This window comes from Enoplosus armatus, chromosome 18 (genome assembly GCF_043641665.1).
Source record: "Enoplosus armatus isolate fEnoArm2 chromosome 18, fEnoArm2.hap1, whole genome shotgun sequence".
In the NCBI taxonomy this organism is placed as follows: Eukaryota; Metazoa; Chordata; class Actinopteri; order Centrarchiformes; family Enoplosidae; genus Enoplosus; species Enoplosus armatus.
The window spans coordinates 4,938,647-5,082,825 of NC_092197.1; the positions used below are offsets into that span (position 1 = coordinate 4,938,647).

The 144,179-nt window shown below is 41.1% G+C and overlaps 3 protein-coding genes across 3 annotated transcripts in view; 2 read left to right on the plus strand and 1 right to left on the minus strand.

Moving 5' to 3' along the window:
• Positions 1 to 4,660, plus strand: part of dipk1b (divergent protein kinase domain 1B) — a 4,995-nt gene extending 335 nt beyond the window's left edge. The window contains exons 2-5 of the mRNA XM_070925005.1: positions 518 to 652; positions 2,837 to 2,944; positions 3,515 to 3,691; positions 3,848 to 4,660. Of these exons, the coding sequence (XP_070781106.1) occupies positions 518 to 652; positions 2,837 to 2,944; positions 3,515 to 3,691; positions 3,848 to 4,660 (1,233 nt within the window). The remainder of the gene's footprint in view (positions 1 to 517; positions 653 to 2,836; positions 2,945 to 3,514; positions 3,692 to 3,847) is intronic.
• Positions 4,661 to 8,905: 4,245 nt separating this feature from the next.
• ttll11 (tubulin tyrosine ligase-like family, member 11) lies at positions 8,906 to 28,349 on the plus strand. Its single transcript, XM_070925022.1, has 10 exons — positions 8,906 to 9,454; positions 14,269 to 14,368; positions 14,763 to 14,896; positions 16,809 to 17,099; positions 17,211 to 17,495; positions 18,478 to 18,573; positions 18,662 to 18,774; positions 25,010 to 25,252; positions 26,815 to 26,921; positions 28,036 to 28,349. The coding sequence occupies exons 1-10, from the start codon at positions 8,906 to 8,908 to the stop codon at positions 28,347 to 28,349; spliced, it is 2,232 nt and encodes a 743-aa protein (XP_070781123.1).
• A 5,717-nt stretch (positions 28,350 to 34,066) lies between these two features.
• On the minus strand, positions 34,067 to 118,346 carry dab2ipb (DAB2 interacting protein b). Its single transcript, XM_070924372.1, has 16 exons — positions 118,031 to 118,346; positions 103,772 to 103,884; positions 96,626 to 96,744; positions 66,730 to 66,883; positions 65,317 to 65,415; positions 62,645 to 63,199; positions 51,188 to 51,332; positions 49,730 to 49,874; positions 48,330 to 48,566; positions 48,012 to 48,213; positions 47,058 to 47,245; positions 44,205 to 45,093; positions 42,159 to 42,296; positions 36,821 to 37,017; positions 36,643 to 36,730; positions 34,067 to 35,218 (listed from the first exon to the last, which is right to left on the minus strand). Exons 1-16 carry the CDS (start codon positions 118,152 to 118,154, stop codon positions 35,051 to 35,053), a joined length of 3,561 nt encoding a protein of 1,186 aa, XP_070780473.1. The 5' UTR covers positions 118,155 to 118,346; the 3' UTR covers positions 34,067 to 35,050.
• Positions 118,347 to 144,179: the final 25,833 nt, after the last annotated feature.

Sequence of the window (144,179 nt, forward strand, 5' to 3'; positions counted from 1 at the left end):
TTATTCACATACTGTACATTTTCCAGGTACTTTATGTGAGTATTTCCAGTTTGTGCTACCTTTTACGTCCACTCTACTGAGGGAAGTGCTGTGGTTAGCTTACTTCTTACTTTTACTTTCAATATTTTTCATTAAAACAAAAACAAATGTTAAGCTTGTAAAATATACATTGTTGAAGTTTGAATTAGTGGATCCCAACCTTTTTGTTGCTTGTGACACCTGGTATCAGATCAGTTGGTGCGTTGTTAGCAGTTAGCAGACATTTCTCCTCCAAACTTTATGGATGTTTTTTTTTTTTTAGCCTAGATGATCGTTCAAAGCCCAAAAAGGTACATTTACTAAATTTGTGTAGCAGAACTTTTTTTTCCTCTTTCCTACCCTATTGACAATCTCACACTACTAATGAAACACTGCTTACATATTGATGCATAAGTATTAACAATCTAATAATATTATGTGTAATAAAATATAGTATAAATAATTCTCTTCTCCTTCCCATTCATCTTCATCTCCAAAGAGTCGCATCCCAGCCATTAAGGTGAAGTACCTTCTCCTGGCATGGCTGGGCATCCTCATCGCCAGCTGGGTCATCTACATGCAGTACGCCTCTTACTCTGAGCTCTGCCGTGGGCATGTCTGCCATATGGTCATCGTAAGTATTGTCTCTTTATACTTTGACAGCCAATTTCATAAATTCATCAGTGTGATGGTGATTAGGAAGCTACAGAGCGGCAATGAGTCAGAAATTTGGGTTACTGCATCATTATGTCTTCACTTTCCGCTGTGCAGCCTTCTCTGAAAGTGGCCATGCTTCCTCATTGATTAAATATTTTGTTACAAATGGTTAATGTATGGGAACTAAATTCACATTATGATCAGATTTCGGTTTAGGTGGGATCTCTAACACTGATGTGGTTACATATTAGGCCCACATAAAAAGTGCATTACAGGCCAGTATAGGCAAAAAAATAGCACACATGCAAATCAATACAGAATGGATTTGTTTTGAACCATGAAAAAGAACATGTAATGCCATTTGTTTCATGAGTCACTGGGCAAAAAGTAAGCTGTTTTTTTATATGTCTACATCCTGCACATTTTACAACATTTTTGACGACGGTTGTGGTAGATTTGAAACCAGCCAATTTGCTGTTGCTCTAACTGTGTCACAGAACTGCATGTAGTCTTGAGGCAGAAACAGTAGAATACAAGCTACATAGAATAAATCACTAATATTCCAGCTGCTGCAGTGACATGCTTAGCACCCAAATCATTTGAAAACAAAGGGAAACATGGCAGCACAACTGAACAGGAGGGCTGTCTTTTGAGGAAGATGAGGGACAATTGGGGGCTGCTTGGGTTGTCTCTCCCTTTATACTTGGCCTTTGACGCTGGATAGAGACTCGGCTGTTGAGAACAGAACAGGCACTGACATTTAATGAGTCATGGAGGAACACGATGGCGATTAAGGGGATAACTACGCAGAGTAATTGATGCACAATTAAGATCAGTGATGTAACATCATCATAACAAATAATCAGATCTGCACAACAGTGTGTGTGCCTGCATGAAAGTGGATGCACAGTTTGTGAAAGTGTGTGTGTGCCTCAGTTTTAGACAAAGGAATAAATAAAGGCCAGTATGCTTACAGGCAAACGTTTAATGCCACTCAAATTAATGATGATGAGGTGGGGTTTTTGTTGGGCACACAGAGGTTTTTGCCTGTTGCTGCTTTGCATTTTGGTGTCTTGTTATGGACAGGAATGCCCTGAGGTGCAGTGTGAGGGCGTGTCAGTAGAAACCAGGCAGTAAACTGCTGTTTTAGTAGTGTTAGTGTTTAGGACATGAAACTCAAACACACTGTCTACATCTACTTTTGATGGATCATTATACTAATATTATAGGCTACTAGTTCATTTGTAGACAATTGTAGTAGTTTGGACATGTAGTCTAAAAGCACAAAACAAATGCCTTGTTCTTTAAAGTTCTAGGAGCTATTTAGATACTGTGAGAGCATCAAAATGCTCAGTCCTCAGAGAAATGCACACAGCCCGTATTCAGAGACTGTGCCTTTAAACGAGCCGTCAGGACTTCTGTACCCAGACTGTATAGTCACCTGCTCAGTTGGACCGCTCTGCTCAGGACTACTCTTCCTCAAGTTTTCTTTTCAGTATGTCTAAAATGGCTTGTTTCAGACAGAGGGCTGCACAAGGGGCCAGTATAGAATAAATAAGGACTTTTTTGAACTGTGAATCATACTCTAGTGGAATCCCAGAATAATAATATAGAGCTGAAATGAACATAATATGGGACCTTTAATCGGTTACTCTGGGTTTGAACTCTGGAAAATGGAAGAACTCACTTGTTTTAGGTACATCGGCCCTGTTGCACTGGACATACACCTCAGATGTTCACTCTATATTGTGTGAAATGACAGCTAGTGATCATTTTATATTTCCTGAAATAATTTGTGGACATATGACAGAGATTCTGTGAGATTTGGGAAGCCGCTGGGCATGCAGGTGATAGTGTCAGATGGTGATCATTGGAAGGAAACTGGAAAGCGACAGCTAGTGGACAGGCGCAGAGTGGCAGATCTGGAATGAGATGTGACGCTAGAAATGCACTAGAAAAAAAGGATGTCTCCTTCTTATTGCTTTTTTTGTGCAAATGATCTCTGCAAATGTTTGGTGAATGTTTACATTGGTAAACAAACAAAAACCTTGAAATGCTTGATGTGTAAATATTGCATTCAGCTTTGCAAGACGGGGGAGACACTTGGAGGATCACCTGTTTCCTGCGGCTAATGCAGTGCATGTCCTGTTTCCTTTTGCAGTGTGATCACTATAGACGGGGCATAATATCAGGCTCGTCCTGCAAGGCATTGTGTGATCAGAGAACACTAACCCTGCAGCGCTGCATGTCCACCTCCTCTGCACACCAGGTAAAATAAACACGCACATTGTACACACACTCTCAGAATAACTTCTGGCTAAAGAAAACACTTCCAAACAAGCCTCAAGTTGCATGTATGTTAATCCTTTTTATTTTCTTTCTCAGTGAAAGATTCTAATGTACTCACCAAGCATTTTTTTTTACATACAAAATATTGAATGAAGTTGCACAGGTTTTAGTTATGCTTTTAAAATATAAGCATATAACCTTAAGGCCTTTGAATATTCAATGTGGCATCATCCCCACACACATATTCTCATTTAATTAGGGACAATTTGTGCAAAAAAACAAAAAAAACAAAAACAATTGTGGCTTATCAATTTACAATTTAGTCTGTATGTAGGAACGCAGGGAAAATGTTTGGACGACATTTAGCATCAGACATGACTTATGCCAGGTTCACTGCTCTTCCATTTGATAAGGTTTAGTGCTCATTTCTATCATAGCTCACAGTAAATCAGCCTGAAAAACAAACCTGTATACAGCTCTTTTTCAGCTTGTATTAAAAGGATGCCTGCATCTGAAATTTTTTACTATTCTTACATTTTTGTACTTGCAGGTGTACAGTGGACTATGGAAGGAGAGACCTGTTGTGATCAAGTGTGGTATTGAGGATCCAGTGAAGATTGACGGGGCTCCAGACTCTGTACTGCGACAGGAGATGAGCCTTTTTGACAAACCCACTCGTGGAACCTCTATGGATGAATTTAAAGACATGCTGCACAGTTTCCTCAAGGTTGTCTTTCTCAGCAATTACACCATATATCATATGGAACAACTACCACAATAGAAAGCAGAACCTGTCTAGCTGAATATTCCTTGTGCAACCTTTTTATTATTTATACCACATTTAGCACATAATAACCAAATTGTGTCAACCTCCTTCCTGCAGGCTAACCTTGGTGAGCAGCCATCTTTGAGCGCCTTGGTGGACAGGGTGATTACCCTGGCTGATGTCAACCAGGATGGTAAAGTGTCTCTAGCAGAAGCCAAGTCTATCTGGGCTCTTCTCCAGATCAATGAGTTTCTCCTGATGGTGGCGCTGCAGGAGAAGGAGCACACCCCCAAGCTGCTAGGCTTCTGTGGGGACTTGTATGTGACAGAACGTGTGGGCCACAACTCCCTCTACAGTCTAGAGGTGCCTCATTACCTGCAGGCTCTGGTCCCAGAGGCCTTAAGCTCCAGCCTGAACCACTGGCTTGCACCAGCCTGGCCCCGCAGAGCTCGCATCACCATCGGCCTGCTGGAGTTTGTGGAAGAGGTCTTCCATGGGTCCTACGGGAGTTTCCTCATATGTGATGCCAGTCCTCGCCATGTGGGCTACAATGCAAAGTATGACTGCAAGATGGCCAACCTGCGCAGTGTGGCATCTGAGGCAGTTGTGCGTGGATTTTTGAGGGGTCGGCGATGTGAGACCAACGCAGACTGTACTTATGGGCGGGACTGCACGGCCACCTGTGATCGGCTAGTGAAGCAGTGTAATACAGAGGTTGTACAGCCCAATCTTGCAAAGGTGTGTGTGCTGTTGCAGGACTTCCTGCTTTTCGGAGCACCTTCAGACCTCCGCGGGGATCTGGAAAAACAGCTACGCACCTGTGTGACGCTCAGCGGTCTGGCAAGCCAGATGGAGGTGCATCACTCACTAGTCCTTAACAACCTGAAGACATTACTGTGGAAGAAAATTTCTAACACTCAGTACTCTTGAAAACAGGTTGAGATTATCAAACCTGTACCTCTACATAATGAGTGAATTATTACATGAACATGAGTAGTGTTTGCTTACGAAGCTTTGCCAAATGTTTTAGAGGGTGGTGGTTATTAATGTGTTTCCACTCTACATTAACTGTGAATAACAGGAAACTGTGAAATAATGAATATCCAATATGAAACAGCAGGTGATGCAGACTCTCATAAAATCTCATAGAAGCCTCATCATGCTTTTGTTTTCCAATATATTATTTTGAGAAGCACATTCATCTGTTTAGACATAAAATTCTCAGGGCACTGCCTATAACATTATTTGTAAAATAATCTGTATGTAAATTATTTGTTTTTGTTTTTTTTAATAGTTTGATAGAATACTCTTTTGTCTTTCCCTAGTGGAGACAGAAAGTCAAATTGTGACATGGTGTGATTTTTGTACAACTGTAAATATTAGTGGAACATAGTTGTTTTTCCTGTGTATAAATGAATTTCCTTCTGAAGTAGAGATAAGATACAAATAATGGAAGGACATACAGTATTGTGTATATACAGAAGTACTGAAATGTCCCTCCTGGCATTGATAATGTATTCAAATCGACCTGAACAGACTAGTTGTAAAGGACAATCAGACATTGAACTTGAATGAACTTCTAATCCATGAATAAACTTACGTTGGTTCAGACAACTGATTTTCAACACATTGTGATTATTTTCATCTAAACTGGGTAGCAGGTACCAGAACAGAAGTAGTCAAAAGTTTGGACAAGTCAGTCAGATGTTCTCAAATAAACTCTGGTAACTCATCCAGCTTTACTGACCTTTTCTGACAGTATTTTATGTTATTACAAACTGGTACCTTTCAGTTTTTTCCTGTGTTTGAATTCCAAAATGTAAAAACGGACAGATGGGTGGATGGACACACCAACTTTTTCTTGGTCATTTATTTTGAAACAATGATTCTTGATGTCAGACACAAGAAAAGCAGAAGTCTCCTTTTTAGTCGGTTTTGTGGCTTGGGATATTTTTATCAGCTGTAGCTTGCGAGTTGGTTTGAAAACTCCGTCTGCATAACATATAAACAGGGCATAAATTAATTTAGCTCTACACATTCTGTCAGTCTTCATTTCTGCTAAACTGACAGACCAGTACGTGAAAACTAAACCAAGAAGGTCACAATGCAAAGCATCAAAGAAAATAGATGGTAATACACTACAGTCACCATGAATAGAAGAGGACCATCACAGACAGAGGAGAGGCCGGAGGTTAGGGTAGATACTGTTCGCCCACTGATGGAGTTCTTTTTTAAAAGGAAGAATAGTGGAGATTGTTGAAATTAGAAACCTTGCTTTTGGACATAATGACATCTGTGTCAAAAGCCTTGTTGACTTCTCTTAAGAGCAGAAATGTAGTCATCCCTGAGGAACATGTTCTGTCCAGTCTGGGCAACCCACTCCCTCTGAGTGTTGCTGAGGTTCTGGACATTAAGGAAGAAGTCAGCTGTGTCAACTCGGAGCACTTGACGAATTTCATTGCTGAAGAGGTGGCAGAAAGTGTCAACTCTGCCCTCTCCACTTGTGTGCGCACTGCAGAGCCTGTAATAAATCAGCGCATCAGCTTTGTGATAGCAGCAACTAGAGCTATTAGGAAGGAGGTGAGTGAAATCATCGAACCTCTTTTGGATGATGTGCCAGACTCTAAGTATGAGCTACTGCAATCTGAAACCGAAAATATTTCCAATGGCAAAATGCTGATATTCACACAAGAACTCCACAGTCACATCACAAAAGGGATTACCAAGATTACCCCAGAACAAGTTAGAAGGGCAACTTGCAGGAAAGTGTCTGTTCTTCCGTCACAAGCCACCACGCATGCTGACATACAGAGCAAATGGGGTGGCTGAACACGCTGAACACTCAGGCAGGCAGCCACAGTCAAAGGGTGACACTCGCTTTGATGGATACTGAGTCACTGGCACCGACACAGTTACCAGAGGTCATCACTGTCGTGGAGAGTGGACCATTGGCAACTGCTGCAGGGTCTGTCTCAGTATTTGAGGAGACATGTGCAGGATGAAACAGCAAAGAAAGAATACAACAAAACGTTTGTCAGGATTCTCGTCAAGAAGCTGGTTTTGTCTGGGGTTCTCTTTTTTCCTTCAAAATGAATGCAATAAAGAGCTCAAGTCCTGCCTCACGTCCAGGTTACATTCTCCTCCACTTGCCCCCGTCCTTCATCAAAGAGGGACAGAGACCAGTGGAGCAGGAGGTTACTGAGTGTGGGGCAGGACTTGAGCTCTCGGGGCCACCACAGCAGTGTGACCTCATAGCTAGAAGGCGATGGTTTGAGTCCCCGTCCTGAGCCTTTCTGAGTTTGTGTGTTGCCTACTGTGGCGGTGTGGGTTTACTCGGGGTGCTACGGTTTCCTCCCACTTTCCTCAAAGCCATGCGGCATTCTAAATTGACCCCAAAAGCCAATTGGTTTCATGAATCTGTATGAATATATAAATCTATAAATATGTAATAAGTGATAAATCAATCAATAAAAAAATTCTGCTTATGTCTCTGTCAGAGTTGCAAATATTCAACTAAAAAAAACAAAGTTCTGGTTTCGGTTTGTGGAGCACAATTCCTCTCTGGTGTCATAGAGGGAAGTTTCTGTTCTGTTCTCATTCCCCACACACATACCTGCTCGTATTATTGTGCACATGTACAGCAAGTTTCTTGTCTTTGGAATATCATTACGATGCTGTGATTTCTCAAAGCATTTTAAAATACATTTGTTTTCTTTGGCTTTTTCTTAATCTTACAACTTTATATTTTGGGTTTGTGTCAATTAAATGTAAATGTCAGTTTCTTCTTTTTTTCCTCTGTCTTCTCTCTCTTCAGTAAAACACTTTGTAGCTACGGATTTCTTACTTAGCTGTTGTTTAGTTTGCTAAAGTGCCAGTATCCATACTGACGTAGGGCTGTTGAAGGCACTGGTACTTCATATTGTTGATGAACATTTAGAGAAATTTAATAAATGTTCAAAAATACATTAAATATAGGTTTATCCAATTAATGTAAATTACGTTTTCATCACGTACAACAGAACAGCACTAAAAATATCTCTCAGTAAGGTGAATAATGTATTTGGTTGAGGATATTGAATTGTACATTATAATAGGGGGACACGTCCACTGAAACATGGCATCCCTATTGCCTTCAGGTACAGTGGGAAATACATACTACTTCTAAGCGGATACCAACCGAAAAGGTAAATAGTACACAGGTTCACAAGATTTCAGTGCTAACAATCCACTTTTAACGTCAACAGATAGATACATATCGCCTTGATGTGGTATTGGTGTTGTTATTTTAGTTTGGTTTAATTTTTAGTTTCTGTGCTGTAGCTTTTGTTTTCTGCAATAAAAACATGCGGTTGAAAAACACACTGACGTACGCAAATCAAACACTCACTTACATTTAAACTCCACCAGAGCCCCGTTTCTATAAGTCATAAGCGAACAAACATAAGCGATAAGTAATAGAGGCAATATGCCTCCTGAAAGCCGGAGGTTACGAGGAGCTCAAAAGGCAGCATCAGCTGGGTTCAAACCAGATGGAGGCTGGGCGACGGGGCTGGTCTGCCTTCTGCTGCTGCTTGACAACACAGGGACGATAACACAGAGACAAGAGGGCTGTGGACATCATTACAACGCTGCTCACTGCTAGAGAAGTAGATAACGGTACCCGTGAGGTAAAGTCTCTCATGAGTTAAAGGGTAGTTTCGCCAACGGCACAGAACCATATGTTAGCTAAATGAAGTTTGACAGGCTAACATCAGGTTTAGCGATCTTAAAGTGGCTAGCTCCAGTGTTGGCTACAAGTGCAGCCACTAGCAGCTAGGTTAAGTCAAAGCCAGCTTGTGAGAGCCGCTATCCTTTTGAAGTTGCTTATTGAATTATTGTGGCCAGCTGGCAAACGGCGTTAGCTAGCGGTAACGTTACTTCTTTAGCCTGAGCTGCCAACGGGTACCTAGCTAGATAACGTTGAAGGCTGTGAGCATATCTCCACGGTCTGCTCCTTCACTCTGTTTGTGAAATGACTTGACAGAAACAAATGGCTTTTACTATTTAAGTAGCCATTTAAGCTAGCAATGCGTACCACATTATTTCAGAATAACGTTAGCTTGCCGGCGTCGGATTATTGCTCTCTGTGGTACGACTGTGCCCTGCCCAGCAGCGTCACTCATAATATTTCGCATAATGAGTGATCATTATGTAAAAGTCAAGGTTCAACTCGAGCAAATGAAATCATTTGGCGAGGATGCAGAAAAGGAGGATGTGGACATTGAGGAGCAGGTGCTTGTGTCTTCTCCCCCTGCTTCCGTCTCACCAGACCCTTCCAGCATCACCATTTCTGGCAGAGACGCATCCAACACCTCCATCACTTTTAAACATAGGGGTAAAAGTCGTAGTAAGCTGGGAAAAGATGACAAGAACTCTAGTGGCAAACACATCTCGGATCTGTCATTGCAGGGATCTGTAGTTTCTGCTCCTGTCGGGAAAAACTTGAATAGACTAGGGCATGAGCGGACACTTCACATCAAAGGAACTGGAAAGATCCTGCAGGGCAAGTCTGAGACTAATGGGAACTATGTAACCATCCATCCATCCAAAAACATTCAAGAAACACGCCGTGAGGATGGATTCAAACTTGCAAAGAAGAGGAGACCAGTGACGGTGGATACTGCCAAAGCCAAAACCTCGTTGGAGGCACTGAAGTTAAGCATCAAGCAGCTGAAGTGGAAAGAGGTGTGCTTAATGAGTTTCTTTCTTGTTCTTTTGCTGTTTGTCTTGTTCTTTTGCTATTCGCCCACGTGCTGTGCAGGCTTTATTCCTACAAAACACAACGGAGGGCTGGTTTATCTAAGCAGCAGTGCACAGCTTGATCCAGAGAGGATCCCTGACATGAGCTGCTCAGTGCATCAGTGATTCATTCAGATGGCAAACAGCTTATGTGTTGGTCACCAATGTGCATGGATGAAAATCTCTGCCTTACTCCAACTGTGTGCCATCAAGAGCCATGTGTTTGCAGTTTTCTTCTTCTAGCCAAACAAAACAAGCCGACCCCTTCAGTGATGTAGTTCGTTCTCTTTGGTTCAAGGTGTTTCAAATGGTGACTTTAGCCTTTGGGGGGTCTAATTGGAATGAAAACCTGCATACACATGGCTCTTGATGGCACAATCCTCTGTTTTAATACCTGCTGGGACTAAGAATCATGATAATATGCCACACATGCCATGACCATAAGCTTCATGTATGTAGGCTATAGGCTACTGTAGTGAAGACAATTATTGCCCTTCAGGTAAGTGTCTTCTTCTGACTACATGTTCTGACTTTTTCTTACCATGTATCCTCCTTGATGTTGAGACAGGCCAAAGGGTGTGACGAGCTGGATTTGGTTTGGAAAGGTCACATAAGCAAAGGCTGCCTGGAGTGACTTTGTGCCGAGGAAGAACTAGAAGAAAAAGCAAACAATGCACTTTTCCTTTTCCTTCAGTTTTCAAGCATATCAATCTGCACAGCACTACTATAACCTGAGATAACTTTTACTGAGCATTTAAGAGTCAATAAAAACAATTGCATCTTAACTGTTGCATCCCATAAACATTACTGTAATGGACAAATGGCTTTGAAATCAATCTAGTAATAAATACATTAGAGAGCCTCCCCCTGGAAAACCCATTCTATCTGAATGGGGCTTTAGACTAGGTTATGTAATAGTTTGCCTCTGTGTTTCTTTTCTTCGTTATCCAAGATCTGAAATTCTATGGCAGTATCTCTGACAAAATGTGAATCACAAAGCTATATTTTCAGAAGTTGGAACTGAAATCTGAGTCTGTGTAGGAGTGTTATGTGGTTGTAAGAACGTTTTGCACACTTGAATTTAAATTATGTGTTTAAATGAATATCTGTATTAATCTAAGGAAATATAAAAAGCTTCTTATATGTAAAGCTGCAGCACCTTACGCACAGCGCTTTCCAGCAGTTTGACAACCATTTAAATGAATGTATGTATAGTACAGTACTGAATGTGGCCAAACTGATCAGGGGATTTGATAGTGATTAGATAATGTAGTGGATTCCCAAAGACACACAGGGTTGTTTCTTCTTGTCTAAACATAATATGTTGATGAATCTGTCCAACCATTAGAATAGTGTGGACAACTGTATAATTGAGGGCTGTAAAAGTGGATCAGTGTGGTCACTTTCCTGCCAGTACTAATACATAATTTAAGCAGACAAATGTCCTTTAATTTTGACAAGGCTGAGTCTGGTCATATCTGCCTTTGTGAAGTCAATATTACTTTCTAATCAAGCTAATCATTAGCACACTGAGGCTTCAGCGTTATAAAAGTGTTAATATGGGCATAACTTGCATACATTTATTATAGTATTAGTGCTAAGAATCTTCTGAATTGGTATTATAAAGTAAGTTGTAAATGGAGTCTGTTAACCTTCTAACCTCAAGTACTGTTGAGCACTTAGTGTTTTCCATGACTACATATTTAGAGTAGAGCTGCAGCCATTAGTTGATTAATCAACGGACAAATAATTAATTGGCAACTATTTTTTATGATGAAGTTGAAGTCTTCAAGCAAGAAAAAAATGTTGAACATTTGATGCTTACAGCTTCTCATATTCTCATTATCTTACATTATAGTAAAATGTATATTTTTGTCCTGTTGCTCGGACAAAACAAAATATTTGATGATGTCACATTTTCACTGACATTCACAGGAATTTTTCACTGTTTTCAGATGTTTTACAGAGCTACCGAATTGATGAATCGATAATGAGAATTATGATTAGTTGCAGCTCTAATTTAGAGCATGATGACTTGTTATCCTTTCCAAGATCCCTATCCCTATAAGTTTGAAGGAGTCATTGATTGAAAACCTGGCACATTATTAAGTACATGACAAGATCACCTTTAACCTGACCATGTCAGTTTGCTTGCCTCTAATGTATAAAATTACAGAGGATGGATGTGGGATGAAAGTTGTTCTAAAAGCAGCAACTTTGAAACATTTATGAGAGGGCTAATTGATCCAGTCCTTCTTACTCCCACGCCACAAACACCATCTGGCCAGTTTTGAATGTGATGCAATTAATACCTGCTATCAGCCATTATTAACATGGTCTCCATTATGCATGAGAAGTAAAGACGGGCAATGCGATGAGACCGGTGAAGTAAAGACTCTACTTATCACCGGTGACCACGCAGTGACACTTAAACCCTCCCAGGTCTGGTATCGGAAACGGTAGACAGAAGGCCTATACATTACCATGCTTTGGCCTCATAGTCCACCCCCAACAAAGTCAAGGGTGCTATAGATCCTGTGCCACTTTGAAAGTGCCTGTCAACATTTTTGAAGGAGCTGAAACTCCAGTAGCCTTTCTCTATTTGTCAAGTATGAAATGAAACGAGTAGAAACACACTTAGCGGTTAAGTAGGTTTACAATATGGATACTGATACAATTTTGGGAAGTTTATGAGGACATTTTAGTGACTGATGAGTTGTACATTTGGCTTTAAGGTCCATTTACTTCCAAATGATACGTCTCTACATCTGCAGTATTTTCTGGCCTGAGAGACAGCTGTCAACTGACTTTCAGCATATGGCATTCTCTTCAACAGTGGGAAATGATTAGCCTTAAGCTCCTCTAATCCAATAGGCTTTTAGTCCTCTTTGAGGCAGAGAGAGAATGGCAAGCCTGAGGGTCTGAGTGACAACTTCAGAAAATGAGACTAATAACCATGCATTTAATCACAGGCTTGGTATTTTGATTAGGATCCTACAGACTAAGCTGACATTTTGATTTAAAGGCCTGCCACCTAGAGGCAACCTTTTGAGCATGTTTAGAAAATCAGAACCTGTATAACTGAAATTATAAATGCTATTTACTGCAGACATAACAGAGAGGCTGCAACTTGAAATAACCTACCAACAGTAGCTAAAATGGAATACATTGTACTTTGACTGGGCTGAAAAGTATTTTCATTCACAAAGTGGCCTGGAAAAGGAACTTGATCCGCACATGATTAAGTCCATAACAATGGGTTTAACTTGGTCCTATGTCTATCTCTCCATACATACACACGATGGCTATTTTTGGGCCCGCTCCCTAGAAACTGCTCAAATGAATTTGACCTCCTTCTCTGATGCGTTGAGACAGTTAGATGCTGCCATCTCTGTGGCAGTATTTATAGCAGGTCTTGGCTGTCGAGCAGGGTTTCCCTGTTTCACACGCTCACACGCTAACTCATTAATGAGATACAACTCTGCCAGAGATCTATCTTGTAGCTGGGCAGTGTCGTATGAGAGCCGAATTTAGGAGTGGTGATGATATCCTGCCGACCTTCCAATACAACTTGATATAGAGTCCTGATGTGATAAAGTTAAAGATGGACTCTTTTGAAACTCAGATGTGAGCTGCATCAAGTTGTGATATATTAACCATGAGCTGGGTGGAAATCAGGGAGTGCATCTTTAAAATAAATTATTCAGATCTGTTTCAGCAGGTTATAAGGATGAAGAGTTCCCCCACAGACACAAAGAAAGACAGTAAAAAGCATTCAGTGAGCAGTAAATTTTTATACCATGTTACTGTATAGGTGACTTCAGGGATAAACATAATCAGGATATTTTGTTTTGGTGGTGGATTTTCAAATTCACATATAATCAGAGGAGAGAAAGCTTCTGTAATTCTGTAACAGAAATAATCTTCCCATTTGTAGGAGCTGTGTTGTATTTAGATAAAACCCAAACGATGACCTTGATTAATGGAATGCAGTTGTGTGTAAATACAGAATCAATCCCGTTTGTTAAAAAGCTGAAACTTGTTGAATGGAGATTTGACAGAGCACAGGTAGAAAACATCCAGTACCAGACCTCAACAGCTGATGACATTTAATGAAACGCAGATTGTGCGTTGATGCAGAGAAGTGAGATGCAGCAGCGTGTGAGAGAAATGTAATAGTGGAAGCTGTCTCAATAGGTGTTCATGTACTAGTCAGAGGTCTAAACACTTCTTTTAACTCTATTGTTTTTGTTTAAAAAAAACTTGCTTAAGATGGGATACTTCTATTTGCTTTGATATGAGATGGGAAATTAAATGGATATTGTACTTCATTTTTTTCATGGACTTTGGTCTGTACATCACACTATGACTGTAATATCCTATCCTTTTGACTTCATTGTAACACCTCTTTTGGTGCATAATGTGTGGTTTGGAGCGTGTGAGTGTGGGCAGGAGTAGAGGTGTAGAGGACAAAAGCTGTGCCTTGTGCCAGCAGGATTTCCTAGCTCTCTAAATCCTTTTATAGTATCACTTCCTCTCTTCTTTCCCAGCTCATCACAACAGAACACGCACTACCTACCATCTTTAGGCAAGATTATCCCTGCACTCTGGGATCACCAGAAGGACAAACACCCTACCAATGCCCTGAGTTATGCTAACAGATTAAGTCGTCTTTCTCATTTACAGATGCAAAAAAAAGATTTTTTTTAAATGAATGTTATCATTCTTTTTGTTTTTTACTTCTCACTCCCTTTCTTCAGTTTCCTCTGGGAAGACGAGCTGCCTGTGATATCTACTGGCATGGCGTTTCCTTCCATGACAATGAAAATATCGTCTCAGGGCAGGTGAACAAGTTCCCAGGTATTCCACCGCTCCTGCCTCTCCATCTTCTACTATAACCCTCTGTTGAAGTAAAGCATGCTACACTAATGCTCGTTGAGGCTTTATTTCAGCTCGCAGTACTTCATATGTACTCAGTATTCTGTAATCAGGAGGGATTTAGTTAAAGCCTTACTGATCCTCATTGTACCAATGCTAACCTTTTCATGCCATGGCAATAATCATTACTTGTGTTAGTAAGAAATGTTCATTCAGTCTTTTTGACTTTTCAACATGGAAACTCATTCTTGATATTGGGAAGTCCTTCTATAGATTGTATTTGTTTTCCCAGAGCAATATCATTTCATGTGAAGACATTTTTATTGCATATCAGTCTCTTGCATTTGTATTCCATCTCTGAAACTGTGCATTGCAGGAATGATTGAAATGCTGAGGAAGATCAACCTGAGTCGGGCAGTGCGGACTATGCAGGAGTTGTTCCCAGAAGAGTATGACTTCTATCCCCGTTCCTGGATCCTTCCTGAGGAATACCAGCAGTTTTCCACACAGGTATAGTTGTGTAACTTCACAACATAGAATTTACAAGTGTGTTGATTTCAGCCAGATGTATCAAATTCCTTGATTTAAATTGACCTTTTTCACAGTAGACATTTTGGCTTGACACAGCAGCAGAAGCACAGGTGTTACTAATAACATTAATGATCGCTGCATTCCATTTAAGTGCCCCAGTAGGCCCCATTAATGTGATTAATTACTCCTGTGCTTTCCCTGCTATCACAAGTCAAAACAGTTATTTTCGTTTCTAAGTGGCAGAGCTGAAAACAAGGCCTTCTTTCACATCTTGTTTCTTATATTTGGGGCAGACAGCAGATTATGTCTTGTGATCTGAGACAAAGATTGCTTTGATGAAGTCCCAGAATGGCTTTATAAATAGAAATATACCAGGGACTCAGTCACTGTATGGACAGAGGTGGCCAGAGAGCTCTGAAAAGTAAAGTCACAGTGTTTCTTTTTGCCACCTTGCTTCCTCTCAATTTTCAAGATGTGTCATATTTTAGCAATAAACAATACAGATGCTCAAGTTGTGGAGTTTGGTGTTTTTACACAACTAGTGCTCTTTTCTCCTGTTATAACTGCTAACCATGCTACATTGCAACTTAATAATATGACTTTAAATTCTTTGGTCATGTGCTCTCGAACTGACACTGAAAGCATTTATCCAGATTTGTGTGTCATCTTCAGCAATTTAGTGCAAGTTGATGAGACAAGGAAAGAACTTATATGTTTTGTTGTTAAGTTTTTTTTCTCCATGCCATTTTGACAGATAAAGATTTCTATTGGTCAGTGGCATACTTTCATTCAGATGTGTTATCATATATAATCACAGACATTCAGTGTGCTTTTATTTAGAAAAATGTTTCAATATTTGATGATTTGGTTTCATGTTACATTTCACTTCCTGTTATCACTAGTAATATCAGTGAGGGGGGTTTCTTAATTGGAGATGTAATTGCATGGGCAGATGGTCAATAGTTCTGATTGAAGGAAGTCATATATAGCAACAATATCATATTCCCAGCAGGGGGCACCAGAACATCACTATTGTCATTCAGACAAAACTGCTTTCCTCTAAAAAGATTTTTCTAATCTTAAGCTTTTATTCAAATGTTCTGTATGTTACAAAGTCAGTGAGTAGGCATGAGACAGAAATATAAGGTTTGGCTTTGAGTGTATTATACATGGTGTTGGTTTGTTCTACCATTCCTGAAGAACTCTGGAGACAAAAATATAACGACTCAAAATAACAATTGAAAGATGTAGGTAGAGATAAATCCCAAGTTAATTGATGCAGTTTATTATGACGCTTGTTCAAAATGCAGAATAGGTGCAGTTAGAAGTCAAATAAGGGTATTTATTTAACAGTATTGCAGTGTAAGGGACTCATCGAGGATTCAACTCTGTAATTAGGGTGTCCACAATTTCTTGGGTTAATTTTGCCTTCAGAACGTTTTTCATGTTTTTCTTCTCTCCGCCCAATCAGTTTCTGCTGTAAACAGACAACAACTTCATAAACAACACCAACAGCAATTTTTGCTATATGTAAAAACTAACCAAAAAGTCCTTTATGTAGCGTCCCAATTGGACAATTCTTATTTAACTTTCATTCTCCGTCCTCACAGGAGTTCAAGTATAGTATTATAATATTATAATATAGTCATGTAACTAGCATCATTAACTCATTCACTTGCAAGTTACCATTAACTGCATCATGAGGTTGTTAAATTTTTAAATTAGACTATCTCCGGTTTAGTTTAATGACGAAACACTTTTCAAAACATCATCAAACTTTCATCAGTCAGAGATCTTGGTTTTAAGGTTTGCCACAGTGCATGAATCAAGTGTAACCGGTCTCTGAGATTTTTATGAACCTTATCCTTTCTCACTCCCACCTCTGCTGTAGATTCGCATGGTAAAGGAGAATGATGCCACCTTGAATCCCACCTTCATTGTCAAGCCCGATGGAGGCTCTCAGGGGGACGGCATCTACCTCATCCGGGACCCGAGTGACCTAAAGCTCATGGCGGGTTCACAGGCCAAACAGTCTGTAGTCCAGGAGTACATCCATAAGCCGTTACTCATTGACAAGCTCAAGTTTGACATCCGCCTCTATGTGCTGATAAAGTCTCTGGAGCCATTGGAGATCTACATTGCCAAGGAAGGCCTGACACGTTTTTGCACCGAGCCCTACCAGGTAGCCATGACGGTGCTAATGATGCTACTTTGAAGCTGTTCATTTGCTTTGATGCCATGAAAGTAAGTAAGTTAGCGTACAGTTAAGGTCACTCTTATTCTGATTGTGTAGGAACCAAGCCAGAAGAATCTGAGCCATGTCTTCATGCACCTGACAAACTACTCCCTCAACGTCCACAGCGGCAACTTTGTCCACTCAGACAGCCAGAGCACAGGCAGCAAGCGTACTCTCTCCAGTGTGTTGTACAGGCTGGCAGCTAAAGGCGTCGACATCAAGAAGGTGTGGTCGGACATCATCGCTCTTGTCATCAAGACCGTCATCGCCGTGGTGCCTGAACTTAGGGTCTACTATCAGGCTGATATACCACCTGGCAAACCGGGACCCACTTGCTTCCAGGTGGGTAGCAGTATTGTCTTGAGAGTAGAATGTATACAGTAGGGATGTAAACAAATACGGATACATTATTCGGATGTGCACAGGTAATACTCTCTGAACAGGTACAAAAACACCTGAATGTTTGCAGCAATACTCCCCCACCCACTGCTCTCTCCTGCAGTTCAATCTAAATGTAAAGACATCATACACTGCTACAGTCATTAAAATTCCTTCTTTACAGTGGCGTCAGGATCTCCGTCCGTTGAAGATAAACGTCCATAAATCTGTTTAAGGAGAAGCTTCTCTCCCAATCATCAGACATTTTCTACCGTAAAAGTAATCCAGGTGATTGTGGTTGTGGCACCATGCAGTGCAAACAGGAGCTGCTTGTAGCCAAAGCAGCAAAACCTTTCATGATGCAAATGTGCCAGAATATAAACAAAACATGATAGTGTGCTTAGGTTTAAGTTCAATATTCAGACATTCAGTGAGGTCCATCCTAAACAACTTTTCATTCATTTTCACCATTTGTTGTTCAGTGCAGGATCGAGACTTCCACACACTGTATAACCTCCAGCTTTTAAAGAAAGTCATGTAATATGGCCCAATGCATTTCTGACTTATATTTCCCCCTAACCTTTCCTTCTATTTTCACTATTGATTTTATACTATTAACGGTTACACGGCTTTCGTTTGGACTCATTTTAGACTTTCCTTTTTTGAAGGTCAAATACAAATCCTGTTGTATTGTTCGATTCGTTCAGTTACATGGTTTAAATATTATGTTATTTTGTTGGCAGCTAAACCTATGGCAGTAGAAAACAATTTAATGCAGAAAAGAAAGCAGACTAAACAATTTCAAACAACTTTCTGTAGAAGTCATTCCAGTATAAATCTGATACGAATACATATAATTTTGTGTGGAAACAGATACAGATTTCTAGTAGTTTTTTTGTTTTCTTTATTCTAAAATATGAATACAGAGTATATCTTTGTGTCTCAGATATTAGGTTTTGACATCCTGCTGATGAAGAACCTGAAGCCAGTATTACTAGAGGTCAACTCCAACCCCAGTATGAGAATAGAACATGAACAGGAGGTAAGAGTGAATGTCAGCATCAGTATTATCAGAGTGTTATTATCATTATTATTCACTTTGCTGTAATACATATTGGTGTTTGTTTCAGGTGGCACCTGGAGTTTTTGAATATGTTCCTAGTCCAGTCGACGAAGAGGTCAAAGTGGGTGTGATCAGGGACACTCTGCGCCTTATGGACCCTGGCAACAAGAAACCTTCAATGTAAGTACACACACTTGCCCACACACATATGCGTATAAAAAAGACGCAGTTTGAAGATGGAGCTCTTACATCCTCCTTTCTTTGTCTGCTGGTCTTACGAGTTCACTTTTAAGGACATGATATCTTACTCTGCCCATCCCTCCTCAGTGCCCAGTTCTGCACCACTCAACAGCTCTCCATAAGCCTGTTAAATGGAAAAATTAAATTCAGCTGATCCGCGGTGGAAATTCACACATTACTGTACAAGTCTGGTAGCTCAGTCTCTCTGGCTGACTGGCCCTGTGCGGAGCCTGGCAATAAATCTCCTCTACCATTAGGGTTTGTGTTTGTTTTTTTTTCTCTCTCTCTCTCATCTGTTTTTCTTCTATGACAAGAAGATTTACTGTTTCCATTCTACCACCATCTCCATTTCTTGCCTCTCTCACTTCCTTCCTGCCTCCTCCCCAGATTATCTTCTATATCAGATATTTGATCTGCTTTGCTCTGCAAGTGAGAGGGATATCTTCTCTGGGATAATACCCACTTAACTATTATATTCATGACCAGTAACATAGTGATATAACGCTCCTATAATAATATGTTTAATCCTCGTTCCTCCTGCATTGTTATGTTTTCATCCAGCTAGAAGCAGCAGAACCACATCTTGTACTTGTCAGTGGATGAATTACACTGCAGTATAATGTAGAATACACATTTAGAATTCTGTTCCTAATTCCTATCTACGTATTTTTATAGACCCCTAATCCTTTAATCTAATGTCTCTCATACTTTTTTATGTTGGCTTAGACCTCAGGCCCAGAATTAGTGGGGGTAATTCAAAACTTTTATGTTTATATCTTTACATAACACAATTTTATAAAATCAGTCAACCATTTAAGTGATTTTTCTGGTTCCAACTTCTCAATTGTTAGAATTTGCTGTTCTTTTTCGTCTTATGTGATAATAAATGTATTATCTTTGGGTTTTGGACTGTTGGTCGGACAAATAAGCAGTTTTGAAGATGTCACCCTGAGCTTTAGGAACTTTCAACTTTAACAAAACAAAATCAAGGGACCTTTATCGAAATGTTTGTTTCTGTTATGTGTTTATGTAAAACATTCTGTATCTGTCGAGTTATAATGAAAGTAGCCATTAATTGCAGCCCTACACAAATACATTTTATTTATGAATGACCCTTTTCCATTTGACTTTCGAGCAGTGTATTATTAATTTAAGGAAGTGATATTTGTTGTATTATCACAATGTAACTTTTAGTTTGTTAGCCATTTGTCCCAACATCACATATACGAAGTTTCACTTGTATACAATGATCTTTCAGTGATGTGTTGTAAATCATCTGACTCATTTCTCTCTGTGAACTTACCTCCATTTATTTCACTAATCTATTCTAGACACACACTTGATCTCCAAATTTTAAGCCCCCTAAAGCCAATTAAGTGGTGAAAGAATATCTTTATAAAATATCTCGGTGTGAGAGAGTATTTACAGTCTGCTGTCATGTGGTGAAAAGAGGCTTAAGTCCAGGCTGGAGCAAGGAAACAAGTTCAGTGATCTTTAATATTGATATAATTGTACTGTAGCACTGCTTATAGTGAGCTGTAGAAGAAACGGTGACACCGACAAGGACAGGCTTTATGATGTTTAGATAGTGACTAGCAGTAAGTTTCATGTATCTTTACGTTTGCAGGAATATACCATGATACTCAACACGGTGGACGTGTTTGGAATATGTTCTCAACTTTATGGCGAGAATCAGGGAGCAATGATAACCGCGAATACAATAATGACATAAAACAGCAAGTAACAGTAGTCTATCAAGTAAGCGGGTGCAGGTGTATGGGGCGTGTGATTAGACATCTGGGATGCTGATGATTAGACAGTCAGTACTCTGCCATTAAGTAATAAAAATCATTGAATGTTACTGCTAATCAGCGGCTGCTAAATCAGTGGCTGTCATCTGAACCTCCTAGAGGTTATATCTTATCACAAATTAGGAGTGTAATATTGAAAATCCTAAGGCCAAAACATGTCATCTATATCCATGATAAAATCAATAATTCTAATAATTTGCATCTCAAACACAAAGATTTGATATTCATGTCCGGTTGTGATTGCAGGGAAGTGTTCTGTGTAGTAACAGAGTTTTGTGGTCTGAGGGGTGGGAGGGGGGGGTATGCTAATTATGTCCCAACCAGCTTGTGCTAATATTTATTAAATAAGCCATTAGATTGGATAAGCGCTGAAAAATGTAATAATCACTGCAGCCAACGACGCGGATGCAAAATAAGAAGTCATTAATCATTCAATTCCACAGTGTGTTCTTTGTGTGTTTACATGGGCACTCATTGTAGGCAGATGCATTGTACTGTACATACAAGTCTATCTGATGGAAAACACACATTGCTGCTGCATTGAATTTTAGTCAGCAGTATACTCAGACCCTTTACTTAAATTAAATATATATGATATTTAGAACCATTAGATGTAGCACAAGAGCACCAGCATCTCAGACCAAAACAAATGGCCACATCTCCCCCCCTAACCAAAATCAGCCGTTATATCGCTCTCCTCAAAGAAAAAAAACTGTACTTACTTGAGTAAATGTACTAATGTAGTTTCTTTCCACCACTAGCTAAGTCGAAGGTAAAAACTCCAGCATCCCAGATCCACCTAACTGCAGAAAGTAAAAAGTGAATAAAGCTAACACAATTGATGCAGGCTTTTCTGAAAATGTGATTTCTGATAAAGGCCACTCCACTAGCTGATTGCGGGAAGACAAGAATTGGGTAACCATTTAGTGCCAATCAAAAGGCTGTCTGGTTCTAACAGTTTTGATGCCACACTATCACAGGATAAAACAAATTGTGGCTTTTAATAAGAAGACTTGATTTAAGCTGCCATAGATTTAGACTCAGACTAATTGTATTTTAATGGGGAAGGATTGATTTTGATTACTTTTTCTTCTGCAAACCTTCAGAATCATTAACAAGCAGTCTTTTGCAGCACGAACAAAATGTTCCTGACATCGTTACGGGAGGTTAAGTAATTTGTTTACTGCACAGATGGTCTACCAGCAAGTAAAATATATTTGTGTTGTGGTCGCTGACAGCTGTTCTGCACTGGGATGAATGAGATTCAGTCATTCAGAGCGCAGAGTTTAGACTGAAGTCACCGTCATATGAATTTGACTTATCAAGATGAAGTGGAAGAGAGGTGAGAACTGACCAGGCACACAATACAAAGGTACAGCTGTGTAAAAAAATGGTTGCTATTTAAAGGAGATGGAGTGAGAGCTTATATAAGAGGGATAAGTAAATATAACATGGTGGAACTAAGGGGGGAAAGTGGCATTTTTGGGGGAAAGGGGGAAGACATAAATGGGGAATTATGAGGAGGAGGTTGTGATGGTATCAGTGACTCCCAGACATGTACTTCTCACACCCAGCTCATTAATCCTGTGTATGATGTCTCTGAGGGTGATTTATGAGCCATTATAAGAGGTGTGTGAGAGTGTGGGTGAGAACAAAAAGACGAAATTCATGGGAACGCATACCTTAAAATAGGGTGCAAGGGAAGCATCATCTGAATAAAACGAAGTAGAAATAGCGGCGAAAGTGCCAAAACCAAAACAGTAAAGTTGCAGTAATGAGCTGAAACTAGCTATAAAGCTCTGTAAAGCTGGGGAGGAGCTGCAGATTCGGGTGATGATGCTCTGTAGGTTCATCGATAAGAGTGACCCCTTTCACATTTCCACATTGTCATTTGATGATTATTATTATAAAGATTTATAAGAGCTTTAAGTTTTCTGATCCTTGTGGTTGTGAGGATAGAAACAAGTGAAAAAAGGGTGGGAGGGTTAACTCATTTACACACACAAAAGGCTCATTGTTACCTGTGGGAGACTTTATTTCTTCTGGCGTGTATGAGCTTTGGTATGACTCATCTCCATTTCAGGAATCTGAATTTATTACCTGAGCTTTTCTCAGAGCATACGTGTGAGGACACTTGATTTCTTTTCATTGACACATCTGGCACCTTTTTTTTTTTTTGAAGACAGTGTTCAAAAGCTTTGAAGATTTATTCACCAGGAGGGCAGAAACAGTGTTTATGCTGGGTAATGACAGCTGAATTAGGCCTAGTGCGCCTCATGTACACTCAACTAACATTTGGCACTAGGCCTCTGTATGTCTTTTTAATAACCTGCCATTCTTCACCTTTTACCCTCTCGCTTCGCTTCCATCATTTTCTTCTCCCCGTCTGCTGGGAATGTTCCCTTCACTGTCTGTCTGGCTGTCAGCTTCTGTTGAAGATGTGTCCGTTTTTAGCCGAGCCAGTCCTGTCTAAATAGATGTGGGTGGTGTCCCTCTGGCTGCTGAAGGATGATTGATTCTATTAAACATTCAGTAGTGCTCTCTCAGTGCCATTCACACTGCTTACTAATTCATGGAGAAAGAAACTGCCTCATAAAAGTCAGAAGTACTGTATACCCTTGATGGGAACGTAGCTCTGTGTGTTTCTCTTTGTTGCTTGTGGTTACATGGACACATTTGTTGACCTTAGGAGTTGTCCTTAAAGGTCTTGCACACCCACACAGGTGTCCGGTGTCTGGCCTCTGCTCAGGTTGCTATGATGGGATTTATTTGAGGTCACTGGGCTCCATGAACTAATAAGACTGATAAAGGTGTGATTGGTGCTGCCCTACAGTAACAGGTGCTAACAGGAGAGAGGGAGGGAGATGTCGATCAAGCACACTTTACACGCCCACACATTTCTGAGGGTAAAAACGCAGCGGGCATCACATGACATGAAATTCTGACTGTAGCTGCTACACCAAAGTCGCCCCACACGTGAGAATGATGGGCTGAATCTGTGGTCGATGGACTTCTTTTGGCCAATTTAAGCAACTGACACTAAGTGCTTTTATATTTCTGCTTCATCAGCTTTCAAAGCATAACATGTGATGTCAATAATTGACCTCTAAAAGCATGATTTGTACACCATCAGTAGTTGCAATGGAATTTCCAATATAGGTCTTTGTCCAAGCGCAGGCTTCATTGATTAATGTCCTATACAGAATAAAACGTGGCTTTTCAACATTCATCACAGAGGTAACAGTGTTTTATGAGTCACAATGGTGTGTCGTCAATTTCTTCTTCATTCCCCAGATGTAGGCGATGATTCGATGATGGAAGGAGACTCCGCTGATACTGACTTTTCACATAATATTCTTTATTTGCATCAAAGATCAGGATCAACAGGCATGCGCATCTTAACCTGGACAGCACCCGTAGCCGAATCAGTACTGCTGCCTCGAACACTGTTCAACCTCGTCCTTTATACATTTAGACATACATAGGGTCCTACTATAACTCATGAATCCATAAACTTATATTTCCCTAGGGTCCCTCAGTACCCCAAAACCTATGATATACAAGTTATTTGGACAACAGTCTAGGGGTCAAGGAAAAGAGACCTCTATAGCATAACTCCCACATTCCAAGGGAGACACCCAAACCATAATGAATCTTATCAGTATGGGGCCCCAACATCTGCTAGTTATTTACCTGGAACACTGCATACGTGACAACTTTGTACTGTGTCATTTTATGAAAAGATTGCTTTTATGATTCGTATCAAATAATACACATCAGGTGCTCCCATCAAATGTTCCTGTGCTTTCTGGGCTTTGATTTACTTAATTAAGTATCCAAATGTGGTGAGGACTACCTCTTCAAAGGAATTCAGGACTGATTTTGGAAATCTGAATGCAAAACCTGCAGCAATTAGGTTTATCTTGGTACTGATGCAGTCAAATGTTGTAGACGTAAGCACAGACAGTTAAAAGGCTGTAAGGAGGCTGTGAGATGTGGGAGTGAAAGGCCTGTTATTTATCCCTCATACAACATTATTCTTCCTGTTTCCCCTGCCAAGCCAGACTGTAAGTGCAGACTCAAGTGAAAAGCTTGGTGCATGTATCTACCTCAGGCGGCTGGCTATCTGTAACTCAGCTGACAAAAGCTCTCTGGGTTGGCCTTATGGTCTTGTGCTTCAGTCTTGCAGGGCTTGAAGGTCATATTGCTGGACAGCACAAAAAGCAGTAAATGTATGAACTTTTGGTCTTTTAATCTCCAAAGCTTCAACTTGCTAATGAATTAAAAAATGTCTGAAATACAAAGCAGTAAAAATCATAATAATGTGTTGTTTTCATTTCTGTCCTGTCATTTCATGGCCAAAGTTCCCAACCGAGGGCTGGGGGTTTTGAACATGGGGAAGAGATTCCCATGGAGGCGGAGACACAAGAGAGGAGCCCGGATGAAGGCACTCTGCCTTCGCTGTGTCTGAAGCAGGTCTACCCCAAGTACACCAAACAGTTCAACTACCTGCGGCTGGTGGAGCGAATCGCAGCTCTCTTCATACGCTTCCTTGGGGTCAAGGGTAACATGCGTCTAGGCCCCACTGCTTTCCGAACCTTCATCAGGTACAGGATTTCATTTATTTATATTATGGGATCCCCATTAGCTTATGCAGTAGCAGTTTAGCACTTTTTGATTCTCTAATACTGTTTGCAACTTGTTCCATTCTCCAGAAGCCCTGCACATAACTGTATAATTTAAAGGGTTAGCCTTGGGTTCAGGGATAACTAATTGTCGTGTATGCGAGTGTGATATGAATGTGTTTGACCAGGAGACTTGAGGTTAATAGACCTCAAAAAGATTCAGGTATACCTAAAAAGAAATACAGCTTTTCCTTTGAAAATAAGCAGACTGGAATGTAATCTGGCTACAGCTGAGAGCCATGACAGTCTGTTGTGCATATCAATAATACTAGTACGGTATGAAACACGAAGAACAAGTCTAGCAGCTTTATTTTGGGCTAATTGAAGTTTATCAAGACTTTTTTGTAAGCGGTGGACCATATGACTGAATAATACTCAAGATGAGACAACACTAATGCATTAATTACACTTTTCATGACTACTGGATTGAAAGTAAAGTTAACTAAAGGTACTTAAGTAAAGTTTTCTTAACAATATTGTCAATATGCATTGGTCAGGAAAGCTGTTGGTCAAGTTTAACCGCTAATAATTTGATCAGATTAACTGGATCCAGCTTGAAGCCTTATATAGAAATGTGCAGCTGGGGTAGTCTTTTTGTTTCCACTTATTATTGACCCAGTATTTGAAATAAAGATGAACATCAAACTGAATTTAAATTGAATTCGTTACAACATACATATCAACATACATGTCTGTAAAACTGTGTTCTCCTGTGTGGGGAAAAAAAACAATCTCAAACCAAAAGGGAGAAATGTATATATTATATTTTTTGGTGGTTCCACTATCTTTGCATTTATTATTTACAGAATGCTGTTTGTTCTTCTCTGTAGATGGAGAACTTGTTTCCATACAGCCAGTTAAATCTTTGCATAAGGGAGTAACATCACGCTCTATCATCAGCAGACAGCAGCCTGCTACACAACACAAAAGCCTCAGACTTTGAACAACACTTGTTAGCTTTCCTAAAAAAGTCTCCTTCTTATCTGACTCACAAACATGAACACATGTCTTGTCCTGCACCTTTAGCTTATTGAACAAGCGACCAAACAAACATTCACCGGGGAAAAGTACATTGCTGATGTCAGTTTGCAGGCTAGGTGGCTAATTAGCTGGTCAGCTACAGCACATTAAACAGCATGTAAACGTACCTGCAAATATCACCTCGGTCCATTTAGATGCTGGTGTGGTCCTTAGTCTACAGTACCACTAACACCACGCTGTGTGTCCGGGACTTCTAAACTACAGAGTTTACAAGTTTATTTTGCCAGACGTTCCCTGATCGGGACTGTCAATCAAACGCATACACGTTCCTCTGATATTTCCCCAAAGACCCTTTCCTTCCTTATAGTAATAAAAAAATGATGAGCAATACATTTTAAAAACATGTTGCCGTTATTTTTGCCTGCAAAAAGGGATGATTAAACGTGATTTCAGTTGGACTTTAAACATGTGGACTGACATTAAGCATCCTGATTGTTTTTTAGGACATGTAAACTGAGCAACAGTAACTTCACCATGGCTTCAGTGGACATCCTCTACATAGACATCACACGTCGTTGGTCAGGAGCGATGCCCGATTCTAAAGAAGCAGGTAACACACACACACACACACACACACACACACACACACACACACACACACACACACACACACTTATATGCATGCGAAAACAAAACAACAACAAAACAACATGTAGAGGACAGAGAGCCGGGTATCCTTGAGACTCGGAGCAAATGATGTGCTTGGAGATAATTGCGTGTCATTCTTTGTCAGATTCCCTCTGACACTGTGCTACCGTAATTGAAATGAGCTGAGATCACAGTGTGACAGCGAAGTGAGTATCCGACATGAATTATTCAAACATTGCACCTTGCGAGGAATGTTTGCGAGGCGAAGCGGATGGATGGAGATCACATGGACCAGGATGGAAGGGCCTGTACAGAGGAGATTGTGGGCTGAATTTAGAATGAGCTCATACGTATTCAGGCAAACTGAAGTCAGAGGATGTTATTTCTGTGTATGTGCATCAGAGGATTTGCGGGGAACCAAGGAGAGGCATAAAACTTGTATTTACAAATTAGGATGGTTTTTTTTGGGGATATGTGGCAAAGTTTTAAAAGGACATGAAGGGATTTATGTAAATGCTGTCTTGCACCAAACTCCTGTTGTGATCTGTAACAATTTTAATAAATCCATAGCATATGACCTACCACCTCTCATCACAATTAGTCCAGTGTGAATTGGCATCTCATACATATTTTTTCACTCCATGGATTCCTCGATTTTCTGCACATTTGTCTTCTTCTTCTAGGTGGAGTAATTAGTAATTAGTAATTAATGAAGATACTGATGTATGTAAAATTCTGCAGATTTGATGCAGAGACTGCAGATACAGTGCACACATTTCTGCTGCTGATGGCTACAGGTATTTAACTGAAAAATAACTGTCATAGGCAGTAATAGGCCTTTCAAAGATAAAGTGGAAAAACTCACCTGAAATGTTGTTCTTTTCTTTTCTATAAGCATATTTCCCAAAATGTTGAACTATTCCTTTAATCAGGGATGACCACTGTTTGGATTGGTATAGTCAACCAGCAGCAGCATGAAAGTCCAGGAAGTGGATCGTCATTGACTGTGACACAAGTTTAGGAAAGATCACACATTTTTTGTTTAATTCTAATTAATACTACACTTTGTTTTTCAGGTATGGGACTACAAGCGTTTGTGGAGGCCTTTTTCTACCTGGCAGGTCGCAGGTTCAAATCCCTGCCGATGAGGGAGCAGGTAGCGTCACTGCTGGAGCTGTGCGAGGCTCAGCTCGAGTCCCAGTCGGGCGGCGAAGACAGACGCTCCGTGAGCTGCAGCAGGGCGCTGCCACGAGCCATCAAGACTCAGACGCTCGGCCTCACCAACCCTCTGCTCAACTCTCCAGCTCCCCTGCGAAGGGCGGCCAGCCAGGACTACCGGCTGCATCAAAGACTCAAGCCTCGCGCACTCAGGGCCAACGTGGAGAACTGACGAGAGAGTGCTTGAACTAGTCATCCAACTCCCAAACACTGCCTTTAGTCTTCTCCACAGGAGCAGGGAAATTAGGTACCCATCTCCCCTCTGCAGCTCCCGCAAGGCAGGGATGATGGGAGCTGAGAGAAGGACTAGCTTGACCCCTGCTGGCTGACTTGCAGGAGGACTGTTCTCAGCCTGATTGCTTTTTTTTTCCAGAGGAGGAAGATGTCTGCGGGGGGGGGCGTTTGGAGTGGAAATAGAACGAGCAATATAAGGAGGTTGGTGCATTTCTTCCTCCCCTCCCGGTGTGATCATACATGAACAGTGTGGTCCAATCACGAGGAGGACATGGCTGCTTTTAATATACTTACTGATTCTACAGGGCAGCTATTTGCTTCCCTTCACCTTTCTGTCTGGCAACTCCGAAACAAACTTTCTTTTCAGGGATAACATTAGACGCTCCAGCTTAACGTTCAATGCATTTACACACATCGCACATACATAAATGGGTGTAAGGGAGTGTCCTTAGTGTGTGTATTATATTCTTGAATTTGCACAACAACTCTTTGAACTATTACATTTGCACAGACGTGGATGAGAGGGTGACTGAGCATTTGTGTGGGTATATTGTGTATGTTTGAGTGTGTGTGTGTGTGTGTGTGTGTGAGAACTGTACTGTATTTATTTGTGTTTAGCTCACTGGTGAAAACCTATTTACAGCCAGTGGCTCAGCTGTGCGTCCTAGCTCTGTGAGCCCATTAGTGATGAGTTAAGTGAATAAGTATTCAAAGGGAAAAGGCCACGCCGCCACTTATCCTCTTTCAGTTCAGCAGCTATTCCAGTCAGGCAGCCTCAGACCTCCAGCGACCATGTTCTTAGGGTGATTACATTGGAGCCACACAACTGCCATTGGGAATGAATTATTTCAGAAGTAATTGCATGGCTCAAAATTTCACAATTTAGATACATGCTTTGTTTCTTAAATGCGATTCAGATGGCTTTTGTAACAAAACCTTATCCAATGTGTGTGATGTGGCTGTCAGTCCCCCACAAAATGAGGTCGGAGACTGTCGCTGTCATTTCACGTTATTTACACTACAGTTACTCAGTGGACATTCATGTTTGAATTGTATGTTTTTTTGTTTTTTCTTTTACACTTAAGGTTATTAAATTAATTTGTCACATGCAGACCAAGAATTAAGTGTGATGTGTTGCACAAAAGTACACTCAAACGTCAACACCTGCAACGTGGGCAGCTGTTAAATCCATACAGTGAACTCAACATGTTAAAGGTTTCTAACATATTTACTGCAGTATGTATAAGATAACACGAAGTAGATTTGTGGGGTTATTAACAGTGATCAATCATATGAATGACATTTATTGAGAGCACTGCAAAGAATAAAGTCTTTGAACTGAAGATGTGTGTGTTGATGTGGCCACTGCTGCTGTGATATTGACCAGATATTTAAAAAAAAAACAAAAAAAAAAAAACTTTTAACCTGGGTATCTAAAACTGTAATTCACTCTCTTTCCTTTTTCTTGCTTTCTTTTTTACAAATTATACCATCTTTAGTGTTCTCATCCACCAAATATATTTGAGCATTTCATGCAAAGGCTGGATGTGCACGTTACTGCAAACATACTGCACAGCTCGTATGTACGCCATTATGGTCCTACCTTGGAGTGATTTCCCTCATGGGCTCATTAAAGGGCACCATTTGTCACACCATTAGAGGGATGATATGACATATAATGGCAGCACTGTTGGCAGTTTGTGCTATTTACATCTGTGTCTTGAACAAGGCTGATAGATGAGCCTGAAATAGCTCATTTTTTTGGTATGTGGTAAGACCTTTTAGATGTGTCTCACAGCACAACCATCTGCCAATGTTTCCTCGACCTTCTGCTGCGGAGGCTGGCAACGACAGTTGATGCTGTCGCTTTTAGTCCTCATAGTTTGTTGTTGTGGTTGCCCAGTGGTTCAACAGCTGAGGTGCCCGTCACCAGTCAGAGAGATATATTTTACCTTTTAGCTTGTACATGTCATATACACACAACTTACCTTATCTGTCCTTGACTTTGGGAAGTGGTGCTAATGAAAGCATAGGCTGTAAATACAAGCTATAGGACCAACTTATTTCAGCTGTCACCCTGACGGCACACTGATTAGTATACAGCAGCATCACAAGCAAAAGTCCTGCAGTTAATATGTTACTTTATATACTGGATTATTATTACAGATGCATTCATTGGTAAGAAGCATTTTAATGTAATGGTCGAGATGGAGCTATTTGAACTACTTTAAATACTGTGGGGTAATAACGTGTTCATGTCCGTGAACTCGCTTTTTACAAGTGCTTTTGCAACTTTTATGCAATTCCTTTCCAGCCATAGACTTCCTCGAGACAGGCAGTCTGGGACAGCTTTTGAAAGATGGGTTTGTTTCTATAAAATCTTTAGTTATGCATAAAATAGATATCCAAAGCTCACCAAACTTATTTCTTTGGCCTTTCCATTTGGAGACGTTTTGGAGTGGATTTCAAGTATGTACTCCTTTGGCTGTTGCTCTGCACTTGGCAGGAAGTCATCTCGCCATCAACAAGTGGCTTAATATGCAGCTATGTTCTCTAGCCTTTGATGCTTTTGAATCCATGGGTGGGAGCATTAGTGTGGTGAGACTAGTAGCTTGTTTTATTAGCCCGATGTCCTAAATGCATGCCTTTGCCCCGGGGAGCCTGTTCCACTTGGCCAAAGAAACAAGTGTGCCTCACAGGGAGCAATTAACAACACAGGAGGTTTCTTTTAAAATACACATGATGAGAATCTGCTGTTAATGAGGTCCACTTTCCCCATTCGATCACATACTGTATACTAATAAATACTTTCATGCTGCTTCTCTCCTGCCTTTTGAGCTACACTAGATGTGTGAGGAGTTTTTATATAACAATTTACAGCTATTTGAGAGAGACATTTTGCCACAAAATCGCCTCCATTTTTGTTGTTAAGACCATTTCAGGCTTTCTGCTACCCGCTGTGGGGAATAACAATCAGGCAGTATGTAGGTCAGGCTCGCTGAGAAGTAGGCACTGCTTGAACCAGTCTGTCACATCCCTCCATCATACCCTCCACTCTGCCTTTGGACCTGGAGTCTGAGCATATGTTCTCTCTCTAGCTGCTTGTCATCTATCTAGGCCTGCTTGGGTATTTAATGAACATGTGATTCATCTCGCATGCACTCAAATTAAGCTTCATTTACATTTCATAATGACAAAGTGTCACAGGGAACAATGCGAGCGAGGCCACGAGAGACAGATACAAGAGGGTAAGATTTTAAAATAGCTAAATAAAACTTTAATAGGTCTAGTTGCAAATGTACATAAATTGCACAGCCACATTTTGTCAACACAAATTCCTCTGTACATTATTGTTTTGTCACTGTCGTCAAAGGAAGCAGAATCCAGCAAATACTTTATACTTTCAACATACTTACAAAACTTTCTACAAGATAATAGAAAACATACAACATATTTTACTTTATTTATAGCTTTATATTTTGATTGATCTTTTGTCGGAACTGGCTGAACTGTGTGAAAAGTGAAGAGCTCGTCGTTTTCTGAAATTACAAGGGAGGTGGGAACATGGATGGGTGGCTGAGAAGTTAAATTAGAAATCAAACTGTGAGTGTGTTTTCTACTTTAATTTTGCAGTTGTACTGATGTGATATACACGACAGCCTCACATCAGTTAACTTTTATTACTGTGCACTACAGTTTAAAGCGAGACTATGTAACTTTTGCTGAACAACCGCCACTGCTAAATGCCAATAGTTCTAATAGCTAAACTATTGTAAGTGGAGGAGAGTCATAAAGTCATTGAACTGAATCAGTAATGAGCCTTACACTGTAAAATGTATCAAAGATCTGCAAACATTAGCTAACCCTAGCCACCAAAAGCTACTTGTCATAACACACAAAGTAAGGCTGTAATGTTAGCATCAAACTTTCCGACTGTTGAACTAGTGTAAATGCTACTACTACTGTTTTTTGTATTATTTCTTTTATCAAAAGTAACTTAGTCTCGCTTTAATATCTGCAGTTGTTGTTTTAGGACTGAATGCGTGGTGCGATGAGGAGGAAAGTCCTACACTATATCAGAGATTCTTTTCCCCGAAGGATTCTTCAGTCTGAGGCTATTCCTTTCTAGTCAGACAGGGAAAAGATAATTAGTTCCGTTTATCTAATACAACGGTTTGTGAATGAGCTATACCAAAAATCCCTTTGCCACGTTTTTAAACACCTGAAAAAGGTGCTGTGCTAAAAAAAAAAAGAAAAAAAAAGAAGCTAATTATAAACACCAGCCACTGAACATAAAAGTGCATAGAGCTAGACTGATGAGAAATACAGGATTGTGCTTGTGAATCTCATTGAAACTGGACTCAGCTTGGCCTGAAACCAACGAGGCATCCTCCACAACTTCCCAAGAGTCTAACTCCTACTCAATCAGTTTTTTGGCTAGTGATGTTACACTCTACATACAAAAACAATAGCTTTAACAGGGAGAACACTGACAGGTTAATTTAATTGTATAGTTCTACCCAATGAGGGCAGATGACCGACTGAGCTATTTTGTATTTACAATATCCATAATGATACAGCAGAGTTTGAGCACAAGATACATTTACAAAAAGCTCTGTTAACATTAGGTAAAAATAGTGTGAGCATTTTATTTACACTTTCCCAGGCTGTCCAGCCTCTTAATACACTCAGTTATCATATATTCACTGTATATGTTTGCAGCAAGCCATTCATCATCATCATCATCATCATCATCACCACCTTCTAATTGGCAACAAAGGAAAACAAATGGTGATACTGACAGCTACCGTCGGCTCTAGAGCAAGGATGAAGCATGCAGAGCCTCACACTTGATGTATACAGTCTGTTACAGGTAAGAAAAATGAATACAAAAATATACAAAATACAGATGCCGAGGTGGTATGGAGCAATGCGAGCGATGCCAGGAGAGATTAGGACCAAACCCCATGTTAAGACCGACTGTGAGTTAGCATCTGCACATTCAGAAGAACAAGGGATGAAAGAGGGCGGAGGGATGAAAAAGAAAAGAGGGGAGAGATGATGCCACTAGGATTAATAGAGTCACAGTTTGGATGCAGCATACTTCATCACCACTGACAAACAAAGCAGTTAGAGAGAAAATGTTGTAACTAAGGAGGCCATTATCACAATGGCTCACCAGTCCAGTGTATAGTATGAGTGAGTGTGTCTAAACACATGTCTCTCAATAGCTCTTGTGCTACTAGAGTGAGAAGACCGCACATGTGACTCAAGATCAAACCAAGATCGAAATCTGGGTTTAATTGATCTGCGTCTTTAAGAGCAATGATAAGCACCAGAAGAAGAACCGATCACTTGACTGTGCAAGTTGTGCAAGCTACGCCGGAGCTGTTCGGACTACTGTACAGACATTTCTCTCGTATGTGGTGCGTATGTAAAGGGTTAAGCATCATGGAGATTTGAGGGATGACTGAGGCCATGGTGCTGATCACTGCTCGGTGTGGGTCTCCTTCTCCAGGGCTCTAAAGCAAGCTACACACTACAGTCTTTCATCGCAAGAGAAGAAAAATAAAACTAGATCTCACTCCTAAATAAAGGGCTGCTTTTATATTTGAGATTATCAAATATAGATATAGATATGTGTGTATACTCTATAGAAGAAAAAAAAGAAATGCATACATCTATATTAAATTTCATTAATATAGTATCACATAGAATTCATTTACTTTAGTGTTCATAATACATTTAAGTGTGTACAATTTATTCTGTATCCTTTACAAATCCACAGTATAAGTTGTGCCTTTTTTTTGCAGAAATAGGGGAGCTGTGGGATAAAGTCGAGGTGTGTTCCTTACTTAAGGCGTTTCATGTACCAATAGCTTTTCACAAAGTGCACTACATAGGGATGGAGGGGGGCGGCGGGGTCCGCGGGACGCTCAGGAACACACCCAAGGAGTGACAAGGGACGTAAAGAAGATTGTTTTGGACTACAAATATCAATTTGTTTTAGCTCCTATTTGGTTCTTTAAAAACAATGACTTTAAAATAAAGCACTAGAAAGTAATCCTCTCAGGACAACTAAAGTGATAATCCTCAATGTGTGTTATTGTTTTTAAGTGGGTCCACTTGGTCGTCAAGAGGGGGAAGAGTAAAGAGAGAGAGGAGGAGAGGAGGGTTGCTAGGGTGACCGTGTCTGGCGGTCGTCACTGTGTGTGGTTAGATAGTGGTTTGTCCCAGGCTTAGGCAGGGTCTTGAATTGTCCCAGCGACTGCATACATCCACTGGCAAAGTTGTTTGACTGACGGACAGCTTTGAGTGTCATATGTACAAGCTCTGCCCCGCCTCCTCTGGCCGTCACCCTCGTAATGAAGGCCGTCTGGTGATCTCTTGGTGATCTGTCCGTCACGCTGAAGTCCCGCCTCTTCTTGCTGGCCCTTCAGAGTGATGTCCTCACTCCTACACTGGTGTCCAAAAAGTGGAAAGGTCTTCCAAAAAGTACTATGTCCGCCTTTAAAAACACGCACACCATCGCTGTCTATCAAACAGGCATGCATCCATGCATGCATGTAGACGACCTCTCATTGAATAGCTGTACACACGCAGGCACTCAACACTCACTCGGGGCAGACACCAGTCTGTCTAGCAATTGCTGCTGTTCCTAAACTCTCCATTTTCAGTAATCTGCAGTTTGGTGGGGTTGGTGGGGGAGATGCCGTTGCGGGTCTGCATGCTGTAGCGCTCCTTCAGCTGGGTCAGAGCGCTCATCAGACGAGCGTTGGCTGCATCCAACGATGCTATGCGCTTCTCCTGCACACACACATAAATACAGTTAGAGTCTCTACAAAAAAACAACCTGCATCTATAATTACAGGCAAACCACAATGACATGTAAGAGTCAGATTCATCAAACCCTCTTGACCTTAAATTGCTTATTTCGAGTCCTGCGGTCAGGAAGTCAGCAGACTAAAACGCAACGAATTTAACAGCGTCCGTTTTGAATTAGGGGACCCGAAAAATGAGAGAATATTACAGATGTCAACACTGTGTCATAGGAGTGCCATGACAGAAATAACGAGGGAATGATTTCACAAGAAGTTAAACGCCAAAAAAACGGCATGTTTAAAGCAAAGCAGTCCATGACTTACAGATGGACGAGAGAATATTATAGTGCAGCAGGTGAAGTTACACTGTCATGTGTTATAATGGAGGATGTTCCCCTGGACAGTGACCCTGAGGCTGCTGTGCAAATGTTTATTTCAGTTATTTATTTGTATTTAAGTTGATTTCTGTAAGACATTTTTACGACAGGTCTCCACAATTCGTTCATGAAGTACGAGAAATTGGTGAATGCGACAAATTCTTAGCCACTAGCTCACTGTGTTAATTCTATAATGTAGGCTGAGCACAGGAGCAAACTTTCCTCTCAGTCTTTATAATGAGCATTTTATTTTCCTCCTCTCTGCCCGTTTGTTTGCAGATGCTAAGTCTCATTACTTCAGGCGTGAAGGGGATTAATCACCTCTGTATGTCCGTGTCTGGGTTTGTGTGAATGTCATGTTGCAGCATAGTTGTTTTTTTTCTTCCCCCATTTTGTTATAAAATCACTTTGACATTCTCCAAAGATGCACATTTGCACTTAATTGTGTGCGTCTGTGTGTGTTTGCAAGCGTATAATTTACACTTTTTTTTTACAGCGTATAGAAGAAACGACTGTAACAAACACTCCAGCAGTGTTTAATCCTTTATGCAACAGTTATGCCCACACGATCATTCTCTGCTTAATTTATAATTATATTCGCAACAATCAATATCAAGAATTCCTTGCAGCAAAGCGCTTTAAAGCAACACTTTTTTTGTTTTCAAAGACGGATTTTAAACACAGTTTTATATGAACAAGAACCACATGGATTATAGAAGAGCCGCATGTTGACAGAAAACTAGATAAGAAATTTGTAAATGTATGTTTTATAAGACAGAGAGTGGGAGGGAGCTGAGAAATTGTGCTCAGCCATTCAAGCTTGTCACTGCCAGAGCTGAGACAGCTATGAATTAAACATCTCTTTGTGTTTCAGTGACCCTTTGTTTCCTCAAGCAGAGGACAAAAGTGACAGCACATACAAATTTGAAACACATAGATGGAAAGTATCCACAAAACTGTATATGCAACCTGCACAGTGGGCGCTAGATATTTTCTGCCAGTCATGTATGTATGTATGTAAGAGCAAACTGACCTGTGCATCGATGATCTTCTGTTTAGAGTCTACCACTGCCTGCATGTCTGAGTGATCCTTCTTTAGCTCCTCTTCCACTGACATTAACCTGGAAAATTAAATAAAACAATGAATTAGTTAAGAGAACAAACGCACAAAGCTGCATTTCGACACAACAGCTTCTTCTTCTTCTCCCTACCTGCTGATGATGCCCTTCATCTGGAGGTCCTTGTCGTCCTGCTGTCTGCGCAGGCGCTCCTCTGACTCCTCCAGCCTGGCCTGGTACTCCATCAGCACCTTCTGGGCCTGTTCGTCCTGACCCTTCAGACGGGCCTCGTACTCTTCCAGCTTCTGCACCGACGCCCGCAGCTTCTCCTGCAGCACTGCGATCTCCTGCTGGTACTGAACAAAGAAGCAGAGAGAGATGAGGAGATTCACATCGCCATTGTCATTATCATCATGATAATCATCATCATCATCATCATCATCAACCCTCTCGGCAGGGTCCCCTTCTTCATTACCATAACTGACAAGAACAAAAAAGAAATCTCTCAGTCAGGCCTGAGATTACGTTCTGTTGTTCCTGAGTATCATTTCTGTCTAGACGGCCTCTCTGAGGGAATCACACGCTTCATTTACGAGCCATTTTCATTTGCACTTTCATGCTAGACCTGTATAGCTGCCCCACAAAATTTACCTCACTAATCTTTTGGCCTTTTAGTCAAATTATGATTTTTCTTTCCAATCAAACACACCTGCTAACACAGAGAAGCCTTTATCAATACTGACAGAGCTTTCGTTTCTCCAGTTTGGCTCTTAAACCAATGACCTGTTGACAGGTTGAACTGGCAAAAAACAGAGAGAAAAAGAAAAGAAAGGAAGTTTAGGATGAAAAAAGACAGAGAGGAGGTGAGAGGGGAGGGATGCAACCAGTGAAGCAGGAGTCTAGTCTGAAGTAAGCCCCGAAAATCTCTCCCTGACCTCTCGCTGGACCTTCAGAGAGGCTTTTGAAGGAGTTCTCTGCGGACGAGGGGGGAAACGAATCGAGGAATCAAATCTCTTCTGGATAGAAAAACACATTTATAACAGTGACGGATACTTTGGGCAGTCAGCGTGTCACTGGGAGACCAGTGAGAGTGAAACTACAGACAAGGAAACAGGAATAAGAGTCTACAGTCACGCTCTGCGAGGCTGTACTTTGGCACAGCGGTGCTTTCAGCTGAATGCTAACATCAGCATGCTAACAAGCTGATGTTTAGCAGGTATAATGTTTAGCATGTTTATTGTTTTAGTTTAGAGTGTTAGCATGCTTATATTTGCTAATTAGCAAATACAAAGTGCGGCTAGGGTTGATGGGAATGTCATTAGTGGAGAAGTCGGTGGATCACAGAAGTCAGGGGGACTGATCCTCCATGAACAAAATGTCATGACAATCCATCCAATAGTTGTCGAGATATTTCAGTCTGGACTATATTGGTGGACCGGCTGACTGACATTGCCTTCCTCAGAGCCCTGCTGCTAGAATGGCTAAAAGGTGTTATCAGATCATTCTACTTTGGTAGAATTAGTTTGCTTTACTTGATTAAATCCTGACATCCTTACACAGCCTACATCTCGTCAAGCTTCATCCTAACTGCTGTTGTTTCTTGCTCTTTCTGGCCGATAATGTCAATCTAACCCTGTCAAAGGTGTCCTTTATTATAGCTGAATGTAAAACTAAAATAAATCAAAAGTATCAATCATTCAATCGATAGTATTCATGTAACATTTTCAGCCAAAACAAACAAAAACCAAAATGACCGGAATGTCTGTGTATTATATCCGAACATGATCCAGCTCATTATTCAGCGATAACTGATGGAGAACATTGTGAAAGACAAACTCAATCATAGCAGCCTGAGTGATCAGATTCAGTGACACGCCGTGAGGATGCTGCTGGGATCATTTATCTTTCCTTGTCACCTTCTACTTAGTTTTCCCGACATCACTCTCCTGCCTACCGCTGGGACATTTTTCCCCATCACCCACCTCTTCCCAGGAGGAATAGTGACCTCAAATAGATTTATCTTATCGGCTCCTCTGCCCTTTCTCCACTCCTCTCTCTTTCTCTAATATCCGACTGCTCTTGTCACTAGATCCCCTGAGAACGAATGACATCTACTGTATCTGTAACTGCCTTTGTCCTGCCCCTCAGCCGCACAATACAGCTACTCTATACGTCACCTCTGTATCCCTGATGTCTTTCCCTACGCCAGTGGTAGCGGCTTGTGGCCCTCCAACAGAAATATTTGGATCCTTGACAAAAGTTTTCCCTTTTATAGTTTACATTAAAACTTTAATAGAAGTTACTGTAGATAACAAAGTAACAAGGGTAATTTAAAACCCCAATAAATGTGACCTCATAACATCTAATACTGCGCCCATGTGAAGAGAGGCATGCAAACCACAGAAACTGTGTCTCGTTCTGCGGCAGCCTTTTTGAACAGTGCCCTCAAAGGAAGCCCTCACATTTGATCCTAATAGAAACTGGTTTAAATTTACAGCTCAGTTTTATTCTAACACGAAATAAAAGAAATGAACAAAAGAAAGATATTGAAAAAATACAGGCGTGTGTTTCCACACCATGGTTTAACCTACGCTCTCTTCTCTTACCTGCTTCCTCTCTATCTGTCAATCCTTCCCTCATCCATTGTTGAACAACAAACAAACAAAAAACCCAGAATTAATCTCCTCCTCTTCTTCTTCTCCTTCTTTATTTAACCGCAGCAGTTGAAATCTGAGCATAACCCTTAGCCTAACATTAGCCAGCCAAATGGCTATTTTGACCGCATTTGAATATTAAGTGTAATAAAAGCTTTGCTGAAATATAACCCTGTGCCTTTGCATCACTGACCTTTTATAAATATTTGTGTATTTTGGTTGCTGACACAAAGGAGATGTGAGTATCTTGTATGTCCTATTGACTGTATACAGAACAGACAGAGTATCATCTCAGTGTTTGTCTTTGTCACTGTTCTTTGATTGTGTGCATTTGAAATTCAATTAACTACAGAATATTATTAATACATCTGAATATTGATAACAGAGAACAGGACAAAAGACAGTTGGAAAACAAAGGTGGTTTGAACAGATGCATCTCTGCACCTGCTACATCTGATGATGTAGACTGTATTTCCATCCATGCCAACACTGAACTCAGGTCTGTCACAGGACACAATTAAGTCCAAATGGACTGTTAAAAGAGAAAGACTGGGAAAATGTATGAAAAGCCATTCCATAAAACAAAAAACTCCTAATATTGGAGGGAGTTTTCATGGTAATTATATTCTTTATCACAAAAATAAGAAGCTCTTTTCCTGCCCAATAACAAAAGCCTACAGGAATTATAAAGTGTTATAGTTATACATTTGATCATGCAAATATTTCATATTAAACAAGCAGGTCAACCAAAATTACTCTTACATCTGACATAACAGCACCTAAACTAATTGTAGAAATGGACCAACATCCATAATGGCTTCTTTGTTAATGGATTATGGAGATGGAGGGAGAGGAAGAAGAAGAAGAAGCTAAAGAATAAAAAAAAAATCAAGAATCCAAATATTGCAGATGAAATAGTTTAGTTATGAGGCCCATAATTAAATATTAAAGAAGGGCTTGTCTGTCATTAATAGAGCAAATTACATAATATGAACAAGTTGGTCATTGCATTAATGTTTTCTGCAATACAGCTGGAATTATTTTTTGTCTGCTCTTTGGTAATGGCATTGGCACTTTAAGCTCCATTTTTAATTTCTTTTCTAACTATATTATAATTATGTATACAGCAGTTTTCCCATATTTCTTTATGTAATTATGCAATGCTAGCAATTTAATATTATCCTGCAATGAAGTATGAAAAAGAAAGAACTCCCATCTTTCTGAATGACGGTAACCTTCAGTCTGCACTTCATGCATAATTAGACATCAAGAATGCGCCACACAAAATGTTCAACCCTCCTGTGTTTCACATATGCTTTGCAATGAAACACTTACTATGTGACTTGAAAATTAATTTTAAAATAGCATTTGTTTTTAAATAAGAAAAGTGGTATAATTGCACTTATTTGTGTTCATCTAAATAGTGGACATTCTTTTTTAATGTCCCGATATCTACTCCTCCTAACAAGACAAAAGCATGGCCTAATTCGTTACAGATCACTGAATACATATGCAGTGTATGTAAATAGATGTGAAAGCTTAAAATTGCTATTGTAGGGCCTGCACTGTTAAGACTGTATGGGCCATTAGCTGCAGCCTGTGTCTAAGCTGCTGTAGAAGATGTACTGTTTTCCAATCCTTCTCTTGTTGCTGCTCTGCTATTTTAAGGTGGCTGCGGCTTCTTTGTTAAGACTGAAGTTATTGCCTTCTTTGGTTGCTCTCCCTGCCTGGGCTGCTGGCTTCCATAAAGTATGAGCTATGTTAGGATGACAGGTTTGTATTCATTATGGATGGAAAAAAAAAAAAAAGAAATGGGGGAGAATGTGGCAGCCAATCAAAGCATGGAAGCGAAAGCTGAGGGTGAATGGTTGTAAAGGTTGCCGAGAAGAAAAGCAGGAACGTAGGCAGAGGAAGCAGCAACAAGCATCTTTCTGTCTCTATCTCACAGAGAGGCAAGCGCACACAAGCTCCAACACGTCTGTGTGGATGTACTGCATGTGCACAGACACACATACACACACCTGCTTTGGGCTAGTTCATTCCAAAGATGGGGGGGGGGGGTTAGCTAAGTCCTCCAAATGTATGATTAGTCGATTAATTGATAGACAGAAAATTAAGCAGCAATTATTTTCATTGTAATTTTTCAGACAAAAACGGGAGAATTTGATGCTTTTCATGTATGATAGTAAACTGAATATCTTTGGGTTTTGGATTGTTGGTTGAATAAAACATCTGAATACGTGAGAAATAATTCACTCTTTTCTGACATTTTATAGACCAAACGATTAATCGAGAAGATAATCAGCAGATTGAACGATATAGAAAATAATCCTTATTGTCCTGATATTCAGTACCGGCACCTGCTGACAACCATGCTAATATTCTTACCTGCTATATTCAGCCTCACGATTATCTTGACTGTAATAACTGTAATGCTTTCTGCCATTATTGCTGTTACTATGACTTTCCTGCAGTTGATAGCCATGACCGTTGGCTGCAGGAAAAAGCGAGATTGAGGTATTATGGGGTCAGACTGATGCACAATATATCCTATTTACCTCAATTTCTGTTATAAATGTGCATATTATGACTTCAAGTGGCAATTTGGGTATGTCTAAAAGACCTCAGGCTTCGAGGAAAGACAAGGGCACAACTGGGATAAATACATCGGATAATTAAATGCAGACGGGTGTTTTAAGAAGGGAGGTGAATGCAGGAACTAATGAGAGGTAAAGAAAGGAAGGATAGTTAAGTGGGAGTATCAGGGCTGAAAGTTGAGGTGGTTTGTGAAAGGAGGGGTTGGTAAAGGTCAAAGGTTGGATGAGGAGGTAGGTTACCTTCTCCACCTGAGTCAGATCCTCTCTGTTTCTCAGTGACTCTGGCTCCATCCCCTCATGGTCTAAATACTGCACATTCATATTCAATAGCCAGGCTGCTGTGCGGTCCAGCGCACTGGGGTTCACTGGGGAGGGGGCCTAGTGAATACAACACAACACACACACACACACACACATGAGCTGGGTGCAAGTGATAGGGAGGGGAAGGGGGGGCAGGTTGCAATAACAGCACAGAAACAACAGAAATAAGCTTGAAATGCACCAACTCGTCTGGATTGAAAGCAGCAGGTGGAATGGATACACACTCCTGTCTTCAAGCTCACGCATACACCGGAGCACACACTTCGAAGCACTGATTTAAACATGTGTGAGTGTGTACACCAACGGTGTCGCACTAGCAGCAAGGAAGGTAAATAAATTAAATGTGAAACTGAAATCAGCCTGGAGGCAGATACTAGCAGTTAAGGGGTTTCTATCCACCAGTTATCTGATGGACAGATGAGGAGAGAGGGTGGCCGTGGGCTGTTACAGTACATGAGAGGAAACGTAGGATGTTTTTATAGTCAAACACACTCATTAGAATTGAGGGCTTTTGAAAAACATCTGAATCTGAATATCTGCAAATGGACAAAATCGAATAAAAGAGGAAAAGAATGCTGTGTCAGATAAAATGTATACTAACTTTACTTCGTTGTTGGGAACCTGTTAGAAAATGTTAATTAATCAAATTCATTTATAATCAAGATCCAGCTGACATTAAACTACTCTGAGAAGAAAACTGAACTTAAAGCCACTATGCAGAATTTAAAAATGTCCAACTTTGACACCCCCCAGTGGTAGTATGAAGAAAGACATCCTTCCCTCCACGGATCTGACCCAGGGCCGCTGAGGTAAATGAGCTGAAAGCAACACATAGGCTGCACCATTTCTTTCATTCTTCTACCAACAAGACTCAGAGTCTATAGCCAGGCTAGCGGCTCCATCTAGCAGTTGTTGAAAAATCTCACTCAAACCCACAAATGTTAACCTCATGTTGGCGCCAGAAGAAAAGTCAGGGGATCACCAAAGTCAGTAGGATTCATCATCTGGGAGCTATGGATATCTGCACAATGTTACACTGGATCACAAAAGTTCATCCTCTGGAGACCATTCATGTGTAAAATTTCATGGCAATCCATCCAATAGTCATTGAGATATTTCAGTTTGGACCAAGTGGTGGAGCGACCGACATTACCACCTGTACAGCCACGCCTCTCGCATGACTAAAAACTAACAATTTTAAAAAGGTACTATAATCACATAGAATATCTCCACATAGTGGCTTTAAGGTCCTGGACTTCGCTGCTTCACCCACCGAGAATAAATATGTATGCTGATTTCCCCTAACATACAATTAAATTAGGGTTTGGTGCCATCAGTAAGTCAGTCAATCTAAATGCAATCCTGTAGACTATTTCCATTGAGAGGAGAGCAAGGCATTATGGTTAATATGCAAATACCCCTTCAGCCAGTCACCAAGGGCAACCATTGACCAGTTTTTTTAATTAAAGCCTATAGTCCTGACCTGCCAATAATGAACATAGACTTACCAGCGAACCTTTCACTGTGACCACACACACTGACACACATGTTGTATCAATACAGTAACCCAGCAATATACTGTATCTGTCTAGTTAATAAGATGCTAATTGTGCCTGCACCACCCTCATTCTCAGCCCATTAAACTTGACCAGTAAAACAGTGGTGAAGTGATGAGCTGCCTGTATGCAAATAACTGTTATTATACGCACAATGACTATAATTCATTAGGGCACAATGTGCAGAGTGTCTGTGCCGAGTCCACCCACACAGCCTTTTTCAACATGCTATGAGACAAATGGGCGTTTTGTAATAGGAACCTCTTCTATATCTATAGTTTCATGTGATTACATAGACTGAGACAGCTATAGTTGGCTGTCTTGAATAATGCCCTAATGAATATCATGCTCAGTTATTGTAAGTTAAAGATGTCTACGCTGCAGTCGAGGCGCCGTATGAGTCCCGTACCTGTTTGTGTTGAGCCCTCTGCTTGGTCTCTGGACTGTCACCTTTGGAGGAAGAGGACTGCTGCCGTAACCGGGCGCCGCTTCCAGGCCAGTCGGGTGAAGATGTCATCATGTTACCAGAGGAGGGGCGAGGGTAGGGTCCACTGTTGAGCAGATTTGGGGGTGTGCGGCCCCGAGTAATGCTCTGAGGCGGAGGTTGGTCTATCCTCCGCTGTGGGCCAGCACTGTTCTGTCTGGGGACGGTGGGCTGGTGCTGTGTTTCTGTGAGGGACAGCTGTCGGCGGTTGAACTCCCCTGAACGCCTGGTGTACTCGTCCCCACTGCTCCCCCCACCTCCGCCTCCTCCTCCTCCACCGTGGTTCAAGAAGGCGTGCTTCCCTCCCGCTGGTCCGTCCTCATTGTTGCTATGGGAACTGACAGAACTGTGGCACTCTGAGCCCGAATCGGTCATACCACGAGGGGACACGGGCAGGCAGGCCGCCATCTGGTAGACTGGGTTCTGGAAGGACAGGGGGGCTAGTAGCTGGGCAGGACGGCCTGGGGTGCTTTCTGTGCCCAGGCTGGTGGGGGTCTGGCCTGGCCTCCTCAGGGTGGGACCTCCAGGAATGTTTCCCTGCGGGACTCTGGCTGACCAGCCTCCCCCAGAGCCTGGGCCTTCACCAAGGGCATCCGAGGAGCTGGTACCTGGGCCACCTTCCAGACTGCGGGGGTCTTGGAGGTCCACCATGGACAGACTCTTGCTGCCATTGGACATGCCCAGGTCAGGTTCATTGGTCTCAGAGTAGCTTGAGCTGCGTGCCGGGGAAGGCTGGATCCCTGAGCTCCTTGTCACAAAGAATAGGTCCTTATTTTCTGGGGTAGGGGAGGGTAACCTGGTGAAGTCAACTAATCTGAAAGAGACAGACCAAAAAAATAACGTCAATGTCGAATGCATTTTAAAACCTCAGCCTATTCAGTCACAGATTAACTGATAACCTTTGGCGGTATATAATAATAATAATATACCAGACATAGTAGGCTATAGTAGCAAAACCTTTGACTGTTTAGCTAAAAGCTAAAAGTAGTTTACCATTTAGCTAAAATGGTAAGCTATTGTAACAATAGCACAAGTGAAGAATAGTCATTAAGTCAATAAACTGAATCAGTAATATACAGTGAAATGTACCAAAAATTAGCCACCATAAACTACCGGTCATACAAGACCAAGTAAGGCTATAGCAGCAACCCCTGCGTTTCATTGCTTTTGAATTGAATTTTATTGTCTTCTGTCAAAAGGTACATCTAAGGTCTCGAAACCACAAAACCAATTTTAGGTTTGGTAATCTCAATCTACCAAATACTCTAATAAATACATTTTTGAGGATGTGTGGCCTCTGCACTCTTCTGCTTTGTCCCTCGTCCCCTCACCTTCCCTCTCTTCCTTCCTTTCAGTGGGCAGATGGAGGCTTTATTGCCAGAAGACGATTACCTTGACAGCCGTGATTTATCTTCCAATAATCTCTATCATTCACATCACGCTCATCTCCTCCCTCTTTCTGTGTCCTTCTCCCTCTGTTCCATTACCCTTCCCTCCTAACTTCTTTCTCCTCTTCATTCTGCTCAATTTCTTCCCTTCCTCAATCTCGGCACTGTCTCCCTTTCTTTCCCCTACTTTTCATGTCACTGGTTGGTGGATGAGAGGCAATTAGGTGAGAATTGTGAGCTCATTCGAATGCAGTCGCACAGCTTGCTGATGAGGATGCACCACACAAGCACACATAAGTCAATATAGGAGCAAACAGTTATTGTGATAAAGTAAAGAGGGTAGGCTCTGACATCAGGTCATATAGGGACATCCCTTAATTAGTTCTATTGATCCTGGGCCCGATTAGCATAATGATACCAGCTGTCTCACGCTCTTCCTGTTTCTGCTGTTGTCTCATCTTCCTTCGTTCTCCATTATGATCTCATCTGCCTGCCTGTGTTCTGGTGTTGTGTTTACTCGTGTTTATGAGGCACAGTTTTGACTGGCTATTAATCATATATCTCTCCTCCTTTTGGTCCCTGTGCTTTCATGTTAATCTTTTTAAGTGTCACCTTGCCATTGTTCTGCCAGGGAGTAAGAGGACAGCAGATAAGCGAGATAAGGTGCTGTCCGAGTGTGTATTCATCCACAGGAGAATAAACGAGGTTTCATCAGGTTGATGTAAACAAGCAGGGGTGACACTCTCACAGAGGCTGACAAACATTACCACTCAGCAGAAGCGGTAGTTTGAGAACACACTCTAGCTGACTTTGAAGAGCAATGGGTGTTGGCTTTACAATTGGGGCGATCCCGTGCTGCTTTTTTGTTGAAATCTGGCCTTGGAATGACAAAAATACTCTAAATAAACAGGTAAGTGTGAGATTGTGGAGGCAAAAGCGCCCACCATGTTGTCAATACGCACTGGGATTTAATGCTAACCGACTTTCTACAAACTGGAAACTTGGAAAATAGCCGCCCATTTATAAGGTTATTTTGTACATGAAGTCATTTATATTCATTGCATTGCACAAGACTTAAATAAGGCTTTTTAAATATGCAGAGAAGGAGCCGAGGTTAGATGTATTAATTATCCTATATATCTGTGGCTACAGCCACAACATACATTAGCTGCCCATTCAGAGTCAGCTGCCTTTTCTGTGCTGCTCACTTTAACAGTTTCACGTGGAAATAACCTTTCCAATACAGATAAATGGAAAATAATACACTGCATCTAATCATCTTCAAATTCTATATTCATGATAATAGCAGACAAAACAATGTCATCTGCATAGATGAATTGACATGGTGTGTGTGTGTGTGTGTGTAGATGACATCTTAAATATTTCTTACCCTGAAAGGTCATTGTCTATGACCATCTTTTGCAGGCCAGTGGAGATGCTGCAGCCAGCCTCAGCAGGAGGCGAGCCCATATGTTCTGAGGACTGTCCGGGTGTCATATGGACACTAGACGGGTTAGACAGAGCTGTGTTGACCTCCCGCAGGATCCTGGGCAGAGGACCCAGCTTGGAGGCTGCGCTCTGTTATGAAAGAGACACAATTATTTTTTAAGCCAAATTAAATATTACTCTGGACCACTTCAGCTAGGGACAGTAATTGGATTTAATTTACGTGCTGTTTTGTTGAATTTGATATTTGCATACTTTTTTAGACCAAGTTGTTTTCCCTATGCCATGCAATCAACTCTCTTATTCAGACAACATACTGAATAATGAAATAGGCTGGCCAGTCTGATGGATATCTACTAGACTCTGTGATTTCTGAATTATTGAAAGAAAAGGTTTCAGAGAGTTGGATGAAAGCTGGAAAGAAAACCTGAATCTGCCCCTTTATCTAATTATTACCAGCTTCCCATCTGCTACCAGAGCTAATGTAAATGTCCTTGTAAATGCATTAATATGCCTCACCCTGCCTCTGAGGCTTCACAGTGTTTCTCCTTGCGCACTGTTTATGTAATGCAATAATAAATTATTGATTGATGTACGATAAACATCCTAATGTAGTCTAAGCATGAGTCAAATCCTGAAGCTTATGATGATGCACTGAAGACCCCTGGACCCTGAATCCTATCCTTAAGTCTACGAAATATCTACGAACCTAAATCTTTGATATGCCCTTTTTTCATCATATCCATATTGTTGCCTACAGAAAGTTTGTAGACATTAGGTGCAAAAATATTTCATACTCAATTTTGGCTTCATGTCCATAAATGCATGTGGATCTGAGAGTACTGGAAACTAGAAAAAAGTCCTGATGACAGCTAATGCAGTATGCCATCTTCAGTACCTGGTCCATCTGGGACACCACCTCAGAAAGGAGGGAGTGCAGGGTGGAGAGTTCCCTGCCGAGGTCGATGTACCCCTCAAAGCCTGCCGTGTTGGAAATTGTCTCTGGGTTTGAGATTTCGAGCAGGAAGCGCTGCATATTGGTCCACTCGTGCTCCAGGAACTGGTTCATGAAGGACATGTACTCTTCCTTGTTACCAAATCTGACGGCAAACGGGGACAAGGAGTAATGCAGGAATGAACGTTTAGAAAATTGCACAATTCTCTGTTATTATGTCAGGTAAGGGTTCGTGGTCCCTTGATCCAAAAGCACACTCACTTGGTGAAGTTTGCCAGGTTTTGGGTGACTTTAGCGATGAGCGTGAGCGTGCGCGCTGTGCGGTCATCGGGATACTCCTGCATCAAATTGAAGAGTGAGGGGGACATGATGGCAGGACAGAGAAACCGCAGGAACAGGGACGCGCTGATCAAGCGCTCACTGATGTCCGGTCGACCCCGGTTGCTGCATTCCTGTCGCCATGACGCAAAGACCTCTTTCAGTTCTCGTGGAAAGACACTGTTGAGAATGAGAGACAGGAACAAAAATGATCTTTACCTCCACATGAATGGAATTGATAGTGTGTGAAATAGCGGGACAAGACTCTGGACTTGAGGTAAAGATTCTTCACTTTTACTCCCACCTCAAAATTTATGAATAAACGTTATTCATCAACTTTCATACAAATTAAAAATGTTTTTAAATTCTCTTAAGATGGGTAAGAGTAGATCCTAGCAGACTGCAGTGCAGAAACAGAGGTGAGCAAATACTTTCTGAGACACGTTTGAGAGTGAAAAGTGACCATGATGAATAATAGCACGTTAGCTGAAGCGATATGTATAATTCAGAGCAGCATAGTTTTAGCATATTATTTTCATTTGATACAAAGTTATGCCACTTTTTGTTTTGCTTTCTGCATTTGTCAGGGGTGCAAACAACAATACTGATTCGATTGTAATCACTTTCCATACATTTTTATTGTCTGCACTTCGATGTGGTACTAAATTCTCATTATTCAGAATTCCTTTGCAATTCCAGTTTGGTTTCTTTTCTTTCTATTTCAGCATAATTTTATCCGTATTTATTTAAACCTATTTATATATTATGAATACAATAGATTCCTGTTCATTTCACATGTTAATTGCAACTAAAGATATTAAACATTTTACACAAATAAAATTAACCTTTTGAAATTAAATCCTTGTCTCTGATTGGTCATTTCTGCTATGTGTATGTATGATTAATCATGTGATCCCTGGAGCGCCGCTCTTAAAGGTTAATCCCACACTTCACTGTGAGTGGGAGCGAGTTGATAAATGTGTCTCATTCTTGATTTTTAGTGAAGTTTTACTCTTTAGAGCATTCTTGATTTCTCAAGATGCTTTAAAAGCTCACATATCCAAGTTCTGAACAACAGATGTCTTTTATAAATGACAACTGCTGCTAACTGCCGAGCAACTTAATTAAAACGTTGTTTTAAAGAGATTTTGATGCTAAAGATTCTTCCCTCTCGTTAGTATTTCATCACATGTAATAAAGCAGAATGGACATTAATTATGACGATGTCTGGATATTGTTATGAGGTACAGTATGTGTCATTAGACACCCCTACCCTTGAAGGGTGCAGCAAATGTTTGATATTGAAAATTTGAAAAAGCTCAAAGTTGTGTTCCAGTACTCACCAGTATGAGTTGATGATTTTACAGAAGGCCAGCTCGCAGCACATCTTCAGGTTACTCTGGTGTTCTGGCAGGTCACCTGACGAACACTTGGACGGATCCACCTCGCAGTTCTCATCTGACTCATACAGAGCCTTGATGAACTCACCTGCAAAAAAAACAAAGAGTAAGAGAAAAGACAATAAGTAAATTGAAGAACATATGGGTTTTTGTAGTTCTTGATGGTGCAGGGGAAAGACAGCAGTTCTAAGAGTTCCCTTTTCTGTGACACTACTTTTTTTGTTTGTGATTTGTAGTGGTTGTAAAGTCCTGCTGAGCTGAGCGAGGACAGAGGAAGAATATGATGCCAAAGCTACAGGGAACAGAGTTTGATATTGCCCTTGAGATTCTAGCAGGCGGAACCATGAACTCAAGAGAATTACTTTTCAAGACAGATCTAGTTTGACCTGTGACAACAAACACACTGACAAATCTGAAAGATTCTTGTGAGCCAAACAAGGTTACTCTCACAAAAATGGTGACAAAAATAACACTGTCCTTTTTTTTATCATTACCTCTATTCGGATAAAAGACCATTCCTGTTACAATCTCAACGAGTCAACAGCCCACAAAGGGAGCCCATAGCTGTCCTTGTGTTGCACCCATCGCAGTTTCAGTGATTTCAACAGTTTAGCCAGATGTTAAACAATGAATAGTCCACCAAAAACAGTGATGCATAATTTACCAGCCCTCAATATTCCTCTGAATGCACTCTGAGAGAGACATGCGAGGAAACATCTATTTGCAAAGACAGCCAAAAAGAGACACACACAGAGCGACATAAACACACACGTCGAGCATCAATATTAGCAGCATACAGAGAAAGATGTGACGAGTGCCAGGAAGGATGTGTGCTGTTTGTAGATTAAACTACCGCTGTGTACATTTCTGAACCAGGGAGGGAGAAAAGCACACGTTGCATAAAGAGTGCTTATTGTTAGGACTGCAGATGGACAAACACACTTGATCTAACCTTGTAGAAGTGGGGGTATGGGGGTCAAACAATCACCTCATAATTATCTTCTACAAAGCTGATCCTGTAAGTGGTTTAAAAATTCCCGTCAAAGCCAGACAAAAACACATTTCCTGTCACAGTCTGAATTGTGTTGTCCACGGTGAGTTGTGAGTTGTCTCGCTGACAAAATGATTCTTGGGGCGAGAGGACTAAAGCATTTCATCTCTGATGCCATAGGTGTTTGCTTAATTGCACTGTAGCCACTATGTTTAATTTACTGACGCTGCAATTAATGAAACATTTTCCACGAGTGAGTGAATAAGTTTAGAGGTGAATGTGAAGACGAGAGAGAGCATGAAGATAAACAGAATTTAGGAGAGCTCTACATGCAGCAGAAGAAATAAATGGACAAACACAGATAGAAACAGAACTCCATGAAGAGAGTAACGTCAAGCAGCTCCACTCACCGAGGGCGTCCTGCAGGTACTTCTGTCCCACCAGTTTGAGGTACTCCTCTATGGCCTTTGTCGCTAGCGTGTTCTCTCTGAAGATGAGGTGCTCGTTCTCCCCACAGCGATCCACCTCTGACATCATCAAGTCGGTGAGGAAGTCCTGCAAAAAAACAAAACAAGAAAAGCACAGGGTTAATAACTGCAGGACCTACAATCCTACGTGATTATTCACACTTTGTTGATAAAGATAAGAGACACAAGAGGAATTCAACTGAATGACCATTGGAATAATGTATCCTCAGGAGAGAGTTGGTGTTGGCAGATAAAACAAGTAAAAACAAATGAGTGGGTTACAATGGAAAACCAGATTGGACTTCATCTGATTCATCTTCATCCACTTCACCTGTTGAACTAATATCTTCTGTCATTCCAGACACTGTTATTCCACCTGTCCACCAGTGGTCCTCTGTGTTGCCTGACTAGTCTCCTGCTGCCACATCACTGATCTACCACAGTATACATACCCTCCCCGGCCTCTGTTCACCTATTCTATTCTGTTTGCCAGATGTCTTTGGTTATCAACTCTGCAGGCCTCTCTGCTGTCTTGCCTGCCTGCTTTAGTCCTTTAGTTCAGTTTGCTGGCTGGGTCTGCCACTCCATGCATAACTATTAGCCAGTTTGTAAAGACTGTTAACTTGCCTGAGGCTGATTCTTTAGCTCTGTCTCATGGTGGGGTGGTGTAAAAGGATAGCAATTGAATACCTGCAAATCAGAGCTTAATAACAGTGTGGATCAAAGGAATGCACAGGTGCACAACTTAGCCACACCCAACAAAAACATACAGGAGATTCTTTACAAACGAAACACATGATGAACAGCCTGAATACAAATGAGCCCCAATGTAAATGAAAAACTTTGAACCTGCATTAACAGGTTGCAGCGGCAACAAGCTGTAAACACAACATTGACTTATTATCCATTACCTTTTAAGTTGATATCAGGCCATCTGATGAATGTTAGTCCAATATTCTCTCTTTCTAACTCGGCTTTACTCTCCACCAACCCCTGAGGGAAATGTCTGTAGAAGCACCTTCATGAACTCACACTGTGACACAAGTGGTCACAAGTCTAAGTATCACTAATCACTTGTGTCAGTCGCACCTGTGCGAAATGGAATAACACTATCTCTCAGTTTACTTCACCGCCATGGCGCGGCAGGTTTTCAAATCACACATTTATGACCAGTGACTGTGAACAAAGCATAATTCTGTCATTATAATACATGGAGGGAAACAACAGAGCTCTATTCATATCATCCTTTTGAATTTGACATATCCCAGAGCTGAAACTCAGCATGCGGAGAGAAACATGTTTACCACTGAACAGACAAGAAGAATCGTGACAGGACTCATATTTTCATATAATGGCAGCAAATATTTTCTTCGCTTTCATTCAAATGCTCAAAGAGTGACTTTGACGCCTGTTTTTCTGTGCAATGAGCGAATGAAGACGGTAAAATGCTACTCTCTGTTTCCCACTCATACAAATGGAGAGCAGCAAATAATAAAGGCAGCTGACAAAATGTGGATGTGCATTATAGCCAGCCAAGTTTCTACCAGAGTTATGATCACTTTAAAACAACACGTCATATTTGAAATGGGTTTTATATTCATTTTTTATTGGCAGAGTGAATCATTTTGATTGAATGTGTATTTATTTATCTTAGAAAAAATAACTTGTCTTGTTTAAAAGTGATCTCCATAAGGACTACATAGTAAAGAAAAATAACAGGTGGAGACAGGCATTAAAGCTCCCAAAAATTCAGAGTCTGAAAGGGAGAGATGGAAATGGAGCCATCTGGGGATGAATCATCCCTTGTTTAGATCCCTTCAACAAATTTCTGGGTGTACTCTCATGTAAGTCCCCTGGCAGCTTGTTAAACTAGGGGAACCAGCGTAGCAGCGAGGGAGAAGAGAGGCAAGTGACAGATGTACAGAGAGAAATAGAGAAGGAGAGGAAGAAGAGACAGAGCGGTGGTCTTTAAAGAACAGAGGAGGAGGCGGAAAGAAAGCAGCAGAGCCTCTCAGACGGTTTCTATAGCTGCTGCAGAAGCCTGTTATCCGGCTAATCAAAGATAAACCACAGGGAGCCAATCACCCACTGATGTGCAGCGAAAGGAGTCTTTTTGGTTAATGCATTTACACACATGCACCAGCCCCATACACATACATACACACACAAACCTACAGAGAAGAAAATCTAAACTTTAAGTTTAACAAATGCGCATATCAATAACATTGAAATTAAACCCACACTGTAGCATTAGAGGTGTGCATGTCTACTTGGGTGTGAGTTCGTAGCTTTATTTGCTGTTTAGACAGACAGGTAATGAAACAAACAATACAGTGTTTATAAAAAGTAGCACGTTTTCATGTTTTTTTGTTATGCAATGTTGAATCAAAGTCTTTTTTTTGACACTGTTCAACAGAAAAATACTTTCAAAGGGCTCTAAATGAATTACAAATGTGTACATACTGTACATGTTTGCCTAAGAATTCACCAGGACACACCTAAAGCATAGTCAAATGGAGATCCCATGTGTGAAGTCAAGGGGTTTCAGTTGTTTGTCGTATAAATACAGGTCCAGGTTTTGGTGAGACCTATGACACCTCTAAAGGAGTTTCGAGATTGGAGAGATTGTGCATACAACAACACTTGGCCGGGTGCTTCACCAATCACAGCTTTATGGGGGAGTGAGAAAGAGAAAGCTGATGTTACACTGTTCATCATCATAAACAATGCATCCCTACCGTGAAGCATACCGGTGGCAGAGCATCATGCTGTGGGGCTGCTTCTCTGCAGCAGGCCCCAGAAGACTTCAGAGGGTAGAGGGTGAAATGAATACAGTATTATACAGAGGAATCCTGGTGAAAAACCTGATGTAGTCTGTAGGAAACCTGCAACTCTGAGAAGATTTGTATTCTAGAAAGCCAATGACCCCAAGCATACAGCCAAAGCTACACCAGCTTAAAAGCAATGTTTGTCTTGGAGTGGCTCAAGGCTACAATTGCTGAAGGTGCATCTACTTAATACTGATTTGAAGCGGGTGAATACTTTCATCATAATAATAATTATATTTACTATCTTATATTTCTAATTTAATCTCATTTTGATCACTTTGTTTTCACTTTGATTCAATGTTGTAAGACAAAACATGAACCTAATTTATGCCAACAGCATTACAATTTAGGTAACATTTTGTTGTTTAATGATACAAAGCTATTAAATTAATTGTAAAGGATTGTTCCTAACAATCTATTTCTAATCTTGAAGTCATACTTTGTCAAGAGCTCCCTGGATGGCTCATGGTTATTATAAATAAGGCATGCAGCAGAGAACAGCACACACAACGCATGAAGAAAGCTGACCTTTTGTGGTGTATGGACACCCATCCCATCATTAGACCAGGGGTCTTGTGTTTTTTTTTTTGGAAGAAAATGTCATCCCAATTATGATCTTTCCTCTAACCTCTACCCCTATGTGGCTCTCTCCCTCCCTCCCTCCTCTCCTCCTTCCTCTCTGCTCTGCTCTCCTTATGTGGCCACCGAGGCGAGGCAAAGCCAGGGCTGATTAGAGAGTACGGACAGATGAAATGGAGGAGGAGACAGAGAGGGAGAGGGAAACTCAGGGAGAGAGAGACATCAAAAGGGAGACAGAATAATAACAGAATAATTTCCGCTGGAAACTTAAAACAAAAAATTACATCCAACCACCTCTGACAATCTCTTACAGTGACAACCTACATGAGTCTGTTGAGCCTACCTACTAAAACTCAACTTTTATACAGTCCATGTGTGTGTACGCACGGGTGAATTTCAGTTTGAGTATTTATGCAAGTTAGCTTCATTACAACACATATAAGGAAATTAGAGGGACCATAACGGTGGATTTGCACACTGTATTTCATCTCAGCCCGAAGTACAAACTGCATACATTATGTCGACCATCTTTCAGTGCATACCATATGTTCTTAAGATTGATTTCTTACCTTCCAGGTGGCAATTGGTTCCCTGATTCTCATTTCAGTATGCTACTAAAATATACTTGTGGCAAACTGACCATTTCCTTTCCTTTTTTCCCAAAGTTGTGTGATAACAGCATGGTAATGCAGTTACAAGCATGTGACCATTTTGACAAGTCTTGTGATCACAAACACGTCAACAGCCCTAATGTGAGTGTCGGCTACATTGACAAGCTTTGGTGTAGAACAGTCAAACCAGGAAGATGTGAATTTGTTTCTGGTGTTAGCAGAGGTAGAGGAAAGACCAGGGGATCACCAGAATCATAAAGATTCATCCTTTGGGGACCATGTAAGACAAAATTGACAGTGTCATCCCTACAAGCCAAAGCTTTCACCACTTTGAAATAACTTTCAAGTCTCTTCAAATGGTATTTATACCATTGTGAAATCTGTGGAAACCAATGACAGCCTGGAAGGTAGAAAATCAATGTAAAAACCTTCAGTATGCTTTGGAAAATGATCGGCAGTAATGCTGAGTATATATGTGATTTGTGCAATAGGTTCAATCATGGAGAACCATGCAATCATGTCTTAAAAAGAGACTGGAGCTCCTTCTTTTTCCCTCCCGTCATCCTTCAGCTTTTTTCTCTGACGCCCTCAATCCTGCAGCCTGCCCCCCACCCCCCCGCTTCAGTGCTAATAAGGCGAAGTAGAACGCTCTCTGTATCGCTGCCACATCTCATCAGCCAAACCATGCCTCAAAAAACCCCGACACCCCCTACACACAGTGCACAGAAAGAGAAAGGAGGGTGATATGAAGATAGGCTCTGAGTGGAGGGTAGATGGTGCAGCACGGCTGATCAGATCTAATAAATAGTAGGGAACAGAGTCCTGTTGAAAAAGATGAGAAGCTCCCTGTAGATGGGGTTACTTGCCAGTAAAAACTCATAAAGTCGTGTCCATTGCACTGCTATACACACAACAATCTAATCACCACTTGGCACAGCCCTGCATGTGTGCAGTGCTTACAATCTCTATGCGGCAATATTCCACTGCACAGTGTGCACCCACAAGTTCTGAAGCTGAAATATAAATACACAGGCCCAGACTGAAAAGACAACATAATCTGCAAGATCAGGATCAGGACTCTCACTGTAAGTTTCTCACACACTGACAGACTAACCTGATCACAGAACAGGACAGTGATGTTTTTAACAACATGCTTGCCTGCTGTGCCTTGCAGAGGTAGGACATCGAGTCCGGCAGAGAAAAGAGAGAAAAAGCAGAGGAAAAAAAAGAGTCACATTTAAGCTTTGTACCCACTCAGATGTTTTTTTTGTGTTTCCATGGTAATATAAAGCAGAAAAATACAAGCGTGAGAGCAATGAAATGCCTTAAAAGGATAATACTGCAAGAGAGAAGGGGGTAAAGTAACAGAACATTTTCTTCCAAATTCAGCCTCTTTAAAACTGCCTGTACCTGGAGAGTATGTGTCAAGGGGGCTCAAATATCACTGATAGATCACTTTACCCAGCTGTGTTCTGCAGTATATAATGTGCATGGAAATCAATAATCAATAAATACGGTGAATATAAAAAAATGATGAAGCTGACATCACGGCTAAATGACGATGATCATATCGAACAAAATACTGAAATGTATTCATACCAACGCTTACTGTTCTTTCAGGGGGGTCCTGCAGTTGAACTAGTATTTTAATGTAAGAAAATGTTTTTGTATTACATTCCAGCGTCCAACAGAGAATGAATTAAGTTTTTCATTTTGACATAAATGCTTATTCTTTGTTCATAGATTCTCTCTTGTAAATGGCTAAAAAAAACACCATTATTGGAAAAATCATGGACTGTGGAACAAATGGGATTCATTAGAAAACAAATAAAATGGAAATGACCTGTTGATGCTTCGAGTATTGATATTCAGGTGAGTGTGTATATGTACCGCAAAGCAAATACATTTTTAGATCATTTAAAATGACAAAGTTTGGGCTTTGAGTATTGTAGCGGGTAAGAAAAAAATATGTGAATGTCAGGGTAAAATAGAAACCCTGTAACATTAACAATTTGACTGATCGATGAGCCTGGTTTTTCAGCCTGGGGCAAGGGCTGAGGAGAGACTCAGGGGGAGAAAACAGGAACCACTCCCGCCACTCCATCCCTCACTCTCCTCATCTTTCCATCTCTTTCTGCCTCCCCTGGTCTCCCTCCCTGGAGACTGGTGGCTAGTATTACAGTGTTATAGCCTGCAGCTCTTCCTGTGAGGGTCACATTGGGTTGACGGAGAGGACTGGAGGCCGAATGGAAATGGAAGCGGTTCCTCCCGTAGGCGCAGAGGCTTATCATTCAACACAAACACAGGAAAGGCTGCAGCTCTCCTGATTTAGCTGCTAATACACACGATCATTATGAAGAGAGGTTTGACTGGAGGGGGTCTTACAGCAAGTGTCATCAGCACCCAAACATCATGTTTGCTGACTTACTGTGCATATTCCCTGTGTGTGTGTGTGTGTGTCTTTCTTGTATTTCAATTAAGAGTTAAGTTAAGTGCAAAAAGCCCTGTAATGAATATTTGATTATCTTTTTGCCCACTTTAACATTTAGTCTCATATTGACTTAAAATCTTTTTTGAAAAACCCTGCCAGTAGGTTAAGATATTTCCACTTGTTTCTGCTGTGTTAACAAGGCAGAAACCAGTTAAAAAGGGACATAATCTCACCTAAATTGATTTCATTGAAGTTTCAAAGATATATTTATTCATGCTGATGTTTAGTAAGTATAATGTTTACCATGTTCACCAGCTTAGTTCAGCTTATTAGCTTGCTAACATTTGCTAATTATCACAAAACACAAAGTACAGCTGAGGCTGATGGGAAAGTCATTAGTTTTGCAGGTATTTTGACCTGATGATGATGCTACATGTGTCGAGAGATTTTACTAAAAAATGATTTTACCAAAAATGTGTTTTGTATTGAGTAAGTAATGATCACCAGCTCTTATTGATTTATTACTCTATTTATTTATGTATGTTGGGCACATAAAACTAAAGAAGTTCATGAAAGTGAAGTGATAAAGAGACTGATAGTGAGAGGAGAGACAGAATCTATGTAATCTTAGTGCCAACAGAGACGTCAAGAGGCTTCCACATCAATGTGTTGGGCATCACTGTAGAGCTGAATGTTTCTCTTTGCAGCCTGCTGCTGCTGCTGCTTGGCCCCACACCCAGACACCATGTTGCTGCAAGCCGAAACTGGATTTCTCTAAATGCTCTTTCCCTTCTTGTCTCTCCTCCTCGTCGGTGCCTTCACCTTTCTCTTCACCTTTCTCTGTTTGGATGTTTTCACCTCTCCTCCATCACTCCACGCTGTCAGGGGATGGTCAATAAAAATCATGCTGGAATTATTAAACAGTCTGTGTATGATGCATTGCCTTTGTAGTGCAAATTCTACAGGAGAGACTACGAGGAGAGCAAGTGCATTGATGCGCTTTGTACTTACTTCCTGTTCTGTTCCTAAACAGCAGATCTATGGCTTCCTGACTAGCTAACATCTACTGTTCTCAATGTGCCCTCTTTCCCTCCCTCATACACACTTCACACACTCTGTCTCCTCCAACATCCATCTCAGTTAAAGTTAAAGTAAATGATAAGATTACAGCTACTGGAGAGTCTTGTGACCCAAACATAGGAGTACCATATAGGGAAGAAAAAGAGAAATGGCAGCATTTATTGGAGAAGCAACTACATAAAAACTTTGGTTACTGTCAAAATCAAAAATAATACTGACAACTTCCCTCTTAATGGGGAAGGTATTGACAAGCGGCTAGCATGTTATGAACGCGCACTGGCCTTCTCAGGGGACAACTGACTAATTCAAAGCTGTGTTTAAAAAAAAAGCCCAGAGGAATACAGAACTACCAGAGCCCTTCATGTCATGTTAGTAAATCATTTGTCACACCATATTATGTACGTACGACAAACTGTGCCTGTGTGCCACAGCTGTGGTGATGAGCATCACTGCCCACTGATGACAGCGCTGAATGCATTAATAAGATGCTTGCGCTTAACATAACTGGAGTTGTGCTCCAGGCCGGCGACAATTTACCACAGAGGATGTAGAGAGGAGAGACTAACATATTTCGCCCTCTTAAGTAGGGCTGTTAGTTTACCTTGAGGAGCAGTAACATAAAAACGCAATGGCATAATAACCAGAACACCACCCTCCTCTAGCCAGTTATCATAAGGATAAATCCTCCTTATCGTTGATTCCAACAGTCGGTGCGGCTGAGAGGAGCAGCAACAAAATTAGAACATAATCTTCCCGAGGGCCGAGGCGTCGAGAAGACAAGATCAATAACGCAGAGGATTCATGCCAGGAGTGGATATTTTCAGATGAAAGAAAGGTGAACTTCTCCAGGCAATTCCAACACAGCAGCGGGCTTGTTATTGTTACGATGGAGTTTCTAATAGTGATGTTTGGGTGTATGAACATAACAGCATGTCACACAGGGGCGGAGACGGACTGGTGCCGTGACCTTACAGAGCACAGGAAATCAGCCAAAATGTTATGACTGGATTTCTCATTTTGATTTTGGCAGGATTTACGGCTTCAAATTCAAAGTTTTTAAGTTGACATAAAAAGTATGACCATTCATTCATACTTCAACCCACAGCCATAGTGTACACCTCTGACCTAATCCTGTGCCATCTGAAGCCACATGCTGTATATCTCAATACAACTGCAGGCCTACTTGCTCATGCTTAAAATGTAATAAATTACCTTCAAACACTTGAATATCTTGTGATTACGTAGGTGTTTTGGTATAAAGTTAGCATCTGTGCAGCGACACAGGGCGTGGCTGTTGTGCTCACCAATGCATCCAGACATCAATACAGCATCAGTAATGACATGTCTCCAGAGAGCTTTGGCCTCAAGACGCAATGAAGCATGAAAGAGAGATGAAGGAAGACAAAGACGGAAAGTCGGGAGAGAAACAAGAGAGAAGGAGCGAGTGTGCAATGGAGCAGAATATTCGGGGTGTAATTATTCCTTGATGGGTGATAAAATGACACAAGAAGAAACAGAAGTCTGGAGGTGTTGCATACTAATGGCCGTTACGACCTGCAATCTGCATCTCTTAACAATAGCCAGCTGCAATTAGAAGCTGTTTCCCACCTGTACACAGCTGATTAAACACGACGCACATCAGCAGAACTTCAGAGCTACATCGAATTACTGCTGCATCTCCAAAAAGAAACGTTCACCTCCAGTTCACCCCTGCTGGGTGTAAGAGAGGGTGCATCATGCTCTTTTGTGACTGTCTAATGCAAGAGCAATGCAAAGTCTCTCTGTCTGAACTATAGAAATCTACCGTGGTGTGGACAGAATCAGATACTGACTCATGGATTTTGACTTAGATAGTTGAAAGACTACACAGCAATAACCAAGGGGGGTAAATAACCAAAGACTCAATTAAACATTTGCAGGAAAACAATAAAACCTGGCTTACAGGATTTTCCAGAGTTTATCTTTGCTCAAGTAAGTGCTTGATTCCAAAACATAACTCACCAATGTTAGCAAAGACTGCGCCCAAGTTGGCAGTGCATGAAAAAAGAACTTCACCATTGGATTGTAAATGAACAAAACATGCAACACAGGCCAAGATGTGTGTATATGAAGCATCTATGCAGCAGTAGAGGATATCCTAATAAGGCCTCAGAAATATTTTAGGGTAAGTGGTTTGTCGGTGTCGCTGTGTGCTGTGTTTGGCATGACATGACTGCTCTATCCACCAAGGCTAAAGGAAAAACATGTACTCAAGAGTGTGCGTGCTTCTAAATATGTCAGACCACACCACAGTCTCTTGAATGATGAAAGCCTTTTCAGAAAGGAAGCTGCAGTAACAGCACTGACACTCGACATTTCTACAGCAGCTTTCATTAATTCTTCAATTTTACGTCAGTAAGTTTCTGTTTGCCTATTCTTCTAAAGGCAGCAGCAGCTTGTCTCTGTATTTAACATCCCCACAAAGATAAAATTAAAGGGAATAATTCATGTTGGGTTTTTTTCTTGAACACAGATGCAGTGAGGATATTTGTGGGTCTCTCTCATGATGGACAACCCTGAAAGTACCATCTCTGGTGCGGTTTTACAAGCAGCGCATCCACAGCCAGCAGAGAACCAGCTGGGAAGGAAAACCGGGAGGTGAGGAAGAAGTAAAAGTTTTAGTGCTTTGCTCGGAAGGTGGGGATTAATTGAAAGTAATTAAGGATGTGACTGTCTCTCCAGGGACCAGTAGAGTCCTTCTCCCCCATCAATCAGCAGCTATCAGTCCCGAGCTTAAACCGGCAGACTGGCGGTACAGTGTGGATAGACATCACTTCTTAAGCACTGATCATTCATCATTGCACTGAGCCGTGATAAAGTTAAAAAAAAAAAGTTTCAAAGCCCCGCTGATGAGATACTGTCACGAAAACTAAATTGAGGCACAAGTTGTCGCTGGCAACTGACGAGGCAGAGAAGAAGGAGAAGTTGATGCTGCAGTGAAGAAAAGCAGCCTGAAGCAATACTCCACTAAAAGCAGACAAGGACAACAAGATTTCCTGACATAAAAATCTTTTGTTCATTAGAAGTGCTTTGGAATTAAATCTGATTATTTTCATTATTGATAAATCTGCAGGTAGCTTTCTCAATTAATCAGCTCATCGTTTGGTTTATAAAAGAGAAATAGAAAATAGTGAAAAATGCCCAGAACACAATTTGACATCTTTGAATGTCTTGTTTTGTCCGGCTAACAGACCAAAGGCCAAATATATTCAATTTACAGTCCTATAAAACAGACAAAGGCAGCAAATCTTTACATTTGAGTGGCTGGAACCTGTACAGCCAATATCTCCTACGATATGCAGGGTCAAATTGCCAATGTTTGTTTCACTGCACTGAAGAGACAAACGCTGTGCTGTCAGTAAAATACAGCTGTTTTGGATGGATGGGAGATTATCTGGGACCAACGGCCTGCTGTCATGGGAGACTTAGCTCCAACTGTGGTAGACTAATCTCCCCGTGCTTGCAGTGCTACAGACAGCGGTGGATATATTGTGTTTCTGTCCTGCATCGGTATGCGGCGAAGCACTGCAGGGGATACATGTAAGGGATTAGCTTGAGTTAAAAATGTAATACAGGCTGGTCCAGCAAGAGGAAATCACCTGTCTGTATGGTCTTTGTCTGCTCTGTATTACAGCTGGGGGGGGGGGGGGGGTCAATAGTTCATAGGATGAGCGGGCAGCGGAGGAATAGTCAACCTCTGTGTGCTTCATAATGTCTTATCAGTACCTCATGGCAAGATGATGGTGTGATATTTTTGTTTTGTTATCCATTATTTATCCATGGGGAGTACAACTTGGGAAAAATGCAAATAAATCATATTGCTGGTACTAACCTTGGCCTTGCCAGTGCTCTGTAGAATGTGAACCAGCGCACACGCCATCTCCTCCTTGTTCTTGACGCTAATCCCGGGCTCGAGCACCGAGCATAGCAGCATGTAGTTATTGGTGGTGTACTCTGCAAACTCCTTGTACATCTCCATGGGAAGGATGTTCATACTCTGATAGCGTGCCTTGATCCTAATCATAGGCCCAGATGTCTTGCCCTTAGGGGGGTTGGGCGTGCTGACTGGATACCACTTCTCCATAAACTGTCGTCCGGTAACAGCTGCGACGGGGATATTGACAAGTCCGATGTAATTATTTTTATCTTTCTTCTTCTTCTTGTCTGTGTCTTTGTAGAGGTGGGCTGTGATGCTCTTGACAGCAGGCAGGTTGTTGAACTCAAAGTGCTCTCCCCAAAAGACATTGTCAGTCTTGAGTTTACAGGTGGTGCGGGCGTAGAGTGAGTCATCGAGGCAAAGCTCGCAGAAGTATTTCTTTTTGGCCGGCAGATCCTTGGCCTCGATGATCCACAACTTCAGCATGTTCTCCACCCGACGACTGTTGTCCTGGAGACAGAGGAGATGAGAGGAGGCGGTTTCGTAAGGTCAATTTTTGAGAACATCATAACCGCTGGAAACTTTAAGAAAAAATATATCGTTCAAAATGATCATTTCAGTAGGATGACATGTACTGGATGAAAGTAAACTATCTAAGAACAAAATGACGGCAGAAATAAACTGGTAAGAGACCTCAAACCTTGATTTTGAAGTTTCTCCATTCTAAATGACAAAAACACTTCCGACAGTACTTCAATCACTGCATAGTGGCAATATAAAATCCTTTCTCTCCTGCGTTTGCAGTCTTTAAAGAGCAAAGAAATCTCACTCCTACATTATTTCACAGTGCTTACCCATTCTTATGTCATCAATTGATTTTGCCAAAAGCGGGGCACATTTTTGGCCCATTATTCTACCTCTGAAGATGAAGAAAGGAGCTGAGGAGCTAATAATTACATTATCAGAATTAAATACAAGAGCCTCTCGTGATCACAAGGATGCCACTGGATGTTTGAAATACTGGTGGCTGTTGCTTAAGAAGGCAAAATGGTATCCGGACGCTTTTCATACGTTAGACAAAAAGATTCATCTGTGCAACAAAATTTTATTAATTATTTGTTCATATGTTTCTCTTTTAAAACGTCTGTGGTTCATTCAAAGTGTATCTGCATTAGGTGGGAGCTAAAAGAAGGTATAGAGGCTAGTCTGTCAAACATTAGGAGACGTGTAGGTCAAGAGGATCATGTCTCATGTCATACTGCCTTGTCAGCAATGTTAACAATTGTTACTCCCTGCTGTAAATGAAGGTGCCCTGTACCATCAATTAGAAATTAAACTTGTGTTATGTGTATATTTTTTATATTTTATACACGAAGATGATACCTCAGTACATTGCCTATCATTATCCTCTTACAGAGGGGCTGAATTGTGCAACCTTAGCATGTAGACTTCCTTCTTTCATCTACATTTACTTTATCTCTGGCACATACTGTATGTATTGAGAATGACTGACTGTATTTATATTTGCTTTTTACTATATGAGCATCTCCTTCCTCCTGCCAAACACCAGCAACAGAAGAGAGACTTTAGGGCGAGGTCATGGTAACAAATACTGATCTGTAAACCACAAAGTCAGAGTCTTGCATGTATCCTGCATAATGCCCTGTCAGTTTTTCCTGTTGACCAATATGTATTCCAATATGTACATCATTATGGATTAAGATTTAGACTAAGTCCTTTAAGACAGTCACATTAAATTAATTATGTTTTCAGTAATCAAAATGTATGACTTGTTAGATTTTTTATATTTTTACTTCACTTAATTTATCCTGATGCCTTTGCTTGTCCTCTATATGCTGGATAAATGGTCTTGGTATAAACAAGTGTTTGTACACTTAGTTCACATTGATGTGTGTCAGCTGTTTTAGTCTGTGAGTAGTAGTAGTAGTACTGGTAGTAGTAGTTCGAGCTGTTAAAGTCAAATCTGTTTAATTTATTGAATAAAACTCCGGAGACATCCTTATCTGATTCCAAAGAATTTCAGTATCTGTTTCCAGTTTCTATGTTGGCCCAAACACATTGCACTGCGTCTAATCTTTCAAAATCATGGAATAATTAAAAAGAGACAGAAATAACATCCTTGCCAAAAGAGCTGTAGAGAAGGACTCCAACGCTATTCAGGAACCTTTTTCCAAAGTTCTAATTAGAGAGTAATTTACTAAATAATGACAGATGACGGAGCAAAGACGCTGTGAGATTAAGAGTATTTTCTTGGCTTGATATGTCTGCCACTCTCCCTCTGCCACAGCTGTGTTTGTCAAGATTACAGATGGTATCAATGCTCATGAGAAAAGCACTTTGGGAGTCTTGGTGTTCCTCCCTGCAACCTTTGTGTCCTCTGCTCTTGAGGTATACAGTGTTAGAAGGTCTGGATGTAAACAACAGATTGCATCCTTGTACAAGTTACGTACAACGGTGACACGATGTCGACACCATATAGCTCACTGTCTTTACTCTAATCAATGTTGCAAAGTGTGGTTTTGGAATTGGGACACTTGTACATGAACGTATTAGTCTTGATTACAACACACAGTCTCGTCCCACCTACTGCGTATTTACATACTTACCTTGTTGGGTTGTACTGCTCTCCTCAGATTCTCCATCCATTTGTCTCTCTCGGCTGATGAACGGCAGGAAAAACATTTGCTTCCTGTGGAGGTGGTGACCTACCGCGCGACGCAGACAGAGAAGGAAAATTAATGCTTTAATGATCAAACCTCATGCATAGCAATGACAGAAAATAAGTGGAACGGAAATGTTTACTAAACTTAGTTCATAAATACTTTGTCTCTGACGGCAAAGAAGCTTATCAACAATACACACACACATACACAATAGTGGATATGAGGAGACTGAAGATGACTTGGCAGTGTTGAGGAATGACTGAATGGTGTGAATGGACAGAGGAGAAAGATGACTGCTTGGCAGGCTGGGTGATAACTGGATGATTAAAAATGCACAGAGGGACAGAGAGAGAACAGAGAGAGCAGAAAACAGCATAAAGAAAGGAACAGAATGATGTAATGAGCAGGATAATAAAGATTAGTGGAGATTTCTGGTTTCTACACTGTAGGGTAGGAAGTATTCATTCACCCTCTCACCCTGAGGCTCCCAAAGGCTCCCTAACTAATGCTCCGGCTGCAAACATGTTTGTGCACACATATCATGCACATGTGAATCTTACAGTAATTAGAGGAAATGTCTTTCATAATTTGTTGGAAATTACTCAAGTCCGCCGATGATGAGGATGTAACCTTTAACACAGAGAAGCCGTCTGCATCTGAACCTTTGTCTGTAATTGGCCATCAGCAGCTAATCAAGATGATATGTGAGATGTGAAGTGAGAAGAGCCGCTAGTCCTGAAAGTATAGTTCCCAGCTGGTAATTCACATTTGAGTTTTCTTTTTATGATTGTAATTTTCTAACATTTCATTAAAATTAATAAATGAGAAAATAATCAGCAGAAAATAATGAAAATAACTGTTAGTTGCAGCACTAGTTGCTACGGGGAAAAAGGCAGTCAGAGGTGCAAATCAGAGTTGTAGCAAACTCAAAATGGTTTGTTGCTATGAACAAAAAACAGCGCCAACGAAAACAAACAAGGTTGATGAGAGCAGTGAGAGTGAACCAAACACTGAGCTGAAAGACTCTCTGTAGAGCTGAGTTGGTGATAATTCTCTGTGGGTTTGTCACCATGACCAACCGTTTACACATTATTCATAGTCACTTGACCCATTGTAAAAACAAAAATATTGATTAGAGCCGCTTTAAGCACCGTGATTGGATGTTTTTTTCCAAAATGCACATTGGGTGCAGCTTGAACATTTGGACTTATGCTCAAAGAACCAGAAATGTTCTAATGTAGTTGCTAAAATGAACAGGACTTTTACTTATGTGGGAATATTCTGTAGGACTTGGGAGACACAGCATGCGTATTTGTGTGTTCATATACTGTACTGTGTGTGTGTGTGCGCCCTCACCTCAAAGCAGTAGTCCTGCCCGAGGATGCTGCTGTGAACAGGCTTGATGACAACCTCGTCCTCCATACTTAGGTCCAGGGCTTCCACAGCGCTACTAGGGCTGAGCAATGACTCATGGGAGCGAGACTCCTTCAGCCTTGGCATCAGATGAGATCTAAGAGAGGAAAAGGGAGAGAACTGAGTCACCCTGCAGAATCTGAGGAAAGGAAGTGAGAGAGAGGGAGCATATGTACTGCGCGTATTAGCGAGCGTTCATGGTGAGTGTGAAGGAAGAGAGTGTGAGCGTGACGAAGAGGAGGATGCTCCACTTGCCTCAAAGTCAGCGAGTCCTCAGCGTGACAAGCCTGCACACTATATCAACACATGTTCATGCACCCACTTCTAAGCTCACTTGCTAATGGATGCTTTGTGACTTCTCATTTACAACTTGAAACGTCAATGAATGAATGAAAAGGCCTGAAAGATTTGAGTCAAGCTGCGCTGCAAACTGATGCAGTGGAACCACTAAAAATAGGAAGCAGTTCATATAATTGATTAGCATTAATGGTCAGGCTTAGACAATTTCCATGATGCGATAATGCTTCATTTAACAAACACTCACTGCACAAACTCATAACACTGTCAACTCCTCTCTATTGGACTATGACAGGAGCTCAGAGTGCACTTTAGAAAGTGTTCAATATTCTGACAAAGACAGCCCTGAAGCCATGTGCATGGTCATTTTTTAGCCAGAAAAGATTAGGAGACAGAGTAAAAGGCTTTCCATTATTTTGTTGTGTTTGATGTCACCCTACTTTCTGTCTTTTAGGAAGAGTTTGAGAGTGGCTGTCACCAGGAATAGTATATTTCCCTGTGACCATAAATGATCCACATTATTGAGCTTCTAACATTCAGTTATAAACAGTTATGTTGAAGTACTTAAAGCTATGTTGTTTTCCAACATATCATGCAGTGAAGTAAGAGTTATTGTTGTCCTTAGTCACATATACGGAGTCCAACATCAGCCCTTGGTGTTCTTGTGTTTCTATTAACCTTCAACCTCACCCATGTTTCAGTCAGCCTCACAGCGATAAGAGGATGAAAAGCTAAATACGCTGGTGAGGAATGTAAGCAGTGACATGGCGAGCTACACAAACATTAGCCCCTGACACTCAGATACTGGCACAACGAGGAAGACAGAGGGTCAATTGCTAGTGTAATGAGTGACAACATTCTGTTAATAGTGCCCTCTATGGACGGCTTACACACCAATCCCATGTATGTGAGTAGGCCTCTAGTGTGTGTGTGTGTGTGTGTGTGTGTGTGCCGTACGTCTCTTCTGTGGACTAAAAGAGGAGCATTTCAGGAAAAATGCAGCAGCCGTAATGACAGATTAGCAGCTGCATGCAGCCCTTTGTACAGCCAGCCAGCTTTGTTGTCAAATCCACGGTCCAATGTGAAGTGGATAATGATCTGGGTCTCACACAAACACACATACATATAGAGGCAAATTTCATCTCCTGAAATAAAAGAGAAATATACATGTGCAAACACCTCGAGCACAGCTTTGCATGTGAGAATCCAGTTTTAGGAGCTCCTAGCCTTTTCCAAAGCACAGCTGCAGGGGAAGTGTGTTTGCACCTAGCTCTGCTTTATGATTGGCTGACTGGGTACTGGGCAGAACAGAGAGCGAGTCAAATAAGCTGAGGGGAGGGGAAACAGAGGTTTTCGAGTAGGATGTGCTGTTAGAGACAGGAAGGGATGGGAACTTGAACCATAGTCCACAGTCACAAAACTTGCATGATGATGTTCCCCACAAACAGACCTATCCTGCAATACTACAAACACAATCAAACGTTTCAACGAAAGCCACAACTAATAGGAAGAATGCAAGGATTTTTCCTGTGAAAATGTACTGAAGCATGCCGCCAGAGTATCCTGCCATAAGCAAGATTCTCTGGAGTAATATTCTGGATGTTGTGAAGAGAGAAATGACAGCAGAGACAGGAATGCATCTTCATAAAGGAATATATTTCATTCTTCTATTATGATTTTCTTTTTCTCTCAGCATATCACATGAGAACATTAGTGTCAGTGGAAATGGTGGGAGACTGTGAAAGTATGAATTGATGAATAATAATGCTGCCTGTCATCTGTGTGGCACTGTATTAAAATGTACTGTAACATGTAATTTACAGCCTGTTGTAGGCCACTTTGTAATAATGACAATAAACACTGTCTGGCGTGTGAAATCTGCTCGTAACTTCTATATCATCCGGTTTGACACACTGTTCATGTCCGCCTCTGCAAATAACGACTGGTATTAAAAAGCAGGTCCTGCTGTCCTCGTCTCCTCTTTTCTCTACTCTTTGGTTCCCTCCCCCCCAACATCTTCCCTTCTCCGCAAACGTCCTTCTTTGTCCTTGAAAATCCTCCATTATTCTGCCTCCATTTCTCTCCTATCCTAGTCTTCCTCTCATTCAGTGTTTACCTGAGGTGGGGGCGTACAGTTTATGTCCAGAGGATTCTTTCAGACTCTCTGGTACACATCTTTCCATCCCACTCGCTTCTTCTTTCATTGTTCTGTTTATATCTCTCACTGTGTTTATCCACCTTCTCCTCTCTTGGCCACCAATCAGTCTATCCTTCTTCGTCTACTGGGCTTCATTCAGGTCATCTAAATATTTCAGATCCTATGCAGGAGATCGGGTCTCTGACAGTTCAGAAACTTCCAGTGGCGCCTATACACAGACTGAACTATATAAAGCCCTGTAGTAAAATACATAATTGAAAAGGTCAACCCATAAAGAACAGCCTTTGTAAAGACCTTGTGAGAATGATAGGAGATGTTGCAAAGAGCACTGTCTATAATATCTATAATATTATGTTTGGATACATAACTGGATGAAATGCTTGTATGAGAGTGAATACACCTCAAGAGACACACATTGTGTGTGTGTATTTCGACAGGAAAATAGTTTTATTTAGACTAGCCCGGACTCAAACTGTGGATGCTGCGGTTCTATACACCCATGTTTTCCTTTAGTTTTTGGGCTTTTGTTCGCACGGACACATGAAACAGCGGGTGACAGCATGGCATGAACGCTTTGTCTACAGTAGAAGAAGCAGAGGCAGGTACCACAGCATCATGATGTATTCAAACATCTGTTATATCTGTTTCTGTCTGCTTTTATTTCACCTTTTCTCTTTTGATATGCCAACTTTTACACCTCAGCCATGTTTACTGACTTTTTTGTGATGTGAGCTGGCGATGTAGATGTACATTCACCACTGCATCAGGCCAAATCCTGTCAGCAGAGTCTGAGACCTAGATGCACTGTGCTTTGCTAAGGTTCAATAGAAACTCAGTTAGGAGTAAGTAGCAGGGAGAGTAAAACACAGTAATTCATTCTGAGTGTGTCCGGGCTGCACCCAGTGCGCTTTGACTCTGCATCCTGTAAAAAGAGTTCATCTGATAGCCTGTCTAGGATCTGATATAGTCTGAAACCTCGGGCCCATATAGGCGTCAGAGCACTTAGACTTCTAACACACTCAACCACAAGGGACTATGTTTGTACTGATAGCTCAAAATAGGCTGAATAAATGTACTGTAACGTCAAATAACAGCGCTTTGAAAGGCTACATCCTACTGGGTGGCTGCAAGAGTTTGCATTGTTTCACTACAATTACATGTACTATTACAACAACAGCACATTACAGTGCATGTGAAGTGGTGTTAATCTTCACATGGAAAATAATACCGTCTTTGTGGAGTGCTTCGACTCACGTTGCTGTAATAACCAACATGCAGAATGACCCTAATGGCCAAAGCTAAAACTTCTGACATAACCTAAAACAACAAATACTTTTCTCAGGAGAGGCCTCCAGTTAATGCTAGCGTTAAGCTGCCTGATGTTAAGTCTTCTTGCTAACAGTGTTTACTGTGGTTACCGCCCTCCACTGTGTTTACACAGCATTTTGCTTTGCTGTTAGACCAGCATCTACAACAATCAATATGCTTTCCACTTGGAGACTGGCACTGCAATTACTGTTAATAATGCTCTCTACCAAACAAACACATGAGACAGCATGTCAACAAGTAGAGCCAGGCAAAGACATACAGGGTGGCAAATTATTGCACTCACAATTTCTGTCAACATCTAGCTCTTGTTCCTATGGAGGTTAGATGAACTTATTGTTAGTCACTTTAAACAAACGTGTCAGCTAAATAAATGATATCTAATGTAAAATGAAAGTAAAAACCTGACTAAATGAGTAGAGACACACAAATGCAGGTGTGGGCGATTCACAGATAGGCCGTGTATATATTTTTCGGAAAATGCTTAAATGCTCTGTGGTGGCCCAACATCTTACTAAGATGCTTAATGTTTCCTCTAATTTATATTGCAGCATATTAACATGTTATCTACAGTTCAAGCCCAAGTACAACCACGAATACAGCAGTATGGGAGACAAACTTCAGCTCTTAACATTCAGGGTAAATGTTAAGAGAAAATGAGCTTGGCAAAGTGTAGATGTGAAACCAGATGACATGGTTTGGTAAGAACTGTAGCGCAGTGGTTACGCAAGTGGTTTGTAATAGTGTACTTAAGGTGAGGTCGCAATACACACAGTTTCCATCATAATTATCCCTGCACAGTCTCACAATTCATGAACTGCTCTTGAACAAGTGGCTTGGCGTGTAGATGAGGCTCAAACCAAAAAAGCTCTAGCCAGCCAGAAATGCCAACCACTCTGCAAGCACCTGGGTCCTAACTCCGACATCAAAGCGGAAAAAAACATCACAGTTAACAGCGAAACACGTACTGCGCACACACAATAGCACAGTAATTGTTCAAGCTTGATTATGAAACACATGCACTGCAGAGACGGGCAACCGGACAAATAAGCCATTATTCCTGCATCAAGCCTCACGCAATAAAGTGTCCATTATACCCTGTGCTTTGGCGCTGACTCGGTGGAAAGGACCACAGGCCGTGATGAAACAATTACGTGTCTGTCACATTGCAGAGTACTCTGTCACAGGCCTGATCGCTCATTTGATCAAAGCAGATGTGGTTAGTCTCTTTCAGTGCTCGGCGGGAATAATGAGGCACTATCAGCTGAGAGAGTTAAACTCTTGCAACAGTCAGTGTCGGAATTTTTTTGCTGATTCATATCTCTGTTTCGCACGTTATTCAGCAATACAATGGCATTTGTGTTCTGGGTAAACCCGTGAAAATGTATGTCTTTGTGCATCGACCTGCCATCTGTCGATTGTCATCTGCACTGGAGTGAACAGCTGGGTGATGGGTAGCAGGAGAATATACACAACAATACAAACGTCTGGCCCACAGCGAGAGACAGAGAGAAGAGTAGTCAAGAGGAGGCGAGGGGAAGAGATGAGGGGGATCCTGTCAGATGCTGCTGGTGCAGAACGGTGGATGTGTGAGCTGAACCACTGACATGTGGCTACAGGCCTTGGAGCCCAAACACCAATCAGGGCGGCTCGAGGATCCAGTCAATAGAAAAGGAGAGCAAACCTCATTCACTGTCGAAGTCAGACACACTGCCGAGAAAGAATGATCTCCGGAGACGCAGACAGAGGTTGAGGTTGTGAGTGAGTGAAGTGAGCTGGAGATGCAGCAGCTAATATGACAGCCTCGCTGTGATTCCCGCTGCCAATAACCACTTAGAGGAAAATTTCCACTCATCACATTTAAACTGACACTCTCAATCAAAAACACCCTTTCCGCTCATCCATCCGTGACCTCTTTGAGTCCTGATTGGCTGCGTCGTATCACTATGAGAGCCATAACAATGACAGCGAAAGGAAAAACACAAAAATGTACATTTAAACAGATGGGTAACATAGATGAGTGGGCACAGTCAAGTCTGTGTTGGTCCATATCCAGTGCATTAGTGCTTTGCAGCACCTGTGCTGGTTGACGGTGTCGGCTCTTTAGGCTCTTACACTGCCAGCGGTCTAATGCACACAAGACAAAAGAGAGATTATGCTGGGAAGAGGGAAGAGAGAGACACTGCCCAAGGCATCGCTGCACCAAACAAGAGGGAATAAAAACTGAAGCTATGATGTGACCACTTTTGTGAAGAAAAATAAAACCAGTAAGAGCTATAGATGGGAGCACACATTATGTAAAAGTATAGAAGGAATAGCTCCGCACAAAGACGGCCTTTCATTTACAGGAAGGAAGGAAGCTTTTAAAGGCAAGAATGAGACACATGCAAACACACACACACACACCCTCCCACTAAACAGATACACACACAGGAAAGGAGGGAGTTAGCTTTAGCATTTAGTATCTCCAGACTGATGAGCTCCTCTAGGCCGCTTTTTAGGAGTCTGCAGGGATGCCTGACTCAGAGCGCTGGCAGACACACTACATTGTGGGAAAGGTTGGCTGGTAACTGAGATCAGGTGGCTGGTGAACAACTGTTGGGAGTGCAAAAGCAGCCACGAGCCAGGCTGTCTGGTAACACACATACACACACACGCATGCACAGCTTGATTACAGTGAGAGCGTAGCCTCCCTGCTAGGCTGGGAGGTAATTCAGTGTAACATCTGCTAGGACACTCACTGCAGGAGACCAATACGGAGCGGTGAAGAGCTGCTCTGGAGCAGGCCGGCTGGGGTTTGGCTCTGAGGTCATGTGCTGAGTGAAAGAGAACAGAACAGCTGGCCGCGAGTACAACCAGGAGATCACACTCGCAGCTGCAAAACACAGCATGCCAATTACCTGTGATGATCTGTGACGACTGTTCGGTTCTTTAACATTTGTGGTGATTTCATGCATTAATGTGTGCCAAGCTCTGCAGGATGTGACACATGTGGTACATTTTTCTTACTCATCTTATTTCTCTTCCCAGGCGAGTTTTAAGAGCCAAAGGGTGATCAGAGCACATTATGTAGCTTCTACAGTACAATGGACTTTGTTACACTGAAAGGAACTGTGGTCTGTGTGGGTGTCTGTCCATAGCTCTGCTCACGGTAATTAAAGCAGGGGGTGAGGCCAAAATAGGACAGCCCAAACACTGCAAGGACAGAGAATTTATATTGAGGTCAAAGGTCACACTAATGAGTAAAACCTCCTTAAGTAGCAGCTATGGTCAGAGGGCAAAGGCCAAACGTCATACTGATGACTAATGGTCTTCTGGGAACTCACCACTGCAGTATGATTGGTATATGGATTTAAATCATGCACATGGGGCATGCGGGGGGGGGGAGGGACATCGTGATTGACTATGGCTTTACTAGAATACACACATTTGTTGTTGTCACGCAGCCACACGGTGGAATACTCTGTCTCATGACTTCATGTCCCTGGCCGAGTGTGACTAGTCACCCACACACATTCACACACGTGGTATCCCCCGAGCAGTAACAACACTCACATACACATAAAGACGCTGCCAGAAATGGGAGGAACAGACGAGTAAATATGATTGTGACTAAAATGCCTTTGCCTGTATAAACTGTCGTACAATAATGTCCAATAACAAATATATATATACTTATAGTTTCCAGGATATTAAGCTATAGTCCATTAATCTTACCGATCCCACTTTTCTTTATCAAATGACAAGAACTCAATTATTCCTCTCTGTCACACATAACTTCATTACTACTTCTCAGTTTGACCAGTAGGTCAGCGGCCTATATTTATTTATTTATAGTACATTTTCACCAGATCAACAGGAAAATGGAGACTGCGCCAGTGTTTGCACAAGGTGAAAAGCAGAAACAAGAGCATTATAAACGTTTTAATTAACTTCCACTTTCAATATTAATTTAGACTGTGAGGACTGAAGTCAGGAGGTGATTATTTCATGTGAATGCAAAATGAAATGAATCAAAATCCATAGAATGTATTACTTTATTGATTTTTTCTTATTATTATTATATATAGATATTCTGTATATATCCTATATATGTTTTGAATACTGAACATTATCTGAAAATGTGAATACAAGTTAAACTGTTATAACCAGTGCATCCATCCAAACTGGGAAGGAAATTAATCAACTGTGAATGAATCAGATACCCGATTTGCCGAAATGTGTGCTAGAAGCTGGCTGGTTCCTGTTGAGTATGTGTTTGTGATAATTATAGGTGCTTTTAAAAACCAGCCAACTCAGTCCACTTTGAAACTGCCAACAAATAACCCTGACAGGTCAGGGCCGATTCATTATTTTAAATCTAAGAAAACAGCGTCGCAAACAAAAGAAACATCTTTTTACTTTTTGCTTTGTAATTCAAAAGTACCTATGGCCACCATTTCTGCACAACACGCTCATTAATTGTGCACTAAAATACCACAGCAGGGAGAAGAGTGGGGCAGTGGTAGAAGACGGAGGCAAAGATAATATAGTTATCCCCATAGTAAAACAGGGGATTGTGACAGTGCTGGCCTAATTGGGCCAATGTCTGACCAATTAACTGACTTATCATCTGGCTTCGGGCCATCCAGCAATCCTTACTGTTAAACCCTGAAGGGCAGCGAGGTGTCGGGGTGGTTTGAGAGACTGTCCTTCAACATTAGAACCTGATTTTGATAAAAACGAGCAGGAGAAAAGATGAGTTTCCCATTAGTTATTCCTCATTAGCCATTATTGATTTGTGATTTAATTGCATAAACTGTGAAGTATATTTTAACCACAAAGCTACACAGGGACAATAATAGACTATTAGGGGCAAGACAGTCACATATCAGTGGGTATGATTCAGCCTTGACCATGAGGCTGAGAATACTTAAGGCTCGCCAAGGTCATGGAAATGGTGTGTGCATCTGTGCTCATGTGCTAAAGTGCCTGTGTGTATAGGTGTACGTGGTAGCGCTGTAGTCATTTATGGTGTAAGGCAAAGACAGACCAAACCACATACAAAAAAAATGCATAATTGCCATTCTTGTTTTTTTTTTCCGCACAAACTGAGGAAAATATAAATTAGTTGCAAGCAAGAAAAGCTTTTTCTCTTGAACTCTTGCATAACTGTTAAGTGCTTGGGGAAGTGATAACACCATGTGCAAAAGGAGTAGAGAAGATGAGGAAGTGTGTTTTTTACTTCTTGACCTGAATATTCAAACACCCCTGTGGCATTGGACAAAGAAGCAGGCAAACACTAAAGTTCACAAGGAGAAAAAGAGGGCAGAGATTTTCTTCCCACGCAACATGGCAAAAATCTAATGGCAAAAACAGTATCTAGCTTATGATCTCTGCAAACATTACTTTTCCCATTTTGTTCCAGATTTCATAGTTGCATTTTTATTAATACCAGATTTAGAGAAGTGAAGTGGCTTTAGCAGGTAATTGGCTTTAAATTGTATAGTGAGCTGTCAATGCCGAACTCTTATTTGCACTCTAAAGCCAAGATTTGCCTCTGGCACTGAATAGTTTTCATGTTCAAGTTTAAACGTGTTCTTGTTTTTCTCTAGGCACCTTCCTCTCCAGCTATTCAGATACACTGCACTTTTCCTCTTTTTTAATTAACTATCACGACCATTCTTTACATTCATAATTCAAACAGAAAGTACTTTATGGCATTTATGCAGCAAAAAATAGTTAGATAAAGCCACAATGTCCTGAGTGAACCGTGGGCGGATGCACAGACAGAGGTTTCCAACAACCACAGTGTGCAGCTGTGCTGTAACCATCCACAGCAACGAGCGCACCCATGAATAAAGTATTAAAACAAAATGACACTTACGATCTACTGAATATGTGAAACATGGTCCAGCAGAACCTGTCTGAGCTGGATCTCCAAAACGCACAACTTCAGTTTAGGTCGCATTCCTCACTAGCGGCTGGTCTCTCTGTTTTCCCGACTATTTTTGAGTCTCTGGGAACGTGGCTGAAGCCTCTGCCCTCTGAGTTACACCACACCGCTCCCAAAGGATGTCTGTTGCTACTAACACACCCCTCTCTCCACATCCCATTTAAAAAGACAGCGCTGTTATTTAGGACAAGCCTGCACATAGTCCAGTGTAACATTATATGTAACATTACATTGTGATGAAGTAATGCATAAAAACCATGCACATGACATTGACCTATAAAAGGTAGGAGTTGGGGGATTGGATATGGTACGTCAAGATAAAATAAAGCTTTAATTTATCTATACTATTTATCATTTTCAAAGAATACTATAACGTAAAGCTGATAAATGATCCTATAGAATATATCCTAAAGCAAATTAGAGCACTTATAGCAACTTTGATGTACTTTTTGGAAGGTTTTTTTTTTAATGTCCTTTGACATCACTGTACTTTTTCTTTATATCTAGCTCATAGTTTTGCTGTGGTATTTGCACAAAAGAAATCTCAAATTTGTTTTCAGATGCTAAAATAAATGCTCACTATGCGTCTAAGGTACCGTAAAGGGCAGTGCTGACTCCTGCCGTCTCTGTTGTTAATAGAGGAACAACAACACATTAAACCAAAAAAGGGGTGAAAGAGGGAAAGGGCTGACAGCCTGTTATAAAGTTATTGAGGTGCTACTGTCTGAGAAATAAAGCTAAATCTATATTTTTCTAGCTGAAGTCAGTCGCTAGAATACACGGTTCTTCCGTCATCATCAGATCTGTCTCCCCTGCTTTTTCTCACACTGACATAGACCTCGAGTTGGCAGCCAGGAAGTCAGCCTGCCCCCTCCTCCCTCCCTGTTTCCCTGTAGCAGGAAACAATGGCTCAGCCTTCAGCACCACACTCTGTGGGAAAATGCTGGGCCCTTGGCCGGAGAGAGGGACTCCGGGAGAAGGGAGAGAAAAGAGGGGAGGAAGGCAGAAAAAAGGGAAAGAGAGAGAAGAAGAAAATGAGGCCAGCCAGGTTTAGGGAGGAGACGGACTGCCAGATGTATTGTATGGTTGTTTTCACATAGCTGACGACCCAGTGAGGGAAGACTGATGTCACAGTTAAGACATGCTGTCAAGAGACGCTTCAATTCAAACTGATGTTTGAGCTCCAAAAAAAGCCAAAGCCCCAGAAATGCCAGTCATCTCCTGAGAAATAATTAGATGGAAGCACGTCCAGTTTGGCGTGGACCAGTTTCAGTGTTTCTTATTAAAATGCTTTCTGAACGACAGGAGATCAATCATTCGACAGTCTGTAGAAATGACATAGACCTCATTATGTAAAAAGACTTAAGTGAAACTCACGCCAGTAGCAGTAGTCTACCTCAACAATGGAATTCATTGTGAACTATACAGCAGAAAGGTCTTTGCACCCCATTATAGGTGGACCAGTTCTCCAGCTCCAAAACAATTTAAGTATTATTTGGGAGGTGAAACTGGAGGAGGTTTAATGTACTTGTTCCTCCCGATGCAATGGATTAGAATTGCTTGTTCTTATCACAAGTAAACAGACCTGCATGCCTTGCTGTTTTGGAGAATGGCTGGGTAAAGGTTAACTACAAAGCCAAGGCAAAGCCTGGAGACTAAACACAGGGGGATTTCCTCATTCCTCTGGTCTGGGTCATGATAATATCATACCTCATAGGGTTGTTTGGAGTGTGACTGCTCCCAAATATAATGTGGAACAGGGCAAGGCTATTCTATCTATGGAGTTTGTTTGTAATCACTGTAGCAGGAGAGGAATCCAGATAACTATCGAAAAGCATCTTGCACAATAGCCTTCTGTACTCAGTGAGTCATGTGGCTGCACGGCTTTTTAGTTTTGCATGTGTATATATGCAGACAAGGTTTATGTGCATGCACACACACACACACACACACAAACAGAACATGTATTTGTACTCAATGGGATTTTGTGAGAAAAATCCATGTCAAATCGTGCCAAGGAGTGTGTGGGTGGGTACGGGCGAGGTCACGAGCCAAGTATGCAGCAGTAGACAGCCACTGGACGGGGAGAGACAGGGCTCTCTCGGCTAACTGTCGATCTGTAGGCAGTCCCTGAGAGGCCTCGCCTCTGAGAAGTTATTCCCCTGCTAACCACTAACCTGTTTAGTAGAGCACCACCTGCCTGCCCAGAGGTAAAGAGAGGAAGGGAGGGAAGCAGAGAAAAATAAGATCGGTGCATGCAGTACGTTTCAGGCAAGCTTCCACAAGTCTGCATCGCAGGGAGGTGGGTGGCGGCTGGAGAGAGGGTGAGACATGTTGGACAAGTAGGTGTTGATAGAGGGCAAGGAAGAGGAAGGCAGAGGGACAAAATATGAGGAGACTGACAAGACCGAGAGAAGAGCAAACTGAACTCACATCAGCATTCCAGAGACTCAAGTGGAGAGTATATGAAAATGACTGCAATAAGGAGGACTGCAAGACCAGAATGCAAGAATAATAACTGAAGCTGGGCTGCAAGCGATCAAGTTTAATTAGACACTGCTGTTAAATCTCTCCCATGTAGGAATTGGGCAATGTGACAATATATGCACTATATAGAGATACATGAGTCTCTAAAAGTTTATCAACCGTCAGAGATTTGCATACCATGTATACGAGGTAACTGTCCCTTATGATATGTGACTGGTTGTATTAGGCCATTGTTGGCAATGTTGCAAAGTGTTGTTAACAGATCAACCTAATCCAAACACAGCGTCTCTCCGTCTACTCCTCCAGAAGCAAGTACAGGAAGAAGAGAAGTGAGAGGAAATGTAAAGCAATAGAGGAATTAGAGATCCTTTCCTCCATCCCTTCATTCATCCCTCTACAGCCTGCCCTCCATTTCATTTTTGTAAAGCAGCTTACAGTAGAGAGACAGGCACACAGATAAAACAGAGACGGGGCAGTGACATCAGCTCTCCTGTGTGTTTGTTTGTATGAAAGAAAGATATTAAGACAGAGAGTGGAAGGACAGAAGGAGACCTGTACTGTAGGACTAATGCTTGAGAGCTCTCCTCTCATGTTGTTCCTATTTACTCTGCACTACGGCCTTCAGGGCAGGAGAACGAATGAGTGATTCAATTATTGACAATGCACAACACTGCCCCATCATGAGCATATGCTCCTCTTTCATCCTGTCCCAGGCAAGGCTGTGGAGATCCAGAATGCTGCTACTGAATGTCTTCGACACAGCCTCCTTCAACCACCTTTCATTCACAATGAAGATGATATTCTAACCTCCAATTTGCTGACGCGCATCACACATTTCAAAGCATTAAACTCACTGAATACAAGCCCTTGGAAATGAAGACATTTTTGTTTAAGGCCCGTCATTCTCTCTTCCTTTCATGCTCTAAATCCTTTTCAGATTGATCATTTCGACTAAAACAAGCCTCGATGCTATCTGTGTGTTTGTGCGTGTTGAATGTCCATAATCCCCTATAAATGTTTGAATCCTGTATACTTGAATCTAAGTGGTGGATTCAAACACAGTGTTGTGTGCAATGTGTTAGACCTTCTTGATGCCAGTTCTAACCTCCTCCTCGTCCAAAATAAATGAATCAAAAAACAGGAAGTCGGGGCAATTCTAATGCAAATCAAAAACGGACTAACACAAACTACTATCTACTGCAACTTAACTGTTGCAAATATGAACCATATCATTGCTCTCCTGTGAAAACTATGCATCTCCAAAACATCAAGTTTTCAAGAAAAACAGCCCTGTTTTTAGCTTTGTGACTGTGCATTTTTCATAATCTATAATCCAACCGGTTTTTAAATGCTTTAATAAGTTTGTGAAACAGGAGAATTTTCCTTCAATTCTGCTGAAATATTGAAAATCACCAAATTTGGAGACGCATGGAGAATTGTTTGAATTGGATAACTATTTATAGACAGAATACACACAATAATCACACACAAACACCTGTGCTTCATGCTGTTCATGCATACAGTAAGTGTTGTTGCTCAAGTGTTATGTTGTTTCTCCCTCCCCCTCTCTAAACCGCCAGTGGGTCAGACCTCTTGACCCCCCCCGTTGAGTGGCCCATGGGTGCGGCACTGACCCACTCCTCCCCCCCTATACATGTGTCTGATCAAATACTCTGCTCCACTTCATCAGCTCTCAGTAAATCATTGGACATCACAGAGATGATCTATGACAGAGTAATTATACAGAGGCAGAACACTCAGAATGACGCGAAGAGATGGGAAGGAGTGGCCGAGAGATACTGTACAAAGCCACGCTCGGCATTGATTCTTGCGTTTCCCTGTAACACAGATATAAAACACAGCGTAATCATTTCCTTGATACATCAAAATACATCAGTGTTTTCATATGGACTTTGTACATAAATTCAGTCCTAGAGCAGAGATTAAGAGCAACATCCTGGAAGGTGAATGAATATTGCATAAGAGGTTATAGAAACTAGTACTACTACACAACTAGTCCACAAAATACTGGAACATAAACAATAGCAGACTGTCAGCCCTCTTATGCTTTGTCTTTATTTCAGTCATTTTATTTTGCTTCAATTTTCTCACACTGTTTGTCTCATCTCCATCTCACATTCACTCAACTGCATGTTTAAGGCTGTGAAAATTACTAACAGCTCTATTTCTCGTTACTGGTTAGCAAGCTCTGACCTAAAATAGGAATGAACATACTAAAAACACACACACTGCGTAGCTGCATACATATACACACATATTAATGGCCGCAGAAACATTTGCTCATGCATAGAAGCAGATAGATTACCTCAGGCTCGGTGTGTGTGTGTGTGTGTGTGTGGGGGGGGGGGGTCACACTGTTACTGCATACAAACACAGACTGACACCGCTTGTAGCAGACGTCAAGCTCGGTTTTGTTCTGGAGGGCTCGTCAGCAGGCTACAATCAAGAGGACCACCAGCTGAGCTCTCGCACTGAAACATATCTGCATGCTGCAGTAAACAAGCCACAAAACCATTAAACTATCATTTATGTGTTTACTAAACCAAAGACGGCTTTCTCCCGTGACGCCAACTCTGAGAAAAATAAATGTTTGGATGAACGCTTTCCTCCAGCAGAAACTGTTAAACTAAACTCTGCCTCCATGATGTGACAGGGCAGTTTGGGTGTGTTGAACAGTTACTGACAGCCTCACTGCTTTATCCATCTTCTTAATGAGACAAATTAAAATGGAATAACTCCACTAACTGGATTAATTTAACTTAATCATACTTGATGTGTGGCTGCTGACTCATTTTATGCATGTAAGTAGCGTGTACAGTATGCTTTACGCCCATGTGATTTCTGCAAGTGTAAAACTGTGTATGGTGCATTAACCAGACCGTGGATATTTGTGGAAAAATCTCATCATCAGGAAACACATTTAAATAATCCATCCGAAAAAATATAAATAAATCTGAGATAGCTGACATGATAATTTGCACCAATTAGCTTAATACTATGTTGTAAGATTACTTTGACTCTAATATAAGAATATAAATCTGTAACAGATTACAAACTGCCCGAGGCCTGGACGAAATGATGAATAACCACCAAGGAGAGAATTTCCACTCATCTCCTCCTCTCTTGTGCAGACATTACAGTGTTTCTACAATGAAATGAGCTGTTGCTCTCCGAGACTCCCGAAGTCTCTATCCTTGGGACACACGGCTCTATTTAAACTGCTAATTGCCTCCAACATATGACTTGGCCTGAGAATGCTGACCTCACAGCGTGGCCCAGTCATCTGATTTGTGTTAGCTGGCTGCCCTCTGCCAAACAGGCCAGCTTTGTGTGATGTTGCTACATTTAAGATATAGCCACCGCTCACAATCGAAACCCCATCTATATACATATATATCACACATATAAATGCACTACTCTGAATGAAAACCCTTTGGGAGTTAAAAGCAATTATATAATTCTGAATGTACGCAGGATGTAGTAGTGTGCGTGTGCTCAGGAGAGCAGCCTCCCTTGCATTGTCACTGATAGAGAGAAGCAAAGAAAAGAGAGGACGGCACAGCTGGAGCATTAACAGCACACAGAGGCAGAAGAGCGTAAACAGTCTCAATGAAGCATCCTCTACACGCAAAGTCCACATTGCTATTCGTGGCCACACATTCACATAAAAAAAAGAATCTCCCACTGCATGAACCCAAGCAAACCAACACACAAAGGATGCCGAGTGACATGTGAAAAGCAGGACAACACTCACCAGGCATTGTCAGAATTCCACAGAACAATCAAAGGCAGGCGGAGAGAGAAGCCGAGGCTGAGCCACAACAAGAAGGGAGGGGGAAAAAAAAAAAGAAAGGCAGGGACGGATGAGGGCAGAGGCAATTTCAAAGCTCCATTTTTCTCCCCCTGCTGCCGATGCAGACTGCTGCTCGCCTCTTCGCTTCCTTACTTGTGGTTCTCTTCCTCCTTCTCTCCCTGACTCCTTCTCTCGTTCCTCCTGCTGCTGCTTTAAGACAAGGGGTGGAGAATAGGCGCTACAGTGCTCTCCCTCTCTAGCTGCTGCCTCTCCTCCTTTATTTCTCCCACCCTCTCTCGCTCACCCTGTACAGAGCATGCCCTACTTCCTGTGTTGTCTCTGAAATGGGACACACTCTCTTCTGTTTGTTTTCTTTCACTCCGCATGAATGAATTTAACGGTACCCTGACACTTGACTCTGGTTTGGGAATGATGGTGATTAGTCCCCTTTTCTCCTCTGCTGCTGTCTCTCCCCCTCTTTCTAACTCCACCTAAACCCTCTCTCTTTCACTGTCAGTGATTGACTGCACCTCCCATTTCTGTCTCCTTGCGCAGGGAGGAGCCTGCATATGCTGTGTGAAGGGGGTGGGGGGTCACATGTATGTGTGTGTGGTGCAGCTCAGCTTGGCCCTGCCCCCCTTGTGTGGCTCCAGTGGGAGTGTGTGTGCTCTTTGTCCTGTCAACTCTGGTGCGAGGTGTGCTGCTTTCCCTGTCAGCCACTACCGCTGCTGCTGCTGCTGCTGTTGTTGGGACTGGGGGGTTTGCATGTGCCATCAACCTGCCCTGAGCATGGACTCGGTTCAGCTGGTGGACTAGGACTCGTGCTGGGGCTCAGACAGAAAAAACACTGTATATATGAGGCTGGAGCTCAGCTTTGGCAAAGTGACTTGGCCGATGGGGCCAGCCAAAGGGTTGGTAGTAGTGAGACCGGAATGTGGGGGGGAGGGTTTTGCCATGCTCAATTTGAGCCAGGATTGGTAGACTGGCAGAGGAGATAAGGGTGAGTTTGAGGCTATTTCTAGAACTTACACACTGGCAGAGCTGGCACAAGGGGATAAAGGGGCTCGGGCGGGACACACCGATAAGGCAGGGCAGCTGTGGAGAGCTGGTTCAGAAGAGCCACGGCCACTAATCTGCACTCCCTGCACGTCTGCAATGATGTCATCAAACATGACATCACCCTTACCCCCTTATTCTCCCGGACACATGACACACATATGCACACACACACACTAGTGCATGTGTAAACCAAATGACCGCACAATAGGGTGTGGAGGAGGATACAAATACTGAGCTCTACGTTCACACCCGTTCTGCACAAAGCACTGGTCACAGGCACATTGTTTACAGGTTTGACATGAGAAGTATCTCAGTAGCTTGTTGCTGGCCACCTGTTTCCTCCCGAATCTGACAACTGATAATAATTTAAGTCTATTTTAGATCAAATCTGCAAGGTTTAATTTCCCATTTTAATCATGAAAGCACAGTATATATGTATATAGTATACACTAACTATCTGATAAATACAGCTTTACACAGTAGATAAATACAAACAATGATAACAGGTTCATTAAAAGTACATAACTACCACAATTTCTATTGACCAAATGAATTTAATCTCAGCCTTTTGTGGATTATAGATTAATTACTTATTCTTACAGTGACAGCAATGTCAGGTGCAATTGCTAAAATGAAAGGGCGATGATTAAGCTCTACCGTAAATTTGTATTTTTGTATTGCATTACATTAAGGTCTTTGATTAGTTTAATAAATACAAATTTGTTGTTTGTTAAACATGTAATTTGTTAGTGCTTTGCAAACCTGTTATGCAAAACACAGCTGTGCTAGCTCAGACTAGCTGTGGCCAATACATCTGCCAACAAAACCAAGTTGTATCAGCAAGAAACAACAAAAACAAACATATTTGCAGTACATTCTTCTGTCTCTAGACATTTGTTATCTACATGTTTTATATCCAAACTGCTGCCCTCAAATCAGATACAAACATTGTAGCCTTATTATGAAAATGTTGAAGCCTTCTAATTATTAAACATCACTATTTTCCAAACACCTTTGAAGGTAATATTACTAAAAATAGTCAGTGTAACAACACACTGTACATCTGCATAGTTGAAATGAATATAAACGAATGTACATATGCCAAGAAGATAACATTTTGCAGTTCAACTTCAAGAAAATTTGAAATACGGAAACAATGACATGCTAAAAACTCAGTGGACGTATCAATTGAAAAATATGCTGCTTTTTCTGATAGAAAGGACAAGAGTGCAGTTTGAGTGCAGGCAGCTATTCGAGAGGGTTTGTAAATGCACAATGAAATGCTGAACGTCTGACCCAGACATAATCCAGCCAACAATGACAGCACTCAGAGAGCATAGCCTTTTTTTTTTTTTTAAAAGGGATACTGAGATCTGTCTGGCACCATTTCATCTCTCCTTCGTGTCAGTGTTTGTCCCCACACTTACAATTCTCCATGTAGTCAGAATGCAATGCAGTGCAATGACAGCCATCAGTAAAGTAAGAATGCAACAGTGGGAATCACACTCTAATAGATTGTGACTGATTCCAATCAGTCGGCAAAAAATGCTATTTCACGATGGTTATATTGCAGATGTAAATGGGAGTGACTGGAGAGCATACTGTGAAATGCAATGCACCTTTGACTTTAGTGGTAGCCCATCCCTGTGCTCAAAGGAGGAGCTATGAGCAGGCAGAGAGGTGAACCGGCAGCTCGGCACCTTGGTACTTAAATGTTTGTTTCTAACTAGGTCAGACTGCACCAGCGGAGCTGTGCTGCTGTTGCGCCACATATGCCAGTCTCTCTCTTCTCTTTTTCACTGGGTTTGATTCAATTCGGGCTACATGAGATAAATATTACAGCAGTAGTAACAGAGAATTAAAATGGGTATTTATCAAAAAGAATGATAAATAACAACAACAGTGCCCATAACGTTAAGTGTTATGGGCACTGTCGATGCGAGTCGAACTACTACATAGATGTGTGATCTTCATATTAAAGCGTAGACAAGAAGTTAAGGCTGAAATATTGTTTTAGGAATCAAAAATAAAACAATGAAAAAGGCTGAAAGATTCAAATACTAAAATTATAAAACAGCAATATGGGGTAGATACTGAATATAGAGCCTGAATATTTTAGTGGAGTTCATCCCTGCCTGTGTTTTCTTTCTATCAATGCATTTATTTAATAAACACAAGGGTCACAGCGGCCGAGCCATAATACAGACGTATACCACGACAGTCTGACCTCGATGAGGCAGCGTCTGGAAGAGCCACAGTGAGTAGCGGATATTGAAGCAAGCCAGGAGCCCATTAAGCTTCATTACCGCTGAATCAAAGTATGAAGTCAAGCCAAGGTTTCTGAACACACTTTATAATACAAAACACAAATAACAGCAGTAAAGTGTGCATTAATAAAAGTTAAAAACAAACTAAATTGTGATAAAAGATGTTGACGTGAGAAAGCTGGTCATGAGACAGTGAGGAGACATGGGTTTTACACCATGAAGGTTTCTAGTGATGCAGCTTTTCTTACACACAGGAAGGCCAAATTCAAAAGAATGAAACATTTTGTGGAGTTATGGGACAGATAAGTAACTGGAGTCTTGTGAACAAAGACTGTGCACTGGCTTGTATGAGGTAATACAGTCTGACAGGTGATTCCTTTATCTTTGCAAGCCAGTTTGCACACACATTTGAATACAGAAAGACTGGCCTGTCTATATGAACAGACAGAGCAATAAGCGTCACACTTCTGATGTACTATACAATGCGCTACATTTACTCGCTGCCATTTTATTAAATATTTAAGTATCCGAATTCTGAGAGTGAAATTTATGCTCCACTGTAGTGCCCTCAAAAATTCCCACAATGGACCAAAAAAAAACTGTGTCCATGGCATGCACACTACTTTCTGCTAACAACCCTAACAATCATTGTGTCTGTCAATGATGTGTGAGTGTCCGAAATCTCAATTTACTGCTCACTGTAAAGCAAACTACTGAGTGGCTATTTTATAGGGAGTAGTGAACGAGTGAACGAGGGAGTCATTTTGGACACAGCTCCAGTTCAGGTGCTGGTGATGCTGGCGAGCCACCTGTGATTTGTATCAGACCATTTTTGGATGGAAGACCAGCTTGCCAGATCACTGCTGGCTTGAAACAGAAACAGAACTGAGGATGACGCTGATCAATCTGCTGAAGAGGTTTCCTTTTGCAAATTATCTCAACATACTGGAAAGGCAGATGGTAACCGGCAATTTAAAAACCTTTCGCCCTCCAAGTGCTGGAACTCCGTTAAGTTAGGCAGAGCACATTTCGCCTCACTCTTCCTCACATCACCTTTTACCTCATACGTAGTTGTGGTCAGAGTACAAGTGAAACTATAGTCGCCTGAGATATCTTAAAGAAGTGCCTGACATCACCCTCTCAGAGAGGAGAGGGTGATGGCACAGATCATGTCTGGTCTCCAACTCTTACATTTTCGATCATCATAATTTTTGACCACATGAATATTATCGAGGCACAGTTATTTGTAATAACGGTGATCTAAATGGTGAAACTGAAGCTTTTTGACACTTCTTCTCCCTGTCCGTCAGTTTGGATAAAGTGCAGTGAAATTCATACTACAGTATGTCAGATGCACACCAGTAGAAGGGCCTGAATTTTGCAATATATGGGCTTTTATTAGTCCATGGCAGAATAAAAACCCTGGCGGACTCCCCCCACAAAGATTACACACCACACACACAGAGACTACAAAAATGAGTGAAAGGGAAGGTGAGCAGCAAAGTGGCAGAGAGGCCTGTTAGTGAAGTGAAAGTGGTGAAAAAGCATCTAGAGTCATCACCATGGTAATTTAGTGGGTCTGTAAGAGTCACTGAGTACCATCTGAACTGTCAGTGCCACTGAACTCTTTTACGTGTGTGTGTGTGTGTGTGTGTGTGTGTGTGTGTGTCTAGTCAATATATAGAATTTATTTGGATGTCCTACCTGAACAGATTTTTATCTGGCCAAAGTGTTTTAAACTTTTTTCTTTTTCAACTTGTGCATGGATTATTTCAGGTGTAAAGTGGAGGTTGAAGAGTCTGATGTGCCAACATACAGACTAGAAAAATGACTTACCTAATCGGATGTTACATAGCTCCTGTATTCAATACTGTTCTAGCACCAACTCGCAAGTGTTGGATAAGTCAGAGCTTCCCATCATCATATGACCCCCTTTAGGGATCAAACACCCAAATAAATTATTAACCTGTTGAAAAAACTAGTGTGACTCTTTACTCCTTTATCATACATTTTATATCTATTCCTATAGTTTTCATACAGTAAAACATGTATTCCTTATATTTAGACACAGGCAATGATGCTTCAAGAAGGCAACAAGGTTGTAATATATATAATATTGGTGCATGATAAATAACTGAAAAGTCTGTGCCTGGAGGGGATTAAAGAGAGGAATGAATGAGTAAAAGAGTGTTTGCATGCGTACTGAGCAGTCCTTTAAAGGGATGCGCAGGGCGCTGCTTTGATGGGGCCCTCAGTATTCCTGTCACGCCCAAGGCCCTATCCATTACAGCTCATTACCCGGGGAGAGAATGAAAGAGAGGAGACCCTTGGCCATGCTTGCTCGGGCTTACAGAAGGCCCCGGCAGGTTAAACATCAACCGAGCTACCAAAACCTACCAGCTGGGTAGGTGTCAACACCACTAGGTTTCCTCCGGGGACGATTCTGCAACAAATTATGCAGATAGTAAAGTGATCAGAGAAGCAATATACAGCACAGCTCCCTAGAATATACATTGAACCTTAGACTCATTTGGAACAAGGTTGATCACTCACATTCTGTCCATTTACTTTAGGGATGAGGGATGCATACTTTCCTTAAAGGAAGTACACAACAAGCAAAAGGTTTTCGATCAGTGTTGAGCTGAGAAGTGGAACCAAGGCCATATGAAATCTAATTGCACATTAGCATTTTATAATAGAACCTTCAATTGCAAAGCTTTGATGAATATGTTTAAGGGACTGTGCTTACAGCTGTTGGCTGAATCTGAAAAGAAGGATATTTTGGAGGGTGCAATTTGTGCATCACTTAATTTGTTCAGTTTACAAACATGACTTTATTACAGTACACAGTCACATTAATAAGTTGCCCGTGTACAACCTCCTGGCCTCTCAGCTATCGCATGTGTCCACTGAAGCCCCAGTTTTGACCCTCAAACAGTCACAAACATCTCTTTCCCAACCATTTTCAGTAAGCTGGTGCAGATGTTCTTTGTCTGTGAGAGTGATTGAACTGCCGACACATGCAGTAACCGCAACCAGTCTCATTCAGAAGACTGACTCTATCTTAGTTAATGTACTTAAGCAACTTTGGGAACTCTATGTACCAGAAGGTCTAACCTTGGACATCAATTTACAAAACGTGTTCTGTGTGACTCCAGCAGAACACTGAAACAGAAAAACACACACACTTAGCCTGGGTGCTAGAACTTCAGAACTGAATAGCCATCTCTGTCCTTGAAGCAAGTGAAGAGCACACTGTTTATGAAAGCAGGACAAATCGAACCTTTTCAAAACACCCACCTATGCCTGAGCACCTAAACAACTCTGCATTACTCTTCAATTAACAAAATCCTCATTGCAATCTTGACTAGAGAGAGATAATGCCATGAAGCCTCATAATCATCACCAAATTAGAGGCATTAAATTTCGAGATGCTATTGATGGGTTCACTAAATCCATCTGTCTGTATGGGATAGAGCTTAATAATGCACGTGGTAGGTGAAACCTGCTCTGTACAGCACATTATTACCCTGAGAGCTCTGTTTCATCTACACCAAATCATGCCGTTGCATTGCAAATGAGATGGCGAGAGGGGAAGGATGCCAAAGAGAGAAGAAGAAGAAGGAGGAAGATGCATTCTTCCTCTGCCTAATTATACTGCCGCAATGAACATAATGAAAGCACTGCTGTTGTTTTTCTTCCGATTGGCAAAAAATCTGAAACTGGGCATTTGATTGTTGTCACTACTAAGTGCATTACTTCTCTGGACAGGGTCCAGGCCCACATCCTCACTGTGTGTGCGTACATTGTGCTAGAAATCATCACAAATATCAACTGAATCAACATCTGAGAAGATCCTGTAGTGAATGAATTAGATATTGCCAGAATTAATTGATATATTAATTGATATATAATACAATGGATCACTTCCATGACTGAAATATGAAAGAAAAAGAGGGTGTGGCGCTATGTGTGTGCATGATTGTGTGTAGGGGGTTAAGTGCACATGTGATCAACGAGCATGTGACCTTCATCATCAGATTGATGGAATGACTGAGGGAAAAAAGGAGGCTGAGGAGTTGGTAAAGGAGACATTTTCCGCCAAAGTGAGGAGCGATAACAGGGTTGGGAGTAAGCAAATTATGACAAATATGAACAAGAGGAGAGACGAGGAAGAGACTGTTGGTGCAATGTCCCAAAATAAAGAAGAGAGGGCAGGGAGAGGAGAGGAGAGGATCTGGGGACGAATCTGTGGGCGCTGGATTGAGTTTAATGTAGCAGAAATCAACCAGTGAACTGCAGCTCCAAACATAACTATTAGCATGAATGGAGCAGATAAGAGAGGACCAAATGAAAGCAAAGCAGAAATGGGCCGGAGAGACAGAATAAATGAACACAACAGCAAGAGGTCAAAGTCAAATGGGAGAAGAGGCAGGGGCTTATAATATGAAGGATTAATAGACGCTGGGATGCTGGAAGAGCAAAAAGTGAATGTCAGTAAGTAAGTGAGTGAGATGTGGAGGAAGATGAGAAGAGGAGGGGGGGGGGGGTAGAAAAGGTTGGATATTACAGTTGGACCACCTGGGGAATGTTTACAGAATTTAATAACTCTAAATGTCATCACTTTATTGGATTTATGGATGGATGTGTCTCACTCCCTCACTATGCCGCTCTTTTTTTTCCATCTTTCTCAAACACACACACACACACACACACACACACACACACACACATACATACATACATACACACATACACACATACTCCAACACCCCCACCTGCAACAATTACCATGGTACCCCATTGGTGCAGCTTTATGAAAAATGACAGGGGGTTTATATCAAGGGCTCTTGAATCCTGTTACAGGCAGCCATTCAGAGTTACAGGCTAAAGCTTCTTACAGCACACATGCTGATGCCACTGCCTCACTGCCTTATATGGTCACTGAAATTGTAACATTATGCCTGTAAAGATAGCCAAGATAATCCGAGTCGGGAATAGACACACAACCCCTAAATCAATACTGAGCCTAACCCCAATAACGAGTTAAAGTACCAATATATTTTTTATAGACCTTTTTTAAGCTACACACCTTTCAATACAATAAAAACGGTTACAAGAAGAGGCTCCTATTATCTCAGAATGCCATGCAAAATGTGCATCCATCTTGCCGCGTACAGCAGGTACTTTTGGACTGTTTGTCCCTGTTATTATAGTTCCAGAGCTGTAGCTACCATTAAGGACACAGAGGTCATGCCCTCAGTATTTCTTCTGGTTGGTGTTTTAATGGCCTGAGGAGGAGTTTGTTATTATACACTCATTTTACACATGGAGTCTATTCTTAAATGTGACTGATTGTCAATGAAAATAAATAAAGAAATAAAGTAAACAAGAGTTTATCCACATAATTGTATTCCTTTATGTAGGAAAATAAAATGTATGTACAGAAAGTAAAAAAAAACTGTGGTAGTTTGAGATATTTTTACATTTTTAGATTCAGGATAATGTGAATTGTGGTAACACATATTAATTGTGTGACACTAAATTAAGTCCTAACAAGTCTTGTTGATCAACTTTCCCTGTGCTTATTGCTGGTGTTATTATGTCTTTGTCTCGTCTTGTCTCCATCCATTTTCTATACCCCTATATTTTGTTCAGGAGCCTCTCCCAGCATGCATCTATAAGATTGCTCAGCATAGGGTATATGGTATTCTGTGCAATGCAAACATAATTAAACCATATGCTGAGCAGATTGTCTGAGACAATATAGGGACTGGGGACAGAAACAGGAAGCGAAATGCGGACGTAATAAATCTGTTCAGCCATTTTATCCATCTGCTAATATTTAGAGCTGAAGTCTGTAAGTGACGGCAAAAAAAGCCGTCCTGCTGTGTTCCAGAAGCAGTCTTTCTGTAAAAACGCATGAGTCATTGGTGCCCACAGTGCTGAGATTCTGTGTCTTATGCATATATATGCATAAGACAAACACATAATCACAATCAGTCAGTTCCATCCATGCAGTACTGTGATCATAAAATCCACACAGACATGTATTCCCATTACACATTGAAGGGCTGGATAGACAGGAAGACAGAGGGGTGGGTACTGTCAACAGCAATGATTTGGGTGCACTCAGGGAAGCTGTAGAGAGACACTACAGTACGTAAAATGTGTGTGTGTGCATGCAAGCATGTATTTATATAGAGGGCGAACACACACACACACACACACACACACACACACACACACACACACACTGAAGCACTTCTTCCCTGTGTGCTTAATGAGTCAAACAATACAAAAATGACCCTGAATTACAATGCCCGGCGAAATCTGGCATGATGCAACGGGGAGGAAAGCAGCAGCAGAGAGAGAGAGTGAGTGAGAGAGTGAAAACCTGGACCCATTCATAAAAACAGCGCTACTAGTGGTCAAAGACGCCACGAGAAACCTTTAAGAACTAATTACTGCAGCTGGTTTCAAAGTGTTTAAATACATGTACTCCCTTACAATAAAACTATGTCCTCTGTACAAATCTATATTGCAATATAAGTAGACAGGCAAAGACAAGTACTATCTTGCTGCACTTGATGAATTAATGTGTAAGTGCTTATTGAAAAAATACGAAGAAATCAACCCGACCACATGCTGCACTGTCCAACCAAGGCACTCTGCTGTTGAATCTAAAGAATCTAAAAGCACTTTGCAACCACTATGACATTCATCAGTGTGTCAAGGTCAAGGCAAAGTCCGTGTAGATCAGATGAGGGAGCAGAAGCTAGAGTGGGTCAGATGATCTCTCAGATACAAGAAAAACGTGTAGAGCAGGTCAGAGCTGCAGAGCAGCAACAAGAGACAAACGGGGGTATCATCATGTCAGCGCACAAGACAATGGCAGACCGTCGCATGGAGAAACTTGAGTATAATCAAACAAACATACAATATGTGAATTGTATAAATGTAGACCAACTGGGCAAGAAAAAGGTGCAGATTAAGTAATGAGTTTAATATTTATGAGGCAGATGTATCTATTCATGAGTGTGAATCCATAGGAGGGCTGTGAGCTTGAGGAGCCGTCTGCAGTACAATCATCGCATTTCTCTCTCTGTGTTTGACTTTGCTCTTTAAGAATAGAACACATTTAATCAATGTATGGCCATACCAGTTGTTGCTACACAGTGTATAGCAGTGAATACACAGCATTACTGATGATTTACACCTATACAGTTAAGGTTAGCAATCACGCCACATACCACAGATAAAAAGAAATTACTCAATTGCTTCCCTAAAAGTTTAGGAATTGCTTCCTCATTTCTGCAGTAAATCCTATTCTATCAGTGGCTCCTGAACAGTGAGGTCCCTACAATTATTTTTGAGAGACTGTAACTTTCATTGTTGTCTACATTTCCCGTTCTGTTGCTCTAATAATTACCTCAACTGCCACAGTGAAAGCTAGAGTGGAAACTGTGCACCATGTCACTAGCTCCAGATCATACAGTACATCTGAAGACCTGAAGAAAATATATCTTAAAGATAGGTTAAGTATAATAAAGTATAATTAAATATGTTTAATTAAGGGAAAATAATCCAGTAATTTGTTTGTGTGTGTGCACTGTGTCGGTGTGTGCACCCACACATTGATGTGTTTCTGCTTTGCTAGAGATAGGAGTGTTCAGTGAGTGTCCAGCCTCTGATTAACACAGATGAATATTTCATTTTAGAAGTCCAGCTGCTCCTCATCTGCAGGTCTCTCTCCTGAGACCGCCTCGGGCTACAAGGCCTAACAATGTCATCACGGCTGACGTACACACTGAAAATGCCTGTGTGTCCATACGATGCGGTGTGTCTGCTCTCACTAAATACTTATAATACAGACATACAAAAACATGGTTGTGAGAATATATTATGATTACTGTAAGTAAAAAATATCATGTCACCATTTAAGTGACTGAAATATAGTACTTGACTTTCTTACAATATGTTGCACAACGTTATATGGTAAGTACAAAGTAGTGGTACAATGTTTGAGATGTACAGTGAATACTAAATGCACCCTGCATACACTCTGCATCTCTGCACACCAGGGAGTTTTCAGGGTATAGGATTCCCTCCCTCCTCCCTCCTCCCTCCATCTCCCCGTCCTCTCATCATCTCTCTTTCCTCCTCTGCCAGTTCCCAAGCCTGTCTTCTTCTGCAGTGTTTTCTGCCCTGTGGGGAAGCTGCTCCCAGGCTGACGGGGAGTGTCACTGACTCCTCTCACAGCACATTACTCTCTCATTCTGTATTTTTTTTTCATGCTTTTCACCCTGTTTTTCACACAAACACCAAAGCACACACACACACACACACACGAGCCAATATATCCATAACTTGCCAATATTACTTTGCGGAAGACAGAAAGCACCAGAGTGGCATTTCTCTCATCTTCTACTACACGAGGATATGTGTATGGAGACTTATCATTATATAGGAATCAGTGTGCATTTGCAAGGGAGATGTATGCAGTGTGTGTGTTTCTGTGTTAAACAAGGTGAGATAAGACACTTCCTGGACATTCCAATTTCCTGTCCGGTATTTGCCTTCTTCGCAAAGAGCTTTATCAGAGGAAAACACATAAATGCTGATAGGTTAGGAAACGTTACTACTGTTTGAAAAATAGAGAAAAGGAGTGGGGGCGATGAGGATGAAATTGGAGAGTGATGAGTTTGAAATGGATAGAAGGGAGTGAGGTTAGAAAGATAGATGCTATAAAAAAGTGGGTAGAAGTCGGAGAGAGAATGAGAAAAGACAGCGGGACAAAGAAAAGGAGGTATGAGCTCATTTTGTCCGACTGCACCAGAGGAACAGTTCACCATGTTCCACACTGAACAATTGGTAGTGTTCCCTTGTGATAGTTTGACAGTGATGTTAATGCCTCATTAAAAGTACGAAGAGTGGCAGCAACTCGGCTCCGAGTTTTGAAACCGAAAGCCGTAGAACATCTCTTCAAAAGAAGCACCTCCATTAATTAAACTCCACAGATGGACACCTTGGCTTTTTTCCAAATGCAGCAAAGATAGGTGCTGGGAATTATAGCTGTTACTCATGCATGCCTGGAAAGACCATCAAAAATACAGAGTGAGCAGGCAGTGCGATTGCAGGTCAACTTAGCCTGGTCTGGAATCCTAATTGACATCGTTAGGCGGGGGCAAATGTTTGCCAAGTGGCTGAACTCCTGAGGAAATTAGGAGAAGTTATCAGAAACTGGCAATTAGCACAGCCTGAAGGAAACACCATCACATGGGTAGCGCTGTGGACAGAAGACTCAACCTAGATCTGTATAGTTTAGACTCTGAGGCCACAGATGGCAGGGATTGATGGTAATGATATGTGGGGGGCAGCTTGGTGTTAATATTATAAGAATGTTTTTGTATATATCATCATATAAATTAAGTCGCTATTTCTGACTTAGTTGTATCAGAATCAGAAATACTTTATTGATCCCCGGGGGGAAATTACAATTGTATGGCCTGCAAACAGAAAATCCATTTAAATAAATAAATCATACAAAAATTAAACAAACAAAAAGTGAAAGGTGGACTTATACAAGCTTCTATCTTGGGTCAGCTACATTCATCGACGGTGTGATGTGTCTGTTAACAGGCGGAAAGCACATAGTAATACCATGGTTTGTTGCTGCGTTGGCACTGTGCATGTTTTATTAGATGGCGATGCTTCAGGTGATAAACTTCCCTGTTTCCCGTCTCTTTTGGCAAAGGTTTCCAACTTAGTTAACAGTTTACGGCCCTTTTCTGTTTGATGTTGTACTTTAAGTAGCCTCATCCACAGCAAGGTAAAACTGAGAGACTAAGTAACTCTACTACATCTGAGGCTGTCGTGGCTGTTGTGTTGGCGCTTTCTGTGCCGACACGTAAACATTTCCTCAGTGCTGTTCTCTCGTAACTATCGCTAACTCAACCAACCCCACTGTGTCTGTTTCTGCCAAATTATTGGTTAGAATTAGCTTCGTTTGTGTGATGTGATTGGTTTTTAGTACATTGTTTAGCTATGTATCAACAGTATATTGAAGTTTCTATTTTTCTTATTGAGAAAATGTTCCACTGCAATCATTGTTCCTATAGTTTCTTTCGCCCAGCTCTAATGGCGCGACAAAGCAAACGAAATCATATTTTAGCCTTTTTGTACAACCTTTTTTGCGAAGACATGAGTTGACTGCCACAGCTCTACCAAAAACCAAACATGCCATGGAATGACACAACAGAGGACAGGAGATTCATCATGTATAACAGTGAGAAAGAGCGAAACATATTAGAAGTGACACATTGGAGAGTCGGGATTCACTGGTTTTCACAATACACTGACAACACAACACGAAAACGTCAACAGTGACCTGAATAACCAGCCGACAGGCAGAGAGAGGCACCAGAATAAAACAGACATATGGACAAATCCAGCATGCACAAACACACACCGGCAACACCACAGCGAACACCTACCTGTCATTGTCAACACTCCTGAAGCCAGGAAGGATGTGTCTGAAGCTGGAGTTGCGGTCAAGTTTGGGTTGACTCTTGGTGCGTTTTATCGAGCCCTTCAGCCGTCGACTTAGAAAGCCCTACAGAGACAGAGACAGCCAATAAAACAGTGTCACCGCTAGTTTGTGAGGAAAGTCTCCGAGACTAAGCTCAACTTGGCAGCAGGACAGAACATATTAACACAGACATTTACGCTGCATGTCCTAAATTTTGTCAGGCCGAATGTCATGAATAATTAACGGGTAATAAATGAGAAAAGATCTTCATATCAGAGTGGTGGTGATGTTCACAAAAGCAAGGACAAGATCAAACACAAAATATTTCCTGAACACAAAAGAGACATAAAACTACCAACACATTCACAGACAGGACCTTGATTCTTAAAGAGCACACACATAAATGGCTGGTTTTCCCACAGCAGTAATTATGCAAGTTTGCGACACATTTCACAGCGTACAAACATTGTGTTTTATAATACTCTTCATACGCTAATTCAATGGATACACCCCTTTATTAGTTTTTTCATTCTTCTCTTTGTCTGAGTCTGTGTGTTTACTTCTTCTAACATCTGCAATCACACTCCCCCAAGCACCTCGCCGTCTCCATGGCAACTGTTGGCTGGCATTAAGAGCGAGAGAATATGAACAAATGAGATGTGGTGCAGAAATGGCAGGCTGTTGCAAGTTTTGAGAGACAAAAACCTCATCTTTTTTTCTGCTTTTTTTTTTTTCGATTTCACTGCAGGGAAGAAGATCAACAAGGAGAGAAGGAAGGAGAGGAGGACGAAAGAGAAGGACCTTGAATAAAGAAGACGTATAGGAGAGTTGATAGAGCAACTTAGGAGGGCAGCACGAAGACGATGGGACTTAACAAGTATGCAGTATGCAGGAGTGAGTTCTAAACCATGTAGTGTCAGGCTCAGGTGCAGCTTTTTATCCCAGGCAAACAACACAGCAGCTTATTCATAGGCTGCATAATAGACTGAACACCTTCAGGGGCCATAATGTGGTGAATAAGAACTCATATAACCACAGAGATACCTACAGTGCCTTGACCTCATGTCATTCTCACACATGCACACATTTCACCAGACAGTGATAGGCAACACACAGCGAAAAGACCTCCCTCAGTCCCAGTCAGGCCATTAACACACCTGTATAATTACCACCTACCGTGTGAATAGGTCGCCCCGGGCAACAATGGAATAGGGATAATTACAGAGTGACTCCCAGACAGCCTTCCACCTGATCACAGAGGAGCCATAGCATCCTGATGAACAACACCTGTCATCAGTAAAACACTCTGGGCTAGGAACAAAGACTTGCTAATGTAGGTATGTTTAAGGTTACGATAATCATGGGTGTGTCTCTGTTTCATTGGTGTGTGCGTACGAAAGCTGTGTCCAAATTCCAAACTGTATACTTTTTTTAAGTCGTGTTCACACAGGAAAACTCACAAAATTGACTATACCAAAAAATAAAAATTCTGAATTCATGGTAATTTTTGAGTGTGCTGTTGATGTCCCACAATGCTATGCTCAAAGGAGGAGCTACTCCCAGTTGCTAAACATTAAAACAAACTGCAGATGGTGGTGAGACAGCTTGAGGAAGATCTTAAGGAAAACAAGACAAAAAAAAAAAGTATTAAAAGGGGCACTCCACATGACATGACATGAAGTTCAGTTTAATTGTCATTAGGACCACAACTCAGCCAATTTCTTCTGTGGCTCTGAAGGGAGCTTGTACACTCCTGAAATTTATAACAAAGCCTGCATCACAAACTTGGACGTGTAATTTGAAAGACGTGGGAATTTCCCAGGCAACAAAAGATGCTACTGTGTTTTTGGATCTGCTGTCTCTTGCTAGCTTCCTGACTTTGTGGAAATCACTAAATTGCAGGAGTACTCCTTTAAATTTTTGCGAACACATTGTGCTTCAGTTAGGTTAAATACCTTGACGTCTGTTGGCGCAAGTATTTTTCCTTTTGGTAGAAAAGTACACTGATTTAACTACACATTTATTTAACAGTATACTATGAAAATGAGTATATACCACATATTGTATGCAATTAGTAGATATTGGAGTATGAAAATGAGACACAGCTAATGTCGATGGATGTGCTGCTACTGCACAAAACAAATCAATTGTTTATCATTTATCATCATCAGCAATGTCTATTGTGTGCATACTCAATAATGAACAGACTTTGTGGTTATGTAAGCAACTCTTAACTTAGCCGAATCTGACATGTTATATGTAAGCCTACAGAAAGTGGGCAGCAAATGGCTTGCTACTGCTACCTGCCAGCAGAGACCTCTGTTTAGGGGCTCTTAGGTAAATGGACAGGGATGCTTTCTGAATCAAACTCTCGCTCCTTCAGTATATATCACTCACTCTATATGTGTATGCAAGTGTGTGGGCATGTGGTAAGATTAGCATAGGCACCATTCTAAACAATGACAATGACAAACATGAGTCAGACTTGTGCAGCAGGAATATTGTTTTCTTCGACTGTATTTAGCGCCCTCAGATCAGCTCCTTCAACGACATAACAAGGCAAAGATGGCAGTGCAGTAGAAAAATCGATAACACCCACATGTATGTGCAAAGACTGACACACACCTTTCCTCGTTTCTGGATATCATTCACAATAACCTCCAGATTCATAGTAATTCCAGGCCTGTTCCCTGAAGCTCCTGGAGAGTGTGTGTGTGTGTGTGCCTGCTGCATATTCACAGCTAAAAAATGAAAATGTTTCTCTTTTTTCCCATCTGCAGAAATAAGTCAGTGAATAGAAACTTGTCCCTGTGGGCGAGGTGGACTGATTAGTGGCTGTTGTTCTGTTTTTACTCTCTTTCCCCTGTTGGATGGACTCTGAAGAATGGAGGGAGAAAGAACAACAAAATCGAGAGGAAAAGCGAGAGAAGCCAGAAAGATCCGCAAACCTATAATTTCTCTGATTATTTTGTATTCCTTGTTCTCCCTTTCACCCTCTCCAATGCGACATAAAAAACACTACTCTGTAATTCAGTCAGCCTGTCACAGCTTTTGCAGAGATATTGTCCAGGTTTGAAGATATGAATGGCCTATTTTCCCACTTAAAATCAGTCAGTAAGGATGACTGATGCCTATATTAACACCAGATTAAACCCCACGGGAGGCAAGACACGCTGGGAGCACTGCAAAAATGTTAGCATTTAATTCGCCTTCAGCATCTGCTCATATGAGATGACTCAGGGAGCAAGAGAAAAAAAAAACACAGGAAGCGAAATAAAGACACAGACATATGGTGAGAAAGAGAGAGGACAGAAATAGAGGTGAGACTGGTCAAAAAAATTGAAAAAATGACATTGAGTGCCTGCCAGAGAGGGATGAGCTATAGGGGCTGGATAAATGAAAAAAGTGGAGCACAGTGTGGAGGTGGCAGAGCATGAGTTGATCGAAAAAGCAATAGAATGAAACTAAATGAGGGGGAAAGTGAGGAGAAAAGTACAGCAAATGAGTGACAAGGTCGCCGGTAGATCAGGGCTCAGCAGAGCACAGCACTAGCTGCAGAGAGAATTAAGCTAGAGCTGAAACAAAAGATGGTCAAATTTCCTCGTCTTAGCATATGTTTCCATGTGACACCAGTCATTATATACAAAGGAGCTAATGGCTGACACTTCCTGACCACCGAAAAACACAATGTAAAAAGCTTGACCTCTCCCCACTATGTCTTGCTGTATGTGATTAGTTCTTAGCAGCATTGTCAGGGACTCCAACACACACAATGAAAACTGATGCCTAATGAGATGTCATACATCATGTCATTGTTCTATTGTGTGGTAAATAAATGTGTAAATTAATTCATGGGAATACAATTTCCCTGGTTGAACCATATCCATAAATATCAATGCATGAATGAAAAAAAATGATTGAATACAGGACATCAATACTGTTGAGATCTGTCCATTAATCTATGTCTGTTTGGTCTTTTATAGATATTACTGGCTTTGCTGTAATGTCTGGCCCTTTATGTTTCATTTTGTAAACATTCACTCATACACAGAAGCATGATAAGGCTTTTACAGACAGTGCAACCTGGCAGAGGGCATTACAGTGTCACATGTTAGCGTGAATTTCTATGAGCTCTTTAATTATTCCACATTTCCACGGTTGACAGCTAATTAGAGGAAGGAGGGGATGGAATAATCTGATTCAACATGCATCCTCGAAGGGGAGGAGAGGCTGCCCCCCCCCCCCCCCCCCCCCAAATCCTCCAGCCCTAGCTCCAGTACTAGCTCCAAAGGGAATTTGATTGTTGTGAAAAGAATGTGTTTGTCCATATTTACTACGTTACCTTGTTTACAGTGCAAATGTGTGTTAGCTTACGCATGCGCCCGCCTTTGTGTGTGAGTGCATAACAGGCTTGCATACCTGATTGTAATCTTCCCGTCCAAGCCCATTACATCAGCACTAAGAGGACAGCTCAATTTTATCGCTGTGCTTTTTTTTTTTTGCTTTCTTTTTTTTCATGAAATTAAAGCAAATGCTTGCAACAAGTTAATTCTATTCCCTTGGCTTGGCAATTCCAGGCTTCCCTAATGGGGGCTGATAGAATCAGTGCCTGGACAATCAGCAGGGTGTTCCCTGCTTCCACATCAACCTCTCTTGTCCTCCTCTAGCACAACCTGATGAAAACAAGAGACATACCTGTCCAATTAGACCCCCTGCTATTATCTGGGAGGAGAGGGGAGGTAGAGAGAATGGAGTCAGGGAGAGATTGGATAAGGAGCTAAGTCACAATTGAGAATCAATCCAGCCAGCTAGTGCAATCAGCAGGACGTGGACGTGACAGACTCAGATAAGGTTTGTTTTTCTGCTCTTTAAACAAGCACTGACTAAGAGAAACTACCAAGTTGTAACTTTTATATTTAATGTATGCAATCTTCTAGTATTTCTGAATTGGCCGTGGAAGATTAGACTTTGGAGAGATTTTAGTTCTCCCATGCCTGGTGAGAAATTGTTTTTGAGAAGTGCTGGAGGATGTGCTTATGCATGAGTGTGTGTGTGTGTGTGTGTGTGTGTGTGTGTGTGTGTGTGTGTGTGTGTGTGCGCGCGTGTGTGTGGCATCCATTTGTGTGTTCAGACACTGAACCCAGTCTCTGCAAAGAACATGAGAAAAAAACATTTTGACAGATTTAGCTCAAGGCCTAGGAGGGGTACTTTAGATGTCACCACAACTCTTTTCACTGGAGGGAGAAATGTGAGGGGTGGTTTGTCATTGCTAAAAGCAGGAGATGCAGGAGAGAAGGAGGACAATACGACAGCCTCCCTGCCTGCCTTTCTTTGCATTTCCTTTGCATTCCCCCATTTGTGTGTGCCACCGTGACTGTATCCAATCCATCTATCCATCCATCCAAGTACTGTACCTATTGTGTCTTTCTTTACTGTATGTGTATACACGATTGATCGATCAGTATTTGATCTATGGGCAAATACTTATCCTCCTTTGTTTACTAGTTTGTATTCAACAAAAGTTGATGAAATAGTTGGTATGGGGAACTTAGTTGACTGTGCTACCATCAGAGGCCAGAAGGGGGCAGTATGAGAAAAAGTGCAGGAAAGGGTCAAAGATTGTGTGGGGAAGCTTTCTTTGTGCAAGAAGTCACTGCTGCTTAGCAATAAGCCCACAGAAGTAAGTTCAGCGGTCATGTGATGAGTGAGTTTGATGACTTTGCTGCAGTCTCTCTTCTCTTCTCTCTCTCCTCCCTGGAGAATACAAGGAGCTGCTTAAGAGACACTTAATCAATATTTAGCCCCCTCTATCTGACCCTTTCTATCTCCTACAAGCTTTATATTCTTCTTTTCTTTTCTTTTTTTTAAATCTCTCTATATCCTCTTATTGATTCCTGGTCATATCAAAATAAAATGGTTCAATGACTCAATCTACATTCTTTCTATTCTAAACATCCACACACTCACAGTAGGTAACAATTTATAATCCCCTGAAAATGTCTGCTTTTCTTTATATGAACAGATGAGAGTTCAGCAATCTCTAACTCATCCAGCTGTGGCAATCGTATATGTGCAACTCCTAAAATAACGTTTCCTGGTTCAGTTCATATTACTTTATTCTCACTCGGCAGGTGGTCCGACACCAGTGGGTCTAGCATATTTATTTTAGTATTTACTGTGGGCTTTTACTAAGCCTTAGAGGCATCCCAATTTGGTTTTTGTAGAGACTGAACATTACCTCTTGGTGAAACTTTGAGTGCTGACGATGGCTGATGGTGATAAAAGGAAATATTAAAAAAACAGGAAATTAAAGAAATGAGTATATCTTTTCTATTTTCAAAAAGAATCTAATGTCTTTTAGTCCTTAACTTGGCCCATCCGTGTGCCTGCTAGGCCTTTACAAAGGCTGAAAGTTAACATGAAGTTGGAGGATTGTTTATGTGCTGACTGCTGAGTGCTTGTGGCCCTGCTGTCCTAACATCTACTGTTTACAGTTCACCTCCAGGTCGTCATCTCCCCACTCATTATTTATTAATGGAAATATGCACTGCTAATTGCTAATTAGCTTTAAATTGATGACTCATAGCGGAATTTTTTGCTTCATTAACTGGCTGTTTATCTATTGAATTAAACATGGCAGAAAGCATGCCGGATTTGAATTAGAGCAAGGTGACAGACAAAGGACTGTGTGTGTGTGTGTGTGTGTGTGTGTGTGTGTGTGTGTGTGAGGAAGAGAGGCAGTTTGCTTATAAGTGAGTGAGTGACTGTGTTGAGCGTGCACAGGTGTGGGAGTGAGCGCGTGCATGTTAAAAGTATTCAGTGAAATGCAATGAAAAATCACACAGGATGTAAAAAGGCAATGGAGGATGGTGTGCGGCACATAAACCCAAGATGTGTAGATGTGTGATGTGTAGACGCCAAACATCAAAGGCCCCATTCCAACATTTGATGTAAATGAGTTTCAGATTGGCATGGGTCCATATGGACACCAGACCAGCCTTGATCTACAACTAAGAGCCTCCTAAGGCAAACCGAGGTGGAGACAGAGTCAGAGAGTAAAACAAATACAGAAGACAGAGACGATACATAAAAACAAACTCACAGTACTCACGGTGACTCTGAATGGTGTGGCAGCAGTGGACGTAGCCTCCATGGTGGGTGTGGTCTTGTCTGAGGAGCTGCCTGGCATGCTGCGTCGGCGTCCTGTCCTCTCTGGGGGAGACTCTGTAAACACAGAGAGATCTTTAAAATGTGAAAAAAGGATGTTTAAAGAGTGTGGGAAATACAATTATTTGCTTTCTGGCAAAAGTAACACTGACACAAACACAGGGGAGAGCATACAAACTCATAACAGTAACAACCGAGACAGATCTTTAAGGTGGAGTCTGGCTTGGACTAAGACTGCTGCAAGCGGACCACAACAAACCCAAACCTTAACCTAGGATATTTAAAGCATTCAACATGTGTTTTTGCAATACAGATCAAAGGCAAATGTTGTATGAGAACATGAAAAAATAAGTGTTTGAGGGTGCATCATGTTAACATGGGACTGTATTATATTACTCATTCCTCCATAGATGTATCAATGAAGCCTTTCAGGGAGTAAAAGGCTATTCCTGATATCCACATACTTTCCCTGTTTACTGAATTTATATAAATGTTTTTATCGTGTGTGTGTCTTTGTGGGTAAAGAAAAAATAATCTGGAGCTGGGGGAGTGGGGTAACATTCAGACAAAAGCTGACTTTAATCTCTGAGAAATTCTGAGCAAATGTTTGACTTCAAAATCTCAGAATATTTGAGTTTTCTTCTAGTAAATTTCTAAGTTTTTTCTCTGAAAATTACCCCCCTCCCTGGCTCGGTAAATGTAACCTGGACACACAGTACAACATAGTATCAGATCAGTATGAAAGTGCTGTGAAAGAGTTCTGTCGTCAAAGACTGTGCAAGTGTGTAGAAGCAGCAAATCTGGACATGTCCAAGAGGAATGTGAGTGATGTTGAGCATGCATGTCTCTGCAGATTTCAGATAGCCATCAATGCTAACTGCTAGCTCATAGGTACAGAGCAAACTAGCAACATGTCAGCCAGTTGGTGTTTACACCATTATGTTCTGTACATGAGTTGCAACGATAAGTACAGGACATTCTAACATGTCACAGTTGACTTGGGACACGCTGATAAGTAAATAAAAAAACAGGCCTAGAACAGAAAATGTGTATAACCCGGTCAGATATACTGACAGAATCTTTTGAGACACATGGGGTCATTGCTTCACTGAGACCTTGTTCGATTATTTAAATGAGATCTTTGACTGTCTGCAAGATTGGAAACTAATGAAATTAGTGTTAAGTGTGCGTGGCAGTGTGACTCTAATAAGGATGAAACTGCATTATGAAGCAAATCCTCCTCCTCCTCACTCACACACACACACACACACACACACACACACACATTACACTGTAGTGAGTATATAATATGTATTTGGAGCATTCACCATTTTATTGGGAACTCCCCACTGACTGCAGATCTAATCATCTCTGTATTTGGTATGCAAATCTCTAGACTCTCAACACTTACAGTTATCAAACCTTGCGGGTAAGCCTTATTGATTAACATGGCGACTCATGAACAAAAAATAATCATTTGTAACCAGCGAACACTTGGTACAATCTTCACAAAGCTTGACATAAATAGTCATAATTCTTCATCACACCTCAGCATACCAAATTTCAGGATTTTTATGAATGTAATAACTACTCCTATATCCAACTGTTTTCTTAATCTAAATTTGTTTTCTTAATACTTAAAACTAATCTGTGAAATGCAATTTGGCGAATATGTGACATTACAGCACTGAACCTGTCAGTTCTTGGACAGCACCAACTGCCGATTTTTGTATACATTTCTTCATGTTTAACTTTTCACTCTAGAAAATGCGACTAAACAAAGGAAAGAGGCAAGAATTTGCATATTTTGGTATAAATACTGGCTTCAGCTAAATGAGGACTGTGATCAAATACTGCAGTGAAATTACCAAAAGTTGGATGGACCAAATTTCGTGCCAAAGTGTTTGTGCCTAACATGATATTTGCATATAAAGCATCTCTAATAACCACACACATAAGAAAACACACTCAGAATATGTCGTGTTCGTCAGCACTATCCTTTCTATTAGTCTGAGCTGTGCTAAATTAGCTGTTTAGCAGGCTGGTTGACTGAATTAGCGCTTGTTGTAATTGAAGAATGAATGGAGGAACAGCACTTCCCGGGGTGCAGAGCACTGGCTCGCATCCCAACCCACATAATTCTCAGCCTAACATTAACATAAACACAGTCCCCAACAACAAACAGCAGACAAACACAACATGCACTGACACAGAGCAGACGTCCTCTGTTGCTAAATCAAAACTCTATAATTGAAAAACCGGAACCATCTGGATCCTCTGACCACTGATCCATTGCTCTGCGGAGGTAAGGAGGATTTGATTTTAAACAAGCTTAGCCTCTGTGTCACAGAGACATGTTAAGCCTGTCTTGGGGTGTTGTATTCCAGAGGTGAGAAATTTGGAGTCAGAGAGAAGACATCTGCATTAGCCTCATTTGGCATCACTATATCAGGGCACAGAAGGACACAAGACTGACTGATGAGAGGTGGTCGACTGCTTCAAGGAGAGTCCATATCAAGTCTTCATAAGCAAATTACAAGTCAAGTCAAAATGCAAGACTTTCAAATCTCTGAATCTAGGCCTTTAAAATTACACAGCATTTAACATTTTCAAAGCTGTGTTAAGTCGTGTCAGTGCAAAGGTCCAACAATTAAATATGTAAGCACTCCCCTGTTGTGGTTTACCAGTCAAGACGTGAGGCTCAAAGTCAAAATCATTTTATTTTCAAGTGTCAAGTCAGATTTTTAGGGTGTAAAGTCTCTGATAGATTCAAGTCAAGTCAAGTGTCAATTCTTCAATTTCGAGACTTCTGATGCAGTAAGTCCAGAAGGCCATGACCACATGTGCTATGTATTAGTGACAGTTTCTGCATTTGTTGCAGGGTGACAGAGCTGGTCCTGTGCCATCCTGGAGGCATAAAAATAAATGTGTCTCTGGATATATTACTGATGTTCTCCTGGACTCCTGGACTGTCAAGTGGAGTTTTTCCAACATCTCACTCTTCATCTGTCTAACTTCAGTCGTCTCATTGAGTGGCAGCACTGAATAAAATGTTAAAAGGGCCATGTAGAAATACTAAATACTATTCAGGAAATGAATGTGTGGGGAAGTGGGCACAGAAAAACCTACTCAATCCATCATCATGCGACAACATGATATACTGGCATACGAACAGAAAATAAAAAATGACTTGTCTCTCTCACTTCGTCATTGTAACAAACAAACATGGTCGCATTGAAATAGCTGTTACATGACAACGAGTGCATTTAATCCTTTTAAATCTGAAAATCATTCATTAGCAAATGGGGCTGATAAGATAATCATGAATTGAGTGAATTAAGTCTGCAGTGTGAATTTCTGCTTCTCTCGTCACGAATGATTTCTTCTTCACTGGATTTCCCCTTCTAGTCTTCTTAATTTCTTGACGGAAATTTCCCCACTTGTACACAGCTGGCTGCTACGTGCGCACAAGAGGAAAGCACACACACACACACACACACAAACACACATCATTTAGTTGTGAACTAATTGCTGAGTGAAATTGCAGTGCCTTCTTCCACATGTTTTCACCATCTGTGTGTAATGTATCTCTACAAATGCAAGGAAAACCTGCGGTAACTGTGCCTCACTCTAACCAACAGTAAACATTAAACAGTCACTCACGCTCAATAAAACTTAAATTAAAACACAATTCCAAACTGAGGTAAATCATCAAAGAGCTGTTTTGTACTGCATGTGGGGGCTGGTTTCAGATTGTTAACACTATCTGGAACACAGACAACAGCTGTTGTGTCCAAAGGTGAGGTATCTTTGAACTACCAAGTCTATTGTACTATATTGACCGTGTATATAATTTCCTTATCGTGATCATATATCATTGTAGTTCTCCTTCACCAATCGACTTCCCTCCGTGTTCTCTCCGATTATCGTTCTCTTCAAACCTCCATCTCTGAATTTTCTTACTGTATCATCCCATCTTTGACTCCTACATCAAATCAAATTGAATTCTCGTCTGTTGTTACCTCCTCTTTGCACATTCCTTTCATTTGCTCTCCTTTCACATTCCCCTAAAACACATCCCACCACCTCTCCATCCTCTATCACCATCTACCCACACAGATAGAGCCATTTCTCTGTTATGATTCCACCCACCACCAAGCCTCCTCACAGTTGGTTAATGGGACCCTGAAAATGCCAGTGAGAGCCCTGGGGGGGGGCCTAAAGCTGCATAGACTAGATGATAGTCACCTGCATTTCGTGTGAGCATGGGAGTGTATGTGTGTTCTGGTCTGGCCAACAGAGATAGGGACAGTGCAGCCTGGGAGTGAATGTATCTCTTTGTGAACATTAAACAAAATGAATGACTGACTGACTCTTAAAGGAATAGTTTCATTTTTGGGGAAACCATTTGCTTTCTTGCTGAGAATTACATGAGAAGATTGATACCACTTTCATGTCTGTAAGCGAAGTATGAAGCCACAGACGGCAGGCGGTTAGCGTAGCTTAGCATAAAGACTGGAAGCAGTGGGTAACCGCGAGCCTGACTCTGTCCACAAGTAAAAAATACACCTACCAGCACCTCTTAGGCTCACTAATTAACACTCTGTGTAAGTGTAAAAGCCACATGTTGTGGTCTCATGGGGGGTCTTGTCGGCACCTTGAGGTTGCCAGGCAACCAGTAGAAGAGATACGTCCAGCTTGTGACTCGTCATAAAACCAGAAATCGTCATTTTCACATTTTGTTTTTTTGTACAGATTAAAAAAAACAAAACCGTGTTAATTGTTTTAATAATCTAATCTGCTGTCTCAAGCTTCATATTTAGCACACAGACGCAAGAGTGGCTTTGATCTTTTCATTTAAAGCAAGTAAGCATATTTTTCAAAAAGTTAAACGCTCACTCATTTAGAGATTCACATCTATCTATCATATCTAAAGCTACCTTCCTTCCTTCCATTAACATTCAGTTATATAGGTCAGAATACATATTTCCTTAGTGTTTCCTAACCAGGCGTGCTGCATGCAGTGACCAGTGCCAGCTAACCTTCCCTTCCTCTCAGACCTCACCAGCACAGGATATTGCAAAATGACTGTAGAGGGAGGTGGGGGAGGAAAAGTTCAAAGCTTATCCTACTACCAAAGACCAACTGTGATGTTCACTATTCTCAAACGGTTGGTGCGTTGCTACTAAGGCGAGACAAACAGGATGAATATAATATGACTGATTCACGTGCGAGGTGTGAAGAGAAACAACATGCTGGGCGGGCAGGTGGTAACATGTCACAAAAACTGTTGGAAGACAGACAACTGATAGCACCTAAGAGGAAAAATGGGAACGGTGATGAATATTTTGCATAATGACTTATTTTTGGTGCTGTCCTGATATAAAAATAATATTGGTTGACTTTCTAAACACACGTTGTTCCTTTGCCCAGAGTGATGTGCTGTATGATCTTTTATCAAAGAGCAAATTCACAAAGGTTGTTGTAAGCAAGCCGTTGTTGCACAGAGTACTGAGTACTGCCTACAAATAATAGCGAGTTGAAAAGAACATTCAGTATCTACACTCTGTGCTGCCGGTGTTACACTAGTTATCACTCTGCTGACCTGGACTCTGCTGACCTGGAGTTCCTCATTTATGTCTTTTTTATCAAATGACCAAAAGCAGAGTTCCTCTACGCGACTGAAATGATGTGTCATCGAGTACATGTACAATTACATTCACATGTATGTTGTCGCTACTGTTTCTATGTGAATGCTGCGTACAATCCAACTACAACATTATTTCAACATAACAAGCAAACTGAGAAAGACACAGATAACTTTTCTGTGGTTGGCTAAATCCATTATAAATTTCAGGTCCAGTCAAAATAAAATAGCACCTTATCTGCTAGTTAAAGGTACTCTGTGGAGTTTTCTTTTAAAAACAAAGTTATATTTAAATTTACCGTCTGTCACCAAAATGACAAATGAAGCATTTGCTTCCAATAAAACATTTGCATGGCTGATTTGTTGAATACAATATGTCAATGTTTGCTAGCTGGCAGTCTTCTTCTACCCCGCCTTTCTGGATGTGATGCTTCATTTCTTGGCACATTACAGACACAAACTGTCAATCGATGAAATGGCATCGAACTGGCAGCAGGAATGTGTATCCTCTGTGTGTACACGCGAGACAGATACAAACAAAACAGGGACCTACTCATCAAGACGTTGCTCAATAGCACTGCGCGCAGTAAAAAACTCCACAGGGTACCTTTAACTGCAACAATCCAATGTAGTTCATCTATAATGGAAGTCCTTCAACCTGCATTAACTGATTTTATTTGGCCACTCGGAAGCAGCAGGGGCAAGCTGTACTTTTTGCCAACCTCACTTAACGGTGGGCCAAAATAATTTTTGACATTCACACACTGATATTTTCGCTCACATATGCAGTGGAATACTCGCACTGTAGAGGCCGGTTCTAGCATAGCTGAGGTGGACTAAACACAGCGGAGTACAGTACAGAAAAGATCGGATTTTAAAATAAAGCTGATACCGATACTTGGCAGAGTTGGATGAAAATGATTGGTGGGTTCACATACTCTTAGTCAGTTGATCCATTATTAATATCTAAATATTTTTTAAAAAGGCCGAAAAATAATCCAACCTTTGCTCACCAAGCTAATGAACAGAGAGTTTGAGTACAGGATCCTGACAGCACGTGTCAAGAAGTCTACACCCTTAAGGCTGAAAAATAGCCCCCATGACAGGAGGGAAAAGCAGAGTAGGATTCAAACACACACACAAACACGTATACACTCATACATCCTCTGTGGGCCAGTGAAATGTGAGGCAAAAATCACAGGCTGTCAAGCAGTGTTTACTGTGTTCTCGCTACCTGGAGGACTTCTCTTCTCTCGGTCCACCCCGCCTCTCATCCTCCCTCCTTCACAAACACATCTCTTTCTCTGTTTTTTCCCCCTCAAATTCAAGACAACTAGAACTTGTCTTGACTGGCTGCAAGAAAGCGCCGTCTATCTCTGTGAATTCATGTCAATCAAAGAGCAATCTGCCAGAGAGAAGATTTTGTTTTTATGTATTTTGTTCGGAGGCAGGTCTCATTAGTGGTATATCGGACTCCCAACTGGACAGCGAACCATGTAATGGAGGTCACAGCGGAGGCCCACCCAGGCACATACTGTGTTACAGGCACAGCTTTGAATTGTCAAGCTTTATGACTTTGTCTAAAAACATGTGTTTGTGTGCGAGAGAGACAGGGAATAAGAGGAAGGGGAGAGAGAGTGTGTACACAGAGACTATAATGTGTTAACACTGAACTGTGAGGACAGCACTGGACTTTTGACCTCTGAGATGTGGTATTTACTCAGTGCAGAGATGATGGGGTGATAAAGAGGTGCTGCTCCGTCTCCTTGGAGCGACTCTGTGGACACGAGGGAGTAAAAGAGAACAATTTCCAGCCACAACAACCACTAGGGCAGATACAGTCAATAGTCACTTAACTTCCTGCTAACACTGGGCCTCTATCTAAAGCGACTGTGGGCTGATAATAAAAGGATCCCAGCAGCCTGAATTTATATCACAATCCAGTATTAATACCTCAGGTTTGTGAAACATAGTCACCCAACGAACAGTGTAAAAGTACCGATACTGGGAGCATCAAGCAGCACTACACCGTACAGCTGACTTAAGCTGGATTTTTTTTCCACAAACACAAGAATTCTATATCCAGAGAGAGGGGCTCTGCTTCATGTTTAGTTTGGCACATGCATGCCTTTGTCTGCAGTGTGTTATGGGAAGGCAGAGGAGAGGGGTGGAGGAGGAGGAGGAGGAGGAGGAGGAGGAGGAGAGGAGTGGGTTGCAGAAGGAGGAAGTTTGTGTTTGTGCAGAGGGCGACACAGCAGCTACATTCCTGCGACTGCCGACTGAGATCCAACTAACTTCAATAACATCCACTGGCAGACGCACAGATATGAAGCAAACACCCTGTGCAGGCTTGGTGTCAGTTGATAACGTTACCGAAAATGACATATGACAGCTCTTTGAAACATTCTCCCCCCCAAAAATACAGATAACACAAGGCAAACCTAGAATGACAGGCCCACTTCATTGGCAAAGTAGGAGTTAAGTGTATCACTTCTGCATGATTATTGAGATCTGAGCTCATGGATTGGTTTTGAAGGGCTGAGGATGCATTTCTTCAAATCTGTTTGTGCAGTATTTGTTTTCATACCTCTTGTGTTCCTTGCATATTATGGTTGTATTATATTCCTGGAATTCCAACCAAAATATGAGCTGGACTGCTTTCAAATACGTTTGTAAAGCTCATGGCTAAACAAACCAAATGCATGAAAGAGAAACTGTGTGTGCTCTTACATATCTATGCTTACTTGCACATACTGTCTGCTGTATGTTGACAGTCTTCAGGTTTTCAGGGTGAGCGATGGAAATGATCTTCTATAGTTTTACAGCTATTTCTCCAAAACTGTTCCCTGGCTCTGGTTTGTAATCTGAGTTGATATCTGTGGATTAAGGGGGATTAGCCTGCACCTGTCCCCCTGTTATTGGACTCTTTTTGGGTGCTCATAAGCACTGCGTCATCTGGCCCATCTCCATGATTCACCAGGCTGTGGGAAAAGAGGGTAGACAAGGACACAGACTCCTGAGATGAAACTAAGATCAGAAAGTAATCCTGGGTTAAACATTGAGATGATGTGGTGCGTTCCGGCGGTTTCACTTCGCTGCTTGATTGCTATATTAACTGCCCCTGCCCTCTGTCTCATGTCTGCTTCCCATTATATGATCTCAGAGGCAAATTGATTACATTTCCCCGTCTCATCCTATAATACCAAACTGACAAAGTAGATGGGGAATACTTTTACTCTGTTATCTCGGTTTTATCTCATATATGCTCCTGCCCCTTAGCCTGATTGTGCTGAAAATGAAGGCAACATGATCAAAGAATGAGGTTGCCTAGGTTGATTAGTGAAGCCTTTGTTTTACTAAAACATGACCTTAATCTCAGCAAGGATGCTCGGGCACACACTGCAGAAACATATCAAAGGGCTAATCTGTTTTAGAGAAAACAGGAAAAGTGATTCCATTGGCCATGAAGTTAAGGGTCGAACTTGGCACTGCTTGGCTCGAAATCTCTGTTTTTCTCTCCACTGTGTTAGTATTTGAAGTAGATTAACACTTTGAGACACAAAGCATTATTTCCAGACTTCCCGTGTTTACCTGTAAATATGACTTTGACATCGGAAGCTGAGTCATTGTGATTGTCTGTGTTGTTCTGGCCATGTTTCCCATCTACCAGCCTTATTTCCGCCCCCAATTCCCATCAGCAGACACACACACACACACACACACACACACACACACACACACACACACACACTCAAGACGAGACTTTGGCTACATCATAAACAGCCCACCAAAACCTAAGCATGACGCAGTAACACAGATCAAAAGTGTTTCTTGGTAATGACCCATTGAGAATATCATTACGTGCAATAACTGTCAGTGGTAATGCATTATTGAGTTGTTATTGAGTAGTTCAAACACTTTCTTGCAAGCTGCTGGCAGTAACTCTTTCTTTTATTGTTGTGATATTTCTTGGTTTCACGCCATTGCTGCTTTGCTGCCGCGTGCTGTGTATGGTGCTCTCACTGGAACAGTCACAGAGCAGTCAGAACCTACATCTGTCAGCATGTGTGTTTAAAGGGCAGGGAAATTTAGGAAAGCCTTTTTCATGCACTTTCTTTGGACATATTGTGCTGGACTTATATATCAGCACCACTGTTGGACTCTATTTGTATTATTGTTAGAAACGTTTGTTCTGTAATTGTCTCTCTCTTGTTCCTATCACTAAACTTCCTCTGCTAAAGTTTCTCTCCTTCCTTTTCCTGTAATTTTTCATTTGTTTTGTTTGTTTAGTTCTTCCTTGTTTTAAGAGACTGTAACCAGTGTTGATGTGGATCTGTAAAGCCCATTGAGAGACTGTTAGTGATATTGAGCTATGCAAAGACTTGACCGGACTTGTCTTCCAGCCTCATCCTCCAAACTTTCATTTTGATGTTTTATTCATGTGAGAAATGTTTAGCAGCAAAGTACGGCACTTTTAAAGGAATAGTTAGACATTTTGGGAAATACGCTTTCTTGAAGAAAGTTAAAGAAAATCGATACCACTCTCATGTCTGTCCGCTCAATATGAAGCTGGGGCCTGGAGGCGAGCTTAGCTTAGCATGAAGACTGGAAAGAGGGGGAAACAGCTAGCCTGGCTCTGTCAAGGGTAACAAAATCCACCCACCAGCACCTCTAAAGCTCACTAATCAACACGTTCTGTCTTATTTGTTTAATCTGTACAAAGTCTTGTTCTCATTGTGAGTGTGCCAGGTAACTAGCGGAGCCCCGGGAAAGTGTAATATCTGTTGTTTTTACACTTCAGTTTTGGCAATGATTAAACAAACGAGATGTAATGTGTTAATTAGTGAGCTTCAGAGGTGCTGGTAGGTGGATTTAGTTACCTTTGGACATAGCCAGGCTAGCTGTTTCCCCCTGTCTCCTGTCTTTATGCTAAGCTAAGCTAACTGGCTGCTGGCTCGAGCTTCAGATCGAACAGTTGCCAGCTGGTGTGTTAGGTGAGATGTTGCCAGCATTTAAGTGAAAATACGGGTCCGCAGGAATAGAGTGAGATCAATGGAAAGAAAAGAAGAATGGCAGGTTATTTCTGCCAGAGAACAACAAGCAGTTTGGGTGATACACCTAGAGAGGAAAAAACCTTTGCAAACTTTGCAGAAACGCTCCTGACGGCAGTCTATCTGATACCATTCAAAACAATATGATGACAAGCAATAACAGCTCAACTCAACCAAATAAGGAATCTGCCCATCATAAGGCAAGAAATAAGAGACAGAAACCTAAAAAAAAACATCCACTTTTTCAGAGACCTAATTTTTCTACCGAAATGTCTCTTTGAGGAGATAGAAAACTTTACTGGAACTTCGACAACTTTACATGGAAAGTCCTTCTCAATTTAAAGCTGTTATACAAAGGTTCTGCCAGTGTAGATCAAAACGAGGCAGGACAATTCAGAACAAAGAGTTTGATTGCATCAAGAGTTTCAAAACACGGCAGCATAACAAGTCAGATCAGACAACACTGCTCTCTCTTTCTCTGCCTGTCTCTCTTTGAGATAAGCCGTCATTTTGTATGTAAATGTCACCAACCCCAGCGAAACAAGGGGAAACAGATCCAGAGTGATGTGAGGGTGAACCGAGCTGATATAAGATTTTCCATTCACAGATAATGACGCACACACACACACAAAACCATAACACATGAGCTCATGCAGCTGCCACCTGATCTGTCCCAGTGACAGTGTATACATCGAGAGGGGCTACAGTAACTTCCTCAAGATAAACTCACAGAGCTGCTCACGGCTACGGTGCGAACAAAAATACTGTTTTTATAGTGTTCTGCTGGGCTTCTCGAATGAGACACATTTCAGCAATATCACATCATCTAGCTTCAGGCACATAGAACTGTTTACTCGGGAAAAGTTTCTTCTGCTTCTCACAAACCTTATTTCAATGTATTAGAGAAAACACACATTGAGGGGTGGACAATATGAATAAAATCTCCTATCCCTGTTTATGTAATTCTATATCGCAACACTATTGTATATGGTGATATAGTACATTTCTGGAAATCGGAGATAACAAATGGGAATGTCTGTTTTTGGATAATCCAGTGAATTAAATACCTGACAGAACAGATAACTAAAGCCATAAAGCAGTCCTGCCTGATTTGCAACATTCAGTGCATTTAAATGGATGCAAGTAACCAGGTTACTATCTGCTTTCCCCAGTTACCTGATGTCATCAATGTCACATAAACAAGAGACCTGGTTTCCATAATCATGGAAGGGGATTAGAGAATCCTGATTTCCCCTGGAGAAAGCATATTTCTGGGCCATGCATAAGTGTAACCAGGTTTCTAATTGGATTTTTATATTAGCATGTGCATGACAAAGACCTGCAAAAGCTGCTTTTTTTGCCACTTGAGGGCGCTAGAAACACGTTGTGAACACTACACTAACATATTATCACCTTATGAAGACATGTTGCCTATTTATACATCCAGCAGATCCTGAGCAACATCAGCATTCATGTGCAGTCCTGTTTCTCTACTTTTAGCTCTGTTTTGGTCTCCACTAACTCTTACTTCCACTAATATCCGTCTCTTTACCTGCTAAATGCTCCACTATGTTCACGACTGTAGCAAGTCACTAACTTTGTCCACCTGCTGTTTGGTGCTGGACAGTGGGTGAAAACAGCCTGCAGCTGCTGGAAACAAGACTGATGAGAGCAGTGAGAGTGAACCAAAACAGTAAAGTTGTGGGCTGTAAAAACAAAGCAATGAGTTGAAAGATGCTATTGAAGTTCTGTAGAGCTGAGGGTGAGAGGAACTGCATAGTTGGGTGATGATTCTCTGTGGGGTTCATCATGACGAGCGACTCCTTAATAATATATATATAGAAAAAGTCACGTGTTGCATTCATAAAGTATTACTTTTTATATGATAATAATCATTTTAATAATACTGCCCAAAGACAGCTGCTCTAACATTCTATGCAGCTTCAATAATCACTCGCTGACTATTGATTCAATTATAATAAGTCTCCTCTGGAGTCATGAGATCAGGTCAAATGACCATCTAATGAATTCCCACATTATAGTCTGTAGAATGCACTGATATACAATGACACACAGTTACCAGGTTAGGGACTAACAAAAAACAACCACACCTTCTTTTAACCGTTTCATTACTTCAGCTACTACAATCAAAGCGTGTATTGCTCTTGAGAGCTGCTAGTGGTCTTTTGCTTCATCTGGTAACAACTTCTCCTCACCCTGTGTGTGTGTGTGTGTGTGTGTGTGTGTCTGTGTGTGTTACTGCGTTAATGTGTGGTGTGTAAAAGTTTTTTGTGAGGAGAGCTTGCACTTAGCCACAAAGATCAAGGCAGAGTATGTTTGCGTGTGTGTCTTTGTACATAAGCTCAAATGCATGTGTGTGTGTGTGTGTGTGTGAGCTCTTTTGAGAACTGAATGATACAGAGGGGAGACTTCAAAGCACCTCTTTCATCAGCTAGAGAAGCGAAGTGAAGGCATAAAAACCAGGCACCTACACTATCTGTTTGTCTCTCTCTCGTGACTGTGTCTGGCTTTGTCTGCCTCTTACTATAGAAGAGGAGCTACACTCTCTACAGCCGTAATGCAAGTTATTTTTAAAAATAATAAAAGCAAGGTTCTGTTTCAGCAAAACTGAGCTATTTGTCTCAAGAAAGTTTGCATCATAACCAGAGCAACAGAGCAACAGATGCGCAACAGTCTTCTGCTTAATATCTTGGCAAGTTACAGCCCTTCACTTAGAAAAAAATCAATGGGCTGAAGATTTCACAGATACTTCTTTTCTCTCAATTCAAGTAACTTGAGTAAAGCCTTGGGGGCAGATTTATCACTATAACCTTGCAGTTCAAACACCGCCTCTAGCAGTATGTACAGGAGTACTAAGAGGCAGAAAAGCAGCAAAGTGAAGAAATGGAGTGCTTGAGGACATGGACTAACAGAAGTTAAGCAGTGCAGAAAACAAACTAAGTGGCTTAAATTGTTTCTTAAATTGTTGCAAAGAACAAAAACATTTGCAGGCAAAGCACATGAACTGGGTGGAACTCAGCAAGTTGACAGAGGTGTGAGCTGTCAAGTGTTGGTGGGGCCATATGAGAGTAGCATCACCTTGTGAATAGTGACGCCAAACTGTCATCTCACTCTCACTCTCGTGAACACACACACGAGCAAAAACACACCCGAGTGTTGCCATGGGTTCTAAAAATAATGTCACTATTAAAGTAGTTCTCATATGAACAACATAACAGAACAACATTTGAAAAGGATAACTGCCTCTTCTCGTGTTGCTTTCACATGTGCAAAGAGAAAAACTTTTTCAACACAAATATGCACTTGATAATGAGAAACAGAAACACAAAATGATTATTGGCTTGTTAGTGAGCTTCAGTGTCTGTCTCTGAGTTTCATCAGCTACAAGCAACAAAGTTACTAGACTTCTCTTGAGTCATGTGGTCTATTCCAGACTAAAAGTGCTGCATGGTGAACTTTTTTTAGCAGTAGCAGTATTTATTACCCCTGCTGGTAGACGGCCTGGTGCGGCTGCGGGACCGGCTTCGCTGCCGCTGCAGTCGTGACTTGCCCAGGAATCTATAGTAGTACGAGGGTCTCCCAGACCCCTTCCTAGTGATTCCAGCCATGGTGTTCGTTTCCACTCTGAAGCCCACCAACAACAGGATCTCTCAGCAGCACTGAAAACAAGTCCTCTTGAATCTGGTATCAGTGCAGATAAACTCCAGGCAAAGTTCTCATGGAGTGCAACAACTTCACTTAAGAATCCTCTTGCAGACACTCACTTCTACTTAAGTTAAAGTCCTCATGGATTGTGTCGTGATCAAATCCACTCCATTGTGAAACCAGTTCACATCCAACGCAACTGGAGAAAGAGAAGATCAAACCATCAAACATCCACTTCTGTTCAATGCTTGTGCTCTGTCCCACAAGCTCAGACTTCTGTTCCACCTTTGAACACTCCCCCTCAAAGTTTCCCACAGCGAGATCCCAGAAGCATGATGTCCGGAATACTGTGTGAGTGTGTATCCTGAATGACAGGAAAGCTGTTCCTGTTCCCAGTGCCAGAGTGCACTGAAGGAATTTTCAGTCAGAAAGCCAGTCTCTGTATTCTCTTGTACCACAGTTATATACATCCACTGCCACTATCTTCAACTCCTGTGACTTTGAGTGAGTGTGAGTAACAGAGGGAGAGACTATGCTATGTGGTTGAGAACAACAGGACAAAAGTTTGAGCTGCATAGAAAACACGTATAGAAAAGGCTTAAGTGGAATGGAGTTAACAACACAGCTATCAGATCACAGAATGTTTTACTTCCCTCCATCAACTAAACTTCTCTGTTACTGACTCACAGATGAGACAGCATCTGGTGGAGTAAACAAGTCTGACTTAAAAAAAACAACTAAATTTCACCACCACCCACTGTGAGGGAATCCTGATCCAGTCACAGTCTCGCCATGTTCCAGGTTTTACAACATAACCACTTTAATTTGCCTCCCAAGGCAAGAAAGGCATGGCAGGGAGTGACAGCCTATCAAACAGGCAGTTAAGAGTGTCAAACAGCCAATCAGAGTGTGCTCTGAAGGAAAGGGTCAGGCAGATGGGCCATAGTCCACAACAAGACATAATGACACACATGCACAATGGCAAGGATGCATGTATATAATTATACAAGTATAAGGATAATGAAATGACTAAATCACAACTTCATTCACTGATGAAGGCCATGATATGCGACGGAAAGCTCTGTAAAACTATAGTAGGGGGAAATAATTTCATTTTCAAAGGTTTAGACTTGTTGGAAAAAAATAAGAGTGAATTTACATTAGTAGCCACATTGGAAACACAGAAGTGGGGAGTTAGCATCTGATAGCCACAAGGGTTGAATGCAGATCAGCAAAGAGCAGTACAGACAGAAGTATCAACAGAAGAAAAAATAAAAGGCTCAAGTCACAGAACTGACCATACTGCTACTGAAAAGTGACTTTTGGGAAGTACAAAAATAAATCAGCGATGACCACAAAGACATCACCAAATAAAAATGCTGGACTGCATCCATGGTCCCAAGATAAATGAATTGATCTGTCTTCCTCTCATGCTCTCTCATGCTCTTCCTCTGTATTACCTTTACTTCCCTCTATTGCTGCTCAGTTGTTCACTGTGATGCCGCTTGTTGCTAGTGGGAGCAGTGGGGACCATAACGCTACACGCTGTGAGGAGTTTTTGTCATTACTTTAGCCAATAAACTCAAAACCACAGAATACAGCAGTGTGTGTATGTGTCTGTATGTACTCTCTAACATAGGCTTGACTGTTCCACCGGTCCCACAGAGAGTATTTAGTAGGACCATTAGTAGGTATACATCACTGGAGATCCAGTCAGAGCCTCGTGCCGGGTAGCAGAGGGAATGTAAAGGCCTTCAGGCTTCACGCTGCTCCTGCAGGGCTCATGAAACACCCTGAAGACACTGTTAACATGTTCTCTCACTCTCAAGGAGAAACCAGTGATATCCACACTGTGTGCCTAGGTTTTAAGACCTAGCCTGTAATGTGACATAAATACACACAAATTAGGGATACAACTGAACTCATATGGCCAACAGTAATTCCAATTCATGCACACAAAAGAGACACATGTGAGGCCAGACTACTTTTTTAATTACAAAGCAGACTGATTCGTCTTGCCTGCATAATAGTCACTGTGGGAATAGCCAACCCTAACCTACAATGAGTTCTTGTTAGACAGGCCAGGAGTCTATAGACAGGCAGACCAGAAAATCAGGGTCATGCAGAGTTTGTGTGCTGCTGCTGGCCTCCTCTGGTTCGACGACAAAGACACCAGTGAGCAGTGAAAGGGCCAATAAAAGGTCAAGAAAGAAGGTAAACGGCAGGCTTTTGTTTTAATGTGAATGCCAGATGTGAACTCTTGCATTATGGGATAGGACCCAAACGTGCGCCATGAAATATTCCCCAAATTGTTCTGTAATATTGGCTATATTAGAGGCAGCCGAACTCTGCAGATGAAAAACAGGACAAACAAGAACAAATTATTCTTATTTTAAAACGTAAACAAGTCAGAGATCAGGGTACCCATAAAGCTATAATCAGATTTGGTTCTAAAAAATAGTTTTATACAAGGAGGTAACATCTAAAGGGGCAAACATTAAAATGCTAAAGCTTGTTAGCCTTTTGGCTATTATCCATATATGACAGAAGTCAAGACTAAAACCAACATTTTCAATCTGTTGATCAACTAACAAGTATTTTCTGTGCTGCCACAGCCTGATATAGATTATTCCTGAGCCTCTATTGACCTCTATTTGAAAAACACATAAAAGAACCATGTTGAAGCACTGGAACAGTTCCAACAGTTCCTTCATTACCACGAACAGGGGCATTGCAGTTTATTTTGAGTCAATATCACAAACACTGTTCTGCTGCCATTAATACTCACTCAAGTGCCAAATGTGTATTAATCCCCCGCTGAAAATAGTCCTCAACAAATGCTCCATTTAATTTTGTTTGAGTAACATTTGCTAAAAACTACAGTGTCCAGCTGTTTTAGGAAATGATTTAGCCCTCAAAACATTAAATTATATACATCTTCAGTAGAAATCAGTGGGCTGAGTGTCTCAGACAGTATTGATATGGACTAACGCATTGTTGGTTTTGGTCTTTTAGTTGACAATGACAAAAATATTGAATATCAGCAGCCTTATCCTTCATGTCTAACGTGGTGCTGTGTATTTTTTACTTCATTGCACTTTCTACTTGAATATTTGAACGGGGTATAATGAGATAATACTGATTTACAAGTTTCTTTACACACTTTGATGGCATTACTTCAAAACCATTTCCATTTGGTACTGTATTTAATAGCCCACTTTCCAGTAACTCAGCGTACTGAATTGTTAATTCACTATAGCAGAGTGGAAAAGGTTTGGAGTCTTGCAGGCGGATACAGACACACAAATGACTTGTATGCAAATATATCAAGATGAATGCATTTAGTTTACTGTTGTTCTGAACTGTACTGATCAACACAAGCCATTAAGTGTGCTGACAGAGTACAGAATCATCAAGCAGGAGCCAAACATTGAGTGTGATGTTTTAAGTGAACTAATGTACAGCCTAAGGGATGAAATTACTTCCTGTTCCTCTTTATGACCACCCAGGGCTCAACAACAAAGACCTAATGTTAAAGGTGTAAGGTGTTAAGGTGTATTGCAGCGTATGGGGCTAAATGATTTTAGGTTTATCAAACACAATAAAATATTTGGGAAATTGGAGGAAAGAATATGTCTGCTGGCCTTTTGAGACCAGAAAGAAACCAGGGAGATGGAAGATGTGAATGGAACTACCCGTCACATCTGGTCAGGTAAAAGCAATAACGTCTTACCTGTTGAAGAGACCAATGGAGGGACGAGTCGAATCCATATGGCAGTAAATAAGAAAGAAAAAAAGAAAAAGGTAAGTTAGACCAGCTGGCGCTTCCTTTCTGTGTTGTATTCATTTCTCAGTAGCATGTATCTAAGGTTGACTTGAAAGTCACTGGAAAAAGTTCAATGTGTACAGCTTTAGCAATGCAATAGCATATTCTGATGAAGTACTGAGGGTTATAATGCCAAAAATCTCAACATCAATTACACCCATAAGTACATATACTGTATTTATAGACACTCAAATTAAAACACGATGAACACCGGGGACTGAGATAGCACTGCAAAAAGCCCTCTGAGAATCAAAAATATATTACTGTGAATGTCCCAACACCAAGAAAGCCACTGAACATTTTAAGCTCTAAAACACTGCTTAGAAAGAGCGGTGAAGTATCCAGCTGAGGGGAAAATGGAACTAATTCCACTTTCAGAGCAAACAAAAAGACAAAAATTGATGTATCAATTCTTAACACAGCTCACTCTATTGTCTCCACATGGATAGTGGGCCTTCACACAGAAAGTGGCACATGCTGGCTATTACACCTGAGATATAGCCAGCCATTAGAGTGAAAACACCTCGGGCGGCGTCACAGGGATTAGACTGCTCTGAAATAACAGAGCTGACCAGCGTGTGATAAGAAACCATAAAGAATCAAGGATGAGTCTGGGCAAAACTTGTTCGCCTGGAAATGACAAAACATATTAGTATGGATTACGAGCAGTGGATAAGCCAAAATTGATAGCTACTGCTGCTTGAATCTCCTTGGGCAGATAATGCTTCACCCTCTAAAAGACAACTTGACTTTATTATATATAATAATGTCACTACTGCTTTGGTGTAAACAGCAACAAACTCTTATAGATGTCAGACAGAGAGGAGAGGCAGCAGTCTCTTTCTTTCTCTCTCTGTCTCTCGTCCTGATACTGTAAAGTTGAACTGGTGGTGCTGTTAAACCTGTATGTCCCTTATGACCTTCATGAAGGTAGGCAAGACTTTTGTATTGTACTATTAGTTTTAGCTAGGTGTACCTAATAAACTGGAAACTGAGTGTATGTGCTACATGGGGATATACTGCAGATAGGGCTGCAACTAACGATTATTTTCATTATCAATTAATCTGCAGATTCTTTTCTCAATTAATCATATAGTGTATATATGTCAGGGAATAGTTAAAATGGCCATTACAATTTCCTAAAAGTCCAGGGCAAATGTTTTGGCATATTTGTATGAAAATATGTGCAAATAATTTTTCTGTTGGCCGACTTAATCGATTAATCGACAGCTGTAGATAAAGATAAAGATTCATAATGTACCCGACTCATTATCTTATAACACAAGAACCGATTTTTGATTACGTGGAACTCACATCTGCATTTACATGTAATGTATCATTTGGACTGTGGAATGAGCCAAATGGCAGATCACAGCTGTATCAATACTGACCCCTTCTGGAGAACATGGTAATGTACAACTGCAACTTCGTTGTGACATTTCAAACTGTCCTGAAGTTGCTAGATGGCTTTAACAGATGCAGACACATAAAATGCACAGTGCGGATGACTGTGGATCGTCATACAACACAACCAGCATTTACTGAAACATGTTGCGCCACAAGTCCCTTAAAAAATCAAAATGACTGCAAATGCACAAGAATATTTACTCCAACTCTGTTTTCTTGGTGTGGTTGGCCTTCGTTATACAGCAACATAGTAAGAAAGACAGAAAACGGATAATCACATGGTTTTATAACAGATAAATTATTGTGGTCCACTTCAATATATCATGCTGCCTAACTGCCAACTCCACCATCTTAATAGTACTGTCCAATCAACTCCTAATCTGAATCAATCCACAAAAATTTGGCAAACAGATGGACAGAGAAACCAACGACCCCTCTCTAATAACAGATAAAAAATGAGCGCGTCTTTTCTCGAGCAAATGCTTTCATCACAAAGAAAGTGGAGTGTTTGAGTGGATAAAAGGGATGCCTATAAGAAGATCAAAGCCCATCTGAAATCTCTGGGTTAGCTGAAGTGACATTTAACTAATACACAGACACTGCACACAGAAATGCACTTATTTCACTTCAAGTATCTTTTTTATTCGCATACTATAATCTGACTTTTAGACAAAATATTGCTGAAAGATTAAACCTTTAAACTAAGAAGACACAGGTTAGCTTGACTTAGTTAGGTCAAATAAAAATTAATCAAATATATTCAAAAGCAGCAATGCTTGCCAATAAATGGACACACAACATAAAATATCCTCATCATTATGTCACATGGTCTACTCTGGAGTCTGACTTATAAAGGGGAACATACTTTAAAGGGGATTTAAAGAGACCAAGATGCCTCACTTCACCATGAACTCCCTATTTTACATATTTATATAACAATGTTTTTATAACAATGTCATATCTGGAAGGTACATTTTGATATCAACTGTGAAACTATTTTATGTATTAAAGTGAGCAAACACTTAAAGTTGAACCACATCCAACCAGAAGTTGAAGAGATGATAGTGAAGTGATGGACTGCTGACCCTTTGACTTGTAGTAAGATGTAAGATATTCATGTCAAAATGTGTAAATTTCGTTATTATCAGTGTCACTTACTTATCGAGACGCCCACAACACCCATATCCAGAGAACCAGTCATCAAAGTTTGCCAACATGAAATACATTTCTCTCTGAACACGAAGTTTGACCATACTAACTAATACTCCTGCTGCTATAGTGTCACAACTGGTGCCATCTATCCATGCTGGCTTTTCTTCCTCCTCGTATTCATGCCTCCCACTCCCTCTTGGCCCCAGAGTAAAGGCCAAATTGCAGAATGTCCCGTCCCAAGCAGAACTCATTATACAAGACTAGAGGCAGACAGAGAACAGAGGAGTCTGTGTGGCACTGTTGGCCAGAGACAAACAGATATGCAAGATGGAGGAGGAGGAGAGGGGGGTGAACCCTTTTTTTTTTGCAATGATTAAAAGGAAAAAAGAGCAAAGTGAGGAGTGAGAGACGGAGGTAGAGATGAGAGGTCTCGCTAATGAAGCAACCACTTGAGACGGGCAGAGAAAGACCTCTGGCAATGTTGTTTTCAAATTTAATATCATGCTCAGTCACAAGCAACTTCTATTCATATACAGATTCTGTACATGCATATATCATCATAGCTAAAGAGAATTATTGGTTACAGTAGGACAGGGTAAACTAAAAACTGCATGTTACATGCTAAGGCAGAATTCTACCCAACAAGGGGATTTCCCTTCTGTGATAAATATGTGAAAGCATTCCTTCAAAATGCTCATCGTAAAATGTCCACAATTCTTAAAATCCCTGATTAGACAGTTGATTGTGCTTCAACAATAGATGAGCAGGCAGAACTGACATTCAGACATTCTTTTCTGTAGGTGTATCTGGCAAATACATGACCATTGTCTGCTAGTGGAATCATCTCCCTTTCTCTACCACTCGCTTTCTTTCTGTCTGTAAATAAAGCTTACTATTATTATTTGTAATCAGAGTTTCACATGTAATGTGAAACGCAAAAAAAGACGAGAACAAAGTCCTTCACACAGAACAAGTTCTGTTATCATATACCTTCTCACTGCACAACCAACACTGCTTCAGGCAAGTAGCCAACAAAGAACAATAATCAAACGACTATATTTGCAATTAAATAAAAAAAGCACACAAAATGCATAAAAAAATAAAAATAAATTGCATGAGCATTACTGTTTTGGATTAACTGAAAAAGCTCTACTTCACAATATGCTACCAACCTGCTAAACACCTCTAAGTTGAGTATCATTTGCCAGCTCATAGTTGTGTTATTTCATACCGTGCTTATTGGCAGTCTGGCTTTGTGGATTTAAGCTTAGCTAGCGGTCTCTCCTGTGGCTGTATACCTCTCGTCTTATCTCCCTCCTCCATTGGTGGGCTCCAGATCTTACAGGCCCCCACAGAACCCCAAAACACAATAGTGAAGCTCACACCACAGAGAGGATCATATGAGCTTGAGGTCTGCCAACTCCATTTCTGTCTACAGAGTACCAGCTCATATTATATAGCATTCAACAATACAAACAGCACCAAGCTTGAAAAATGCCTGTAGTTAGAGTGTATGTGTGTGTAAAAGCATGTAATTGAATTGAATTGATGCAAGAAATTGATTCATTATGACCCAGCGTCCTCAAAGTCTTGTGTTTTTCTGTCTCACCATTCAGTTCAATTCATTTTCAATGTAATTATACTCCATTTGCTAAATACATTTTACATACAGTATTTTGATAGTAAATTGTACATAGAAATAGAGATATAACACGGAACGAGATAACTCTAAAACTATTTAAAATCTAACTAGGGCTGCAGCTAACGATTATTTACTTGATCAACCTGTGAGTAATTGGTTCTGATGAATTGATTGCTCATTTTGTGTAAGAAAATTGAGAAAAATGCCCATCCCAATTCCCCAGAGTCAGAGTCAAAACATCTTCCAGAGAATGTTTGGTATGTTCGCTTGATTAATGACTTATCACAACCGTTGCCAATACATTACCCCGTTGATCGACTGATTGACTTATAATTTTAGCACAAATTCCACCTATCCCTTTTGCTCCGTCTCTCTCACACTGACACACACGGAGTGACACAGCACTCACACACAGCGAGGCCATGTGCAGCGCTCATCAAAGAGACAGTGTCAGGATTACAGTGTGAATAGCCCACATTCTGCTGTTGACATTTAAGCTAACGCTTACACAAATGGGTTCCAATCAATTCTCTGTAGATCAAAAGAATAAGCATCCGGCTTGCAAACACACTGGGACCAGCAGAACAACACACACTAGAAAGGATCATAGACTGCATGGCTAGACACACTCTACAGTCACTGCACACAAACACACATCAGCATACTCATCTCAGACTAAGAGAGATAGATTGAGACTTCATTGATCGCACTGGGGGGCATGAGCTTATGCACATGTTCATACGTGCACAAACACACACATAGGGCATAAGCTCTCCGCAGGTTTTCACTGTCCATCTCCTTTCAGTAATCCTGTTCTTTTTTAATCTACATGGCAACTCCCCTTTAAATCCCAGGTCAAACAACACACTATGAGAGAGGGATGGAAGAATAAAAGCAGAAATGAGTGTTGTGCTGTTTTAGGAGGCTTTTCAGAAACTTTCCAATATGCCAAAATCACCTAAACCGTCTGTTGGGTGATTTTTGGCTCAAAAACAAAAACAAGACAAAACTCACATTTGTTATCTTGAACAGTATCGTAATTTGAATTGTTTTGACCATGATGTACTGAAAACTGGGTGCCACTGTGTGCTCTGAATTTGAGTGTCCTAGTTTTTTGGCAACCGATCCTGCTTCATGGCAGTTGATTGTAAGCAAATTATCAGAGTTTATACAAGGTGCTGAAATATTGCACCCGTAATAAATCCACATTCTTTCTTGGAAGGCATCTGTAGTAGTCTTTGCTCCGACAGGACAGGCCGTAAAGAGGTAGAAAAAAGATTAGAGGACAGGGAGAGCCAGGAAGCCGGTTTTATAGGTAACGAAACATGTCATTACAGAAGTGGGACTGTAGTGCTTCAATTATCCTCCTCTTAGTTCATTCCTCAGCTTTTTATTGGTGCTCTTTATAACAACCCACTCTCTTTGTACATGTAAGGAAGAATACCAATTTCTCATTCTTTCCTTTAATTGCTCACTTTCTTTTCTTTGCTCTCTTAGGTTCCCATACACACTTACACACTACACTAAACTCTATCGTGACAAAACAAATATGTGACAAAACCAGCCACGTCTGTGCTGATATGTTGACGTGGCATTAAATGGAATGGATTACTTAAATACCTACATATCTCATATCTATAATATTTGATCTTGTGTACTGTTACATTTAGTAACACTTCATGTTGTTTATGTTGGAATTTATGGAATTCAGTCACAGCCCACATAAGGGTCGGCACTTCCCAATCAGCCACAGAGACTCCATTGTCATATGAACAATAGGCATAATTTGTTAAATGGCCATGTGAAATTTAAGTGGCCCAGAGTGAGGCTAAGGAGGGGTGACTGGGGATTTGGCAGCGATACTGAGGCTGGCAATTAATGGTAGTGTAAAACTTCTCTATCCATCAACCAATGACCTCTGATATGTGCAAATGTGCCGACTGTTAATTGAGCTCTCACCTGCATGTACACAGTCTGGCATACAACCACCCACTTCCATGTCCCTAATTGTAGTGGCTAAAGCGAGTCAATGTACTGCAAAGATTACTATGCATGAACGCACAAATGAACAAACAAACAGAGCCTGGATTTTATAGAGGTGGTCCTCTCGAAACATTTCTTTTATGCTGTACCACAAACTCCATCCACCTCCATTATGTTGGTGAAATTTCAGAGGCAGATATCCAACTATCTTAATGGCAGTATGTCTATTGCCATTTAGATAGTTGAAAAATAGACATATCTTTGCACTGAGGCAGCTACAGTAACTACAGGCGTAGTACATTCATTTTGTCCACTGACTTTTCATCTAGCACCATCATTAGGTCAGAGTTTGTCCAGAATAATACATACCTGCAAAACTAATGACATTCTCATCAGCCTCAACTGTGCACTGTATTTTGTGCCAACTAGCAAATGTTAGCATGCCAACATGCTAAGCTGTATACCTGCTTTATATCAGCATGCTAGCAATGCCATTGTGAGCATGTTAGCATGTTGAAGTTAGCATTTAGCTGCTAGCATGGCTGCAGACTCTTGTTACTGTTTAAACAGATGCTAAACTCACTCCAATTTGCCACACTTGTTAAAGTAAATTCCATCCTTTGATTGTTCAACTAATTGCCCATCTGATGTGATTTAAAGAGAAAATCTGCACTGTGCATGCGCTAGATTCACCAATAAAGACACCAAAATTGTTTTGGCAGGAGAATGGATTATATTCCCTGAAATGCAGGAAGGATTTACTGTGAAGTAGAAGCAGGAAGTGCTGGCTTAGTTATCACTCTTGACTACCAAGATTTAATTCATTCCTTGCACCATAAAAGTTCTCAGTCTATTTTTAGGTTTTGTATCAGTTCAGAAAACAGCATTGCTTCTTTATGTCTGTCAGATAAAGAAGTAGCAACAGCAAGCTTCAAAGAGCAACAAGTGAACAATAATACAAGGAGGTGCTTATTTCAGTTTAGGAAAACCTTAAGGCTTTAACAGCTGATCGAGGTCAGCTACATCTTTTCAATTTCCTGTTACGTGGAAACAGAGTTGCAAGCCTTCTGATTTCAGTTGCTTTCAGAATGGCACACCTCAGGTAACTCAGCCAATGGAAATCTACTAACAAGTCTACACCCACAGACACATGGACAAAGACACACACACATACACAGGCTTACTCAAACACGAAGCAGGGATAAACATCAAAACAGGCACTTACAGGGAATTCTATTTGCTACTGAACGTGGCCAGTAAGTGTGGTCATTGCACTGATCAGCAACACTTCATCTAGGGTGGGAATCCACATCCAAGCTATAAACAGCAATCTCACAGTCTCTCTCTCCAACACACATGCACAGACACATTGTGGGTGTGTTTGTGCGCATGTCTGTGTCCTTCCACAGATGAAATGGTAGTTGTCAGTAAGGCCAGAGGGAGGAGAGGGGCGGATTCGGAGTTCTGTATTTTAACGCCTTCATACACTTCTTTCAGGGACTCTACCTTTTTCTCAAACTTGTACAGCCCCAATGACAAAGAGATACAACTCCTGTCTGTATGTGTGTGCGTGCAGTGTTACTGTGTGTTGCTATTCAGGGAGATCGAGGGCAGGACACAGGAGGAGTACAACTATCTGGGACAGTGCAGTCTCCACCAGTTGGTTCGACAAAGACACTGACAAGCAACTCAACTGTTTTAAACTATATTTCATATCAAATCGCATACAAACTCAAAACACAAATCGTTGTCGGTTAAAAAACTATTAAAAATAGCTGTGTGCAGTTTTGTTGAGTGAGTGCAAGTCTGTGTGTGAAGGGTCAAAGTGGGAGGTGGGGAGTTATGTGACAGGAAGCGAGGTACGTTGGAGGGAAAGGGGAACCTTTGGGAGTGGAGTTCATTTTCCCCTCTTTCCTGTTTTGTCTCAGCATGTTAGGCCACCTTCTTACATCATCAACATAATTTCTCTCACTCCCACAGTGTGTGTGTGTGTGTGTGTGTGTGTGTGTGTGTGTGTGTGTGTGTGTGTGATAAACTGAGAGAACACTGTAAGATAAACAGAGAACTTTCTTTGTAAGTACAACAATCCATCATGAAAGGTGTGTTCAAACAGTGTCACTGATGTACCTTAACAAGCTGTCATGTGTAAATAAATGAAAATCAACCAATAAAAATAAATAACAAATAAAATAATTTACCACCATGTATTTATGAAAAAGTGTTCGTTATGTGTTCAGTCTGCATATTAATCAGTCTCTCTCATGAAGCAGCATCTGTCTTTTTGTTACCGACCCTGTGGAACATCTACTGATCCCATCGCTGGTTACCATAGAAACACTGAAAGCCTTGTGAGGCCTTGCTTATGAGAAAACAATTAAATGTAGTTCAAAGAACAACAAAAACAGGCTTAAAAGTTATTGTGGAAGTGAACAGGTGGCCGTTTTGCACTTACGTGTGCATGTGAGTTTATGTGATAAGAAAAGTCAGTGTGTCAGGAGGGAGTCCCTCGTCTCTCCAACATTCTCGGTATGTAAAATATACATTGGCGTGAAATACTTTTTCTCTTCAATCATTTATTGCCTCATTGCTCTGTGAAAACACTGCAGGCCTCAGATCCTTTCAGATGAACCCTCACGGCCCCACCAGCCTTGGATGAATGTTTACGTTTGATAGTTGTTTCGTGGCATCTCTGAAAGCTCAGTGACATGAGTTAGTGAGACTTTAATCCCAAGTTCAAGGAAATTTTCCTCTGTGGTGCCTCATAAATTAGAGAGCAGTCAAAGGTGCACGTAGGCAGCAACAGAACAATAGCACTGTAGTTGAACAACTTGGTCAAGACATTCTTTTAGAGGGCCACGTAAATATATTGTCCTCGCTGGGTTTTTCAGGGGTCAACCCGCATATTCTCAGGGCGTGCAGTAGAGGGACTAGCGTATGCAAACAGTGTGTGCTCTTTTTTCAACTTTTCATTTTGTTTTGACAGCCAAGGGCCTGGGCGTTTGTCTCCACAGATTTTATTGGTTACCAGTCTGTCTGGGACTGTGATGAAAGCCTGTTTATCTGTACATCAATGTCGAGGCAGATTTGAAAAGAGGAGAAGGAAAGCCAACAGCAAAGATCCCTCATTTGAGTCACTCTTATTCTTACAGAATGTTGCAAGTTCAGAGTAACTGAGGTTTATTACAACTTGGGTCTTATTTTCATCGTTTTGGCCATCATTGCTGTTGGTAATAATAACATTGTGCTCATCAAATTAACTTCAGGGAGACAGCAACATCTCTAAAAGGAAGTCGGACAAAGCAAGAAACTCGAGCAGTCAGACTATCAGACAGGTTGACAAGCCAGGTCAGTCAAACTTGTTTGGGAAAGAAAACGCAACCATCCAGACAGTTTACAGACTGACTTCCTTGCTCAACTTTGACCAATTTTACGTAGTTGTAAGCACACAATGTTTTCCTATAAAATGAGCCAACATACATGTTACCAACATACCGACAATTCGCTCACTTAGAGGTTTACATAATCTGGCAAAACTGGTGGCTTATCAACAACCATCAGACTTTAATACAATATGCTATGTTTCCATATCTCGGCAAAATAACTTGTTGAGTACAAAGTTATCGTGACTGATTGCCAAAACTACAAAAATAAGGTCCAAGTTCGAATAAACCAGAATTATACTTTAAAAAGTTGTAGAGTGTAGAAATCAGCCTTATTAATTATATATACACACATGCATTTTCCCACAGCGTTATACGACACCAAGTATTTGACTGTATTTATTTGCTTATGTGTGTCTAGATGTGTAAACATTACAGTGTTGTTCTGCACCTTGCTGTGAATGAGAAACAGGTCATACAAACACACACACACTTGCTGCTCCTGCGCCACTCAGCGTTACTTTGAGGTGAAAAACAACAGGAAGAGATGTGACGGCAAACATACACACATAAAACACACAACTACAAACACCTGAAATCAATCTTAACCTTAAAAAACTAACTTTAAAAGAGTGTGTGATACTAAACTGTTAAACTAGACAGTGAAGCGCTGCTGGAGACCTGAAGTATTTGCTGTATTATCTCTTAGCTCTTTGAAAACTCAATGGGTGGTCGAGCTCCTTGTGATTTAACACAACAAGGCTTTGTCAGACAAGAAGGCACACACAGAGAATGCCACACCTTTACATAAACACAACACAAATGAACACTAACATCACATCTGCAAATAAATGCACACAACCTCACAGAACATCAACTCCTTGCGAGACATTTACATCCCAGAACTGTCTTTTCGATAATACTGCCATAGCAATGGGTATTGCTGTTGAGCCCTCATTATGTGAAAGTGGATATGACTCACTGCTTAATTCATTTACAAATTGTTTTATTTACAGTTTTACCACATTACCATACCTCTATTGGCTTGGGGTGTTGCACAGCTCAGGTTTAATTTGTGACTTTGAGTAAGACTCTGTTTAAGCAAACCAGCAGAGAGACAGACAGTAATGATGTCATCCAGAGAAAAAATGTCAGAGCTGCTGAATAGACAGTGAATAATGGAACTACTCCTGGGACATTAATGAAAGCTGCCATGGTAATTGTACTGGGATATGAGAGTATTATCTGATTCACAGCTTGAAGTGTTACATTTAAATAAAACTAATTTGGATGAAGTATGTCAAACAAAGACTTTCTGATGCGTAACTGGATCATTAGACATCAACAACAAACTCCAAAAAGTCTCAGTTGCACGCAGTCTCCGATTGCAGATATTTTACCACCTTTCAATACTGCCATAAATGTATTGAGAACATAGAGGTATCTACTGTTACTACATCTGCATGCAGCGTGGTGGCATACAGCATGCTGACGCTGCAATGTGCCGAGTCAAATTCTAAGCCTACATGAATACAACCAGACACACAGTGAGCCCATACATCCGTTTATCTGGCAGCTTCAGTGGAGGGTGTGCATGTCAGGGTTAAAGCCGCTGTTGAGGGCCACATCTGCTGAGAGGGGCCACAGAATCCAATTATCAACAACATATGGACTCCAGCTGGATTAATAATGAGGGCCAATATATCAACACATTATTATCTTATTATGAGAAGTGTGCAACCGCCTATGCCTTGATGCATTCTTCCTCCACTCATGTACACACCTACTTACAAACAGAGCTAATATGTGCACTGTTATGTTGTGTGATAAAGATATACACTTGAACGTTTGGTGCTATGACGGCACTAGGGCCAAGATCCAAAATTAATAGGTTTCTTCCTCTTGGGAGCACAAATGTGCACAGCTGATTTCACACAAATTGGAGCATTTTAAGATATTTTTTCGTCAGAGACAAACAAACAAATGGATGGAGCGATGGATGGATAATTACAAAAAGTATTTATTCAAATGTGTTGTTAAATGCAATAATGAATTAACATATTGTAAGTAGTACGTCAATTTCTTCTCTAAGGTATTTAATTCAGCGTATTATTTAAGTAAGACCTCCATGTTTATTGTGCATCTCTATGTGCGAGTGTAGCCTTTGTTCCCTCAGTAATGAGCAGTGGGAGTCATTTGTTGATTAAGGAGTGTTTTGGGGAAGCAAAACAAATAATTTAGATCCACAAAAAGCCTAGGTTTCTGTGGCCCTAAATTCAGATGTTAAGCACTTTATTGCTACTACAAAAACACAATGAATAGTTTCCGACATTAGTGGTCCACAGGACAGAAAACAATGGAATGGCTAATTGATTTTGATCTTAATGAGCAGTAAGTGCCAGTGCAGACACCAAGGCTACAGCTGCAGCCACATGCCCAAACATGCAATCTAAAAGAAATTGAGACACACACTAAACAGATCATTTATCTCACACATGATGACACAGCACATGTGTGTCTATAAATGCACAGAATGTACCCTGTAAAACACATGTACGTAATTGTAAGGTATGCCAACAAACACCCTCTACCCCCTTCTACTCCCCAAACCCAAAATCCACATACACAGTGAAACCACCCCTGTACATTGCTGTCAAACATATATCAAAATCCCTTCGGCTGTCTGTGATTTATGCCTCTAACTAATTACATAGCTCCTCGTCAGAGAGCTGGGGTGGGAGGGGGGAAGGAAAGCTGGAAAGACACTGGGTGAAATGAGGGCAGGTCCTGTGCTGCTAAGCCACAGTGAGGTGTTTGTGAGGAGGAGACACTACGGACAGGATGTGATCTAAGAGACTTTGATATTAAGATACAGAGAAATGTGTCACCCCCCACACATACATACACATAAATTTCTAATCAAATCGCAGTCCCTATTTTTCACTTTCGCCATCAGAGAAAATGCAGCTGGAGTGTGATCTTTGATTTCACAATCATTTAACAAATATCTAAACAAGTACGTTCAAGACAAGAGATGTTAATCTTGAATATTTTTCCGTCGGTGCTGTTCTGTTTTTTTGTATTTTGATGAGACCGTTTCACAATAGCTCTTCATTAAACACATCCCAGCTTGCATACAACCACTTAAGCCCCTGTTGCCGTATTTATTAAGCATTGAGGAAGTGTATTTCACTGGAATACACAGCAGAGATTTACAGGGGGAGAGAGGCAGAGATAGCAGAGATATGGGAGTAATACTGGGATGCTATTATCTCTTTAGCCGGTGTGACAGCAGTTTATCACAGCAGTCAATCACCAAGTAATCACTATCTGTAAGGAACTCCTTCCACTTTCACTGCCTAAGAACACTTGGTCAGCTTCCACTGCCTGGGCCTCCAGAGATAAAGATGTTACAGAGTGAGTGAGCAGACTTGATGACAGATTATATTGGGTTGTATTTTATTTATCACCTTTTATTCAAACTAAAGTTGTAATACAATATAGCAATTTTAGTGAGGTGATATTTTAAAAAATCTAGTGCCAAAAGAATTAGCTGGTTAGTTGATCAACAGAAAATGAATCGACTATTTTGATGATTGCTAAATCGCGTCATTTATGGAACAAAATGCAAAACATTCACGGGTTTCAGCTTCTCAAATGGGAAGATTTGCTGCTTTTCTCTGTTTTATGTCATTGTAAACTGAACATCTTTGAGTTTTCGACCGTTGGTTGAACAAAACAAGCAAGATGAAGAGGCCACCACAGGTTTGGAGAGTCATTTTTAAACTATTGTCACACCTTTGATAGACTAAAAGATTAATCAGAAAAACAACCAACAGATACATTTAAAGAGAGAATGATTACTTGCAGCCCTTCACAAATCCATGTCAATAAATCAACAACCAAGTTATCCTTGTAATCTGCAATTACAGCAGAGTGTATTTGTCCAGATCACTGATGACCTCCAACTTGTCATGTCTTGTGATCCACACTGATCCTAGTCTGGTGCTCTGGCTAACTCATCCTTTCCTCCAGTGACTCCGCCACCTTAGGAATGCCATTCCAGTCAGTCCATAATTCCCGCTCAGTGTTCCCAGTAATCCCTCTTCTCCGGCTGCTCTGAGCCTACTTCCTTCCCCACAGCTGCTGGTCGGCCCAGCTTGCTCTAATAATAGGACAACAATGCCCGCCCCACGCCCGGACACACTGCACTACTACTGACAAAAAAAAAAAAAGGGAAAAACCCTCAAACTCTTTGCATAGAATCTGAAATATTTTAAATATTGTTTCCCACACATGTTTACTATAACAGATTAATTACTTTATACAAAATGGTCGTAAAATGTTTAATTAACACTAATGTTTAATGTCACTGCAATTGATTGTCCAACTCCAAAAGAGGAACTTTCTAAATTGTTGACGTTTAGTACTTCTGTGTGTGGGTAACAGACTGCAGCATGTAAACACATGTTGGTGGAGGAATGATGATGAGGCTGCACATTCAAGTGAGCTACTATCTGTGGTAGAAGATTCAGGGAAGACACTGTAATCATGCAAGAGCTGATAAATGAAGACTACACGCTGCTAAAGTAGTTAAACACCACCTTGTGCCTTTGCCAGAGTATTGGAATGGGACTACTCCTTCAGCACACACACACACACACACACACACACACACACACACACACACACACACACACACACACACACACACACACACACACACACACACACACACACACCAAATAGGTTATGAATAAATGTCACATCTATGTTGCATGGTCCTGTCACACCAAAGAAAGCGAGGCATTAATCAGAAAGTCTGAAGAGACTGAGAGCTGGAGTTTTCTGTTCTCCTCTTCTGCTGTCCCACTTGCAGAAGCAGAGCTCTGAATCACGTTACAGCTCTTTGTGTCTTTGAGCCTGACATTTCTTCAACAACCTTTTTTTTTCCTCCTCATTTGTGTCTTCCCCAAAAGATAGTTTGCCTCTTTCTGCTCTTTCTCTGACAGATTCTCTTGATAGTGTTGCCTCCCTGGCACGTGAAAAAGCTTCCCTCCACACCTCCTCCTCTCTTTCAACCCCCCTCTGCCATTCCACCAAGAGAGCAACCATGCCACAGGAAAGCTCACAAAATTTGTAACTCAGACTCCCTTTTCTTCTCGCAGAATTACTGGCCAGTAATAGGAGGGAAAAAAAGAAAGAGTGGAATGCTAGTGCTCACCTCAGACAAAGTCCCACTGCCGCAGGGAAAGCAGAAGGAATATCATCCTCAGTCCGCACTGAAAACCAAGAGCAACAAGTAGTAACTCCAGAGATTTCTCCTCCCCTCTCTCGCACTCCTGCTTCCTTGCTCCGTTTCTCCCTCTGCTTTGCACTCATTCAGGCTACAGTAGCTGCAGTGGACTGAGCAAGTATGCATGTGGTGTGTGTGTGAGGGTGTGAGTGTGTGTGTGTGTGTGTGTGTCTATGGTCCTGTGGACTCCTGCAGGGGTATTGACTCTTAGCAGGGATCAGGTCCTCCCCCTTCTCAGGCTCACATAGAGAGAGAGAGAGAGAGAAAAAAAAAGCTCACCCACACACACAAACAGAGGGCAGGAGAGTACTCTCTTTGTCTTTTGTTGCTTTCTCTCACTTCCTTGCTCTGTGTCTTCAAATGTCTGTAACTCCCTGCTCCACAGCCCCTTTCATAGGAGAAAGCGAATGAGAGAGAGAGACTGTGAGTGTGTGTGTGTGTGTGTGTGTGCGTGCACAGGGAAAGCCGTCGTGCCTCAGCGCCCGGGGCCGGGAGGAGGAGAAGGAGGCGGAGTTTAGACCTCAGAGAGCTGAATTCCTACCTCACGTCCAACCAATCAGAGGCCTTGTTGAGGTTGACCAAAACCGCGGGGCCAGGCCGGGCCTCACTACCACACTCCAGCTTTAAAGCATTAGCTGAAGTTTTCTGTGCCCTTAGGCTACACTCTACAGCAGTGTTGTGGATGATCATTACTGTTTTTATCTTTGGAAATTACTTGTCTTTGTATACCACACATTTTTTTATTAATATTTCAATATTAAACAATCAATAAAGTAATATTAAAAGACATGTATATCATGTTAACTGCAATGGCAAGACAAGGACAATCTATCTATATAGCATATTTAAGGCACAAAGGCAATTCAAAGTGTTACAAAGTTCATAACATATTCAAAAAACTCCATGAGGCATTAAAAACACAAATTACTGCAAAACACAGAAAGGAACTGTACAGAAGGTCTAGAAATAGTAAGACTTGTAAAGAACAAATAAGTGTCACTTTTATTCTCCCTCTGAGAGATAAACAAGTTAATTAGCTAGATCAATCAAAGCAAGTTTCCAAACTTTAAGTGAAAGACTCACGTCATCACACACAACTATGCCAAAGTTACAAAAGGTAATGTGATGTTTCCTCGTCTCTTCCCACGTCCCTCCCACCTTCCTGCCAGAGAACAGAACTCTCATGTTTCGGCTGCTGTCCTTGGCGAGACATTTGTCAAGCAAGGCATTTGTCCACAGAAGTGACAGCAGATCTCCCCCTCCTCCTGCTTTTCACACCAGTTTTCTCCTGGCTACTTCGACTTCAACTTTTCCCTTTCCTTCTGTTGTCTTCTCCCCACATCCAGTCACACTAAAGCCTTAGGGCTGTGTAATAAGAACAATATCATATCATGATGTTTTTAAAATAAACTGCTAAACTGTGTTATGTTAGCTTTTTAATTCAAATACAATCCACTGTTTTTCATCATCACAATGTCTGTATAATTGCTGTAATTTATATTTTTTTGTGCCTGAAAATACATAATTAAAGATGCTATTATAACAAGTCTAAGAGTCTACAGTCACGTTAGCTCTGTAAGTCTGCACTTAGCAACAATGGAGTTTCACAGCAATGCTAACATGCTGCTGTCTAACAGGTATAATGTTGACCATGTTCAACATCTTAGTTTAGCGTGTTAACATGCAAGTTAGCACTAAACGCATGAAAGTACAGCTGCGGCTCATGGGGATTTCATTAGCTTTACAGGTATTTGGTCATAAATCAAAGTACTGAAAATTGAAATGAACCAAACTATTTTAAATGTTGAGCTGATGGTGTTAGATGAAAAGTGAAGGGATCGTTAAAAAAAACAAATGTCAACCACAACCACAAGAGAAAAAGTCTGAGGGTCAATTGTCTGGCAACCAAGAAAGTTTGTACAAAATTTCGTGGCAATCCATCCAACAGTTGATGACATATTTCAGTCTGGACAAAGGAAGGGCACCGACCAACAGATCAACATTGCCATAGAGAAACCATGTGTGTGGTTCTACTGTTGCTACAACTATTACTATTAAATTGTTCCTGGTGTGTTTATATGTATTTAGCCTTTAATAGACCATTTGGGTCTTTAATGAGCAAGGTTGTGTTTAAGGCAAGCATATTTCCACTGATTATCTGACAGATATTGTGGTGGCAAGATGTTTCCTTTACTTAACTTATTTTAAACTAATTACAATTATAGCAACAGAGCATTAAGAAAGCCAACAGGTTAAAATAAACTGATGACAGAAAGCTCCATGTTCCCTCCACTCCACATTTAGTGTGTCCTGGCATCCAAAACCAAAATAGGAACAGTCCACTTTCCACACATGTCCAGTAAATGTTAAATGATACAAATTGTTCTGTTCGGTGCAGAGGCAGTCTGTGACATCACTAAAGATGGGATAAATATGTTGATCTATTACTTTCATGTGTTTCTTGCTTCTGACTATAAAACTCCAGTTAAACATTTTGCCATGAGTTTGTCTTTGTTGTGCACCAAAGCTTGGTGATTATTTGACACATTTTGGCACGTGATTACTCCTTTCTTTGAAGACTGGCTTGATCACTTCCAAATTTCCAAAACAGTTTATGAGAATTAGTGTGTTTCTTTTTTGTCAGTGTTTTTTTTTTTTTTTTTTTTTAGCTGGAGTGCCCTACCACTTTACATGGCAGTTAAAACTGCTAAGTACAAAAATATGTAAGACAAATGTCCATGGGTATGTGAAGCTTAGAGGCTGGGACATACTTTGGGACAAAATGTAATTATGTTAATACCCTAATGAAAACTGGTGCGCAAAACTTGGTAGAGCAGAGGTAGAGCAGGCATAGCTAAAAATTATTAGGTTAAACAAAATAATAGAAATGTTTGAAATAATATGGAATCCATAAAGAAATTGTTTTGTTGATGATATTGATTTGAGCACTTGGGCCTGATGCCATTTTCCAAGCTAGAGCGCTGTGTTTTCTTGAGTCACAACTTCTAGTATGTAGCTAACTAGAGAAAAAGTCAGTTAGCCACAATGCTAATTAGCACCATGTAAAATCCCTTTAATTTATGCCGAAAGTGTTGGATCTGTTGTGGGTTGAAGAATTTTGCTGCTAAGCAAACATGTCCTGCCATGTTGGTATATTAAAGGAGACTGATCTATATTTGTTTTGATGCACTTCTTGCACTTTTTGTATGAATTCCTGTATTTGTTTCCTGCTGGCTATGATGTATTTTGTATAACGGCTAGTGAATTCCACTGTTAGTAGTTGTTCTTTTCTTACTGAAGCTGTGGTTGCTTTTATATTGCTATTTGATTATACTCATCTTTTGAGGTCTTGGGTCCCATTCTTGTTATTGCCTGGCTCAATGTTTAATATACGCCTTTAAACCCTACAGCAGTGCCATGTGCCTATATTTCATTTTGGCTTGTCACTGCCTTGGCTCCTGTTGACCCTAAAGTCTTCTGATTCTGGTAAATGGCAAATGATCTCACTTATATAGCGCTTTTCAACCTTCACGGTTCCCAAAGCGCTTTACAGCTAAGTCTCATTCACCCATTCACTCACACATTGACACACCTAACACATCTAACCAGCTCTACCTCCCAACAGTGCTAACCACTGCGCCACCATGCCGGTCTATCCTTACAGTTACATATTACTCATTACTCACACTGTACTTAGTAGCACTGTTTATATTAGCATGTGGTGACCTGGTGGTTAAACCAGTAAGACTACAATGCCTGTTTAGGTCTAAGTTTGGCTAAAGTCTAATTCCAGTTTAAACAAGCAATTACAAGGAAGAACACAGAAAAGGGTTAGTGAGGGAGTGAGAATAAAAATGGGAAAGACAGAAACCCAAAGGCTAAAGTGACACAGTGAGTGAGGACTTTGCTATGTGGGCTATAGAGTTACACTGGGACAAAAAGTGAAGCAGTGAAGTCCACTCCTATAGACAACTCTGACACGCCTCTCCTTTTATCTCCCTCTCTGTTTGTCTCCCTTTCTGTCTCACTAATCCCACACCCCCTGTCACTCCTCACTTATTTTCCTGAGTCGATTTGTGTTTGTTTATGTCCAAGAACGTGTGAAAAATCAAGGACATGCAGGCTGAAGACTATGTTCGACCTTGTTTGTTTTAGTCTATGCATAGATATTTGTGAATGAGTATCGTCAGGTTCTTGGGAGTAAAATCCACAGCAAGAATTTATTTTTTTCAAATGGATCTCCTTTGAGAAACAGCAGTGGAGTTAAGAGCATGACAACAAAAATGTAGAAAAAGATAGGATATATACGACAGATTAAGAAAAGACAGAGCAGTATACAAGCGGCAAGCAGAAAGCAAAGAATGGAAAGTGGCAGTGTGACAAAAGGGCTGAACCATCATTGACAAACAGAGGAAACAGACTGTCTAATGTGTATCCACAAGTAAGTCCATACTCTGTTGAGTGCCTGGGTGCTAAAACATAATCCAAAATGTTTGTGCTGAGGTAAAACTTGATGCATAACAAAATAACACTGCGTCCCTGAGAGAGCTGAGTCACAGAAAATGAACACACGTATAAGAGTACTTACTTGCCAGTAAAAGCAGAGAAATAAAGGAATGTGTATTTCAGTTGTAGGAAGAGTTGGACATGGGACAGTCAGGAATGCCAACAACTGCCATTTTGGAAACAAAGGCACTTGTGTGCGGCACGTGGGGTCAGGCTGCTACCATGCCTACCCTGCCAGCAAGTGCTTTTTGTGGAAGGATTCCAAAGGGAATTCAACTTGTGAAAAGGCTAGAACCGGGGCGTCCTGGGGCCCAGCGGTCTAACATGTACACCACGTGACTGCCAAGTCCACGGTTTCACTAGGACCTTTATCAAATATAATTTACGCCTCTTTCTCCATATGTTTTCTGTCACTCTTTACCGTCAACTACCTAATAAAGGCAGCAACAAAATCCCCCAAACCTGCTCTTGCAGAGTGACATACTGAACTGGTTTTATTGTCATAAATGGAGCATGGTGTCAGTTTAGGTAGGACACTGAAGTTCTAACTTTGACTCTACTGATTCCCCATGCAAATGTTGTTTGCTGTACTGTAGCTCCCTTTTACACAGACCTGATCATATATGTCACTGTTATGCTGGGAGGATTAGTTCTTCTAGCAACATCCTTGCTTGCTTTGATTCTTTGAGAGCTCCTTCAAAGAGCAGAGCCATTTCTGCCGAATCTAACACCAAACCTTTTGGTATAAACGGTCAATTCTCTGACTGAACTTACAGAAACATGCATGTTGAGTCTAAAAGCTGAGCTTGTAATAAATAACAAAAGAAACACCAACAGAGCATCTTATGTGACATGATGTGAAGTTTTGGCTGTTAACGTCATGATCATGGATTCATTCAATTGTGAAGTTATAATAGAAAAAACCTTAAATCAAAGTTACAAATGTTTGATGTTGCTGCTTCTCCAAAGCTCTCATTTCAGGCTCAAATTACCACATTTCCCCACCAGCGTTGGTACTGAAATAAATACTGTGGTGGATCATCACAGATCTGTAACTGGGTAAAGCACATAAACAATGAGGAAGGGTAAACAAAACACTGATTAAGATCAGATTATCTTGCAATTCTAGCTTCCTACTTTGATGAGAATCTCCCAGGAAAAGGCTTAAGTCTGCTAATTTTCATGCTCTTTCTGACTCTATCAGTTTGCTTTCACATAGTCGATATGTACCACTCTCACCCTCTCTGCTCAGTGTGGGACTGGCACATTTACATAAGATTTACAGAGACATGAAAAGCACATTCCCAACATAAATTTGTTGTGAGCGTGTAACAAGCTCATGGCTGTGTTTGGCTCAGTTTCTGCCCCTTGCAGTCACTTCGACTTAGACACACATCACACACTTTGACAGCAACACATACCACGGACACACACTAACACACGAACGCACACACTAGCACCCACACACACAAACCACACTAACACGCTTAACCTCTACATAACATACAGAAAAGGCACGATTTACATTGCAATTTTCCTGAACTCTCAATTGTCTCATATACTCGGCACTGCTTTTCTCCGTTTCCTGTCCCTCCCTCCGTCCCTCCCCCTCTCCTCGGCAGTGCTCTGTTGACTGACAGTCTCCCATCAGGGAGGCTTTCTGACAAATGGGGCCAAATGGAGTTGTGCCACTGTTGCTGCTGGCCGCAAGTCAGCTCTCAGAGGGTAGTGCTTAGCTCTGCTCTTACACTGTTATTTATATCCACCATCACCAGACTAGTTTTAAGTGTTTGATGAACTTTTCATGTGCCATCTCCTATGAGGACCTCACGGCTGTGGATCTTTTGGATAGCATTCTGCTATGTTTCGCAGTTCTACCTTTATGCATCACAACAATGTAATTAGAAAATGCTGAATTTCTTGCATTTCTTAATTCCGTACGACTTGACAAGAAAAAAGGTGAAGCATCTCTTCACCTGGTTTTTTCTTGCAGTTTTAGAATAGATCCCTTACTACTTTTTCTTTTACTACTGTGTAAATCCAAAATAGAGTTGGTCAGGAACTATGTGTGTGAGAACTGGTGGCAGTAATGGCCTTTTTTACCACAGGAACCTTTTTAGGATCTCAAGAACTTTATCTCCGTTTCAATCAGGGGGAACTAGCTCAAGTCTAAGTTTCTGCTTCCGAGTTAGGTTGTGCTTTTTCAGTGGGTCAGTAACTATCAAGGTAGACTCTGTGTTGTAATTTCTGATTGGTCAAACACAAGCACTATCAATCAGATTACAAGCAAGACCTGGTTGTAGTGTCACTTTTACAAATTTTATGGATAGAAATTTCGTTTGATCTTATCGACATTTAAATGACAGTTATAAAGCTAACTTTAATTTGTTTGCTAATTGCTTCATCGTTGTTAAGTGCCATTAACAGACAAACTACAAAGAAACAGAACATCACACACAGCAGATTTCTATTCAGGACACAGACATCTTGGTGTGTCATCCAAAGATCAACACAATGACTTAAAACTCATCTACGTTTACTTGTTTTTTTTTCTCCACACACAAAAATGATGTCTCAAACCAAACAGTCACTTGTTATCTGGGATAGGTTTGATTTGCTTTGGAAAGGCAGAGTTTACACGTCAGGACCTGATTGTTCCAGCCACATTTGGACATGGTCAGGTTAGGGATACATTTATCCAAATATGTAGTGTAGTGTCAACACAAATGTGTCCTTGACCTCCTTAAGGACCACCTAGTCAGGTTTGTAGTAAATATATATAGCGCAACAAAGCTG

Excerpts from the sequence above, each read along its gene's own strand:
- dab2ipb (XM_070924372.1), bottom strand. The coding sequence starts at position 118,154 with ATGGCTGGAATCACTAGGAAGGGGTCTGGGAGACCCTCGTACTACTAT. Across the intron at positions 103,885-118,030 it reads CAGGCCGTCTACCAGCAGGG|AGTCTCCCCCAGAGAGGACA; the intron begins GTAATAAATACT and ends CTGTGTTTACAG. Across the intron at positions 42,297-44,204 it reads AGAGGGCTCAACACAAACAG|GCCCCCTCCCCAGTGAACCC; the intron begins GTACGGGACTCA and ends TGTATTCACTAG.
- ttll11 (XM_070925022.1), top strand. The coding sequence starts at position 8,906 with ATGAGTGATCATTATGTAAAAGTCAAGGTTCAACTCGAGCAAATGAAA. Across the intron at positions 17,100-17,210 it reads TTTGCACCGAGCCCTACCAG|GAACCAAGCCAGAAGAATCT; the intron begins GTAGCCATGACG and ends CTGATTGTGTAG. Across the intron at positions 18,775-25,009 it reads GGCAACAAGAAACCTTCAAT|TTCCCAACCGAGGGCTGGGG; the intron begins GTAAGTACACAC and ends TCATGGCCAAAG.